This window comes from Leptosomus discolor, chromosome 21 (assembly GCF_034619465.1).
Source record: "Leptosomus discolor isolate bLepDis1 chromosome 21, bLepDis1.hap2, whole genome shotgun sequence".
NCBI classification, from domain to species: domain Eukaryota; kingdom Metazoa; phylum Chordata; class Aves; order Leptosomiformes; family Leptosomidae; genus Leptosomus; species Leptosomus discolor.
In genome coordinates, this window is record NC_141411.1 from 2,963,491 (window position 1) to 3,083,520 (window position 120,030).

At 52.9% G+C, this 120,030-nt stretch overlaps 5 protein-coding genes and 1 long non-coding RNA gene across 11 annotated transcripts; 3 read left to right on the forward strand and 3 right to left on the reverse strand.

Annotated features, from left to right (window-relative positions):
* Positions 1 to 9,095: 9,095 nt before the first annotated feature.
* TMCC2 (transmembrane and coiled-coil domain family 2) lies at positions 9,096 to 35,476 on the reverse strand. Of its 2 annotated transcripts, XM_086476502.1 has the most exons (7): positions 35,309 to 35,476; positions 26,640 to 27,146; positions 21,426 to 21,433; positions 19,510 to 19,666; positions 10,490 to 11,424; positions 10,007 to 10,142; positions 9,096 to 9,422 (listed from the first exon to the last, which is right to left on the reverse strand). In XM_086476502.1, exons 1-7 carry the CDS (start codon positions 35,474 to 35,476, stop codon positions 9,111 to 9,113), a joined length of 2,223 nt encoding a protein of 740 aa, XP_086332628.1. In that variant the 3' UTR covers positions 9,096 to 9,110. The 2 variants fall into 2 exon arrangements, with proteins under 2 accessions (XP_086332628.1, XP_086332629.1); XM_086476503.1 differs by lacking the exons at positions 19,510 to 19,666; positions 21,426 to 21,433.
* A 1,122-nt stretch (positions 35,477 to 36,598) lies between these two features.
* DSTYK (dual serine/threonine and tyrosine protein kinase) lies at positions 36,599 to 60,805 on the forward strand. 2 transcript variants are annotated; one of them, XM_086476497.1, is made up of 13 exons: positions 36,599 to 36,863; positions 43,649 to 44,034; positions 50,092 to 50,755; positions 53,220 to 53,494; positions 53,880 to 53,963; positions 55,136 to 55,312; positions 55,598 to 55,727; positions 55,982 to 56,138; positions 56,866 to 56,998; positions 57,196 to 57,309; positions 57,794 to 57,908; positions 59,053 to 59,187; positions 60,216 to 60,805. In XM_086476497.1, the coding sequence occupies exons 1-13, from the start codon at positions 36,614 to 36,616 to the stop codon at positions 60,401 to 60,403; spliced, it is 2,808 nt and encodes a 935-aa protein (XP_086332623.1). In that variant the 5' UTR covers positions 36,599 to 36,613; the 3' UTR covers positions 60,404 to 60,805. The 2 variants fall into 2 exon arrangements, with proteins under 2 accessions (XP_086332623.1, XP_086332622.1); XM_086476496.1 differs by having other exon boundaries at positions 36,614 to 36,848.
* On the reverse strand, positions 60,603 to 62,657 carry LOC147413980 (uncharacterized). The gene is made up of 2 exons (XR_015183998.1): positions 62,016 to 62,657; positions 60,603 to 61,888 (listed from the first exon to the last, which is right to left on the reverse strand). It is a non-coding gene; the product is annotated as an uncharacterized LOC147413980 (long non-coding RNA).
* A 1,688-nt stretch (positions 62,658 to 64,345) lies between these two features.
* On the forward strand, positions 64,346 to 75,116 carry RBBP5 (RB binding protein 5, histone lysine methyltransferase complex subunit). Of its 4 annotated transcripts, none has more exons than XM_086476391.1 (14): positions 64,346 to 64,369; positions 64,558 to 64,583; positions 64,712 to 64,884; positions 65,262 to 65,402; positions 65,882 to 66,044; positions 66,499 to 66,608; positions 66,785 to 66,904; positions 67,176 to 67,329; positions 67,438 to 67,509; positions 68,101 to 68,218; positions 69,004 to 69,073; positions 69,200 to 69,429; positions 69,730 to 69,924; positions 73,258 to 75,116. In XM_086476391.1, exons 1-14 carry the CDS (start codon positions 64,351 to 64,353, stop codon positions 73,284 to 73,286), a joined length of 1,620 nt encoding a protein of 539 aa, XP_086332517.1. In that variant the 5' UTR covers positions 64,346 to 64,350; the 3' UTR covers positions 73,287 to 75,116. The 4 variants fall into 4 exon arrangements, with proteins under 4 accessions (XP_086332517.1, XP_086332518.1, XP_086332519.1 ...); XM_086476392.1 differs by having other exon boundaries at positions 73,261 to 75,116; XM_086476393.1 differs by having other exon boundaries at positions 69,730 to 69,807.
* A 1,341-nt stretch (positions 75,117 to 76,457) lies between these two features.
* TMEM81 (transmembrane protein 81) lies at positions 76,458 to 77,577 on the forward strand. Its single transcript, XM_009948631.2, has one exon. It carries the CDS (start codon positions 76,769 to 76,771, stop codon positions 77,555 to 77,557), a length of 789 nt encoding a protein of 262 aa, XP_009946933.2. The 5' UTR covers positions 76,458 to 76,768; the 3' UTR covers positions 77,558 to 77,577.
* A 13,700-nt stretch (positions 77,578 to 91,277) lies between these two features.
* Positions 91,278 to 106,927, reverse strand: CNTN2 (contactin 2). The gene is made up of 22 exons (XM_009948620.2): positions 106,873 to 106,927; positions 102,177 to 102,321; positions 101,719 to 101,894; positions 101,293 to 101,388; positions 100,808 to 101,017; positions 100,115 to 100,214; positions 99,672 to 99,847; positions 98,844 to 98,980; positions 98,184 to 98,313; positions 97,143 to 97,293; positions 96,736 to 96,863; positions 96,192 to 96,367; positions 95,932 to 96,052; positions 95,492 to 95,650; positions 95,199 to 95,348; positions 94,402 to 94,472; positions 93,974 to 94,208; positions 93,416 to 93,531; positions 92,854 to 93,040; positions 92,371 to 92,483; positions 92,114 to 92,282; positions 91,278 to 91,387 (listed from the first exon to the last, which is right to left on the reverse strand). Exons 1-22 carry the CDS (start codon positions 106,925 to 106,927, stop codon positions 91,278 to 91,280), a joined length of 3,111 nt encoding a protein of 1,036 aa, XP_009946922.1.
* Between the last annotated feature and the right edge of the window lie 13,103 nt (positions 106,928 to 120,030).

A 120,030-nucleotide genomic window follows, 5' to 3' on the forward strand; every position in this document is an offset into this window, starting at 1 on the left:
GGGGGACGTGGTGTGGGAAGGGAAACATGTGCCTTCCCACGGGGGGGATGGCTGGGACCCCCAAGGGCAGCCTGCAGCAGAAGCCGCTTGCACGTAACTGTTGAGAACGTGGCTGCAAGCAGCCCAGGGGTGCAGCAGCCCAGGGGTGCAGCTGGCATCTCCGCTGGTGCCTGCAAGGACCGTTCTCATATCGGTGGAAAGGAGACAGTGGCAGGGCCTCAGCCTGCTCTCGTTAGCAGCCGGCTCCTAACGATGCCCAGGGCATGGAGTGGCTCAAGGAACCGAGGGTGGATGCCCCAAGTGCTCTGGGGTTTTCCTATCAGCTGCTGTTCTTTCCTGTAGAAATCTCCTGTTGTTGGTTTTCTTTTCCTCAGGTTTTCTGCTTCAGCATTTTTTTGTCTGTCTGATGCATCGTGGGCCCAGAGCCAACACTATTTCCAAGACATTTTGTCGTAACTTTGAGTGCCAGAACAATTAACACAACAAAGTTTAGACCTTTCTTTTGCATGTGATGCTTTCAAAGTGGGGCTTTTATTTTTTTTAAGGTGCCTCCACTACTACCTGTTTGATTGCTGGGTTTCTTTGAAGATCTGAAGAAATCCCCACATGAAAGTCCTCACATCTTCAATGGCACTTTGCTGCAGCCTGGAGCGGACGAAAAAGGGGAGCAAGCGGCACCCGGAAACTTTGATCCCGTTTCCCTGGAGCACAAGGCATGGCTGTGTCACATCTGAGCCTGAGACTTAAAAACGGGATCCCAGACCCCACTGGGGACCCAGATAGCCAAGCACTGGTAACCACCCTGTAGCCCCTGTGCCCTCCCAAGGCCATGGTGGTGCTGCTCGGGCTGCTGGGTCTCTGCCAGAGGAGGCAGCCCATGGGATTTCTCCGAGCAGGACAACTCTGCCCATCTATCCAGCCCAGCAGCTCCGCAGTGGTGGGCAGCACTGGGGCTGTGGTCCTCTCTGCAGCAGGATGGGGCGGAGGGGATGGGAGAGAGCGCGCTCTGCTCTGCTGGCACCGCTGGAGCGTGGTTTGCAGCCGGGGGACCCTCCAGCCACCTCCTGTCCTGCCCATCCTTTGCAGGGCCATGCAGCCCATCGTGCCTGCCGGGAGCTGATGGGATGTGCAAGCCCCGCTTGCATCGTGCGACCCACAAACGCTCTCACCGGGCAACCCTTTGCCTGAGCACCCTGCCCGGCTCAGCCCACCCCTTGCCGAGCCCTCGCAGGAGCCCGGCCCGGCTGCACGGGCAGCTGCCGTGTGGCAATAACCCCCCCGTACGCTTCTCAGGCCCTTCACGCCTGTGCCAAGCAGGCACGGGAGCCCCAAAGCTGGCGGGGCTCCCGCAGAGACACGGCGAACCGGCCCCGCTGGCTCGACCGCCCGCCCGGGCGCACCGTCACCGGGTGCCTGCGCCGGCGGCTGCTGGGTGCTATCGCCCGGCGAGAGCAGGGCTGCCACGGGGCTCTGCAGGGCCGTGGCACACCCAGATGCTGTCTCTCTGCCAGGCTGCCAGCTCGGCCCTCCCCGCCGGAGCCGGCTGAACCGCTTTCTCCAGGTACAGGCTCGGCTTCTTGCAAAAGCAGGTGAGGCAAGAAAGGAGCCCATTTTTTTTCCGGAGGCAGTGGTTAGGGAGGGGGGGGGGGGTTTGGGGCTCAGCACCGCTCACACACGGGGCAGTGCCGCTGCAGGAAGTTCCCAGCCGGGATGCAAAGTTGCTCCTGACGCGGCAATGGTGTCCCAACCTATGCAAACACCATGAGCAAGAAGCAGGCCTCCTGGCAACTCCGCGGTAGGTCTTGTGGGCAGATGGGTATTGGCGTTCCCATTTTACACCTGAAGAAACTGGAGTCACGCAGTTACTTGGGTGCCTAAAGATGCAAAGCGTTGCCTCGCTGGATCGTCAGGACTGCCTTGGTTGGCTGGGTACCAGCCTCCCGAATTCGGGAGCCACCGGGTCCGGCCCTTTCAAGAAACAAGTCTGGGTGCTTCTTTGCATTCACAGGCAACCAGATACACTGGGAAAATCACCCTCCCCTGCGGCTCCCAGCAGTTCTCCACTCCCTTCCCGTGTGAGACACAGGACAAGCTCCCTCACAGTGCTGGGCTGGGGGATGGAGGCTCCTGGATGATGCAGAAATGGCTTTTGGCGGAGGTGTTTCAGAGCCTCCCGCTCCCCCCGTGCTGGCTAATGGCAGCTCTGTGCCCACCACCGTGCAGACCCGGCTGGGAGGGTCGTGGTGTTGGGGTGCAGCCTTGCTCGAGGTCTGGCTTCCCCCTGGTGCACTGGCCTCAGTGGAGCCCTGCCTGGCTGCAGAGGTGCTGGCCCGGGCACTGCAGAGATGCCACCACGGTGCCACGGCGGTGAGAGAAGGTGCTGCAAACCTCCGTGTCCCACAGGGCCACCTGAGTCACTGCCCTGTCAGGGCTTTCCCCCACGTGGGCCACCCCAGGGACCCGCACTGCCCGAGGGATGACAGCCAGCAGCTTGCACAAACCTGCGGTGCTCCACGAGCAGCCGAAGGGCCGGGATGAAGGTGCCTGTAGCCGAGGAGCTGCCCACGGCGCAGCCCAGCACCTCTGCGCTCTGCCGGCGGCTGCCCGCAGCATCCTGCCCTTGGTGGCCGGGGAGGGCACCAGCCCACGGGCACGGGGGACAGGGACATCACGGATCCTTCAGGAGGTCTGAGAGGGCGGCAGGACCCCAAGCCTATTTGGAGCCTGATGTGGGGCACCGAACGTTTCATTGGATTGACGGGGGGACCAGCGCAGCCCTGCTCAGCCCTGGGAGGGTGACTGGGCATCGGCACAACCAAGCCACGGTCCCAGCTGAGGGGTGCCCAGCTGGTGCTCAGCTGGGTCGGTACCTTGAGACAGGGCAGTTTGAAGGGGAGGTGCTGCCCCTTCCCCAAGAGGCAACCAGGGGCGATGGGAGACGGGGAGACAGCGTGGACCCCCCCCAGCCTCTGCCGCGCTATGATCGACCTGCGAGTCCGGGCAGCCCTCAGGGAGCTACACGATCAATTATTTTTCTCATCTTATCTAGCTGTCTTTCTCCTGCTTTCTCTTGTGTGCCTTTCTCTCCCTGCCTTCCCCTCCCTCCCCTGCGCTTTGTAGCTTCCCGACAGCCCCACTTCCCCCTCCAGCCCTTCGCTTTGATCCTAGGAAGAAGCAATTGATCCTCCTTATCTTTATTGTGGTAGAGACATTCCCGGCACTGCCCTTAATTAAATTCCTCTTAATTTTCTTCCGTAAGCCTTTCTTTCCCCCAACCCCAGACAAGTATTTATTTTTTAAATGTGCAATTAAATTATGACATTGGCCATGAGTATAACAGGAGGCAGATCCACAGGGGCTCTGCTCCACGCGGTTCAGGGGGTAACCTCGGGGCTTTCTCCCTGCTCTCCCTCCCCACGCAGCTGAGCTGGAGGCTGCTGGGTCCCTACGAGCTCAAGGTGCTGCCGCTCACCCCGTGTGCCCGAGCGTGGGTGCTCAGGCTCGGGGGCTGGCACCCCCTGTGCTGCTGCAGGGCCTGGGACCAGCCGGTGGCAGAGGGACAGCACGTTTCTCGCAGCCAGCACCCAAAGGCATTGGCCTTTCCGAAGCCCAGTGTCACCAGGAGCTGCTCCGCAGCGTGGCCAACGTGCCTCTGATGGCTGCAGGTGATGTACACGGCAGCCCCTGTCCCCACCACCAGCAGCAACCCCGGGAGGGGGGAGAAAGGTGCAGCCCACAGCTCCCTTCCCATGGGAAAGCCAAGCAAAGCCGCACACGGGGGGGCAAGAAGACACCCCGCTGGCCCCGGTGGGGATGAGAGAGGCAGGACAGGTTCATGGGTGGCAGCAGAAGCCTCCTACGCCCCGCCAGGCGCTGGGGAGGGCCGTGGCGGCATTGGCACCAGTCTAGCACGGGCACTGCCCGCAGCAGCACAGGTACTGGCCGTGGTGGTGTTGCCACCAGCCGTGGTGGCACAGGCACCGGTCACCGCCGCTGGCTCTTGGCAGGTGAGACCCGGGTGCCCCACAGCCGGCTGCTGGCTGCGGCTCTGCACCGCTTTAAGCTTTTCCGCTCGGAAATTTTTCCTCCAGACACTTTGACCTCGGGGGCAGCGAGTATTTTTCATGTAGATCAGTCGAAATTCCCCCGGAGACAGCGCAGGAATGCGAAGCATGTTATCCTTGGTACCAGCTCTTTCTTTTTACCGTCTAAGCTTGGCCAAGCCGTCGAGGGGGAGGGGATGTCTGGGGTCCAGCCGTCTTTCCCATTGATGATTGCCAACACCTTCCTCCTGCTCCTCCTCCTCCTCCTTGGGAAAACTCCCCCTCTCCCTTGCACCCCCACGGTGTGCCTGGGTGAGGGTCTCCATGCCAGGGATTGCAGCAAGGTGAGGAGGGGCGAGGCAATGCCAGCAGCACCCCAAAAAGGAGGCGAGTGCCTCTGGGTACCTGCATGAAGGAGCAGCCTCCAGCTCTTGGTGCTCCTCTCCTTGGGCACGCGGGGAAGTCCCCGGAGCAATAGGGATGCTGCGGAGATATTTTGGGAGATCCATCAGCAGAGCAGAGGGCAGTAAATACGTTATTTCATCATCCGAGGCTCGTGCAGCTGGAAACCCGACAGCGTAATGCTGGTGAGATAAACCACTGCCTCGTTCATCTCAAGTGCAATTACCCCTCAGATACCAAAACGATTTATTATTATTATTATTACTTCTTCCAAGCCTGTTGTGGTGACAGGTGATCATGTACATGAGGCAGGGGAAGAGGGCCAGCGCTGCCTGGCCACCCCTTGCCCCACACCAAGGGGCCCAGGCACCCTGGGATGCCTTTGGGTGGCACCAGTGGTGCAGTTGCAACGCTGGGAACCAGCCCAAACGGAGAGCAAGGGCAAACGCTGCAGAGGGAGAGCTCCCACTCCCCCCCCCCGCCTGCAGCGTTGGTGCCCCTCGCCCCTGCAGAAACCCTCCAGCCCATCTCTGGCTTTCCCCACCAAGCTCCCAGTGTCTGTCCTCCTCCCTATGGGCACCAGTCCCTGCGTGCACCCACGCCAGCCCCACGCGATGCGGCTCGCAGCGGGTGCGAGCAGCTCCCCATGCCAGGGAAGGGGTGGCTGAGCCCCAGGGCCCCAGGGAGCGGGGCCATGAGGGTTCCCGTGCCCGGTGTCCCTGGCTCGGTGTGCCTCGCAGCCACTGGCACTGCCCGGGCCCCCACCACCCCTGTCACTCTGTCTTATCCCGCTCTCAATAGCGGACTGGGGGCCCAGCTGCAGCTATTACATAAAATGCAATTAGCAACGCGGGCAAGGGAGGCCTGAATGGCATTAAGGAATTCCTCCCGGGCTGACGTCAAAGCTTCACCTCTCCTCCCACCACCCGCACAAAGGGGGCCGTTATGAGCCCCCCACCCCCGGCCCCGCTGTGCCAGTGCCCGCCGGGAGAATGCGAGTCCTCAGGGAGCCCCAGGCTGCACACGCCATGGAGGGAATTGTCCCTGTGACCAGCACAAATGTCACCGGCAGCTCCCTGGCTCCCTGTGCAGGATTTTCTGGCTCCCGCTTCCCCCTTTGCCAAGCATGGGAAGATGCCAGCAGGCCCCGTCTGCCAGCTGCTCGCCCGTGGGAGAGGGGCTGGGCTGGGTGCCCAGGCCTGGGGAGCGGGAGGATGCTGAGTGCCCGAGGGGCAGCGGGGATGTCACTCCTGGCTGGCACAACCCAACCCGTGGGCTCTGCTGCTCCCCAGGGCGGGATGGTGTGGAAGTGGGGACCAAACCAGGCAGCGGAGCGGGAGGAACAGGCAGATCCGGGAACAGGAGGTGCCAGAGGTCCCAAAATTCCCGTTGGGATGGCAGTCACCCAGCAGGCCGGAGGAGCTCTGCTCGCTGCCCCAGCACCGGGGCCTCCTCCGGCCGCTGCCAAGGAGGTCGCAAGGGCTGGCCAGTGCCAGGACATGAGCATTTTGACATGAACACCCCAAAATGTCACAGCCTTGCCTCTGCTGCGGGGGGTTGCCCAGATTCGAAGCGTTCTCCCGAGCGAGGGGAGGTGGCAGCGCTCACGGCGGGGGGGGCTCTTACCCCAAGACCTCCTCCACTTTGCAGAGGACCCCAGCGATGGCTGGTGCTGAGCTGGGGCGCACACCTTCTCCGTGCTTCGGCGCCCCATTCCACCCACCTCCCACTACCAAGGCAGCCTGCAGCCTCCTGAGACAAGGTCCTCGCTGTCTCCAGCAGAAATCCCCCCACTTTCCCCCACCGGGGACACCAGCCCCCTCCCTCTCTCCCTCCCTCCTGGGCATCCTTCCCCCCAGCTCCTCTCGCTGCTCCAGCCCCCCAGGACAAGGGAGATGGGGCAGTGCAGCGCTGCAGGCAGGCAGGGGTTAAAGCGCTAATTGGGCTGCGGGACCCCACCCTGCCCCTCCCCGGCATTTACGGAGGATGCTCCGGTCCCTCTGCGGCGGAGGCCGGGGGCCCCCCTGCGGCAGCGGCTCCGCAGCACCCCGGTCCCTTCTCCCGGTCCCCTACCCCGTCCTTCCCCCGTCCCGGCAGGAACAGAGGTTTTTCTCCCCGTCCTTCCCCCCCGACCCCCGCCTGCGGGTGTGGGGCTCGCAGCGGTGGGGAGGCTGCCCCCCCCCCCCCCCCCCCCCAATCCCCGTGGGGCTCGGGCAGCAGAGGAAGCTGGATTTAGGGAGCTCAGACTTTGGAGTTTAATTGCTCCCTGGTTGTTCTTGCAGTTATTTAGTGGGGGGAAAAGCTGCCCCGGTGGGGATGCAGCAGGGCAGGCAGCTCTGCTGAGCCTTGGGGGTGCGGCAGGTTGCCCAGCGCTGTGCCCCCCCCCCAAAATCAGCTCAGCTCTGGGTGAGCCCATGTTGCTCAAAGGAAGAGACGTGACCGTTCAATCCAGAGGGGATGTGGGCTGGGTGTCACCTGGAGCAGAGGGCCAGGCTTCAGGGAGCCTCCGCAAAGGTCTGGACTGGTCCCTGTCTGCCCGTCCCACCTGGATACAGCCCCTGCACCTCCACCGTCCTGTGCGTGGGGCTCGGCCGCCTCATCTCTGCTGTTAAACCTCCTGGATGACCCTTTCCAGTAAGTACAGGGGGTGCCTGGGTGCGGGGTGTCATCCCTCACCAGCCAGAGGTACTACTAGGTCCCCTCAAAGCCCCACCACCCTCTGCCTTGCTTCTCCCCACCCTGCTCAGCAGCCAGGTCAGATCCATTTGCCATCTTTCCAGGTCAAAGCAGCTAAAGCCCAGCCTGCCGCTGCTGCTGTGCTTCAGGAATAACGCAGGCTTATCTCCCAGCTGCCCCCACCCACCCTCCCCATGCTCAGCTCGCTCGCAGCGCGCTTGGTGTAACTTTGATGCAAACCGACAGGCTGGGATGCATCTGGTACCTGCGGGCTCTGCTGCCAGGTCTCTGCAAGGACAGCGGGGCCACCTCTTGCCAGGGTCACCCTCCACAAGCCACGGCTCTTTTTCTGTCCTCTGTCTCCTCCACCACTTCTTCCCTTGCTGATGTGTCGGACACAGCACCCTGGGGTCAGGGCTCCTGCCCAGAGCTCTCAGCTGTGGCCCCATGGTACAAGCTGGGGTCTCCAGCCTGGTGTGTCCCACAGCCCTCCTCCTTGGAGTCCTCCCACCCTTGTGTTGCTGGTTCCTTTCGCTCCTGCGGGCACCCAGTGCCCCGTGCAGAGCTCCTGCACTGAGCCCCAGCTGCTGGGACGTTGTGCCAGCGCGAGAGGTGATTCCCAAGTGCCGAGGGGATGCAGGGAGCCCGATGTGTGGTCACAGGCAGGCTTGGCTTGGCCCCCAGTGCATGGAGGAGGTGGGAGAGGACACGCACCTTCCCCTCCCCACATGCTGGAACTGCCTCTGCCCCCCGCTGCTGGATGCCCCAAAGCTCCCGAGCACCCTGTGCCCCACACCAGCCCTGTGCATCGGGCTGGGATGTGCCACAGAAACGTTAAGGGCCAAATTGTCAGCTGAGGCAAACTGGTTCAGGGCCTCTGAAGTCAGTGGAGTGGCACCCATTTGCACCAGGGGAGGATCTGACTGTGCATATACTTTTATATATATTTATATATATATGTGTGTGTGTATAGATATATTACATAAATATATATGTATGAAATAATTTAAGAAACATCCGAGACAGCATGCTGTGCTCTTGTGTAGGGCCGGGGAGGCTGGGAAGGCAGCTGCTCGCCTCCCCCCGCTCTACCAGCTTTGATTCACAAATGGAAACAGAGTCTTGAATTAAATTAAAAACCGCACGCTCACACACACACGCACACACAACACGGTGCAGAGGCTGTAAAACTCAGAGGCGTGATGCTGGAAAGTCCAGGTGTCCCTGAAGAGATCGGATCAACTAAAGCCGAAGGAGGGGGATCTAAATAAATGAAGGGAAACCAGCGGAGGGGATCTCACTTGTGCCGGTGCTGTCTCTGGCATCGGGTCCCCTGTGTCAGCCCAAGCCCCTGTGGGGACACGGGGCCAATGTCACAGCCCCGCTCTGTCCTGGCTGGGCTGTGGTGGGGTTGGGAGAGGCTGGTGGGATGTGCATGTCCAGCTGCATTTGCCTTGGACCCGCTTTCTCCTTCACCACATGCTTTGCTTCTGCTCCATCCCGGGAATGAGCTTTTTGCCATCTTGGTCGTCAAGGATGAAAGGGAAAACCCAGCCCCAACTGTTCCCCCTCCTCTCTCTGCAGAAAGTTGTCCCGGCACCGGGTTTGGTCCAGCTCCATCCTTCCCACCAACAGAAGAGCTCTGCAGGAGACCTCCTTCCCACGGACTTTCAGAAGAGAATGACATTTAAAAAACAACCCAAGAAGCCTAGAAAAACCCAGCACCCCATAAATCACCAGTTTCTTCCAAAGCTCCTCTTCATTCCCCATCCCACCCTCCCCAAACATCCCAGAGGACTGACGGATCCCGGCTCCGACACACTGTGCTCCGAGCGGTCGCCGCTGGCTGCGGCAAGGATAGAGGGCCAGGAAAGCAACCGAACCAAGCGTGTGAAGAAACAACCCGAAGGCTCTGGACCACCGTCCCCCTGGCCCTCTCCTCTGCGGGAAATGGAAAGCCCCCGGGGGCTGCAGCGGCCGGGCTGCGGATCAGCTGGGGAGCAGGACGTGCTCCAGAAAGTAGCTGATGGAGTCCCAGTGCTTCCAGAGGAAGAAGAGGAAGAGGACGAGCAGGGCGGTGCTGAGGATGCGCATGCGGGTCTTCATGAGCGGGGTGATGAAGTTGGCGATGGTGGAGACGAAGACGAGCAGCACGGCCATGAGGGCCAGGATGACGTTGATGAACTTGCCCAGCAGCGCCCGAGCGTTGGCGTTCTCCACCCCTTCCAGCTGCACCACCTGCTGCTGCTGCTGCTGCAGCTCCAGCTTGGTCACCCGCGTCAGGCAGGACTCCACCGCCTCCTGCAAGGGACAGCACGTCAGGGCTGGCCGGTGGCCCCAAGGGATGGCCTGCGAGGGCTTTCAGTACTCGCCCTATGCTCCGAGACCTTGCTGCTGCCAAATTTTACTTGCACAGCTCCGATGGGTGACCACCTCAGCTGGAAAGGGGTTTCTCTCTGCAAACCCTTGGCCTGTGCGATGTCCAAGGCATGCTCTGGCCCACTCTGCCTGTGCTGCGGAAGGTGGAGACCCCATCTACTGCTGGGACTACCTACTGCCGCAGTAGATGACCCAGACTGGGACAGCGGGGACTACGTGTTGGCCCACGTGTGGCTCACAACAGCCCAGCGCTGCAGCCACCAACCCGGAGCCTTGTCCTGCCTTGAGCACCCGGGGACTTTAGCACAGCGGGGACTTGCTGGGGCACAGACAGGGATTTTGGGGACATGGCTTAGTTACCTGCTTCTTGCTGTGACAGCATCACAGTGAGGACCTCACCTCGAAAAAGGGATCCCCCTTGCCCACCCTCTTTCCCAGCCCAGGATCCCTCCCTTGCCCTGTGGATGGAGGGCGCAGTGGGGGGCTGAGCCCTCACGCCCCCCTACCTGGATGTCCCGTGCCCTCTCGTAGGACTGGTAGGCCACCTTCTCCTCCATGCTGGCCAGCTCCTGCTTCAGGTTGGTCATTTCGTTCTGGTGCAGCTCGGTGAGGTCGTTCAGCTGCTCCTCCAGGCGCTCGTACCTGCGCACGGGCGGTGGAGGGGCACTGGGGTGGGCAGATCTCCCCACAGACCCCCCCCCCCCCTTGCCCTCCTTCCCCCTGACACTGGGGAAACCGTCCGGCCCCTGCCACCCACCCCGCTCCCGGCTGTAGCTGGTTACGGCTGCCGAAGGGAAAGCATCGCGTGATCCTCCGTGGGAGCGGGGCTGCCAAGGGGTCTGGCAGCGAGGAGGGCAGTGGGGACGGCAGCTCCCCACATCCCTGGCATGCAGGGCTTAGCTGGACAAGCCCAGGGTGGTGGCCTCGTGGTCACCAAAGAGCCAGCCTGGTTGAGACGTGCTGCCCCCCCGGCACCCACCCATCCCTACCTGTACCGCTCCTCTTGCAAACACTGCGTCATGTAGGTGTAATCCCGCTGCAGCTGGGCCTTGAGGTCCTCCATGGAGTCCTCCAGGTGTGACTGGCTGTCTTTGATCTCCCGGAGCTCCTCCAGGATGGTGTCGAAGTTATTGTGGTGGCTATCCAGCGTGTTGGACTTGGGGCTCCCCAAGCCACCGGGTCCTGCCCCTGAGTTGCTGCCACCAGCCGAGCCGGAGGTGGCACTGGAGCACTCGTCGTCGCTGCCGTACTTGGGGCTGGAGACCAGGGTGGCACTGCCGCTGAGAGCCCGCGAAGCCTCCTCCGGGTGCCCGTCATCCAACGTGTCCTTCAGGTGGGCGATGTTGTCCGCGCTGCCGAACTTGTTCCGGATGAGGCTGGCGAACTCCCGGGGCTTGGAGACCACGGCGGTGTGGGTGGCCTGGGACAGACCCGAAAGCCCTCCCTTGACGCCCTCCACCACCCCTCCACCGAAGCCGCTGATGCTGGAGCGAACGTTGGCGCCCACGTCCTTGAGACCCTGGTGCATGTCCCGGAAGACATCCTTGGGCTGGCGCGAAGGGCCGTTCTGCTCGATCTCCTTCAGCTTCTTGTGGTAGTGCTCCAGCTTCTTGTGCAGCTGCGCGATGGTCTGCGCCGACTTCTGGTTCTTCTTCTCAAAAACCTGCTTGATGCGGGAGGCTTGCTGCTTGTCCGCGTTGTTGGCCAGCTTCAGGTACTCGGCCACGTTGTCGTCCCGAGCCTCTTGCTCGATCTTGATCTGCTCGGTGATCTTGAGGATCTTCTGGTGCAGGTGCTCGATGGCGGCTTTTGTCCTGTGAGGGTCAGGGGTGCCATCAGGGACGTCCAGGCAGACGGTGCCATCGGCGTCACCGTGCCCGGTGGTGGAGGGCAGGCTGAGCGCGGTCACGTCCCCCTTGTCCAGCTGCGAGCAAAGAGAGAGGAGGGCGAAGCTCAACGGAGGGAGCTGACACCCAGGCAGCCCCTGGGGAGGGGCAGGGGAAGAATGGGGTGGGGGGCAGAGGACAGAGGGGGAGGCAAGAGCTGGTCAGGAGAATAGTTAACCAGAGCAAGAGCAAGAAGTTGTTGGTTTTTTTCTGGCTGGTTAAGCATTTCCCAGCCATACCACTGCTGCTGGCACCCCAGGAAAAAGCCAGTTAGAGGGTGAAGCAATAATTAGGGGGTTGGGGCTGGTTTTGGCCAATGGCTTTCAGCAAGGAGCATCCACCACCGGGACCTCGCCTCTGACTCTCCACCCTCGCTCTGTGCAGACGGGCCCCCGTGTTTCTGGGCTGCTGGACACCCAGTGCCAACCAGGGAAAAAGGAGCGAGGAGCTGAAACTGGAAGCCCTCATCAAATCTCCCACCAAACCAGCAGGGATGGAGCAACCCGGAGGTATTTATCCTTGTTTCCAAACTTTGGCTTTTAGCCTAGATGCACACAGGAGTTTTTCAGCTGAATTGAAACTCTGCCATAAGCCCAGTTTGTGGGTGCCTCAGGAGCAGCTCCTGGTCCTCAGAGAGCAGCAGGCTGCAGGTGCAGGGACTCCTTCGCTTTCTTTTCCAAGGTTTCTCACCTGGCAATGCCAGACTCCTCTTGCAAACACAAGCTGCCACCTAGAAAGTTTGGACACACGCTGGTATCCATCTTACAGATGGAAAAACTGGAGCTTTGGGAGAGGAAATCGCTTGCCTGAGGCCACACTTAAGACCACGGGCAGAGCCTGGACTGCAACCCAGGGTCCTGCCTCGCGCTCTCTGAGCCGGGCATGCTGCGTTGCCACTTGAAAAAAAAAAAAAAATCACTAAATCTTTCCAGTTGCTGGGTTTTATATGCAGATTCTTATGCAAATCTCAGTGGTTGTATAAATGGCTCCTGGCTTCTAATTAAGAGCTGCTTGAAAGTTAAATACTGTTGGCAGACCTGAATAATTTCTAATTTCCATCACACTTTCCCCGAATGACCCTTTAATAGGGATAATGCTGGGAGATCATTACTTAGGAGTGTGTTATCACCAGGAAATGCCTTGCGCGGGAGGGAGGAATGTTCTCAAGATGCTGCTTATAAACGCTCCCGTTTGCAGCAGGTCCCACGCGGGGCTCGGAAAAGCAGGGGCAAATGCTGCCCTCCTGTTATTTACCCGCACCTCCTCCTTCCCTGGTGCTGCTGTCCTGTGGGGAGCCCCGGGGTGCTGGTGCTTCATGCGGGGCAGGGGGGGAGCTCAGCCGCCTTGGGAGGCGAAAGCAGACAACCGCAAGCTGGGTGGGAGCATCCCCCAGCCCCCTCCCCAAGGCTTTTCTTCTCCCTCCGTTGCTAAAGCAACCTGGGGCTGGAGGATGAGAGCAAAAGGGAGAAGCCAGGAGCTCCCAGGCAGATGTGGGGCAGAGCTGGGAGCTGGCTTCGGTCCGGCTGGAGCAGCACTTTTTTGAAAAAAAAAATGATGCCCAACAAACCTGCAGAGTTTTCAGAGCCCGCTGCCAAGCTACTCTTGGTTGCTGGGCCCTCCAGCCACCCCACAAAGGGTTTTGCTTTCGTTTCTTATCGAGGGGCAGAAATTAGCAGCAGGAAACAGACTTTTTTGCCCAAATGTGTGATTCTCTGTACAGTGTGGGACAAACCAGCCGTGGCAAAGGAAAAGGCAGCCCTGGAGATGCTGAAATGGGAAAGCCCAACTGGGCCAGCGAAGGGGAAAAGTTGCTCAAACTTGGTTTCCAACGAGGGAAAGGTTTGGGAATCACCCAAACCTTTGTCCCCGCTAAGCCAATCTTTTGGATTTACTCATGGGAGCGTATTTGGGAGCACAGGGGGAAGGGAGGGCATGGATCCGATGCTGCCCATCCACGCTGATGTGGCTGGGGTGAAATCCTTTCCCCAAGCCCCAGCGAAAGCTCTGCTCTCTCTCAGACACAGGGCACATCATAGGAAAGCCACATCAGGTTATTGCTTTGAAAACAACCACCAAAAAAAGACAATACCGATCTCTGCAGCATTAACAGACAGTGCCTGCTAAATCCCAGCAAGCCTAAATGACTGTGCAGTGGATTTAACCGGGGGATTAGTAAAAGCCACACTTTCCCTACATGCAGAAAAGCTTCTGGTAGGCACATCGAAATGAAAGTGCTGTTTTCCAGAGCTTGTTTTCCAGGCAGGCTCGGAGGGGAGAAAGCAGGGGCTGATGTGGGATGCGGGAGGAATGCAGGACGCAGGAAGAAAAATTATTCTTATCAACAGAGCTCAACCCAAGAGAGCTGAGATACGCAAAAGGCTCAAGCTAATAAGCTGAGCAAACAGTACTTAGAGGGCCATGGCTGGGCACAATTATGCAATGCTGGTTTATTTGCTGCTGCAGGTTGGATGGAAAAAAGCCCGGGTGGCAGGTGAGGAGCTCGGGGCCCAGCAGCTCACTCATGGCTGTGCCCCCGGCGCAGGGCTGTGGGTCTCCCGGCACACCCACGGCTGGGAGGGATTTAAACCCATTCTTAAGAAATTGCACAATCATTGCAAAGTTCAGAACAAAACTCTCAAGGCACTTACTCACGCCCTGAACTATTCTGGTTTCCATGCCCTACAGCCTACTAGGTAGCGCAGCGGACGAGCTAACGCCGCGGCTCCTGCTGCATCGACCCCGAGCGAGGGCTTTCACTACGAAGTGTGACCACGGTTCCCAGCTGAAGAAAAACACGGGGACGAAACGGCTGCAGGAAGGACCATATACGCCTTCAAGCACGGAAAAATATAAGTACCACCGAGCTGCCGAGGGATGCTGGCATGCGGGGCAGACCCGAGGAGCCGCTGCACTGATCCGGCAGCTCCACAGCACGGGTGTCACCGCGCCCAGGGCCCTTGGTGGCTGTGAAAAGCCACGAGAGGCCCCGGCCGGCAGAGAAATGCAGGTGGGCAGTGGTCTGGGGAGGTTGATTTTGGGGCGTCATCAAATGTGGGTGCTTGCTGCCATGGCCCCTCTTCCCCAGAGCACTTTAGCTGCGTAATTAGGGACAGCACCCAGCCTGCGAGTCGGCGATTGCAATTAGCTCAGCATTACAGGGGACGCTCAGGGTGTCCCCAGTCCTGTCCCCATCCCCGCGTGCGTTCGCAGCCCCGTGCCTCCCGGAGAGGAGCTGCTATTCCCACCAGACCGCGTTACGCACCCCAGGCGTTGAAAATAGAAGCAGGAGCCCTGACTCACACTTCCCACCCTCCTTTCAAGCCTGCAGCAGAGACCGAAGCAGGCAGCCCCGTGTCCCCCGCCGTGCCGTGCCGTGCCCTGCCTGCTGCCCGCTGCCCCGTCGCCCCTGGACGGGCGCAACGGGTCGGCAGCAGCTGCCTCCGCTAATTTACCAGCCTGAGAATAGTTTTTCTTACATAATGTAGGGAGGGACGTTAAGGGTTTCAGCTCGCAGCGGAGCTTCCCACCCCACCATGGCTGCGCCGGCACAGATCATGCCGGTGGGTTTCATTCACCAAGCGCCAGAAACGGAGGTACCGAAAACCCCCGCGGGTCTCTCTGCCCATCACCATCCTCCCCGCGGTCTTATTCTGACCCCAAAGGCTGCCAGGACCTACCTCCATCACAGGCAGGGCTTGGGTCCCCCAGGGCTAGTCGGCGTGGGCTGCTCGGCCGCGTCCCCACCACGGCACAGAGCCCAGCAGCGATGAGCGGGCGGCACTGGCTGCCATGGCAGGGTGCCTGGCTGGGGGGAAAGCGGCAGCTGATGGCAGCAAAGTTTCGGGGGAGCGGCAAGGAGGGACGGAGGGAGGAGGAGATCCCTCCTGCAGACCCCTGCCAGGGCTGGCCCCGCGTCCCTGGGCGCTTCCCCAAGGCGCGGGGACTGAGGCGATGGCTGCAGCGGGATTGCCGACTCAGGAAATCTGCCGGAGCTGTGTGCAGCTCTCAGTGGCTGGAGCTTTCAGGGCTGTAATGCAAAACCCCCCTCGTCCCTGTGGCGGGATATTCACACGCCTCCAGCCCCATCCGCTGCCTGTGCCCTGACGCAGAGGGTCGGGACGGGCTGCTGTCATCTGCTTGTGTCACACACCAGGACATAAAGCCCGGGAGAGGCAGGGGGAGGCACGCATAAAGCAAAACGCCGGGTGGAACCAAGGCACGGGAAAAATCAAGTCACCAAGCATGGAGCTGGGTAGCCCCAGGGAGCTAAAAGCCAGGAACCAGCCACTTGTGTCAGGACCAGATAGTGTCTTGGCTGTGCACTGGGATGGACCCGGGCCCAGCCTTCCCCAGCAGAGAGCTGCCAACCTGCTCGCGCCGCAGACAGCGATGGGGAAGGTTGCACTGACCCAATTCTGCCATGGGAGAACACGCAACGCACGGAAAACACATCCAGCCAACTGACCAGATAGAAGTGTTTGAGACTTCACGTGCAATTAAAAAGATGTTAAACGGAACGCCCAAAAAGCCAGCAGGGACGACAGCACAAGCCGGTGGCAGCCTGGAGTCACCCCCAGGCGCTGCATTTATGCCGGGGCCAGTGGAGCTGGTGAGAAGCCAAAGTCCTGGGTGAGAAAGGAGACCCGGAGCTTGTGCGCTTGACTCAGCCCAAACCCCCGGGGTTGCACAGAGCAGGGTTTCTGCGGCCAGCGCTGCAGGATCAGGCCCGGACAAGAGCGATTGCGGGAATCTGAATTCAAGCCCACAGCCTTACGCTGTGCCAGACCAAAGCCCTCAGCGTGCCCTGCTGATGCCAGGGCTGTTTGAAACCTCAAACCCACTGTGGCCACAGATCAGAGCACCTGTGCAGCTGCAGACAACGGGCTAAATGAGGAAGGTTCACTCGCAGCTCTCTGGTTTAGATATTTCTCAAAAAAAGCAACAAGACCACAACAGCTTAGGAAGTATTTTCAGCCACACGTTGAATTGTTCAGGCCGGACCGATGAGCTGATCGTGACCCAGATGCATGTTTAATGGGGAAGACCATGCTGCTCCCACAGCAGAGGCAAGCCAAGCACCGCTCAGCCTCACGCTTGCCATCGTCTCCCGCGCTGTCCCTACGCCCATCCGCGCCCTGGAAGCGTAACCTGCCGCATCGGAGAGGCTCTGGGTGCGACGCTGCATCTCTGAGCTACGGTGCCCACGCTGGAGCTGGCCCTGCCCGGGTTTAGCAGCGGGGGCGGGCAGCACAAACATCAGCCTGACCCGGCATGGGTGGATTTGAAAGGTTTGGTTCGACAGCTCCCCAAAAGCACCATCCCCAGGTCTCGGTCCCTCCGTACCCTGCAAACGTGAGCTCCCCTGCAAACGTGAGCTCCCCTGCAAACGTGAGCTCCCCTAAACCCAGACACGGCCCTTGCGGTGTCAGCGGAGCTGCCCTGCGGGAAGACTTGGTTTCCAGGAGACATCGGCTCTGACGGGTGTGGGCAGGGGCTGCCATGGGCTGCCTGCGCTGCCGGGCTGCGGGAACACCCGTGGCTGGAGCCAAGCTGACCGGCGTGACAGGAGGAAAGGGGCACAGAAGCAGCAGCCTCTGCTTGGGCTGCTCTGAGCCGGGAAGGCGTTTCCTGGAATCACCCGCAGCCTTTCGCCTGGCGCTGCCGGACCCTCCCAGACCAGCATCGGTGCCCACACTCGCAGCTCTCCGTGCGCCGCTGGGTGCCGGGAGCGGGCAGGAGGCAGAGCTGGAGCAGGCTGTGATGGACCCATTTGTGATGTGAAGATGCCAAAGCACAGCTCAACACCTCTAACTAAAACCCTTGGCCCCTTCCAGCCCAGGTTCCCACCGCTGTGGCACCAGCACCAGCAGGTGCCCATATGAGCTGGTGCTTGGGGAGCAAGGGACAGGCTGAATCAACCACGCAGCAGCACAGCTCACCAGCGCTCTCTTCCAAAACCAGTCTTGGCTGCTGGCAGCACAGTGGGGAAGCAGCGCTGGAGGGACCCAGCTGGCCCCCACACCCCAGCCCGGGGGACAGCACAGCTCTGCACTGCCCTGAGCCGGCCACGTAACCCCTACAGGAGTTGCTTCTACACATGGAGCTGTCAGCAGTCCCTGTGGTCCTCGGTCTGTCCTCTCGGGAGGACAGGACCTTGTAGGCCAACCCCCCCCCCCCCCATCTGGCTGCGAGTTTTCACGAGCGACCTTTGGGCATGCCAGCGCCGAGCCGCCCCGTTTGCAGGCACTGGCAGGGGGCTGTGGTACCATCCATACTGAAAGGCAAAGAGAAGAGGGGATTCCCCAGTAAGTTAAACCCACCAGGAGCAGAAACCAGCTGTGCCTACCGTACGGTGCTCAGCCATGCCGGGGAAGGGCGAGGAAGGAGCAGAGTTTCCTCCCGGTGCCGCACTGATGGTCCAGAGCCGTGGGGTACGGCCAAACCCTGTTGGCAACGCCGCAGTGCTGCCCACGGGGACCAGCGCTGGCAGCACACACGGCTCCTTGCTGGCGTGGGTAGGAGCAGCGTGTCTCCCGTGGGCTCCTCGCCTGTCCCTCTGATCCCACCGAGCTGCCCTGGGCTGTGGATGCCTCCGGGCATGACACAGGGCAGATTACCGAGGGATGTTCGTCTTTCGTTTAACAACTCTCACAGCATCACTTCTCGTTTTAGCGTAGGAGCCAGAGGTCACTTCCCATCACTCTTCCGTGGCCTCAGCAGGGCAGGAAAAATCCCCAGCTGCACGTGGCCTTCTGGAAAACACCCTCCCTGCTCTGAGCTCTGCTTTCCATTTCCCTCGTTCAAAGCGCCGGGGCCAGCCCCAAATCCCATCTGCTCCCCACCGGCCGCAGGCAGTGCTTTTTGGGGCTGCCAGGCACAGCCCCGCTTCTGCGCTGTGACTCGGTCCTCCCACCCTGTGGTTAACCATAATGACACTCCCCCCCCCCAAGTCCCTGCCACCTCCTGCCAGCTCACAGCCCCCCACAAACGCTGCCTGATCTGCCAAGCTCTCCCTGGCCTCGGGGAAGGACGGAAGAGCACAGATGTCCCCCGAGGAGGATGAAGAACTGAGGATTCGATACACCCCAGGATGCTCAGGATGAGACTCTGCAGGCAGCCTGCTGCAATGAGACCTGGAGAGCATTTTTGTTATTTATTGGGGACCTCAGGCAGCTTGATTCATAGGAAACTGCCTGTTCTCAGCTCCCCAGCACAAGGGGAAGGTTAGGGTTAGCAAATAATTGCAGAAGCAAGAACGTTGCCTATTAACGCCCCGGCAAAGCGAGGTGGAGCAGCGGTGCAGCATCTCCCCTCCCGAGGGCACAGCCTCCCTTCCAGATGATGCAAAACCACCGCTGGCATGGGAAAAGGGGGCGTTTTGCATGGAAATTACCCAAGAGGTTGGTGGCGGACTCCCCTTCACCCTTAGCACCAGCTCTGCTTTAGAGATTTAGTCTGCTGCTTAGAAAGCGGCAGCTATGTTTTTCAGGCCTGCCTGTGAGAGGCAAATTTAAAAATACATAAACCCCAGCTCCCATGCAAAGGAAATCCCTGGAGAGACACAAAAATCTCAGCACATTCAGTGTGTGATGGTGCTGAATGAATGCTTGCAACGTCCCGGTCCGAGCATCTCAACCAAGAGACAGGTCACCTAGCGATGCAACACAAACACACGGCAAATTTTGGACTCAGGCTCTGCCTTCGCTGGCCGGCACGGGCGGCAGCTGGGGCTGGGCTTAGCAGGAACACGCAGGCCCTGAGCTTAGTGCAGACAAGCAGGTCCTAAAAAAAGGAGGAAGATCAGCCAAGCTGCGCTGGAGCATCCTCAACCAGGCTGGGAGAGCTGCGTACAGATTGTCGGGAGCCAGGATGCTGATAGAGGTGAAGATCTGCGAAGCCCACCGCTCCTTAACCTCATGTTCCCGAGTGCTTTTGCTGTCCAAAGCAAGTGGCTTCTTGGCTAAGAGCTCAACCCTCGCAAGCAGCGGCCACGCAGAGACCAGCAGCAGCCTGACCTTCGCCTGCAGGTACCACCTTGCTCCTCACCCCCAACTCCTGGACACCCCGAGTCCTTGCCTTGCCGGTGCCTAGCAGTAGGAAGGAGAGCAGAGGGGGGTACTTACAAAGACACCCAGCAGAGAATTTAAGAGCAATATCCTTTTCCCGGGACAGGAGTCGGGAGGATGCTGTTCCGGCATGAGGATGCCCTGGTCACTCCTGCAAAGCGCCGGGCCGGTGCTCCGCAAAGCGGCCGGATCCTCTCCCTCGGTCATGGCCGCGGTTAAGGAGCCGAAGGGGCAGAGGCTCGTACGAGACGTGCGTTTGCAGAGGAGGCTCTCCGAGGCTCTGAGACAGCCAAGAACAAGCAGCACAGGCTGGCGAGCAGGGAGGGAGCCTGGGGGAGCGGGAACAGGCTGGGTGCTGCAGGGGCCGGTCCTGCTCCTCCAACTGTGCTGGGAAGAACAAACAGCACCGCCAAGTGCTGCCTGGCCGGGCTGACTTCCGAACGGTGCAGAGAATAAACAAACGAGCCACCGAGGTTCCCCCCCTGTCCCCAGTCTGAGCTGGGATGGTGCCACCATCCCACGGGGCTCAGTGGCAGCAGGCAGGGAGCTTGCTACGGCACAGCACCCGGCGAAGAGCCCCACACGGAAGGCGGCTGCGTGGGTACAGATGGGCAGATCCCAGGATCCGTCCCTGCTGCCTGCCCTGGGCTCCGGGATTCCCTGTGCCCATCCATACCATGTGGACCCCAGCGTTTCCTAATTCACCACCACATCCTCTGCGCTGGGGACTGTCCCTTGCGCCTTGGGCTTGCAGGTCACCAGGAGGGACGCCTCTGCAGAGATGATTCAATGACCATCCCTCACGGGTGAAGCTATTCAGGGCCCTGCCTACACTTGGAGAATCTTTGGAAAAATTCCCGCTGTTGTTTTTACTAGAGGGAGTAACCCCGGGAGCTCCAGCAATGCTGCTGCTATTTTGCTTGCTGGGTGACACACCCAGCAGCACCCTCAGCCCATGCTGCAGCTGGGTTTTGACACCTCTAACAGGGTGCCTGTGCAGCCAGCGGGGGGGATTTTCGGCAGCTTGCATGTGAAGGGTTTGAGGGGGAAGGGAGGGAGAGGCAGAGCCGCAGCGAGGCGAGGAGTCTCAAGGCAGGACCCTGCTTTGCTCATCCTGACTCAGGAGCCAAATCCTGCTCTCAGCTACAACCCAGCCCCCTGCATGCAGTGGCAGGGGATGGGCAGGAGACATCGCAGCACGGACGTGAACGCTTGCTCCCCCAATCCTGCTCTCTCCGCCCTGGGCATCCACCCCACACACCAGCCACCCGCTCGACCCAAATCCCCCGGGGCAGGTGGTGTTCGTGGTGCCTGTCTGTAGGGAACGGGAGCTGCTGGTGGGCTGGAAACAACAGCCATATGTCAACGAAGGCTGAGGAACACGATGTCTTTTGCTAAAGGGTGAATCAGTACGAGAGTCTGATATTCTTCTGAATTAATTAAGCAACAATCTCGGGTATCTTTGTCTTCGCAGCTATTATCTGCTTTCCCCAAAGAGCTGCTTGAAGCACCATCCCGATGGGAGTGAGGGAATGACTTCCCACCACCACCCTTTGCTCAGTCTCTCGTTCCCCTGCTACACGTGGGGAGATGGAGGTAGAGAGGTGGGAGCCGACCTAGACACGAATACTCTCACACCTCCAGTTTTGTGATGCCTGTCGGGGGCTCAGTTTGCAGCCGAGGTCAGCAGTTCCCCCCCCAAAACCCTTGGCACTTATAGAGTCTCCACACACCGGTGCTCCCTGGCTCACCCCCTTGGGACGCTGCCCAGATGCCGAGGGGATGCCCAGCCATGGGGCTGTGGGGCTGCAGGGAGGGCAGCTTTACATCACCATTCCCTCTATTCACTTCTGCAGTCACCACTGGCCTATTTTAGCTCCTTCCTTTGGGATTTTAACACCAGAACTCGCCCAGAGTTCGGGTGGGAGGGAAGGATGTGCTTTGCCTCTGTCAGCAAATCCTCCTAAAGAGATGCAAGAGGCTTCACCAGAAGCACGGAAGTGTTGGCTCTGGTTCCCAGCTGGGGAAACTGAGGCAGGGAGCGAAGGAAACCCCCTGCCTCTGAATCTCCTGCCTGGGTTAGGTGTGGGGACAGCAACCAAAAGCAGTGAGATGTGAAGGTCCCGTGTCCCCTGAGCTTGTGCCAGCTCCCTGGGGACTTTTAGATTCTCAGCACCTCCAGAAAGCAGGCTGCCTGCTCAGGAGCTCAGCCTCAGGCTTCTGGTTTTAGGATCACCGGCCCCAGCTCCACAAGCACTCAAACTCCCACTGAAAACAAGTTTTAGGGGCTGCAAAGCGCTCGCCAACATGCCACCGTCTGAGCCACCCCTGTGCGTCCAGTACACCTCCCCTGCCACCACCCACGTCCTCACCCACCACAGGGAGAAAGGATATTCAAGAAGTGCCATGGAGCAAACCCGGCTTCCCACCAGCGAGCCCCCAGCCCCGGGGCATCTCCCCTCCGAGCTGGAGCCAGGATCTGGCTGCTCAGCACCCCGACAGGTCGCACTGGCCCCAAGGAGGTCACGGCTGGGTTGCGCAGAGTCCCCCTCCCTGTCCCCATCCCAGTTGTCAACTGAGACCAGTTCTGGGTAATCGGAGCTGTAGGAGGCAAGAAATCACGTCCCCGCCCTGAAACCGAAGGCGGTTGGATGCCGGCGAGGCCGAAGGGAGCCAGGGCTGAGCTGGACGTGCCGCAGCCAGAAAGCCTGGCCAGGGGAGACGAACTTTGCCTGACAGCCCCGAGCTGCCGGGGTGAGGGCTGAGCCATCCCACGGCCTCCTGGCCACTGCTTGCCCAAACCCCTCCATGCCCATGGGCCACAGCTGTCCCCCCCCAGGGTGGATGCTCAGAAACTGCTGGTTTCTCCCCACGGACTATAATCCTTCTTGCCCTGATATAGCTGCTGACCCGGCGAGCATCTAAATTTAGCGGGATGAATCCTGCCCAGTGTTGGGAGGGCTGATGCCCTTGAGGCAGCAGGGTGGTGGGGATGGGACCATGAGGACAGGGCCCCCCTCTGAAGGGCAGAGCCCCAACTGGGGACGCTGCGGACCACCTCCCGCAGAGACTGGGCAGGCGGCGGGGGAGCAGAGGGAGGAGAAGGGAGCAGGGAAAGGGCACGCTCGGGCTACGAGCCCATAAATAAGCGTGGCCTGCGGCTGCTGAGCACCCAGCCTGGCCCGCAAGCCCCCCTGTCCCCACCCCCCATTCCTCCCCCATCTCTCACGGGAGAGGCATCCGTGCCGGGGGGCCAAGGCGGCTGCGGGAGGGGCACGGGGGGGGGGGACGACAGCGGCGGCAGCTGGTGCTGTCACTTGCCAAGGGACGCCGAGGGCAGACGGGCAGGAGCCCGGCCAGGGTCCGGCCCCTCGCCCCCCCGTCGGGGGATGCTCCGCGGGTCCCCTCGGGGCTGAGCACTTTGCACTCGTGACACTTGTGAGCGGGATGCCGGGGAGAAGCCGGCTGGGGGGGGGGGGGGGGGGCGGGCGCACGGACAGAGGGACGGACGGACAGGCGGACAGAGGGACGGGCGGACAGAGGGACGGACGGACGCGCCGCCGGCCGTGCACGCCGGTGCGGTAACGCTGCCCTCTAACGGCCACCGGCCCCGCATCCAGCCCGGGTGCACGGGCTCCCTCCCGCTCGCTCCCCCCCCCCCCCCCCCCGCCCGCCGCTGCTCAGCGTGGGTTGCGGGGGGGGGCTCGGAGGGACCCCCGAGCCCCAGGGGCTCACCTGGACGTGGACCATCCCGCAATCCCCGCAGGCGTCCGCGCAGCTCCCCGGTAGCACCAGGCACAAAACCCCGCGGCCGCCCCGGTCCAGCTCCGGTCGCCCCAATGGGGACGGGGACGAGGGTCCCCCCGGGATGCTCTGCCCCGCCAGCACCGGCGCTCGGCTGAGCCCTGCTCCGCCGCGGGGAATAGGGGTCCGCGGGGAGACCCCCACAGCCGCTGCTGCCGGTGCCGGGGCCTTGGCGGCCGCCGCAGCCGGTAATGCCCGTCTGCCCGCCTCCCCAGAAGGCGCTGGCGGGTCACCAGGAGGGGATTAGTGAGATAAGGAGAAAGCTCTCCAGCACGATCCCATCGCCATGCGCCGTCCCTGCCCGCAGCCTCCCCCTTGCCCCAACTGTGCCGCTGCCACCACCGCCGTCACACGTGCCACCGCGTCCCCAAGCTGGCATGTTCTCGTGGGAAACGCCGACACCGGCCACGTGCTCCCTCGGACACATCAATACCAACGTACGCCCCAAATATGCCACCTTGCTTGGGCTAAGCAAGCGAGCCGCGCACGGGGGGATGCTTGAAATCCAGCGGTGCTCCCGGCCGTTGGGACCCACAGCCCCAGAGAAGCGGCTCCCCCAGCTCGCCGGCGAGCGGAGATCCGTGTCACCGCAAACCAGAGGGCGTGTGCCCCATGGGCACAGCACACACCGACCGGCTGCGGCTCTCGGAGCAGAGTCAACGTACAAAACCTTGGCGCCGAGCTGCCAGCGAGAGGCAGGGGGACATCCGAGTCATCCCACCCTCGCTGGGAGCTGCTCTTTGCACGCACAAGGTGGGCAGAGCGGGGTTTGGAAAGCTGGGGAAGGGAAATCACGAACACGTGTGCCCCAGGTGGGCACCACCCTGCAAAACAAAGCCTTGTCCCCAGCGTGTGGCGCAGGTGATGGGCCTTTGCTGGCCCCCTCCCCAGCCCCATGTGAGGGTTACGGCTTGGCGACGCTCCCAGCGACAGGCAGCTGCGCCGGGGCACAGGGCAGCTGCAGGTGCAGGCAGCGCGGGGGCATGCAAGGCATCTCTGGGGTTACACCGCGAGCCCCAGCCAGAACCAGCACCCAGCACCCAAGGCCCAGACTGTGCCGAAGTCCCACTCGCCTCCTCCAGCCACCCCGTTTGCTCCCCGCCGCCGCAGCACCCCGGCAGCTGCCTCTTGGGGAGACTTAGGGTTGCAGTGGGGAGGAACCGCGTGTGCCTGGCCCCAGCAGGGCAGAGGGTGGCCCAGCACCGCCAGGGACCACAGGGTTAGGAACCAGCGCAGGTGAAGGCAGGGAAGGGAAAACTGCAGGGACCTAATTAAGAAAAAAGATAAAGGAAAAAAAAAAATCAATAGCTGTTCAAAAAGCGCTCGCTGAGGCTGAGCGATCCCACGAGGGATTAATCCAGCGTGTGCTCAGGCCCTTACGCAACAGATGGAAAATTCAGCATGAAATTTCGGGGGGGAAAAATGCCTCTTTCACAGGAGCCCTGTGCACCCCTGGGGCGGCGGCTTCCAAACTGAGGGTGAAACAGGGAGGAGGTGTCTGACCCGGGCAGGCCAAGGCAGGGCAGATGTGAAGCGGTTGCTGGCCCAAAGCCCCGTGCAAACCCGCCTGCCGGGGTCTGGCGGAGCCGTGTCGGGTGTGCTCGAGCCCAGGGCACGGCAGCACCAGGAGACCCTGCGGAAGAGGAGCCGGTTTGCTGCGGCAGGAGGCTGGGTTTCCTGAGGGCTATGGAAAAATAATACGGCATGAGAATATCACATAGCTCTTGTTTCTCTAAATAGGTTATTTTTCCACTGCCTTACAAAGGCCCCAGTATCGCCTCTCTTCTTATTACTCTTTGTGTCATATGCAGTTAATTATTCATCCCCTTTCTGCTCTCTTTGTGCTGCTCCAGGAGCAGACACGGCCCCGCTCTGCTCTCGCCTCCCTCCGGGTTCTTCTGTCCCGCTGTGAACTGCTTCGGCTCGAAGCTTTGGCCGTAACCCCACAGGGCTCAGCAGGACTGTGCTCCTTGCAAGGCCAATGCCACGGGCCAGAGGGAACAAATTTTGACTGCAGATGCTCCAATTAACAACCTGAGCGGCCCTTGGCCCTGCTGAGGTACTTGGTCAGGGTGCAGCAGGCCGGCAGGGAGGACTGGGGACTGCCATGGAAGGGTCAGGGTGCTCTGATTTGCACAGTGTAAATAAAGCAGGGGACACAAGGACCTGGGCAGCCGTTTCTGGCGAATACAATGATGTGTCTGTCCTCTGGGACCAGATTCCCATGTCCCGGCGTGGCCCCATCCCCGCACGGCTGTGGCAGGGGAGCAGCGCTGGCACCTGCTGCAAGCGTCAGCTGCGGCTCGGTGCTGGAACAGCCGAGCGAAAACAGAAAGAAAAAGTATCTGGTTGATCCTCTTTCCATTAGGTCAGAGGGCAACAGAAGTCTCCAGGTCAGATTTCCCTCTCGGAGACTCGGTGTCAAGGAGAGAGGAGCGGCTGGGGGGGGGGGGTGTGCATGGGAAGCATCACCCCCAGCTCCTGTGCCCACTAGGTCCCACTGCTTGGGAGGAATGCACGGACTTGACACCCCCGCTGCTATCCCAGCCTGGCAGCTCTGCCCAGCCACTGCCACCCTATCACCCAGCTATTCTTGTAAAAGACACCCAGTCACCCACTCAAGACCCCCCGCTGGGTGCCGGAGCCCGCCTGGTCACCTCTCCACCCCAAGCCCTGCTGCTTTGCCAATTTACTGCTGGCATTCTCAGATATATTTAAAAAAAAAAAAAAAAAAAAAAAAAAAAAGGGGGATGCCTCTAGTCCTTAGGGCTGCAGAAAGTGGTTTTAGAGCGTGACACCCCCCGAGCTCCAAAGGCCAAGGAAAGAAGCCGACACGGAGAATCCCACCAGCGCCCAGAGCGTCTCTCACCGCTCGCACTGTGCCCTCAGCGTGCCGTGCCGCTGCACTAATCTCAGCTGTTTCATAATTAACAGGGCTAAACGCTAGATGGAAATACCATCCTCTTCATTAGCTCCACACAGAGCAGTTAAAAATCACTTTGGACGGGACCGATTTGCAGCCGCCTGGTCGAACCCTTGTAGACGCCCCGCACTGGGCTGCCCGCGATCCCCTCCGACCCCGCACCGGGAGTCCCACCCCGCTGGCACAGAGCTCTTGACAGGTCTCTCTCCCTCAAATCCCGCTCTGGGAATCAGACCGGGGCCTGTCCCTGCCTTCACCTCCCTGCGAGAGCAGCATCAACCCAGCAGCCTCTGGACCCGAGCGGGGGCTGCCATCTGCCATCCGGCACACCCAGTGCCACCAGCGCTGCTCTGAGGGACGGTCTCCTCCTGACAGCGTTTTGGGGTGCTGCCTGGGACCCCCAGTATGGGCTCATGCCCCCCAGCCCCCCCAGCGACGTCCCCCCCCGGCGCAGCCCTACCTTATCGGCCAGGCACTCGGTGTCCTCGGTGAGCAGGTAGACGGCGCCGCTCTCGGCCAGGAGGATGGCAGTGTCGGTGGTGGAGGAGGACCTGGGGCGGCCCTGGTGCTGATGCAGGATGGCGGTGAGGCTGCTGTCCTGGGGGGCCTTGCGGACGAGGTGGGGGCTGCCTTTCTGGGGCTCCAGCGAGCCGCTCTTGGCCCGCCGGCTGCCGCTGTGCAGGCTGGTGCCGCGCTTGATGGAGGGGCGAGAGCGGATCTGCTGCAGCACCCGGTTGAAGGCGGTGGGACGCGCCGGGAGGTCGTGCAAGGACATGGCGTAGGAGACGCGGTGCATCTCCGGGGACCGCTCCTTCTCGTCGGGGGAGTCGTGGTCGGACATGCCGTAGTGCGGCGGCAGCGAGTCCTGCGAGTTCTGGTGCTCCCGCTCCCGCGAGCGCCGGCGGCTGTGGAAAAGGTGCTTCAGGCCATGGCCAAACATGGACCCTTCGGACAGCTGCTGGATTTTCTGCAGGAGAGGAGAGAAAACAACCCCTGTCACTGTCAGGAAGGGACGGCATCGCCCCACTTTGGCGCACACAGCTCTGACAGCCGGTGCCCACGCTAGCACCGAAGCAAAACACGAAGCTCAAGGGCTTAAAGAGCTTCTGGAGGGCTCTGGGGACCCCACACTAGCCCCCAAAGGGATCTGCGAAATGGAACAAGCCCTGCTGCCAGCACTGCACTTTATACCCGTGGAAAAGTATGAAGCTTTAGTGGCCATTTGATGGCACACAGGGCTGAGCACGCGCTGGCTCGGGATGGCTCAGGTTTGCAGCTCCAACAGCATTCCCCACGCCAGAGGGAGGTCTCTGACGAGCGCTGGCTACCCCTAAAAGTAGCAAGAGGAGGAGAAGGACCCTTCAGAGCAATGGAGGGAGGAGGGTGCCTGCTGCAGCCAACGCCACGTGCTGTGCAGAGACCCCGACCCTGCGGGCGGCGGGGATGAAGCAGCCTCTTCCTTAGCTAGAAAAGCCACGGTCACTCCCAGCCTTGGAGCCTCGGCCACCGACGTGCTGCCAGGAGCCACCTGCTCTCCGAAACGTGCTCCAGGAAGGATCGGGGAGGGCTTTTCCCCGGTGGATTTTCCATGGCCTCCGAGCTCAGCACACACCAGGCTGGCCTCACTTACGGGGGTGAAACCACAGCTCATGGCCTAGTGCCACCAAATCCAGTCACCGCTGGGCAGCAACCGGTTTCCAGCAGGAGACAGGGGCACGCCGCTGCCCCGGGTACCCCCGGGTCTTCCTCTCCCAGGGGGCTGAGACTCACTTTCCCACAGAGCACGCGGCTTTCCTCGTGACAGGTCCTGGGAATCCGGGTGGACACCAGCCGCGGCCACGGCGAAGTCATGCAATATGGATGGTGGAACAGATCGTGCTCTTGATTACGGTCGGGTCAGCCCAGAGCGGTTTCCCCGCAGTCACTGGAACGCCCAGATTTGCATCCATGGGAGATTTTGGCTGGGTGCCCTCTGCAGTCCCCTGTGTGTGGTCAGAGGGGGACAGCGGCATGGGCAGCAACTTCCAGCATCTGCAAAAACGGCTCAGCAGATCCCACATCCCAGGTCCATCGCGGCTCCCAGGTAGCAAGCAAATGATTTTGGGACATCGAAAGATCCTCTAGCCTCCCAAAGCAGCCTCAGCTACCAGGAACCCAGCAGATCACAAGGCAGGAGTCTGCCCTGTTGCTCTCTGTCTCAATTTTGGAGTTAAGCCAAGCATCCTACCTTTGAGGACGCCAGTCCTGACCCTGCTGACGTTCAGGGGCATTTCACCACCGATTTACTGCGGCTGGGACTCTCCCCAGGGACGTTGGTTCCCATAACTGCATCTCTGCCATTAACTCATGCTTGACAACCAGCGTGAAGCGGGTACAGAACTGGGAGCTACTTACAGCCCCAGCAGACACTTGGCAAAAGCCCCAGCTTTTAGAAAAGCAGCGATGTTTGAGACACAGCCTCCAGGAGCTGCAGACTGTGGAGGATCTCATGGCCATACAGAAAGGACTCCTTCTCCTAAAAACCTCAGGGATTAAAGCCACAAGGTCCAAGTCCATAAGAGCCCAATTCTCATCGCACCTGTAATATCGACAAGGAATCAGCAATTAGATCCTGTGTCACTAAACACTACAGGCAAACCCTTTAATCCTTCTGTTAGCCATTCATAATGAAAATTTCTATCCTTTTGGTTTTTCCTAGGAAATATATAATAAATCTACTGTGCTGAATTGCTACTTCAGGAAATAGTGATTTAAATTTAATTCTATTTATAGAGTCTCTATGGAAACAGAGACAGCATTAGATAAGTAATAACTATAAACCCACAGATTTCTACTGTCAAGGGCATGGCATACCCTCAGATGCACAGTTAGCCCTTTAGAAGGTCCAAGTGAAAAGAAACAGCCAACTCCCTTCCTCGAGGGTAACGAAAACTAAATAAAAGCGAAGCTGGCAATAAAGGAGAGGATGTTTTTCCAGGACCAGCGTGCCGGTGGAAGCCACACAGGGTTCTTGGCCCAACAGCTTGATCTGATAGAAATTCACCTTTTAAAAGAAACTCTCCTCAGGCCCTTTCCAAGTTTTCCTGAAAGAACCTTTCCTGGGCTCCACAGGTAGGGCTCCCAGCGGGACAGTGAGGGATCTGCATGGGAAAAAAGGGGGAGGAAAGCAGAAAGAGGCATCCCAGCCCTGCTGTTCTGCGCTTGAACTCCACCAGATCGATGGCTTGTCAAGCTGAAGGCTTGTCTACACTGAAGAGTTGTCGGGAGCGGTCACCACCAACAAGCTGTTCTGCAACGGTTGTTGCAGAGAATTTGCTGATGTAAAATCTCTGTTTTCTTATGTTACTCCGGGATATTACTGCACTTCCAAAGCAGAGGCATTTTTCTGGCACGAAACTACTCGTGGCTCAGAACAGAGCGCCTGCATGGGCTATTTTGGAGCAGCTGTTGCTTAATGACTGATGCAATGGATACGGAGATCAATTTCTCAGTGTAGGCAGCTGTAAAATGCTAAGATTAATACAAAAATGTCTTTATTTCTTTTGTCTTTTGCATTAATGCAGCCAGGGTCTCTTGCTCGGCGGTGGGGACTTGTTTCCGTGGACTTCAAAGGAGCAGCTCCTGCTTCACGTCCCCCGTAAGCGGATCAGCTCTCGCCAGCTGCGGCAGGGTCAAGCTCAAGGCACCCGCTTTGGCTGAGCACCGCTCCGGGCTGACCACGGTCACACCCTCTGCCTCCTTTTTCTATCTTTATCCACTGATGGAAAGTAATCGCTAAAACGTGAGAAGCCAGGAGGGGGCTGCACGATCCCACCCCCCCGCACAGCCATCCCACCACCCTGCCTGCACCGAGATTGGGGTCTCAGCCCTGCGAGGACAAGCCATGCCTGGCCAAAAGCCAAAACCCCCCCATTTTAACTCAAACCAACATATCTTGCTGGAAAATAGTGACTTGGATGACTGTTTTGCTTGGGACACTGCTCTTTGGCAATGTCCCGTGGGACAGCCCGGTGCTGCCCCTGCCCACTGAGGCAGGGGTGCGCATCCCCCTCCTGCTCGGGCCGTGCTGGGCTCTCCAGGGCCGGTGTTCCTGCTGCTGCCGAACGGCCACGCAGCCTGAAACCTCCCAGATGCTCACTAAATGGTTTTGCAGCTCTGGCCCAACATCCAAACCTCTTACTCGGCTTTCAGACATGCAAGGAGGGGATCTTATTGCCATGACCTCATAGCACGGCCACATGCTGCGAAGTCCTGCTCAATTACTATTATTATTATTATTAATTATTTATATCCCTGTCCCACCCAGAGGCTCCAGCCAAGACTCCGCAGCCCTTTGGAGGCATTGCACAGGCACAGCAGAAGTCTGTCCCATCCCATCCCATTCTGTTCCATCCCATCCCATCGCATCCCATCCCATGGAACTCTGTATTTTAAGGGGCAGCCCTTCCCCCAGCGGGCAGAGCTGGGGAAGGCCATGCCACCGAGCAGCTCGCAGCCCCTCAAACAGCAGCAGGACCCCGGGAGGTCCTGCTCGCCCCTGCACAGGGTTTCTAGTCCTCTTGCCGCTTTCTCTGGCTGATCCTCCTATGGGTTCCCAGCAAGGGGGTCCTACCACCACCCAGCACCCCACTGCCAGCTGCCAGGCTGAGGGACAGGGGCAGAGTTGTCCCCATGGGGTGGCAGCCAGCCCAGCTGCCCCTCGTAGCCCTATCTCACACCAGCACCCCGAGCCCTGGTTCTGCCGCTCTTCCCGCTGCCACAAACGCCGAGGAAAACGTATAGATGTTCTAAAATGGAAAAGAAAGTACTCCCCCACACACGCTTCTCCTCCCGGGGACAGGATGAGAGAACAAACATGTGACAAACGTTAGTCATGTTGTTTAATGCACTACCAAAACGCTATAGTGCCACGCAGCAACTTAAACTCTCTCCGGAATAACATCTGCGGGGCCGGCACTGCCTGCCCAGGTGTGGCTCCGGCCGGGTGGGCTGCGGACCCCCCATAAGCTCCCAACCTCGGGTGGCATTTGCAGGGGGAGACCTCTGCTGCCGGTGCCGAGCAGAGCCAGACGTGGTCCCGGGGGGAATAACACTGCGAGCGGCAGCCCTCGACCGCTTCTCCCACGGCTGTCACCTTCTGCGTCTCCTGAACTGGCTGTGGGGACGGTGAGCGCTGAAATTCGGTGGGAAGCCAGGATGGGGACCCTGGGGGATCAGATCTAGGGGGGCTGGGGCTGTAGGTAGCTGGGTGTGGAGTTCTTGGCCTCGGCCCAGCAGCCCACACCGATGTGACGGTGTCTCCTGGGACGCACCGTGCAGCTCCCGGGAGGGCAGCGTGCCCCAGCCTCGGCTCTCGCCCCTCCACCGTGCCTGGCACAAACCCTGGGGAAACGCCCTTTCCTTCTGGCTGCACCCTGCCTGGGAGGATGCTCTCCTCTCCCCGGGGGGCTGCAGCGTGCAGCTCTGCAGTTGTGAGAGTGAAGACCCACCGGGGTCCCTGCCAGCAGCCCGGGAGCTTTTGATGAGCGAAGCCCCAGGGAGATGATGGATGCGGCCGCTCCAGGGACCGCGCTGCTCCTGCTCGAGCTGCTTGACAACAGCTCCATCCCACTAACCGCAGGGGAGCCGGCTCACCTTGGCAGTGTCCTTTCAAGACCAAAATATGCCTGGAAAATTGTTCATGCAGGGGATTAAATATAAATGTACCTGAGGGTTTAGAATAGGGGCTGGTGACCTTTAGGGAGAGGAGTCCTCTGCATCCTCCCTGCAGCGAGCAGCCTGCACAGGTACTGCCACAGGGGGGGGGCCTCTGAACCACACCAGGGGGTCTCCACCCCCAGACCCATCCCCTCATAGTGAGGGATCTTCAAAGAAATTAAACTAGCTGAGTGGGTTTGACCTGCTATGAGGAAACGGGAGGTTAATGCTTCACCCTACCCCTTCCAGCCACCCCTGTCCCAACCCCAGGGCAGGACCTGTGCTGGGGACTGCATGTCCCATGGTGGGATGTCCCTTTGTCCTTCATCACCCTCCTGCCCAGGAGGTGTCCCCAGTTCTAGGAGAGGCTCCCCAGCTCCAGGAAGCCCAGGGGAAGCTTTTTGTCCACGGATGTGGGGTTTGGATCAGGCCCTGGGAAGAGGGAAGAGCTTAGGCCAGCGCCTCTGGACTGCTGTTGATCTTGGCTTTTGGGTTCAAAGGAGGGAAAGGTGGGAGCCATGAAGACCAAGGCCATGAAACTGGAGGTGGAAATGAGGTCAGGCTTCAACTTTCAGCCCTTGGCCAGATTGGCCTATTTGGGAAAACAGAGAGAGGGAGAGACCCAGGGAAAATCACTCAGCTCAGCGATGCTCGGGGAAAGTGGGAGTGGGACCAAGCGGCGAATGCCTTGGCGGTGGGATGCCCCAGACACCCTGGCAGCCACGAGAGGCTGGATGTCTCCTCCTGCAGTGTTTTGTATGGATCCAGTCACTCTGCTGCAGAGCGCAGAAATCCCTGCCACCCAACATATTTTTGAGCAGAACTATGTGTCATGCATCTGCTTTGCTCCTTGCCAGAAATTTTTTTTTTTTTTCCTCTTTTCCCCTAATGGAGCCCTTGCTCTCGGCAAAGGAGCTGGAGTCGGGGCTGGGGAACGGAGAGCTGCCGCAGATCTGCCGCGGTTAGGGGATGGAGATGACACAAGGCAGCCTGTTGTTTCCAGGTTGCCAGCTCAAATCCATCTTCGGCTGGCAGCAAACAAAAGTTTATATCTGAGGCTTGTTCCCTGTCCACGGGGAGACGGATCTGGGGACAGCAGAGGGGCCGAGGACCCGCTTGTTTGAACCCACCCCACTGTGGTGAACACAGTGCAGCTCCATAGCGGGTTTGGGACAGGAAAATTTTAAGATTATATTAGCGATGCCACTAATTGTAGCAACAGGAGGCGAAGTGGCTGAATCCGGCGGTGTCTGTGGCGGGGCCAGGCAGAGCGCCCAGCTCTGCTGCGGAAGCTGTGGGCAGCACCGAGACACAATTTTTCATGCGTTCTGCCTGGCGAAGCAAGTTTGAGGATTCGCTCCATGCGGGCAATTAATTGCCGAGCTACAAATGCGTTAAAGGTGAGCATGGCGAAGCAAACCTGCATTAGGGTATCCCACTCGCGTCAATAAAATCAATGGGTGCTTGGCCACGGCTCTGGCTGTGGGCTGGACCGGGCTGCAGACCAGGCTGAGCTCCAGCTCGGAGCTGGATGTGCCGACCAAGGAACGCTTGGCCCGGTGGCCATCCCCATCGTAAGCTGTGCCTCCTTTCGCCTCACGCTCCCACCCCTTTCTGACTCGCTGTGCAAGTGAAAAGGGCCCCGGGGGCCCCAGAGAGGCTGGGGGATGATGTGGGTGAGAAGCACCACCTTGGCCAAGCCAAGTTGAGCCTCCTCAAGGTAAGGGTGTCCTACCCCACCGAGCCTTGCGTGGCCCTGAACACCACATCCCCACGGATGTGCCTTCCCCTGGCATGGGGCTCTCCCCTCCAGCTGCTTTTAGGGCGGCAGCAGCAGCTGTACATCATGTCAGCAAAGCCAAAACGGCCTCAGGAGCAGGAGCTGCCGCTCGGACATCGAGGAAAAGGCACCACGTGTTGCAGCAAGCAGCGTCCTGCAACCACAGGGCTTCTTGTGCTTAAAGCAGCTGAGTTCTCCTGCAGGATTGGGTGTTTTTATATCCTGCCTGCCTTTCTAGAAGGGATGCATGCAGGCACGGCAGCAGCCTGGCAGTCCTGGCTGTGCTTCCCAGCTCCCGCATGACCTTGACTGTGCTGGTAAGACCTTTTAGGCCAAGTGGCAGGCTGGGGGTCTCCGTCCTGGATGCCAGGCTGCCCGTGGGTGACCAGGGACATTTTCCACCTTTGTCCAGGTCTTTTGTGAGTGGCACCTCCATACAACCACGGCACGACCACCACATCGCCTTTAACAACGCTGCCACGAGCACGCTCTGCCCGCGGCCACAACGCGCCGCAGCGCCTGAAAACATCGAAGTTACAAGCAGGGAATCCACCTCTGCCACACCAAACCCCACCGCAGCTGTGCCAGCGGGACCCTGTTGAACGGCTGGGGGGCCAGAGCCGCTCCGCTTCCAAACCCACAGGAAATTTCTGCCCGATTTCACCCGGGACCGCCCCGTCTTGCCTGCCCACATCCCTGCCCGTGCCCTGCCGCCGGGGTCCAGCTCCTTTCCCTCCCGCAGCGCTGCAGTGCCGCGTAACTTGTTTTTTCCTCATTAACCGGACACAGCCCGAAGGCACAGAAGGAGCAGCCTCGGGGCCATTTATACACCGTCACTTCCCGGCTGCCGCAGCACTAATCCTGTCAGCACGGCTGGCCGTCCCCCGAGCATCTCCCCACGCTCTAGCGCTGGGATGACTCCGGTGGTTATTTACCAGGGGTCTGCTCAGCTCCTCTGCAGGGGGACTGCTCTGTTACCCCAAAAAAGCCTGCTCGAGTGATGGCAGCCCGCTCCAGACCTGCTCCGGGGTGCGACCCTCATGGCTGCAACCCCCTTGCCAAGGGCGGGTGGTGTCACTGGGGTCCTCCCGCCTCTCCCACCGCCACCCTACTGTTATCGCTGCTCTTGGTGGCCAGGCTGCAGCAGGGCCATGGCCTCGGCGGTGCCCAGCCCCGTGCGTGCTCGTGCAAGCCTACCACAAGGCATCTCAACCCCAGAGGTGGCCCGCTGCGGGGGCACCCACACCCCAAGGGGCATACCCTCCCCTGGGAGCATCCCCAGTGCGGGAGCATCCCCAGCCTCACAGCATCCCAGCCTGGGACCTCTTCATCCCAGGAGCATCCCCATCCCATGAACATCCTCATCCAGGAGCATCCCCATCCCAGGAGCATCCCTGTCCCAGGAGCATCCCCGTCCCAGGAGCATCCCACATCCTCCAAGGTCACACCTGTAGCAGAACGGGGACCAGGGTGTGGGGATGGTGGTACCCCCACCAGGGCGCACATCCCACCGGTAACACCACAGGGTACTTGCCCCGTTGGTAACCCCACCGTTGACCCTAAGGGGCCCTCACCCCTCCGGTGACCCCGCCGGGATGCTCGCCCCATCGCCAACCCATCGGTACCCGCCGGCCGGTGCCACCGAGGCTCACCTTCAGGTCGGGGGGCTTGGTGCGCGGCGGCGGGACAGCGCCCGCCTCGGGGGCCGCCGCCGCCGCCTCCCCGGGCTTGGCCTCCATGGCGGCGGGGCCGGACGGCTCCCCCGCGGCGCCGGGGTCCTCTTCGGGCTGCCGCAGCTCGTCCGACCGGCACCGCTTCATACCGGTGCGCCGTGCCCCCGGGAGGCGGGGGAGCCTACGGCCGCGGCGGCGGCGGCGGGCGGCGCCCGGGCGGCCGCTGCGGGGCCCGCGGGCTGCGCGCCCCCGCCCCGCCCGCGCCTGCCCCGCCGTGCCCGGGCCGGGCGGCGGCTCCGCGCCGCGGCGGCTCCGCGCCCGCCGGCATCGGCATCCCCGCCGCCGCCGCCGCCGCCGCCGGGGCCTGAGTGGCGGCAGCGCCGGCCAATGGCGGCGGGCGGTGGGCGGGGCCGACGGCGGCGATTGGCGGCGGCGGCGCGGAGCTGTCGCGGCGCGCGGTGCTGCCGGCCCCGCCGCCCCCCGCCGAGCCGGGCCGCGCAGCGCAGCGCGGAGACGGAGCGACCCCCCGGCGCGCCGCTGCGCTGCCCCCGGGGCGCTGCTCTGCCTTTTGTTTCCCCTTTTTAAATATATATTTTTAACTCTAATTCTTTTTTTTTTTAATTATTTTTTCCTCGCCCACCCACGGCGCTGGAGCCCGCCGCAGCTCCGCGGGTCCGTCCCGCCGCGGCCGGGGCTCCGCCGCCGCTTTGCCTCAGGGCGGGCGTAGCTCCGGGCGAGGGCTCCGCCGGCCGCTGTCACCCGCCTATTGCTCCCCATCCCCCCGCGCCTCCCTGCCGGCCCCCTGACCCGGAGGCTGACCGGGGCTGGGGGATGTGCGCGGAGCCCCCGGAGAGGGGCTGGCAGCCGCGGGAGGGCGGTCCGGTGCGCTGACCGCCCCCCCGGCGGGAGGCCCATCGGCGCTACGGGACTACAGGTCCCGGCGTCCCCCGCGCGGCGCTCAGCCTCGGTGCGCGGGTGAACTACAGCTCCCGGCATGCCTCGCCCCCGGGGTCCTCCCGGCCTCCTCCCCCTTTGCCCCGCGGCGCCCCGATAAAGGTTCCGCGTCGCAGGCGGCGCGGCTTGCTGAGGCGCTGCCCCTGAGGAGGAAGGCGGCGGCGGGGGTAGGGGAGGCGGGAGGGGTGGGGGGGGGAAGAGACGAGGAAGGCCCGGCTGCCGCGGGCGCGCCGTTCCCTCCGGGAGGGCGGAGAGGCCGTGAGCGGCAGCCTGGCAGGGGCCGAGTGTCCCCCGCGGTGGGGAGGGGATAGCGGAACGGACCCGGAGGACATGGAGGGCGAAGGGGTCTCTTCGTGGCGGGGTCCCGGCGGGGGCGGCGGGGTGATCCGCGAACTGTGCCGCTCCTTCGGTCACTACAACCGGCACCTGGCGCGGCTGCAGCACAACCTGCGAGAGACCAAGAAGTTCTTCCGCGACGTCAAGTACTCCCAGGGGCACCCCTTTGCTTCGGCGGCGGCTGGCGAGGGCCTCCCCGCCGGGACTGGGGACGGGGCCCTCCGGGACGGCTCCGCGCTCGGCGGTGAGAGAGGGACGGGGGGGGGGAAGTCGGGCAGGGCCTGCGGCGGGCGGGGGAGGCCTGTGTTTAGGGTGTGGAGGGAAATGGAGGCGGGCTGTGGGGATAACCGGGGGGCTTAGGGGGCGAGGGGTGCTGTGGGGTGAGCTGTGGGCAGCGAGGCGTGGGGGCTTGGGAGGGGTGGGGTGCAGGTGGGAGGCGGGGGGTGGGCTGTGGGGAGTGAAGGGTGCAGCTGGAGTACTGGGTGCTGCTGGGGGGGTGTAATGGGGGGTTAGATGGTGTAGGGGTGCATATGGAGAGCTGGGGTGCCTTGGGGGTGTGAGAGGCTTTGTGGGGTGAAGTGAGCCGGCCCGGGGCTCAGTGGGTGAGGGGGACTGTTGGGGAGATAGGCCCCTCAGCTCGTCTTCCTAACTCCCCCCCCTGCCCCCAGGTTCCAGTCACCCTCCCAGCCGCAGGGTGGGGGTTTGGAGGATGCAGCACCTGGGAGTGGGCGGCTTGTGGGGTCGCGGTGCTTTGCAGTGTGTTGGTCGTGGAGCTTGGTGGGAATCGTGCCGGGCTTCATTCATCAGCTTTGTCCTCATCGGTCACTGTTGACAAACATTGCTGCTGGTGGGAGCCCTTGTGCCACGTGCAGAACTTTATCTTTCCATAAGACTGTCTTGTGAGAAGAGTTTAGCATGACGTTAAATATTTATAAAGATCTTCTTTATTCATTTCTAAATGGCTCATGAGTCATCTCTGCTGGCTACTTGTCCAAGATACTTGTCCATGCCTGTCTTATGCTTATAGTTCTGATTTGAAAGTGGAAGTGTTGAGCTCTTCTGACAGTCTGAGTTAAAAAAAATAAAAGTAATGTTCCATGTAAACTGTCTGAATAGAAGTTAATAGTTTTGTGAAAATGTGATGTCTCCGTTTATATCTTTCTGTGACTTCCAAGAAGTAGGAACTAGTTGGTTTCCCTCATTTCTGTGGATCTCAATGCTGTTTGAATGGTAGCGCTCCACTGGAGTTGCTCGTCTGTTTGGTTACTTCTTGTGAAACCTTGCTAGTCAAATAGCAATTGCATCTTTGAAAGTCTGCTTGTAGGGCTTTGTAGATGTGGGTGCATCATTAATAAAATATTCCTGACATAGGATACAAATTTCACCGAATATCCTGCCTGTTGTTTCTAATGCAGAGTGCTTATAATCCTTTTTTTTCCCCAAATACCTGCCTTGACCCAGTTTGACTTCACTGCTGAATGTGTTACCAACTGGCCCTTAAGTACCAGTGCTTCAAGGGAAGGCTGGCTGCTTTAGAGCTTGTTCGTGCAAACAGCAATAACAGTGTAGGCTCTTGGTTCAGGACCTCAGACTGCAGAGGCTATAGAACATTTACTGTTCTTAAAAATATAAAACTTAAATCAGTAGTTTTCAAATATAAAACTTAAATCAGTAGTTTTCAAACTGGTGAAGTGGTGATGTGGTCCAGGTGAGGCGCAGATCAAGTTAATAAACCTGCTCCAGGTTAGAAGGTGGGAGGCCATGGTGGCAGTCTTGAGAGGAGTGTGGGGAGAGGATGAAGAGCAGGACTTGGTAAAAAAAAATGAAGGCTGGCAGTTTTCTTAAAGGAGTCAACTGCAAAATAACTGTGAACCAGTGATTATTATTTTTTAAGATATGGGAAGAGACAAACCTTTGCCTGAAGCCCGGAGCCTTGGTATTGCTTATTATCTTTGTGCCTGAAAAAACACCTTTGGACAAATCTTCTTGTTTCTGACAGATTTTAGTTTCTAGTACTCTCTGAAACTTAGTGGCTGGTAACAAAGCTTTTTTCCCCTGTTTAACATGGGGAGATCATTGTAGGTGTCAGAGGGTTTAAGGAGCACAGTTCTCACTGACTTCAGAACGACTTTTTCTTAGAATCTGCCCTACAGGTGGTGTCAAAGTGAGGGAGACTTTGAATTGTTCTGCAGACTTTGCAGTGCTCTGCAGCGTGCTGTGGTGTGAATGTTAATGTTTCGTGAAATCCAAAGGAACTGGGAAGTGCAGTGGACAGGACACTTTACCACCTATGGTTGAAGTGGAAAAATAAACTGTGAAAGTAAATTTAGATGCCTTGGAAACAAAACAAATGTGAAGGGGTTTGCTTTTGAGACGCCTGTGAAGCCAGTGTAACAACGCAGAGAGGTAACTGCCCTCTGCATCGACACAGCTCAAGCAACCTAAAGCCAAGCCTGGGTTACTCTGTCCAAAACCAGACCAAAGTGTCTGCTAAGCTGAGCAGTAGCCACTGACCTCTCAGGTAAGCTGGGTCAGTCGGGGCTGGGTACCCGAAGGAGCAGATGGGTACTTGCTTTTACATCCCAACCTCCTCTGCTTAGGAGGATGACAGGCAATATTTGTCACTAAAGGATTGTCCTTGACCAGCTGTTCCCTCTGTGGCCTTAGTACTAGGACTTGCTCCTCATAGTAAGAGAAGTGAAATAAATTGAAGGGCAAAAATAATTGCCTTCTAGCTGTTGTTTATGAGGAGAGGGGGAAAGTCTTGTTTGCAATGTCTGCGTTTCTGCAGCATTCAACAAAATATAGGCTGTTTTCTAGGTTTGCTTTGTCATGAATAGGCTTTCAAGAACGATTTGTTGAAGTACTATGACAATCCTGGAGCTTTAGCCTGCACAGGTCTGACAGCTTTTTATTCTTGGTGCTGTTAGCTGGTGTGTTTTGTGCTCGCTTTCTGTAAAAAGAAAATCTTAATTAGGGACTTAGTAGCAGATTTTACTAGAAGATATAAAGATACCAAAGAACCCTGCTTTCTACTAATTGTTGTTGTTTTCTTCATTCTGTGCTTGAAGTAATTTGAACTCTTCAACCTAGGAACCTGGGGGTTTTTTGATATTTCTCTTGCCCCATTTCAGAAATTTCTGTAAACCTCTTGTACAGACATCCCCAGTGTCTCCAGAGTTTTGGTGAGCAGCCGCGGTGTTATCTTAATGAGTGTGTGCTGGGGGGAAAGCCCTAGGCTTGGCAGCCTAATGACTCCATACATAAATGGGTTTTGTAGGGGTATTAACCCAAGGGTTTGGAAGAGTTTTCATCCTGATGCTGTATTGACCAAGGGTATGTCTCCTGGTTAAAATGTGACTGCTCTGTCTGTATTGCTGTGATCCTCGAAAGGTTGGGACTCCTATTGTGCTGTTAGGTATGTCAACACAAGACGAAGGGTTTTAAGACTAGGTAATGTGTGGAGAAGTGGTGGGGAGAGCACTTGTGAAATAACTCCTCAGATAGATGGGAGGAGGCACTTGCTAACGAGCTTTAAGTTAAGCAGAAGGTGAAGCTTGGACCATGGGAGCCGCTAAGGTGGTAACAGCTGCTGCTGTAGGAACTGCTTGCCTTGGTGTACCGAGGAGTCGTGTGTGTTCTCCTGGGATTAACACCACTGTGCTCGTAGGTGTCTAGTGGGGTGGAACTAACGCTTGGTTTAGAGAAGTGTGTTAATCGTGAGTCTCGTAGTGGTCAAACCATGCTGCAAGTCATCGCCAGCACCACAGAAACGGGAGGACGTCTGTGAAAGGTGTCAGTATTGGCAATAAGGAGTGTGAGGGTCTGGCCTTATTCGGGCACACGTATTATTGAAAACAGAACAGAAAGACAAGTGAGACCAGCAGCGTGGTTGGCCTTCCCTGGAAAGGGGCTGAGCAAATGCTCAGGGCTTCTATAGATGCCGTAAATTCAACGTAAGATTCTTCTGCCAAGTGTTTGGCTGAATTTTGAGATGAGCCTTGGTGAGAGCTGTCCTTGTTCTTGGACAGGCCTCCTTTCATCAAAAGGAGCTTAACAGGATGCACGCGCTTAAGGACCCCCCCTGCAGCCATTTTGTTTTTGAAGTGTTTATCACATGTCTCCAAATGACACGGTATTTGGATACAGTATTTAGCACCAGCTAGAATCTTTGGCAAAAGTCCTGTCACAAACAGCAGTTGCTCACATAGGTCTGGAAATATTGCTACGTCTCTTCAGTAAGCAAGTTCTAAATCTGCTTTTTGTTAGGTACCACAGGAGGTCATATTCCTCCCAACCTGAGTTCAGATCAGTGGCATCACCTATTAAGTACTTTTAACCTTTTTTTTACACAGTATTTTTACCCTGTGTCTTACTCTGATGTGCAGAAATACTAACACACACCCTGCAGTGCAGAATATGACCCACAGCTCCATCACTGTGTAACTCGCTTCAGGTTTGAGATCTTGAGGTCAACGTGAGATGTCCAGCAAGAGAGAGGCACGGGGTTGAAACCACTGCTGTGACTTGGGTGCCTTGCTGGTGCGCTGGCTTAGTTGCGATGTGGCCGAATCTTGCTTTTTGGTGCTGGTTCCCGGTTTGTACTTCACGTACTTGGAACATCGCCGTGACGTAGCGTTAGATGTAGTGGCTTTGTGACTGATCCCGCTTGTAGTAAACTTGTTGGATAAATGCTGATCACAGGGAGGTTGTGTGCGTGAGAAGATGAAAGGTGTTACAAAGATGTAGTATTTACATAGCCGTTCCGTGCTTTGGTAATTTCAGCTAAGCTGCTGTATTTCAGTCGTTTGGTGCTGGCATTAAGTACGTGTAAATACGGAGGCTGCCCAGAGCGAGGAGAGGGTGCAGTCTGCCTCTTGCCTTTATGAAAGCCTGTGCAGAGAAGGCTTCACGGCCTCCACGATGCCTTCTGAATTGCTTTTTTAATGTTTGGTAGCTGAAGAGCAAGCCTGAATTCCCGGTGAAGTTTCAGTAGCTGTAACCACATCAAAGCAATTCTTTATCTTGTGGATGAAGGCTGAAATGTGCTATTTGTGGTGTTTTGTCTTTTGTGAGTTGCCAGCCAGGTTCTGCCCTTCAGTCACTCGCTGTGGCCACTCTGCTCTGGTGGTGGATCTGGAAAGGCTTTCTTTTTTTTTTAAGAAACAGTGATGAAGAGTCACACTTCAAGAAGTGATGTCTCCTTCAACCTTCTCCAAGCTGTTGGTTTGTGGTGGTCAGCGTCCGGGGCTGTGTGGGGCAAAGGTGCAGGAGAGGGGCTTGCTGAGGCACAGAGAGGGTTTCTTTCCCCCGTAGTGTTGTGTGAGATAAGAGGACTCCTCTGATGGAGAGAATTCCTCCAACAGTCGTGTTTCCAGGCTGCAGATTTGAAGGAAAGGTAAATTTTAGGCAAGATGTTAAAGAAGCCTTAGACTGGGACTAAGACACAACCAGCTACACATGATGTTGCTCCCAATTTGAATGATTTTGATGAAAACAGAGAAATGGAATGCTATCAGAATGAGGACTAGAATGGCTGTTGTATGTTATCTTTAATTTGGTTAGTAGTGTTAAAGAATGTCTTGGTATATGAAAGTATCTTGTGGTTTTGGGGCTTGAGATGCTGAAACGACTTTGGATGCCAAAAGGTGATTCATTAAAAGAATTTTAATAGCCCTGGTGAAATGGGACCTTCCCCTACAAAATCCCTGATGGTGCTTCTCTGCTGTGTTGTATTTGAGCCTGTCTTTAAACTGTCGGTCTTGTCAGTTTGCCTGATACCAGGGCAGTTGTACTGGTTCATAGCTTTCAGATTTGGCAGTTCTCTTGGGGACTGGTGTCTCCATTTGCCATTTCCTTCTCGGGTGCCATCTGCCTTCAGATCTGGGACCATGGGCTCGCTGTCTGGCTGTGGTGGAACACTAGCTGTGTTGTACTCCTGAGCATTGGGCTGAAGTGCAGCAGATGGGGAATTCGTGGATATCTATTTTTTTTGTACTACCAGAATTATTCTGTTGTTCTGCAGAAGGTAGCGCAAAGCTGCTTAGGCTTCAGCTTAGGTGACTGAGCGTGGGAGAAGCTGTATTTAGGACTTGTAAAAGAGTACAGAAGCTAAATTGAGTACTGAGACTGAATTCCTGTAGTAAGGCAAATGCAAGGAGTTGCAGCATCATGGGCTAAGAATTCAAAGGGCCTGGTTAGCGGGATGGTACAACTGGTGGGTAAGGAGAGTGATTCCAGGGAGTCCTGCTGTTCTGAAGAACATTTCTTGAGATGCTGTGATTGTATTTCTGTCGTCGAGAATTGCTGGCAGAGGCTATTAGTTCCGCTACCGTGTCTCAGCAAACTTGGTCTTGTCTTCTGCTTCATGTAGAGAAGCAATTTTTCAAGAATGCCTTTCCTTGAGGCTAGAAAGGAAGTTTTGCTGCTTTAATGTCAATGATCCTAGACTTTGGTCAACAAGCTCGTGCAGTAATACTCCTGGGATTTGGTAGATGCGAAGTATTTGACATTTAAGCATGTGGGTGGAACTGTCTCCCTTTCATAGTTGATTGAACTTTCTGTACAGCCAAGCCATCAAAACTTGGGAAGAGTTAGCCTTAGTGACCTACTGAGCCTCCCTGAACTCTTGAGCAAGGCGAAACACTGTTCCAGCCGAAGACAAAATTAACCTTTTGGTTGTTTCAACCTTGACAGCTATTTCCTCTTGACTTTTAGGGCGTACCGTTAGTCTTCCACTAGCCTGCTGAAGAGAGGTCTGTGTAAACACTTTCCAGTGAAATAGGTGGGGAGAGAACAGTAACGAATTGTCTTTGTGGCTTTAAGAATCAACCTACTGTGGCCCTCTGTGTTGGCGCAGGAGAAATGCTGAATTGCTGACACGAGTCCCAGGATACATAAGCAGATTCTTGGTGCTGTGTGGGTTTGGGCTGTGGGGCAGCAATGTGTGAGCTTTTGCATTCAGCTGGCTTGGAGATACGAGACGTTGTTCAGCCAACCTGTTCTAATGCAGTCTGTCCTCAATTTTAGGGCAGAATTTCATTTCCTTCCCTCGCCATGAGGAAGAGCATCTCCAGCGGACTGTGAGCTGGCACCCTTGCCTTCTCATTCTTGGCCAGAACTGTAATGCCAAATGCCAGTTACTCAACATCCTGCTGGGTGAGAAGCTGCTCCCCACCACCAAAATCAGCAATGAGGAGAATTGTAAGAGGCGCCGGATCCGTTTCACGCATGGGACCCAAACACGGATTAGCCTGGCGCTGCCTGAGCAGTATGAACTGGTCCATATGATGGCAGCCCACCGAGGGCACTGGGACACGATACCAGAGGAGGACTTAGAAATTCATGGGGACAGCGAAGATCCCGCTCACCGGATCGCGGAGCTGGAGGTCATGCTGCCGTACTCACTGCTAAAGGTAACTGGGTGTTTGTGTTGTAGTGAACTTAAGGTGTAGCATTTGTAGTCCCTAATAAAGCTAATGGTGAAAACTCTCAAGCATGGGAATTTTTTTAATTAAAGAGAAGTTGGAAGAAGTCTGGTATTAGGATTTTAGTCGTACATCAGTTTATTCTCGTGTGCTTTTGTTGCAATGTTGACTCTTAGCGTTATCATTCCTTTAATGTTTCATCCACCTCGGAAGCCAGGCTGACTCAGGTGTAACTCCAAGTGTCTTCTAGAATTTTACTCCAGTTTCAAGGTCATTCAGAGTTAGCTTTGCTGTCTGATAGTAGCTAGAAGGTGTTGTACAAGTCTACGGACTTGTTTGTCTCTGTCCTAGAGAGCTGGTTGTCAGAAAAAAAAGCTTCTTAACTCCACCATCTGATGAAATGACCTGCCTTCGTCTGCGCGGGTGGCTTTTTTACAGTTCTGTGCTGTCAATGGAAGTTGAAGGTGTTAAGAACAAGAAGGTGGGAGTCTGTTCTCAGTGCTGTTTCTGATGTTGTTAGTACCTTGCTTTGTGGCTTTCCTTTTACTTGTCCCTAAAATGTGTTTCTGTCCTGAGAGTGGTGCAGTTTGGTGTTGAGCAAATAACTTGAAAGGTGAGGGTTGTGTTTCATAGCTCTTTATAGCTTCCATGAGCTTTCACTGCATTTCATATCTTATGTTGAGCCTTTGTTACTGCAGTGTAATACTTCTGGGGCATTGTGTTTGGCAGTCGAATAGCTGGAATAGATAATTAATTCTTAAACATATATTGCTTAAGTGCAAAGAATGTGATCTGTTGTCATGTGAGTGAGAGTATGGACTTCATAGTTGAACAATAAAATAGCAAGGTAATTTTTTTCTGGACCTATGAATCGAGATATGATTGTCAACAGGCAGAAGAGGAAGACCCAGCCTATCTTCATCGGTTTGAAATAGGTTTTACAAACCCAGCCTGTAGCTAAATTTAAGCCTTTCCTAACAAGACCAGCCGAGTCAGTGCTGTGTTGTAGTGTGTTTCTGGCTTCCAGTATCCACTGAAGAAGTGCCACGTTTGTGGGTGCCTCACATACACTTCATGCAACTTCCCAAAGAGCACCAGATCAGCTGCTGGTGCTGCAAAGTAAATGCCTGTTGGGGATCTTCTGCTGTAAAATCCCGCTGTGCTAGGCATAAAAGAGTATTTAGCCTTACATTTATTTGACTTCGTTACATTTTTATATGGGCCAGTTTAGGCACACTGCAGTGTACAACCCTCTTTCAGATTTCTCATGTGAGTGACAAAGATCTCTCTGTCTGGCTTTGGTTATATTTAGGACACTCAGATGAAAACAGCTAGTCAGATTAATTTGAAAAGGGTTGATGAAATAAAAAGCTCTTCCAATAGAAGGAGAGGGAGGGTGAATCACAGCTAGCTTCAGATTGATTCAAAGGATTCCATACATGAGTTCAAGGGGCTAAAGGAAGAATAATTTTTTTTTTTAAGGCTGACAGGAGAACATAATGCAATTTAGCAGGTAATTTGGCTAGGGATGGCTTCCTGTTAAATTACAGGAGTCTGACCTCCTGTTGAGACCTGTGGATTTTTTTTCTACCCTTCTGGCTAATGTGTGTTCTCCAGCTCTGCTCAGCATACACCGAGACAACAAAGTTCTTTATGTCTCTGCTAGTCATGGATGCTGCTTCTGTAACCAGTGGAATATATATCTGGAGCAATAATGGATGAGGGGTTTTGGACACTGTCCAAAGCTGTGTGTCTAGAACTACTCTGAAGGAACTTCTGCTTTTTCTTAACTTGTGAAACAAAACTGGGGGTCTGATAACTTGATGATAACGTGATATTCAGTACAGATCTTAAGGATTTAGATCTGCCCAGGAACCAAGTAATTTGGAGGAGCTCAGCACCTCTTGGGCAGAGGGGGAGGGAAGTCAATCTGAATTTTACCCTGCCTGTTACCTAGAATCCCTGTATCTTCATATCTGTGTTTTTTCTCCCAGCAGCAGAGTGCTTACAAGTAGCACTGTGCTTCATGATAACCTTACATTCCAGATGTTCGAACACCTTACTAGTGTTTGAGGAAACATTTGCGGGTCCTTATTGTGGACTTGAACAATCACAGGAGATGAGAACTTCTTTTGTGGCTTTCTGTTTGAAATCACATTTGTTCCCCATAGTGAGGACACTTACCTGCCAGCAGGCTGCTGTCAAAGGAGCTGTCGGTGACTTCAGGACCTGGGGAATGCTGGGCAGCTTTTCAGGCCTAAGCATCTCTTACCAAGAGACCTAATTGCACAGGCTGGCTTGGGCACCTTGATTACATGCTGCTCTTTTGTGCTGGCACTTAATGCTGAATCATGCTTCTTGGTGCACATACTTGCTTGCTGAATCCAAGCTCATTGGCCATACTCCAGTAAAGAAAGTTAAGAATATCCAAATATTAACTTTTTTTACTTGGAGATAAATTCAATACCAGTGTAGAATACACAACAGCCAGTGAAGCACTCTGAGGTTTTTTCCTTTAGTCTAATATCCAGGGTGGGACCACACTTGCTTTTCTGTGTTACTGAAAGATCTCTTAATCAAGACTTGCTCCACGGAAAAGGGGGTGAGGAGGAGGGAGCCAAAAATTTCATTTGCATGGGTTGGCTGCTGTGAGAACACTACCTTGTGCTAATAGGTACGTGAACTTAGTTATTTTTAAATGTAAAATATCAGGGAAGGAAAAACTGTGGCAAAGCTGCTTTGCTCCTTGGGGATCACTGTGCACCGGAATGCATCTAGGTCATGGGGAGTAATCCATCTAGCCAGACAGATTATTAGATTTATAGTGGGAGTAAACTGTTAGCTCTTTCCCTAAATCTTATCAGTTGTGCCTGGAAGCCAAAACGGACTTCTCTGAACTACTGGTTTTCGTCTGGGTAGTACAGCTGAATGGGAGGAGTGTAACAGGGCCGACAGCTTCCTTTTTCATGCCTTTGTCTTGCTTTGTGCTTCTGACTTTTGAGTCTCTGGCTGAAAAGTTTTAGCCAGGGCTTGTAGGGAAAGAACTTTCAGCTGCTCTGGCAAAGCTGGAAAATGAATAAAGAACTACAAGATGGTTCGATGAGCTGTAACAGAAGAGTTGAATTAGTTTGGGTTTGTTGTATTTCTTCAGGTATTATAGCAGTGATTCAGGTCGTATGAATTAGTAGTTGTTACAAGTAGCAAAGAGCGTGGTTAAGTACCTATTGGGTGATTATTTTAATGTACATCCTGCTTAAAACTTGGATGACTGTGCCCTAATCTCCTCCTTGAGAGTATTTTTGATGGGTTTGGTTGTGGCTTTAATACAGAAAACTGAAAAGCTTTCACGTTGCCAGAGACATTTCCTTCCATGTAGCATCAGTTTACTTTGGTGTATGCTGGGGTGCTCCTACCATGACCCATGTACCTGACGTTGTCTTCATCTGCCCCTTTACGCTGGCATAACTGAGCGTAGAAGGCACTGAAAATGCCAGTGCCATGAAATTATTCTTCCACCCATGTGAAACCTGTTCTGTTTCTACTTTTGCTCGCTTAGTGATATATCTTTTGCAGGGGAAGAGTTCATGATCAGAAAAAGAGCATTGCTTCTCAGAGTGTTTCGTGAATGTGTACCCCTCACAGGCTTTCTTGGGCTGGCCCTTCCAGCAAAGGTAAAATGAAATTCCCTGATGAAGTGGGGTTCAGAGTCATTGCACAAAGGCAAAGCAATTGCAGTCTGTAAAGGGCAGCAGTGTTTGCTGGAGACCAGGGGTGTAGTTAAGTTTTCTTACTTGGGATTCCCTCTAGATTAGAAGTGCTGAACTTCTGACTCAGATCCCCATGGGAACGGAATAAACTGGCAAGGTTTCAGAGAAATTAGGGGAGAGTGTGTGGAAAAAAAAAATAAATCTCAGTGGAATCTAGGGGTATATATATACACCTCAGATTAATAGGGAGGCAATGAAATTAGCTCACATATGTAATAAATGCAGTAACTGTCAGACTTCAGTGATTCACTGTCTATTCTTAGAAGGCAGAGTATTCAAATTGGCTTAGAAAAAGGCTGAGCTGAGCCATCAATCATAATCTGCTTGGTCGGAGTTTGGGTAAAAATCTGACTAAATTGGGTTAACTTCTCAGCACCTCAGTTAACGAAGTAAACAGTGATTAAACTGCCCAAAGCCTAGCAAAATAGGACAAGGTCCTCTTGGGATGTAGCAAATAAATGCTTTTTTAACTGATTTGGAAATGAGGATTTATCTGTTGACTTAGTAAAATGGCACACTTCAGCGGTCCCTGAAAGCATTTTGTGAGACTCCACTTGTTGTCTTGTGGGTCAAGACCTCCTTGATCTTTGATTTTAATTTTTGTTGTGGGATACGGGGTGCAGTGATCATCCTGGCATTGCAAGTCTGAATCCATAGTTGAGCACATTGTGTGTCTGCATGGTATTCTCTTGAAACTGTCTGGTTTGTGTTGCTGTTGACAGCACCTCTGCATCATATTTTAAGTGGAAGAGCTGTACCTGATACTTGTGTACCTGATGTTCAGATTGCTGGGTGGGAGGCTTTGATATTTTAAGAGGTCTTTCAGTTAGGGAACATAGGAATGAAGTTACTTGACAGCAGTTTCATGCTTATGGCTCTGCCAGAAGTGTTCGAGTGTGTTTATAGCGCTGTGACCTTGTGAGAACCAGCTTAAAAATTTTAGGAATCCAGTGTGAGTCATAGGTATTCCCCATACAGGAAGACTTGATCCCTAATAGTATGAAGCTGCATGGACAGTGTTTAAACTTCTGTACCACCCTTTAACAAAACCCCAATGGGTGGGCAAGAAACGTTGCTAATGCTCTTTGGGAAAGCCCGGGAGGCCCTTATGGAAACCGAAGGAGCAGTGGCTCACGCTGTGTTCGGTTGTCCGTGTTGGTTTGCTCCCTGTCTCCTAGAGACAGCGCTGGCTTCCTCCTTTGTTTACAGGCACTGGCGTGAGTCATCTGTCCTGGTGAATCTTGCAGCGCAGCGCAGCCCGTTCCTCACCCTCCTGGGCACCGGCAGCTTTGAGTTCAGCGCTGCAGAGCGCCGTGGCTGTAGGGACTTCCTCTGAGCTCTGAGAGCAGTTGGGAGACGTGTTCAAGTCTGTCGCTTTTCTGGTGGAGACAAATGATTGAAGAATTCTTAATTAGCCCCCCCTGTTGTGAGCTGAGAGGATGGCATTTAAATTCTCTCTTCAGTTCAAAGCCTTTGACATTTTCTTTCCTTATTTTAGTTGAGCGATATATGCAATTCTAACGCCGTTCTTGCATATCCAAAGGTGAATCTCTTCTCCTTCCTTGGAAGGGAAGGAAGCAGGTTTCAGAACTGGCCCTTTTTAGTAGGGTTAGTAAGAAGTGATGTCAGCAGGAGCATATGACCAAAGCAGTGAAACTCTGGAGTAAGAAATCAAGTAAATAAAATACATCTCTTGGCTTTTGGTTGGATTTGAAGAAAGTCATAACTAAGCTTGTCACAACCATCTGTTCCTCCTTGTCTGTCCTTTGGCTGTGAACTCCTTGGAATCGGTTATTGTGCTGCCTTTGTCTTGGCAGTAGTGGCTAGGGTAGTGCTTTCTACCACTGGAAGAAAATGGACAGCATGGATATCTCCTCAAAGAGCTATGGATCTGGTAGACACTGATGAGAGAGGTTGTTGTACAATGGAGCAGCTATAAGCTAAAGAATGGCGGCTGTTCTGCAGTAGCGCTCAGCTGGGAAACTTGTTCTCAAGTTTTGTTTTGAACTAGGCTAAAACTCAAAGGCACTTGACACAAAATAAGAATTTTGGAGTCCATGGGCACTGATCCGTGTCTGGCTGCCCCCCCTGCGAGAGGGCTGTCATCAGCCTTGCAGACGGGCTGTGTGCTAAAGCATGATGCTGTATGTGGGACTCTGTAACTGTTAAAGGGTTTGAATGTTTCTGGATTTGCACCGTGAATTACAGTACATTTTTGCATGTATCAGTTTTTAAAAGGATCTGTACAAATGTATTTTTCTACTTCCTCACTTGCTAGGAAGTGGATGTTGTGGTAGCACCATGTCGTGGATTCCAGTCTGCTGAAGCCACCTTGGGAGAGTACGTGAACCAAGTCTTGCCTGTTGTCATCTTTGCCATCAGTGAGGCTGAACTTTCCTCATCGGATGAGAGTGAACTGCGTGAAATCAAAGAGAAATTCTCTTTGCCCATTTTCTTCTTCAAAGTGCCAGAGTCGGGGGTTGACCTGATCTCTCCCAAAAAAACTGATAATGAAAAGTCCTCCCTTTACTGCCAGCTGATGGACTTGGAGTACCTGAGCACCAACCACTGCAGCTGCGGGGCGCCGGGTCCTGGCGCCGGTGCCCAAAGCATGCTGGTGGAGCAGCTGGAGAAGCTCCGTCTCCTAAGCACTTTTTCCAGGCAGGTGCTTCAGAAGCATCTCGTGGAAGCAGCGACCAGTTTAAACGAGGTGCACTGCCGCTGCCTGAACATCTTCATCAACCAGGCTTTCGACATGCAGCGAGACCTGCAGATCACCCCCAAGAGGCTGGAGTATACCCGCAAGAAGGAGAACGAGCTCTATGAGTCTCTGATGAATATTGCCAACCGAAAACAAGAGGAGATGAAGGACATGATCATAGAGACTCTTAGCAATATGAAAGAGGAGCTCTTGGAGGATGCTGCTAACATGGAATTCAAAGGTAACTACTGGCAGGAGAGTAGTGGGAATGAAGAGGTTAGGGGCTTTAAAGGAGAGGGGTGGAGTAGTAGTTGCCATCTGCTAAGGGGTGGTTGAATGCCAGTCTAGGCTTTGCAAGAAAATTCATAACTAAAACACAAAGGATCCTTCTGTAGTATCTCCTGGGGAAAAAGCGCTGCCCTTAAATGAGAGGCCTGAACGTATTAAGTCTTGGTTTCTTGTAAATCAGACTTTTTTTCCCCCAGAGCTTGCTGCATAGTTGTGGCTTAGGGTGTTTTACTTCTCTGCTTTAATTCCTTGTTCTACTGAAGAAGAAAATAACTCTCTCAACTTTGCCTCAGTGGATGTCTTGAGACTTGGGAATAAACATGTCCTAAGAAAAAAAGGCGTTTGAGTTTCAGCGGTGAAGGCTTGATTTGTACTTTCTGCTTTCTGTATGTTTCTTTGAGAGAGGTTTGCATAAGACCTTTGGGTATAGAACCTCCTAAACTGAAATCTTGCTGGGTAGGTAGGGTTTTCGTTTTAAACAAATCAACATATTGTGCTCCTGATGCCTACGCTTGGCATTTAGTGTGTGTTTTTTGGGAAATGTGAGAATTCTCACTATATCTTCTAGTACCAGAACTTCCAGGAACTCACAAGCTGGAAGCATACAGAATGCTGTGTAAACTGTGAAGGGTAGAGGCTATCCAAATTTTGTCTGCAGGAATACATGGTCTGTCATAAACATCAAAGTGAAGACTTGTAGCTTGATTCTCCACAGATCTTTTCTCCTCGGCTTGCTAAGCAGAGGTTTCCCGTGGCAGCCATTGCTGTTCTAAGGAAATGCAGTTCCCTGGGCTGGTGGGGAAAAATTCTTCTATTTAAAGTAAATTCAGAAATAACTCTAGGCTATTGGTTTAGACAAAATTATTTTTGCGAATTGAGTGCTCTTCTGAGGCATGAGAGAAGCCAGAGCTCTAGATAATTTTGTTTCTTGACTGACTTCCAATTTCAAAGTGGAGTGTTATCTCCTGGGACGAAGAGGAGAAATGATGGTTTGTGTTTAATCCTGCAGGTTAGGATCTGGATCTTTCTGCTTCTGCAGGTGGGAAATGGATAAGATCTTTCCTGTTTCTTGAAATGTTTGCTTTGTAGTGCCCGTACGAAATGTAGTCCTCATAAAGAGCTTGCTTTAGTTGCAACACAACCCATTTGCGTGGTGCAACCCCCCCCAGCAAGCTAGCATACGCTGACAGTATAGCTAATTGTACCTGTTCAGGGCTGCTATTGCTCCGTTCTCAGGACAGGTAATAATTCCTGTATTCTGTCTGTCCTACTCTTGACAGAGTTGGAGCGCTGTAGTGCCCGAGTTAGGGATTCTGTATGTGCAGGAGTGTGTTTAGGGGCAGCACAAGATAAAACACCTGCACTAAATATGGTAGATGTTTATTTGCACAACAAATGTCACTTAGTGTAGCATCTTGTTGGTGCTCAGTATTTGCAGTAATATCCTAAAAGAAGGAAGGTGTTATTTTGAGGAGCTAATGCCATCTGTCGATCACTGGATTTGTTTTAAGTAGGCTAGACTGTTGTTGGCCAAAATCCAGAGACAAGGTCTGCAGCTCCTGATAGTAACGTAGTATTGCTCAGAGCGGTGGTTACAGCACGTGAGCGGTGATTGCTCAGTGTTTGTTTAAAAATACCAAGTGGTAATCAACCTCAAGGTACCAGGAAAAAAATGTCATGTAACCTGCGTGGCTGTTCTATCACTTTCTTTATAACATTCAACAGCCAGCAGTGCCTATGGGTTGCAGCATGGCCTGGAAGAATTTCCCAATCCGTGTTTCTTTAGATAAAGACAGCTTTGTGCTTCTGCTCTTTGATTTTTGAGATGGTAGTCGACTTACCATCACTGTACCACCGTAAACCTGTAGTAGCTACGGAATGCTTGTTTAGAGTCTATCGGGGTTAGAGCGGAGTATCCTGTGAATGTGAACACCAGTGGATGGAAGCAAACATCAGAGTATTTTCCACCTTGGTCAGATGTGATTTTTTTAGCTTCCCTGAAACTGGAGTAGCCAGGTGTGCATTCCTGGAGCTGCCCTAATGCTGTAGTACTTTCTGTCCCAGAGTATACCAAATTACTCAAGATCCGTAGGATGGGGTTTGGGACCTCCTGTGAAACCAGCGTTGCCGCATTAGACATGCAGACGGGCACGAATTTAATCCTTTGCAACAGTCAGGGTATGTGTTCTGCTGTGGCTCGTGAATTTTTTGTATGACTTGGAAGCACCGTTGGCTTCAGTTTGTCATCTGGGTCTAAAGTAATGAACCTCTGAAGGAGCAAAATAGCGTTTGGAGCAGAAGCTGGCTGGACCAGGGCTGTGCTGTAGCTCCTTTGCAAAACACTCAAAGCAGCTCCCAGTAACCATTGCTGCAACAGTTATACGTTGGACACAAATGATGCCTCTTCTTTTGTGCAGATATCATCATTCCTGAGAATGGGGAACCTGTTAGTTCCAAGGACATAAAGTGCTGTATTAAGCAAATTCAGGAACTGATTATTTCTCGATTAAACCAAGCAGTTGCCAACAAGTTAATTAGTTCAGTGGACTATCTGCGAGAGAGCTTTGTAGGGACTCTGGAGAGATGTCTGAAGAGCCTGGAGGAGTCTTGGGAGGTTTCAGTACATCCTACGAGGAGTTTGGAGAAGCAGAAGGATGTTTCTGTACACATCACAAGCAATTATCTCAAACAGGTATGGTGGCTTAAATGGCTGTCTACGCTATTCTTAATAATTGTCTTTATCTTGAGCCAGCAAGGGTGGTAGGGGCCTGAGATGCTCAGTGAAATTAGAGGAGCACAGCTCTGGAGTTTGTGTGGGTCTGGTGTCACTGAGAGGTGCTAAAACTGGGGAACAGTCACTTTAAGGCCTAGTACTTACCTTCCCTAATTCTGTATACAGTGATCAGATCACAGCCTTGAAACACCGATGAGCTTAATGCAACAGACGAATTGGATGAAGTGAATCATGGAGTATCCCATGTAGTGTCCATTTTTCCATTTTTCAGGGAGTCTAGCGAATTCTGTAGTGACTATAGCTCACAAAGTTCCCATGCTTTCATCTTTCCCCTGCTTTCCAGATACTAAATGCAGCCTATCACGTTGAAGTCACTTTCCACTCTGGCTCAACAGTAACCAGGATGCTGTGGGAACAGATCAAACAGGTATGGGCATCTTCATCATGTATTTCTAGCACCTGTCACTGTAGAGTGAGAAGGTTTTGAAGCAAAAAATGATGTGAATCCTCACAGCTGCTCTCTAAATTTTGGCTCTGGGGACATGCATTGGGAAGCTGTTGCTTCCCCACTCAGCTCTAAGGTTATATGTATCGTTTATTCCTGGGGATGCTAGTATTTAATTTAAAGCAAATATCTCTTTAGGGTTTTCTTTCTGTTCTGAAACAGTGAAGTGATGATCAGCATTTTGAAACTCTCGCTATTTGTATTTTGAGTAACTGGTTGTTGATTTGGGTTTGGAGTTTCTTGTGGGTTGGGGGGTGTGTGTGTGTTTTGCAATGTATCTTGACTCAGGTCAATTCACTCTTCTCCCTCCAGAGCAGATGAGATTTCCTTAGGTCTTTGTTTTAAATTTGTCTGTTAAAGCATTCATCTTTCTGAAGTCCCTGCTCTGAGCTGCTGAGGTTACTGACCTTTACTGCCTTCTCCCTCTTGAGATTCTTTGGATGGATGGGTGAGAGGAATACGATTTTTTTCCCAAATAGGTGCAGTGCAGACAGAGTGGTAACAAACATTCAGATTCCTCCTCCAGCCCTAGGAGAAGGATCCAGCCTGGGTGTGCAGCAGCTGGATTTCTGTGGCTTCTAACAAAGGGTGGGGCAGGGCATCTTAGGCACCCAGCAATTTAAGGGAAGTGGTGCATACCCACACCTAGGATTTCTGCACCTTGACAGCATGTCCATCCAGCAAAAAGCTGCTTCGCTGTAGCTTCCACCTGTTTAGGAATATGTCTCTTGACTCAGAAGCTGCTGCTTCTGCTGCCTGTTCTTTCAGCCTACGAGCTGCACCACAACTGTGTGGTTTTCCGAGTGGTGGCTGTCTAGCTGTGCAGGTTCTTGGTCGGACATGAAAGGATGGTTGTCTTGCAGGAATGAACTGAGCAGATATTCGGAAAAATCAGATCTCTTATTTAGTGTGTGTGTACAACAAAACTGTGATCAATACCTCTAAATTGTTAGCAGTTACTGTGAGGCAAGAGCTCGATTCCGCATGCAGATGGCTGTGCGCTGTTACAAGGCATCGAAGCAGTCTGAGTGAATCGACTGGCCCTGGGCTTTTTTTTTGTGCTAGCGCCTTAATTCTGTTTCCTGTTTTGCTAGATAATCCAGCGGATTACGTGGGTCAGCCCTCCCGCCATCACCAGTGACTGGAAGAGGAAAGTTGCTCAGGATGCTATCGAGAGCCTCAGTGCATCCAAGTTAGCCAAGAGCATTTGCAGCCAGTTCCGGACCAGGCTAAACAGTTCCCATGAGGCTTTTGCAGCTTCTCTGCGCCAGGTGAGTGTGTGGAGCTGTTGAGAAGGTCTCACCTTGTACCTTGCCACTTGTGGAAAGAGGATTTTTAATTGTGGAGACAGCTAGAAGAGCAGCTCGTGCAGTTAACGCTGCCGCTCTGTAGTAGAGGTGGCAGAGCTGAAGTGAGTGCCGTAATGCAAGGTCCTGTTTTTAAACTGGGCGTGCTTTAAGTGGGATCTCTACTCAGTTGTGTGAGGACCCTCAGCCTCGTTACGCTAGGGCTTCAGTCCAGGCAGGACTGCAGTGTGTATGTGGTATCTTTTGCAGTTAGAAGATGGCCATTCTGGCAGGCTGGAGAAAACAGAAGACCTGTGGCTGAAGGTGAGGAAGGATCACGCTCCTCGGCTAGCACGACTCTCGCTGGAGAGCCGGTCCCTCCAGGATGTGCTGTTACATGGTGAGCATTATGCTTGATGTTCCTGGTATTATCTTCTGCTCCCTCCTTCTGAAGCAGTCAGTGGGTGTAAAGGAGTAGGAGGGGTGTTTTGCTTTTCGCTCAACTACCTCAGTGAGCCTCCATCTGACACGTACCGAGTACCTCGAGTTGTGCAGCTGCTGGCCTGCGAAAAGCTCGGGGCTGCCAGCCTGATCGTGTGCGGGAGGAGATAAACATATTTTAATGTCTGATGAAATGGATGTTGTGCCTTACAGGCAAGCCAAAGCTGGGCCGTGAGCTGGGCCGAGGACAGTATGGCGTGGTGTACCTGTGCGACAGCTGGGGAGGGCATTTCCCATGTGCGCTGAAATCTGTTGTTCCTCCAGATGAGAAGCACTGGAATGACCTTGCACTTGAGTTTCACTATATGAGGTGTGTGTATCGTAAGTGCTTTTCTCATTCCACATGGATCTCCTTAACTTCGCTGTGGTGAACAAATGCTGTTTGCACAGGCAGAACCGTGCTTGCTGTAGTTCTGCTCTGCAATCAGGGACTTGACCTCATGACATGCTAGGCTGCTGTTTCTATCAAAGGCCAGACAGTTTGCCATTGCCACTGCAAAACTGTAAGAGGCACAGGATGGTAGGCAGACATGCTCCTTCCTGTCGTCATCTCTGGTGTCTACACTGTTCAAAGGCTTGTGATGTTGCAGAGCAAATTAGAATTAATAGAGCATGATAGCAAACAGTTCTTCTCCACTGATTTTTGGTGTTGAATCATCCTTCCTTTCCCAATCTGTCCTCTCTGAATTCACAAAAGAAAATGATGGGTCTACACTGCAGAAAACCAAGCTCGTTTTCAGTAAACTGCTGCAGGCAGGTGCTGCAGTAGAGAGAGCTGAAATAATACGGTATTTCTCTGGAACTATAACCTTTAATAGGCTGTCTTGAGTTTAATTGGATCAGACGGCTGTATGTAGTTATGGCCCTCACAACTGTGGGGTGCTGTGAGTTTTCACTGTATGGCACATGGTAAAGCTGTATCTTGCTGTTGCACTAAAGCTGCAGCTAGTGGGCAGCTCTCCTTCACAAGGTGAGGCTTGGCCTGAGGTGGAGGGAAGGGTGTGAAAACCACCCCCTTTGTGCTGACCTTTCTGCAGGTCTCTGCAGACACACGAGCGGCTCGTCCATCTGCATGGCTCTGTGATAGACTATGGCTATGGAGGGGGCTCCAGCATCGCCGTCCTGCTGATAATGGAGCGGTTGCACAGAGACCTCTATACAGGACTAAAGGTAACAGCAGTCTGTGTGTCTGTGTGAATATACTTTGGTTTTATGTAGACATTTAAAAAAAAAAACCCACACCTAAATATCTATTAATCTGCAAAAACTTATCTGGAATTGCTTAGGTTTCAGTGCTTTTGGCAAGTAAGAGTAAGCAACAGTAACTCCCGTTTGAGGAATGAAATCTGTGTGTGTTTATTCTCCAGGCTGGGCTAGAGTTAGAAACACGATTGCAGATTGCCTTGGATGTCGTTGAAGGAATCCGTTATCTTCACAGTCAGGGACTGGTGCACCGGGATATCAAACTTAAAAATGTCTTGGTAAGGAAAACTTCTGTATCTGGCTAATCTGAAGTCTTATGAGGTCCTTCTAGTGGGAGGGAGAAGCATAATTTAAGTGAAGCAATAGCTTTCTTCATACAGGATCTTTTAACTTGTGGTCTTCACCGCAACTAGCCTTGCAGTGAGGTTTCCCGAACTCATTTTCAGACAGAAAGCTTAGGGGAAAGGGAGCAGCAGAGTGACTTCTCTTGAAGGTAGAGAGCTTGAGCTACAAGTGGGACTTCCAGTTCTCTGTTCTATTAAATCCCAGCCACACCCTCTATGTAGAAGACAAGTGAAGGCATGTCTTGTTCCTGAGCTTAACGAGGTAAATGTCCAAGAGCAGCCAAGTAATTGGAGAAGCTTACTTAAGAACGAATGCCCAACCCTTCAAATGTAAACAGAGTTTAAAACCTTAAGATTAAGAAGCAGAACTAAACCAGAAGTATGGTTATTAGCTGCCTGTGTATGAATTCTTCTACAGCTTGACAAAAAGAATCGAGCCAAAATCACTGACTTGGGGTTCTGCAAACCAGAAGCCATGATGTCTGGCAGTATTGTAGGCACACCCATTCATATGGCTCCTGAGCTCTTTACAGGTATGCTCGTTGATTGAATCCACTACTGTCCTGCTCTGGTTTGAATTTCGGAGGCCATTCCTTTGAATTAATATCTCAACCTGCTTATGAGGGAAAGATAATATTAAGAAAAAAACCCAAACAAACCAACAAACACAAAATAAAAACAAAAACCAGATGATTCCCTGCTTACAATGCATGCTATGTATTTTTTCCTGTATTTTAAGTGTCAGTCTTAAGTCTTTGCTTACTTGAAAGAGAACTTAGGAGAATTCATAAGCTCTGCTGAAGTGATTAGTACTTTTGCAATTGGAAAGTTAAATTATTAGTTATTAGGAAGCTGGAAATATTTGGCTTTCATAGGCAAATACTTCAGAAAGGATCCCCTGTCAGGAATCTCCAAGCTGTTACGAACCTGTGGAGTGTGTTCAAATTCACTATGCCTTGTGCTTCTGGCAGATGCTCCCTCTAAGGTTTTTTCCTGAGCAGGCATCTTGCAGTAGCTCTTAGCGGTCTGTACCGTACTTACCAGAATCCTTTTGGTCTGAGATGCTGTCCCTGCTTTGACAAGATTGCAGTCAAACTGAAGCGAGCTTATTTGTGTTTAATTTAGACAAATAGTAGTGAGAACCATCTGAATAATAGCAGTGAAATCCTCATGACTAGCAGGCTAGACCTTGACCTTACAGAGGCGAGCATTGGCTTAGCCCTTACGCACTTAGTGTGCTCAGTCTTCTCTTATTCAGTGGGTGAACGTGCTAGAAATGAGTAATTGCCAGACTGGGAGGCTGGTGTTGGCTCTGACAGACTCCTGGGCTAGCAGCAGAGCCAGGCAGAACTGATAGTCTTACAAATGTTGGTGGTTTAAATCTGAAGTACACCTGAGCACCCGTAGCTGCAGTGGTCCATGAACCTCAGCTTGGGAACTGCTGGTACAGGTTAAGCGTATAAATCCTCTGAGAATTGGAAAGTCTTAACTTTTATCCCTCCATCTTCAGCGGTGACTGCTGATGCGTTACTACGCTTCACACAAGTCTTGCCTTCTGGCAATGAAGTTTTGGGTTTCATTTGAGGAAGTAGAACACTGAAATTAGTTCCCAGACCGCTCAGTTTCTGACGATGATGATGATGTTTGCCCTGCTGATCAAATGTATTGTTGTCACAGGAAAGTACGATAACTCAGTGGATGTTTACGCATTTGGCATTCTGTTTTGGTACATTTGTTCGGGACATGTGAAGTTACCAGAGGCTTTTGAGAGATGTGCAAGCAAAGATCACCTTTGGAACAATGTTAGAAAAGGTATAAATGGCTTATTTGAACTCTGTGGGTTGATACTTTCAGGCTTGAGTAAAATTTGAGAGGAGATGAGGAAATCTGGTTTTGTCCCCTTGTAACTGAAAGGTAAAAATACAAGTTGTATTGCTTCTGCTTCATTGACTAAAGAGTAGCACATATCTAAGTTAAACTTGGACCTATTCTACTGAAAGTCTAACTAAAATTAGCAGGGATAAAAGGCTTTCAGTTAACCCCCTCTATGCCATAGTGTCACAGGAACTGTGCCAGCACACGGCTTAAACCATGCAAAGTAGTACAACACTTCTGATGTAAACCAGACCTCAGAACCAGCCAGGCATGATCCCCTAAAGAATGTTTAATCCCTTGCAATTTCTGGAGGCTGTAGTGATCTGAACATTCGAATGCTCAGCGTGCAGCATGCTGAGGAAGCGGGATGCTCAGTAAAACACACAGTGAGAGTTGTTCCCCAAAAAGAGACCCCTACCCTGTGTAGGTTTAGCGTAGTACTGTGTTTTGTGGTAGCTTGGTCCTCCATGCTGTGTCATGGCACCAGAATGCTTTACTAGTTTGTGTCCTTAGTTCCTGTCCTTATAATCTCTCCCCTTCTCATGTGAAAAAGATTAACTCAGATGAGGGAGTCTTGTATGTGGTCAGACGGCTGCACTTGCTGCTTGTTCTCCTGGTGACCTTGCTCCCAAAGGCACCATTATGAGCAGCTGGGGGGGACACACTTGTTTTCTTACGGGGGATGGTATTAATTTTGCTCCCAAATAGTTGCAAAGAGGAGGCTCCAGTGAAACTAAACGTGTTGGCCATCCTCTGGAAGGGTGCGTGATCTCCTGAGCGGCTCCAGCAATGCTCCCACGGAGGTCTCGGCAGCATTGCTGGAATGTCAGCCCTTATCGAGAGCAGGAGACCCCAGACAGTCCACTTCGGCCTCTGGAGCCTGCACCACAGCAACGACCATCAGACAGAGCTGCTCTCAGCCCTGAGGGGTACTGGTGGTAACCACGTCCCTCTCCATTTCCCAGGAGTTCGCCCGGAGCGCCTTCCGGTGTTTGATGAGGAATGCTGGCAGCTGATGGAAGCCTGCTGGGATGGAGACTCGTCCCAGCGCCCTCTCTTGGGGATCGTTCAACCTATGCTGCAGGGGATCATGGACAGGCTCTGCAAGTCGAGCTCGGAGCACCCAAACAAAGGGTTGGATGACTCTACTTGAAAAGGCAGCACAGAAGAATTTTTAATGGTGGGAGCATTCTGAACCCCTAACTCTGCAGCTGGCTTCTTCAGACGTAGCTCTTTGTGGCTAACATGAGTGGGACAGGTCATAGCAACCAGATTGCTCAGAGAGGTGAGGCCTCGGGGGTTGTTCCATCTCGAATAGCGGCCAGAGAAGTCTCCCCCAGTACACCCATTGATGCTAGCTACCCTGCTGCAGCTTTTATTAGGGAGTTGTGCAAACAAGATAGAAAATCCACACCCTTGAACTCCAAGGGATTTTTGCCAAGCCCACACAAACACCCATCAACGAAAAGCATCTTGTGTGTTTCGGGTAGCGTCTGTGTTGCCAGGAGTCGATCATGATCGTGTTTACTCAGTGAAGTAAAAACTCTTCCCATTACCTGATGGTCCACACGTAACTATCCCAATCACTTACTGGTTGGCACAAGAGTACAGCGTGGTTGGAGCGGAAGGAGAAGGCAGAGGCTCTAGGCTGGAAAGCGTTCAGGAGCCCAGAGCATCTCTCTGCATTCGCTTCTCGCAACACTCAAAATGTTTACATTGACAGGAGCAAAGCTTCCATGTTTTACCTAAGGGGGTTTATCTACTGTTCCACTGCAGTGCAAATACCCCAAGTTATAAGCTATTTATCTCTTATGTACCCTTCACCTCTTCCTTCTGTAAACAAGCTCCTTTTCTGGTAATTTTGCTTCATAATAGTTATTTGAATGTCTGAAGAAACCTGACCTTTCTTTTACAGTCTTCTGGCAAAATGGAAGACTGCTCAGAGGTTATGTATTGTAAGTCATTACAACTAATGACTCTCCATGGGGAAAATGCCAATTCATTTTAATTAAATTCGGGTTTTGAATTAGTTGTAACTCAAAGACAGTTTTAAATTGTGCCACGTGTGACAGGTATTTTTTAAAAATAAGGTTTCTTCAGCTTTTTTTAAAGTCACATGCTTGGGGACAGCATATTTGAGGGAAAACTGGTCCTTCTTCTTCAGTAGCTGTGTGCTGTGGCTGTGTCCGTTCATCCGATGGTTTCACTCTGGGATCTCTAATGTGGCTGTATTAAGAGTAAAAAAAAGGGGGGGGGGGAAGGGGAATCCTTCGCAAGGAAGGTGTGGGCTGGGGTGGTCCTGCTGCCCTTCTCGAGAGGGCTGCTTCTGAACAGAACGTGCTTGCCCCTTGCCTTCTGCAATTCTGGTTGATCTCAGCGAGGCATACTTACCGGCTGGAGGCTGAAGTAGGAAACGCACCTTGGTTACTCCATGAGGAAATGCTGAGCTGGCAAGTTCTCCCTGGGTTTACTGTTCCTCCCAGCCGCAGAGGACAGGCAGGCCACGGCTTTGGTTCCCAGGAAGGCTGGCATGCCGCCTCCCGAGTAGTGTAGGCATGTGGAATTACTGCACCTTGTCGCTGGGATTTATTGGCTAGTAGACAGCAAAATTACAACCAGTCGTCTGCCTGTTAAACAGCTTGAACAAAGGAAAGGGATACATAACCCTGCAGTATTAGTGTAGTTTAAATCTTCCTTTCTTTGTGCAATAAACAGAGTTAATGCGCTTTTTTATATATATATAAAAAGGACTTTTTTTTACTTACCTGCACGTGTGGGCATTTTTCTGGTCTGTGAGGGCGTCAGCGGCCGGCTCCATGCAGGTACAGCCTCGCCAGCCCCTCGGGCTGGAAGTGCAGCCACCCAGACCCACGTGCGCGGCAGAACGATACTTTTCCGAAGTAGAATCGTTGGGCGTTTGGCTGCCTTGGTGCACACTCATGCCACCAGTGACACTAACAGTATTAACTCTGTTCGACTGTGCGTGGTGGTTAGGAACCTTATTTAAAACTAGGAGAGTCCAGGTCAGTCTCTGGCAATTAGAGGTATCTCGTGTAAATAATAAATGTATGAATAAAACTTAAATCTCTGTATATGCAATTCCAGAAATGTCTTGTATAGCTTTTCCTGTGTAGCCATCTCCAGACACTTACCTGATGCCTTTTTATTGTTGGTTGTAGCTGCCTTGATGTCTTGGTTCCATTGGGTTTGTCTGTTTGCATGTGTGGCGTTGTAGATCTGTGGGGTTTCCCAAACTCGGTACAACTACTTCTCTGCAGTTTTTTTCCCTGTTGGGTATAAAGTCTGCCTGACTGAACTTGTTTTGAGAGATTTTCACATACCCTGTTTATCTTAAAAACTAGTGTTCTCCCCACCACCATCCCCCCACCCCATTAGAGCAAGGAAAATGAGGTGAATAATTACTTCACTAAAAGATTCCACAGACTGTAAATTAAAAGTGGCACCGAACTCAAACACCTCCGAGGCTGGCACAGTGAGCCTGAGCTGAGCAGGTCCTCTTCCCCCCACATAAGGCCACCTTTATTGCCTCAATCTCCTGAAGGTGTTCGTTACAGTATGTTTTAATGTTCTGTTGTGAAAGGGTATGTGGAACTTGTGCGTTGTACAATGTACTATAAGGAACCAGACAGCGGGCTGGCTTCAGACAGACACAAACCACCGTGTGCTGTTCCAGCTGGGTGATCATTGCCACTGAAAAAAAGCTAAATCCTGGAGGCTGAGGCTGACTTTTGTGGACAGGGAGGAATAAACCTCCCCTCTGCCTTCCTGGGAGCCTAAAGGGGCGATCAGGCCTAAAATGATTTGGAAACAAAAGCTTTGTTTATGAAGGTCACTGGTGTGAGGTTCACGTGTTGCAGAAGGAGAGTTGTGAGCTCCTTACAAGGTTCAAGTACAGCCTCAGAGGGGCCAGAAACTCGCTCTGCACTTCACCCTTCTCAGCCCAGTTTGAAGCCTTTCCTTCACACTGCACTTAGTGGGATGAGCTGGGGGAAAATGCACTCACACCATCCAGGATGAGGGATTCTGGAGGGCTTCAGCACACCAGCAGTGTCTTGCTGCTGGAGCAGAAGTCTGCAGGGCACTTACCGGGTGTCTTGAAGCACCAGATCCTTGCTGTAACTCAGAGGATTATTACTTAGATTAAATGCCTTGCCTAGGAATGGAAAAGCAGCCACCCCTGGGAGATGGCACTGCACCGGCGCAGTATTTGGGGACGGGGAGCGCAGCCCCCCCGCCCTCCCTGGCCCTGCTCGCTTTAGCTTCAGTTACACAAGTAACTCTTCTTTTTGTTGTTGTTCTTCCTAAAGCAGAGCTGTCCTGTTGAGGAGAAAGCGGCCCTTGGTCTCCCTCGGGGCTCACAAATAAAATCGCACTAAATGTTCTGGCAGCGGCTCCGTGTGCTTGGCTGGGGGGAGCGGGGCCGGGCCCGGGGGGTGACGGCGCTATAGGAAACTGTAACGAGCGTACCGGGCGCGTACGAGACTGTGCAACAACCGGAACGACCGAGCTCAACCGTTGTATTTTATTATTATTGTTGTTTTTTGTATCCGACCCGCGCGGTACTAAATCCCGCCCCCCCCCCCCCCCCCCCCCCCCCCGTTGTAAGAGACGCGACCGCGAGCTCAGCCTTCGCCTACCGGGCGCCGCACGATAAAGCTGCTGGGAACGGCCGCTCCCGCCGCCCCCGGGGCTTCTCCCGCCGCTCCCGGAGCGCCGCCCGCCGCCCCCCGGAACCTCGGGAGTGCGGCCGCTGGGTCCGCCCGGAACCCTCCGTCCCCCGGAACCTTGGGCGTGCGGCCGCGGGGCCCGCCCGGTACCTTCCGCGCGCAGGCGCCGGGCTGCCCGCCGCGCTGCCTGAGCCCCGCCGCGCTCCCGAGCGCCGCCGCTGCACGGGGAGAGGGCGGCGCTGGGCCTGGCGGCCGCCAGTAAACTCAAGCCGGGCTGTGAGGTGCCGGCGGGCCGCGGGGCTGCGGGAGAAGAGGAGCGGGGATTCGTCAGGCGAACGGCGGGGAGGCGCAGCGTAGGCCCCCAGCGGGGTCCTTCGGCGACGGGGACGGAGGGAGCGGGACGGCGGCCGCGATGAACCTGGAGCTGCTCGGTGGGTCCGGGGCGCGGGGGCCGGGGGGCGCCGGGCCGGGCCGGGAGCCGTCCGTAGGCGGGTGTGGAGCCGCCGCCGCCCCGCCGGTGGGGAGCGGCGCAGCGCGGGCAGGCGGAGCGGGCCGCGGGGGCGGCGGCGGCGGCGGCGGGCGCGTCTGACTCAAGCGCTGTCTTTGCGTTTCGTTGCAGAGTCCTTCGGCCAGAACTACCCCGAGGTAAAACGCCCTCCCCGCCCCGCGGGGCTGCCCCCGTCCCGCCGGCTGCTGCGAGCGGCTCGGCGGCCGGGCGGGGCGGCGGGGGCGGCGGCGGCCTGACCGCCCCCTCCGGTGCCCTCTCCCCGCAGGAGGCCGATGGCACGCTGGACTGCATCAGCATGGCCCTGACCTGCACCTTCAACCGCTGGGGCACGCTGCTCGCCGTGGGCTGCAACGACGGGCGCATCGTCATCTGGGACTTCCTGACCAGGGGCATCGCCAAAATCATCAGCGCTCACATCCACCCTGTCTGCTCGTTATGGTGAGAAGGGGCTCGGTTTTCCTCAAAACGGCTGCATTCAGTGGTTAGGCGTAGTTGAACTCGTAGTTTATCCACCAGGGGTGAAAGGCTGATCTCGTTTTTGTGAGAGTTTGGCCGTGCCTGTGTTTGCTGAGCGTCAGGCGTGCCGGTAGCCTGACAGCTCCTGACGCCTGGTTGCTGAAATGCCAGCCCGTTGCGGGGTGCTCGGGGTTCCTTTAAGAGAGTTTGGACGTGCATTATGCCTGTGAAGTTTTTAGGTGTTAGGTTAACTTTCACACAAACAGATTTATAGCTGAGCTTGATAGTTTTAAGCTGTGGGTGGGTGTTTTATGCGTTTAAGGAGTAGCTCTTCCTTGACCTGCCTCTCGTTACTGCAGCTGGAGTCGAGACGGTCACAAGCTGGTGAGTGCTTCGACCGATAACATCGTGTCGCAGTGGGATGTGCTCTCCGGAGACTGCGACCAGAGGTTTCGGTTTCCTTCGCCTATCTTGAAAGTTCAGTACCACCCTCGAGACCAGTAAGTCCTGTGGAAAAAAAAAAAGGGTTGAATGCTCTCGTTTTGGTAGAACTAATGATTGTTCAGATGTTTTTACTGCAGTGTGCAAAGTGATTTTTCCAACTCTAATGGGTGATTTTGGTGTATCACGTTGTGATCAGGGCCCTAACTGGATTTGTTGTGGCTCTTTTTGTTATGAAAATATCTGGATGGGAGGAAAGTAAACAAGGGGATGACTCTTGGGAATGTGTATGGAAATGTCTCGTTGCGTTTACAAGTTGCTGAATAAACTTGGAGGAGCTTTCAGGGAAAGCAAGGAAATGAAAGTAGGCACCAGGTTGATGTCATTTTACGATTAAAATAACGAAGATGAAATAAGATAATAAAAATACAGCGATATTCTATATTTCTTGATATAGATTGAGATTTTTTTCTGGTTTTAAATCTGGGAATTCTTGTCCAGAGCAGAAACTACCAACTCTTCTTTCTCTGCTTCGCAGAAACAGAGTTTTGGTTTGTCCCATGAAGTCGGCGCCAGTGATGCTGACGCTGTCGGACTCCAAACACGTTGTCCTGCCTGTGGATGACGATTCCGATCTCAACGTTGTGGCCTCCTTTGACAGGCGAGGGGAATACATTTACACGGGCAACGCCAAGGGGAAGGTGAGGCTTTCGCAGGCGGCGCTGGGTGCAGTAGCTTAGTTTGCTTCCTGTCTTTGTCAGGAGGCTGAACGCTTCTGGGCTGTGTTCTTAGCTTTGATCCACGGATAAGGCTTCTCTTGAATAACTGCTGTTGCGTTGGCGTGATCTCCTGGATAGAGCATCACGCTTGGTCTTCGAAGATCTCTGGACGATAATCTTTGTCTGAGTTAGGTCTTTGTGTGGCTGTTGTCTTTGGCCATATTTGTTGGATCTTTTTCCAGTGTAAATAAACCGACGTTTATGTCTCGGAACTGTCACAGAAACTGTAGTCGAGCTACAGTTGCAGAATCCCAGCTACTCCCGTGTGGGTTGCTGAGGCTTCTGTTGTCAGGGCTAGTAGCTGTTGTGAAAGGTACCCAAAGGGGAATGAGGTGCAGTGAAGACGCTGACTGCCTTCTGTCTCCTTCGTCTTCAGATCTTGGTCTTAAAAACAGACACTCAGGATCTCGTTGCTTCCTTCCGAGTGACAACTGGAACCAGCAACACCACAGCTATCAAGTCCATTGAGTTTGCTCGGAAAGGAAGGTGAGTCCCTTCGTCTGTCAAGTGGTATCTTTAAAGACGGGTTGAAAACGATAGGGTACATTCACAGAGCGTACAAGGTCTTGAACCCCCCCAATTCCTTCATGGAGCCCGTCCTGATTTGTTTTGTTTTCTTAGTCTTTTAATGCGCTGCCTGTTCTGTGCCCTCCTTCCTGCAGCTGCTTCTTGATAAACACAGCTGACCGGATCATCCGGGTGTACGACGGCCGTGAAATCCTGACGTGTGGGCGAGATGGGGAGCCCGAACCGATGCAGAAGCTGCAGGATTTAGTGAACAGGTGAGAGGCAGCAGGACGGCCGGTCGGCCTCGCGGGAAAGGGCGTGTGCTCCGCGCTCACGGGAGCCTCTGGGTGAAGGGCAGCTCAGCATCGTAGTTAAAGGACAGATGTTGTCCTTTGAAACCTGCCTCCACGATTTGGGTTGAAGTTTAAATATTATTTGTGGATGCGAGTACGTAAGATCTCAGTCTGAAGAACGAGGCCGCTCCTCCATCCTCCGTGCTGTGCTGCTGTTTAACTGTTGGACTGGTGACGCTCTCTGTGCTCGCAGGACGCCGTGGAAGAAGTGCTGTTTCTCCGGCGACGGCGAATATATAGTGGCGGGTTCAGCACGCCAGCACGCCCTGTACATCTGGGAGAAGAGTATTGGGAACCTAGTGAAGATCCTCCACGGGACCAGAGGAGAGCTGCTCTTGGATGTAGCAGTAAGAAAACTGTCCGCTATTAGTGCGTTTCCTCTTATTTTGAAAACTAAGCTTTTGCAATTCCATTTACCAATTAAGCTCCTTCTCTTTTCTCTTTCAAATAACTAGTGGCATCCTGTCCGACCGATCATAGCTTCTATTTCGAGTGGGGTCGTGTCAATATGGGCTCAGAATCAAGTGGTAAGTGTTTTGGATCGTTCCCTTAAGAGGATTCCCCAGTGGTCTCCATCCTAGTAACGCCGCGTGCTTGCGTGTTGAAATCCTTCATTAAATCCCCACTCAACCAGCGTTTTGGGTTCACCTGCCGAACTTGACGTGTGTTTGCCATCTTGTTGAATGTGAGGAGGGTACCCATGCTGCAGTTGCTGAGCTAGTTAAGCTTTGCATTAAGTCTTAAATGTCGTCACAGGGACATTTCACGTGGCATTGGTGTCCTTCTGAATGTGGGGTTTAAATACAGGAGATCTGAGTGAGGGAGCCAAAACTGAAGTGGTTACACGTGAACATACAGCTTTGCTTTACGATCTATACTGCAATATTTAAGGAATATTGCGATGTTTTATCTTCAGTAGGAGCTGACTTGTGCAGTTCCTGATTTGCTGTGTGACGCTGGGCCTACATGAGGCTTGATTTTGGTGTTTGGGGTTTTTTTCTGATCTTGTGTGTGGCTTGGGAGATTTTAGTGCTGAATGAGACTGTAATTGCCCCAGTCCTCACTACAGCTGCTGTTCCTTTGCGTAAGGTAAAAAGGGTTTTGAATTTGTGCTTTAGGAAAACTGGAGTGCCTTTGCACCTGACTTCAAAGAGCTGGATGAAAATGTAGAATATGAAGAGAGAGAGTCAGAGTTTGACATTGAAGATGAAGATAAGAGTGAACCGGAACAGACAGGTACTGCGTCAGCTGCGCTTCTGTGTGGCAAATGGTTTGTAGTCTGACTAAACGACCCTAGTAAAATTAAAAAACTCCGGATCGCGGTACTGTACGTGGGTGTTAAATGACAAAACAGGGGTGGGTAGATGAAGACGTACGAACTAACACCATCAGTATGGTTCCTGCCAGTTGATGGGGAAAGTTTTTTTCGGAAACGCCTCCCCCTCCCCAAAATCTGCGTAGGCAGGAGCAGTAGCAAATAGACGCCAGCCGTTGTACGGGCTTCTCTCGCCAGCAGCGGGGCTGTTTGACTCAACAGCAGCGCAGCGCGGCCACTTGGGGGTGCCAGAAAACTGCGTTCGGTTAAACCGTGGCCGGGAGCGAGGCTTGTTCCCAGCGTACCGCAGAGCTCATTACCACGCTTTGCAGCACTTCTCGTATTTAGATTAACTGCTGGTTAGTAGTTTCTGATATTCAAGTGTAATGTTGGCTTGTGGGAATTAAAGTATTAAAATAAACTTCATCAAATTTAGAATGAGTTCAGTGAAGACACATTTAGAAGATTTAAAATCTTTTATCTAGCTTTATTGCTGGTGGTTTATAACAATAGGTCTGGTTTAGAACATAGAAAAATAAAATAAAAACCTGGTGGATTTAAGAGGAAATACTTTAGGTTTGTTCTCTGCTTTAATTCTCATTTCTGCATGCTTAGATATTTAAGCACAGTCAGTCCCATTCTTTTGAAGTAATTTGGTCTTTTCCTCACTATATTTAATTTCCTTTTTTTTCCCCCTGGTTCTCAGGTGCTGATGCTGCAGAGGATGAAGAAGTGGATGTAACTAGTGTGGATCCCATTGCTGCCTTCTGTAGCAGGTGAAACAATATTTTCTTTAAAGTATGAATACAAAACGAACCACTAAGATCCCCTGTATAACACTGCCTGTATAAACCTCTAGTTTTAAATGAATGCAAATTTTTTTTTTTTTTTTTCCTTCACAGCGATGAAGAACTGGAGGACTCCAAAGCTCTGCTCTACTTACCTATTGCTCCTGAAGTCGAAGATCCAGAAGAAAACCCCTATGGACCTCCACCAGATGCGGTTCAGAGTTCTTTAACTGATGAGGGAATAGGTTCCGAGAAGAAGAGGCAGTCCTCCTCTGATGGTCCTCAGGCACCAAAGAAGAAGCCCAAAACCACCAACATCGAGCTCCAAGGAGTACCTAACGATGGTGTGTAGGAGCTCTCATTGGTTCAGTGTCTGTTCTGCATCTGAGGTGGCTTTTAGCTCTGTCTGAAGGCCAGAAGTTCAGAAGGTCACTTAATTTTCTCCTTCCTTTGAAGTCACTTTTTACAAGTTATTAGCAGCCACCAACCCTGCAAGGTTGCTGGCATTTTGCACGCTAGGAATGAGTAAAGGTTCCTGAAACTGTAATTCTTGGTGCTGTTCGTATCTGACACCAGGGGCTGCGTGTGCTGATAGAAGCATCTTCAGGGATAATCCCCTTCGGTAACACGTTGTCTCTCCGCAGAAGTCCATCCGCTGCTGGGTGTGAAGGGAGATGGTAAATCCAAGAAGAAGCAAGCAGGCAGGCCTAAAGGATCAAAAGGTAAAGACAAAGATTCTCCATTTAAACCGAAACTCTACAAAGGGGACAGAGGTGCTTTACCTCTGGAAGGAGCAGCGAAGGGTAAAGTGCAGGCGGAGCTGGGACAGCCTTTGACAGGTAAGGAACCCAGCGTGAGCGTCGTTGGCTTGCTTGGTGGCCTTGCTTTGTACAGACCCTGACTTAATGTAGTCATAGCATTTTATCTTCACAGATGGCCCTTGCGCACTAAATGTTTAGCTGCTGTCAAGGATAGGCAAAATTTTGTATTTTTTTAAGTGGAAGTGCTTTCGTTATTTGCCATAAAACTGATCTCCGTGCCTGTGTTGTTGCCGATAAAGGGCACGTAGGGCTTTTAATAGAGATTGAGCCCTATTTCAAAAGCAAAAAGAAAAAAATCTTTTGTAGCTCCTACCAATTTGTACACAAACTAATAGTTTGGGTTTGGGGGGGGGTGATTTTGAGGGGGGAAAATTTAAATAGTGAAGGATTCTGAAGTTGTTTTGTGCCATCCATACTAGGCAGAGTGAAAAAGAACAGAGAAGTTCTGTGAGCAGAACTAGGAAATGGAGCACGGATAATGGTCTGTTTGGTAAACAAATGCTGAGATAAAATTCAGGAGCTGAATTTTCTATTCCTCGCTATACAGCAGCCTCAGTTAAATTCCAGGAAGTACAGTTGCTGGAAATGCAGATAGGTTTTGGTGGACTTTTCTCCTTTTTCTTTTTTTTTTTTTTGTTGGTTTCTTGTTGGTTTTGTACTAAACCAGGATTGTTGCAGTCACCCTTGTTGGGGCCCAGACTTAGCCCAGAGAGAATAAACGTTTCCCATCCGTCTCATTTGCTACTTCAGCTTCTTAGTTGGCAAGTGGGAAAAGTTCATTCACCTGCCATAAAGAAAGCACCAGTTTGGATTAGGTGATGTGGACTCCATATTTTTTTTTTTTTTAGATTGTAATGGAGAGCTCGGGGTTGATACAGAAATGATTTCAGAGACAAATGTAACTGATACAGCAAATTTTGCGTTTCCTTGAACTCAGCAGCTGCTGCTGTGGTTTTTAGACCGTACAGAAGTGATGTTCTTTTCCCCCCACCTTCCTTCCCTCGCTGCTGGTCCTGCGCTGCCCACCTTGCTCACTATCCTTCCTGCTCAGCTCCTGTTACGTGGCTTGTACTAGTACTGGTGATTGCTGTTTGCAGAAGAAGGTAACGGGATAAAAGAAACTTAGTCTGTACGTGGAAAAACATCGTGGATGTTTTCTGGGCTTCCATTTAATCCTTTCACACCGCACCTTGCGAAATCCAGAAATTAAACAGATAGTTGAGAATATACTGAGACCTTCTTTGTAGCCTGGGAGGTACTGGTTAGCTTCTGGTGTCAGATTTACCAGACAGGGTGTTTCTCTCTTGACTTCTCAAGTCATCGAGGGGCATCCAGGGTGTTTTAAAGTATGATGGTAAGGAATCACCTGGATTGTGTGGATCCTCGGGTGTCTTTGCTGGCATCTGTTACACATCCTGGCAGCTCTGTTGTACCACGCTGGGTGGACCAGACTGGTTTGAAGACCAAATCAGCCGGCCTGTTGATTGCTTTCTTTTCTCACGCTGCTAATTAACATGACCGTACGCAAATGGATATAAATGAGAAAGGATCGTGCACTGGGAACTTAATGTGGCTTCCAAAACACATTCCTGTCATCGTTTGCTTCAAAAAACCAGTGCTGGATGTTTGGACTTTCCCACTCTATAAGCAGTCCGGTTTCAGAGAAGTAGTTTCAATAGCAAGTATTTCTGTTCAACTTTTTCAGGGTTTGCTTATGTAACTGTTATCAACTTGTTCTACTAATTTGCTTGATCTACATTTGTGGACAGATCCCAATGTACTTTCTTCTTGCAGCTTGTGATCTCTGTTGCGTTGGTCTGTTCTGAGAGCTGGGAAGACTCTGCTCCCGTTGCCTTTAACATGTTGCAAATGAAGCAACGTTCCAGACACACTCTTTTCTTGTTGGTTTTTTTTTTTTTTACACATCCTTGCAAAGCTGTATTTGGGTAGAGTTTTGCTCGTGGTGCTCCCATGCAGTTGTTATGATACAGTCTGCCTTGCTGTAAAGGGCAACAGTGGAATTTTACTGCTGCTGGGCTTGGGGTGTTCATACCCATGCCAGTACAGTCAGCTTTGGGTTTTGGACACTGTAAATGGTCAAAAATGTCCACTGTAAAATGGGAATTTCCTTTTCTTGTGAACAAATGGGTTTAGACTCCAATTCCCTGCTTACTCTGCCCATCTACTGGAACAGTAGAGTTTTCTGAAGTGTACTTTTAGTCTTTGTCGCTCGCAAGCACTTTAAGGTGTTCTTTAGCTTGACTGAGACATAGGCAGATGATATTGCTACGATGGACTTTTGTCTCCTTAGGAGCTGCTTCCTTCTACACTAGTGTTGCCTTAAGAGGATCTAGTAGATCCATGCAGTAGATCTGAGTAGTCAGTGTTGGAAGTGTCTGCGTGAGTCCTGGTAGGAGCAGAACAGACTGTCCACTGAAAGAAACTGTCGCTTGGATCTTTCCAAACTCACAGCAGTTTTTTAGGCCGTGACATTCCTGCCTGTCTTCCCTTGTTCTCTTTGCGGCTTGTGCTTACGATTCCTGTTTTGGGCAGCCAGCTTTTCCTTGGGGTTGCCGGTGTTGCACCACCTGCAAATACACGCTTCCAAATTCAAGCAGCCGCCTGCCTGCGATCCTGGAGCCAGGCGGCCTGTCCTGTCTCTCGTGCACGAAGCTGTTAGTTCTGCTGGTTCCTCGTGCCGTTGCTTTCTGAAGTAACTAACCGGTCGCTGCAACAGTCACATCACAAGCATTTCTCCTGTGGAAACTGTTTGCTGATCTGCTGCAATACCAGGTCTTTCTGGGAGCTGCATGGCCGGGACTTGGAGCCTGGTGCAGGTGTGTCTGTGTCACTGTGCTGTGCAGTCTGGCAGTAAATCTCTTATTCTTAAAGCTCCTATGTCAACACCAGGTTTCGGTATAAACAAACTGAGAAGCTCAATCCGTTTTATAGTTTTAGAATAAAATCTGTTGGCGATCTGGGTTAACCCAAACTTAGGTGGAACTTGTTTTCAGTTGTGCTTTTGTTCTGAGAGTTTGGGATTGAAAACTTTTACGCCAGGTAAGTTTGCTTGCAGCTTTGTGGAGAAAAAGCTCAGAGTTCCTTGGTCACCTTGTCCATGCCTGTGCATGTGGTCTCAAATACAAATGCAGAAATACTGGCGGTCTTAATTTGTCATAGATGGTATCTTGTGGAATGTTACCTCATTCTGAAAAGAATAGCTTTACCTAGAAAACCTTGTTCTCTTTCATTTTTTTTCTGGAAGCGCTACCATAGTTGGTGGTCTCTGGTTTCTGGTAACATCTGTTGGAGTCTGGTTACTTATTTTTCACTTGTCTTTGATCTCTTTAGCAGGTGGTGCAATCTCAGAATTGTTATGAAGACACTCTTCTTTATCTTCCTGTATTCTTTCCTATGTTGGCACCGTAATGTGGAAAACAGATGAAATGCTCAGTCAGAGCGGACTGACTAATACAGCAAACTGATTGTTCGTGGATTCAGGGAGTGACTTTTGTAAGAAAGGAATATGGAAGAGGAAACGGCCTTCCTTCCTCCTTAACTGCCTCTTCATCGGACAGTGTAAGATGCTGACTCTCAGGTCATGCGATTTGCAGAGCGACTGACGGGACTGCCTTTGTGTTGACACACAGAACTGTTTCTGAAGCGAGCTGGTACCCCACGCGCTGCCACTCCAGAGCTTATCAGCCGTTGTCGTTTAAATTTATTTTTGTTGTTGTTGTTGTTCTTCCTGGAATGAAGAAGACCCAAAATGTGTATTTTTATTCCTGATGCCACACGACTGCGTATCCCGCAAACTTCAAACTTCCCTTTCTTTGCTGTTAATTTTCACTTCGGTGAGTTGTAAGTCCTTCTGTGCCAGCTGCGTTGCCTTGCCAGCTTCTCTGTTAGCTCAGCGTGGTGGCTTCTGTGCTGACATGCTTGGTGAAACGCTGCTGCTGATTGTGTGCCAGGTTTGATTTCATCTCATGTGGATGGAGACCTAACGTGAAGAATCGAGACGCCCTCTGATGTCTGCGAAGAACGAACCTTCATATTGTGAATATTTTAGACGTGAAGGATGACTCTGCTTATGGGAGAAGGAACGAGGGAAAGTAGCTCTAGATAAATTACTCAGTTTATGTGCTTTCTTCTAGCCTGTGATATGAGAAGCTGCGTTGGCAGTTTCTTTCTGCCCTTGCAAGTGTTTATATTTTGTCTCTTTCCTGTGAGGTGCCCTCCCAGAAATAATTGGTTTCCTCCTTAACTGGTCAGTACTGGCAGTTAGAGGAAAAAACAAAAGCAATATTTCTCCAAACTGAAGCAGTAGTTTTTCAGGTCGTGTCCCCCTGCCCCGCCCCACTTCTAGTTCAAGAACGGAACAGCTCGTTCCCAGACAGGCTTTAACCTTTTATTCCTTAAAGACAGTTGTGATATTTCCCTCGTGGGAACGGGAAGAGACCCTTCCTCTGTCCGGTACCTGCAGCCTGATACCTCTCTGTACTAGACCAACCGCCTGTTGGAAGAAAGTTTTCATTCCTAATGCCCCTTGGTTTATAGACTTTTATAGTTCCTGTGCAATTACTTTCAGTTCCTCCCCAGATGTAATTATTGAGCTTATCACTATGGATGTAAATTTTCAAAGCATCTTGCAGACACTGAAAACCAAGAGGAGGAGTCATAAAGGGATCGATTAATTTGCAGTCGGAAGGATGCAGTAGTTGCACGAGACACAGGCACGGGAAGAGAGGAGGCGTTTTAAATCAGAAGGTTTTTTAAAATGGTATTTTCATTTCCGCCTTTAGCACAGCGGCCTGCTTCGTTTAATGAAATTCATTCCCCTGCGTGCAGAGTTAGTTTTCTTTGTTCTTTCTGCTTGTGGGATGACTCACGTCTTTCCTGGAACACTGGTACGTCAAATCCACCCGTGAGTGGTGTGGCTGACCCCACCAGCTTTACCAGATGCGCAGGCAGTGGTTCTTTAGATTGTTTTAAAGCAGGTGATTTGCCACAGGCTCCAGCCTTCGTTTCTGTTAAAACTTCTCTGTACAGTGTATATGCCCTTGGTTTGTTTTCTTCCATCTTCTATTTTATTTTTGGTATCTGAAGTTTTGTACAATATTTGTCGGATACTGGCTTGATGGTAGTATATAGCAGTGGTGTTAGTTTTTGTGTCTGTAAATAAAGAGGTATGTTTTATTTCCTAAAGTCAATGGGTAAGTCTTGGCTTTTCCATGCAACTGTGATTGTTTATATTGTGACAATGTTTAGGACTCCTACCTACAGCTCCGGTGCAAACGCAAACATATTGTGCCTTTACCGCAGCTGTTGGGGTTTTTTTCGGTGTGGCATTTGGCTGATGATCTCTTTTTCAAGAGAGAGGAGTAAATCTGTAGTCTGATAAAAGCCCTGTGAACCTGCGTGCAGCCGGGGCGCTCTGAGACAGGCACGCGAAAGGGGAGCTGAGCACAGAGCGTGCTGGGTGTCCAGTGCACCCCCGGGGAAGCTGAATGTGGGAAATACGCTGGATCTTCAGAAGTTCACGTTTTAAAATTTAAGGAGCGTTAGAAAGAGAAATACAGATCCGTGAGCAGAGCTGTTGCACACCATGGCAATCCAAACCCTTTCTGCAATCCAGATTTCAGCTGCTGGTAAGGAGACGCTGATGATTGAACTACTGTGACCGTAGTTCAATTACTCCATCAAAAATAAGTCACTTCGATATTTTTTTTTTTTTTTTTTTTTTAACCTGGAGAACTTTTTTTAGTCGTGCATTATTCTTTTGGGATGCTTGAGCACGACGTGGATTTCACTGGGATGCCTTCACTTTTGCTGCGATGGCAGCGTACGAGTGCTTTCTGTTTGACAGATGCATCAGTCGTAGGTGGAGACTTTGGCTCAGATCTCTGGAGTTGGTGGCTGTACGTGACGCCGAGCAGGGGGCTCAGCCTCGCAGCTCCCCTGAGCGATGCTGCGAGGCCAGTGCTGTTGAATCCCCTCCGAGTCTGCTAGTGGGTGTCAGGAGCCGAAAACGGTGCTTTTACGCCGAGTCCTCATCTCGGAGGCCTTGCTTTGGCTCCAGACTTAGGGGAGTTCTTTGTTCTCCCCCGGGAGGTTTGGGGCCGCGTTCTGACCCGGGCAGCCGCCCTGTGACATCAGCACCGCTCCCCCGGGAACACGGGCTCCTGGAGACGTGAGTGACTTCGCTGAGCCCTGCGTAGCGCTGGGTGTCATCGGTGAGGGAATACTGTCCAGGCTGCCTCTGATTTCAGTGCCATCAGACTATCTAGAGGTTGAAAATTTGTTTTCATGGTCTTGGTAATTTGGGGAAAGTTTTGGGGATACGTGTATGTAAGACGGAACTGTACAGGTGCTGCATAAGGAATTAGGATTTCCTTATGCTCCACAGCGTGATTTTAAAGGTTCCAGTTGTGATTATTTACGTTATTTGATAGTTTGGTGGGACAATTATACTGGAACAGTACTTCTTTACAGTGCAAATTCATCTAAAATAGCATGCAAAATCTTACAGAGAAGGGAGGAGTTAATTGTTTTTAAATTGTCAGATAGATGCCATTTGCTGGAATATAGTGGACTAAAACATTCTATCCTGTTACAAGAACTGGAATTCACCACTCACGTTCTGACCGACATAGTAACGTGTTGCATCTTCTTCAGCAGTGTTGTACTTCGAGCCTGTCTTGCTGGAGGACTTTTCCTAATGGAAGGACCAGGTCTTGAAGATGATGCTTGGTGGGACTTCAGAAATACTAAGCTTGAAGATTTACAAAGAATGGTTTTGTAGTTTTTTGACTACCGGATTTGCTTGGCTTAGAAAGGAGCATGTCTGCTTGATAACCCCGCTATGGAGACCCTGAGGAACAGCCTCATCCTTGGGATGTTACTTTGTGCTTTCTCTCTACCGTTGGTGGTTTCCTTTGGAAAGGTTACCATCCCAGCAGAGCTGAAGTCAGCTGTAGCACAAGTTGTCGTCAACACCACATCCTGCAGTGTCACCTGTGGGCTGGGCTTCAAACTGGAGGAGATCTGCGAGATCACTCCTGCCGGAGAGAGGAGGAATTGTACCTTGCGCAGGTCCGACTGCCTGACCAGCTGGATTTGTGGCTTAGTCCACTTCACGGTCCCCGTGGGCCAACCCTTCCAGTTCAGCTGCCTGACCTCGGACGCAATCGGCTCTGGCAGCCAAGCCTACGGCTATACGTGGAGGCTTGCCCGAGGCCTTATCACCACAAAAGATGTGCTGTTCAAACCTTTCAAAAACCCCGATTCTGTCATCAGATTTTCCCCTACCAGGGAGTCTGATGCAGGGACTTACCGATGTGATGTGCAGATGTTGAAGACGTTCAAGGTCATCAAGAGGGTCTACTTTGGGGTCAGAGTGATCCACGGTGACTTAGTGGATCTGAACTTTCAAAAATCCTTGACTTGGGAACAGAAGTTGGCAGCAAAGGAGGTGGAAGGGAACCCAGAAAATGGCACCCACGAAGCAGTGCAAGAACAGCAGCGCTTTTGGCAAGGAGAATTGTTTTATGAATGCTTGGTGGGAGTTGGAAGCGGAGTGATAGGGGGCGTCTTGGTGAGCGTGGTGCTCTGCTTCTTGCGGAGGACTTTGAGAAGGAGACCTGCGGAGTAATGAACTGAGATTTGATGCAATTTCTCGTCTCTGTCTCTTTATTGATGCAGTATTTTGTGGTGATGTTTGTAACTATTTTTTCCGGCTGACACAGTTTATTACCACGTCCTTTCGTAAGGTTTGGCGTCTGGTAAGTTAGTACAGGACGTAGAACCAGAGCTTGAGTCTTGATGGAGTAGTGCAGACACTGGGGCAAGGCAGTTTGCCTCCACATCGTGTGACAGGATGGTCTGGAATGGTCTGGACAGGAGTTAGAGGACAGTGAGCCACAGAAAAATGGCCACTATTCACTGCTGTGCTCCTCTGATGGGCCTTTATTGTCCCTGTAGGTGTTTGGGGTTTTTTTTATTTAGCGAATAACTTGCGAGCCTTATTCCTGTCTTATTTCCTTGAATTTCTTCTGCCTGGCTGGGAACTCTGTGGTGATGTGAGCTGACACAGGTCGCTGTTTGGAAGATGACGTTTCTCCAGCAAGAGGTAGAAAGAAGCAAGGATGCTCTCGAGTGGGCTTACAGATCAGGTGTTCTGGTGTCCTTTTCATCAGATCCAAGTGGTCCGATCTCTCAGTAGTTGTGGGGACGAGGGGTGCACCACCGCTGCCTGCTTCCTCTAGAGAGATTTCTCTCCTTCCACTCGAGCCTGGAAAACTGTAAGGTGTCTTCAAGCGATAGCTTGGAGCTTGCCCCATTTCCTTTGTAGTGTAGAACAGCGAAGCAGGGAGCGGTGGGTAGCACGAGCAAATCTTCAGTCTGAGCGCTGCTGCTTAGGAACATAACGGGGTGGTTTTAATCATGAGTCAGAGCTGAGCTCATTCCTAAAATCTTTGAAGGGGGAGGAAGGGGGAAGAGTTCAGTGGGCTTGTGGATCTTTCATTTTTCCTGGTGATTAGTACATATAAAACACACAGCAACTCCCTAGGGAGTATTGTTTCCCCCTTGGTAGCGGAATCCACAGAGGGACCTATTAAGTGCCTTCTCTTTCTGCCTCTTTTTTTATACAGCAAACAACTGTATTTACTAAGTCCGTTTCCTTTCTTTTTTCCTGTGAACTAAAGTACAGGAATTCACAGCACACCCAGTGCTGGGCAAAATAATGATACGGCTCTAATATTAAAGATTGAAGCATACTATTATTTTTTCTTTTTACCAGAAAAATGAAAAAAGTGTTTTAATAGAGTTGGATATGGAGGTAAATACCTTAGTTGTGAGAATCCTATTAAAAAAACAACAAACAAACAAATAACAGACTGAAATGTAGCCAGATCTTTGGGTATGGTGAAGCAGGTGATAAGTGTATTGGGACAATGATCTGTGCACCCTGGGGTTGTCTAGTGGTGGTTGAGTGGAGAAGCAAGCCTGTCATCGGGCTTTGAATTCCCAGTGTGTAGCTCTACTGAGTTCCTTATTTCTGCAGAGAGACTTTAATGGGCGTAACAAGCATCAGAAGTTTGGAAACGTTTGCGGGGTGGGTGGGGGGGAACCGTTCTGCAGTGACAGAAGATGCATTCGGGAAGATGCGCCGTCCCTTCCTGGTGCCTGGGGTGGGGCAGGAGGGTTGCTCCACAGCTCTGACGGACAGCAAGGGACCGTGTGTCCTTCTTCCGTCTGGTGATCGGGTCCTGTGGGTCAGAAGCTCCTGAAGGGCGATCCGAGATTTTTCTTGCTTCTGTTCTTCCTCGGTTTCCTCTGACTCAGCTCCACAACATTCAAGTTTCTCCTGCGCTCAGTGCTGGCTTTGTCTTCGCTTGGCTGTTCCCTCTGCGGTGCTTTCCTCTTGTTTCTGTTCCTTGGCTAGGAGCGTGTGCTGCTTTCTCTGAGCCTCACTCCAGTGTTTAGCTCGCTGAGGGTCCCCTCATCTGGCCGGCCTGCTTCGTTGTGTGATCCTCAAGGCCCTGTCCTTTAACAGCCAGGTCTCGTGTTGCTTCTTCAAGGACCGCTTGCTCCTTTCTCATGCCAGCCTCCGTCTGTTCCCCTTATCCCCTGCTCTGCCCTCTGGGCTTTCGCTGCATCGCCTGTTTTTGCTGACGCTCCAGCCGGGGCGCTGGGACGCTCCGCAGCCGCCTCTTCCCGCAGCGAGCTCGTGGTGCGTGGAGAGGCACCGTGAGCTGTTTGGAGCGGGCAGCGGCGTCTGGCGGTGGGCACACGTCTGTGGCCTCTGCTGATGGTTCGCTCTCGCTGGCTTCGCTTCTGTCCCTGCTCGTGGCTTCGCTTCTGTCCCTGCTCGCGGCTTCGCTTCTGTCCCTGCTCGCGGCTTCGCTTCTGTCCCTGCTCGCGGCTTCGCTTCTGTCCCTGCTCGCGGCTTCGCTTCTGTCCCTGCTCGCGGCTTCACTTCTGTCCCTGCTCGCGGCTTCGCTTCTGTCCCTGCTCGCGGCTTCGCTTCTGTCCCTGCTCGCTGCGCTCTGCAGGCAGAGTTCACCCCTGCACTGCAGCCCTTTCTCTCTTGGGGTGCTATTTGGAGATGAAAAACAAGAAAACTCTATGTTTTGCGCTGGTTTACAGTTCATCTGCCCTGTTGATACGTGCATTAGGTTATCTGGCTTCTTTTATCTTAAAATCTATTTCTAGTTAACTTGACTAAAACCACAGTGAGACTCTTCTAAGCAGGGTGAAGCCCGTTGGCTCAGCCTTTTGCCCAGATTTAACACCACAGTGAGAGAACTCTGTGTACAATGAGCCCTACATTTCTGTCCTGTGAAACTCGTCTCGCCCCACAGGTAATTCTCCCCTTTCCGTCGCTGGTGAAAGGCAGGACCAGCAGCACCATGCGGTGTGCACCCGTGTTTCAGCCTCCTCGGGAGCCTCCCGCCTGCCTTCAGCTGCCCCAGATCTCTCCTATCCGTGGGCGTCTTTGTGGCAGGTGCCTGTAGCAGACATGCATGTGCAAAGAGCAGCCCCCCTTTTTAATACAGACAAGCGAAAATACAAATAGCCAATGATAACTGAAATAGGCACTTTCCACACACCTGTTCTACAGAGCTCTTTTTGCCGACTGAACGTGAAGAAATGGGCAATTGAGCTTTGTAAATGCGAGGGACCCATCGCAGGAGAGGGGAAGCTGCGTGCCGCTGCCTGCTCTCCTGTCCATTTTGCTGTGCGGGATGAGATCTCCTCCGGTCGCGTTTGGGGCAGGCTGGGGGATCCCCTCTGTGCTGGAGAACTCTCAGAATAGCCGGAGCAGACACATGCTTGGTTTGGGAGCTGATGGTTAAAATCAACAAAGAGGAGCTGTCCCATCTGGGAGAACCTCGCTGCTCTTTGTAATGCAAATGCAGGGGCTCCATCCCGTGGGCAGCTGCCGTTTAGAAATGCAGGATTACATGAAAGGTCCAGGACAATCTATTTTCTCACTGCTTAGCTGAGGAGGTCAGAGTGGGAGCCAAAAGGGCCCTTCATCTTTTTATTGTGTCCTCCCTTTTGTTTTGGCTTTTTTTTTTTTTTTTTTTGGTTTTTAATGAGAGGGGGCAGATGCCTGGAGCAGGAAAGATTAATATTTTATTTTTTTTCTTATTTTAAGATGGAGAGCTGTGATGGACAGTGTGGCTCCAGGAATCAGAAGGGATGGGACTGGGCCTTTTATTGGCATAGCTGCTGTCTGAAATGGCACTTTCCTTGTACGCCTTTTGAGTTTTGCAGCGATGTTGGCTGATGTTTGTTAGCAGGTCTGCTGGGGGATAGAGGGAAGGAAGGGAGAGCAGTCTGAGGTGGGGGAAAGAAAGGTCACAAAAAAGGAATAGGGGAGGTCGGAGGTACAGGGAGGTCAGTGAAAGCAGCTGAAGCAAGGACCCCTTGAAACAGCATACTCTTCCCCATCCCTACGTTTCTTTCTGTCCCTTCCTGTAACATGCATGTTTTCTTAGTTGCTATCCCTCTCTTTCCCAACATAACTGGCTGAATTGCAGAAGAAAAAGTATCTCTTTCTGCTCTGAATTGGTAATATGGTGCCTAAACTTCTTTTTCCCCACCCTTGGCCAGTTTGTCTGCCTCACCTGGAGGATAGCAGGGACTGCATGCAAACCCTGCGTCCTACCGGTTCCCAGCTGGAGGTTTTTTGGTGGTACAAACTTCTGCTGCCTGCTGATGGTCCTAGGTATTAGGAAGCAATTAGTGTTGTGCATGCTAAAGCCAGACAGATTGTGTGAGGGAGGAAGTCAATTTGCTAATGGCATTAGCACTTGGAAGAAAGGAGGTAATAGCAGAATGGTGAGGCATAGGCAGCTGTTTACATTGCTGTTAGCTACTGAAGCTTATCCAAATTGAATAACTAGATTGCCTTAACTGCTGGAACTTGAATGGCAGCAAAGAGGAAAACAAGCCCCATATGCTTCTTTTGCACGAGAAGGGGCTTCTGGCTCCTCTGTCCTCTCCACGTTGATCTGTGTTAACTCTTTCGCTTGTTCCTGCAGTTGCCTGCAGCAGGTCAGCGAGATACTGAGCAGTGCAGCTCTTGGGCTCTTGTGTTCTTGTTCCCCGCCTCTCCCACTCGCTGCTGCTGCTTCTCAGGAGCTGTTTTTCCTCTCCCTTGGGCTCATTTATTATCCCATTTACCGCAGACGTTCCCTAAGCCTCACACAGGATAAAGGAAATAACTAGAAATGCGGTAATTTTCTTTAATGACCGTTGTTTTTGTAAAGCATCTTTCCTAGTTGGCTATTCCGGAGCCTTTTACGAAACAGGAGTGACTCTGGTTCTGTGGGAGCAGCAGCTGGGCTGGCGAATCGCCGGCAGCGCGGCCCCGGTCGGTAGCGCTCGGGCTGCTGCGGAGGCTGGTGGCAGGAGGGACACTTGTGCACCTCCCGTAGGGGTTTTTGGGAGGTAAAGAGTGAAATACTTCACTTATGGCTAAGAAATGCGTGTGAATGCATAACTACTGCCTGCGTAGTGCACCTCCTTTCCCAAGGATCTCTTCCTCACTGTGCTGGGAACTACTTTGCCAATGAACATTTTCCAAGTCCACGGAATGGCCCTTTAGAAAACTAGGGAAACTCAAGAGTTCACTCCCCCCTTTCATTTCGCTGGCTTTCTCCCGGCACAGATACATTGAGTAGCGATTGGTGCGTTGCCTGTGTTTTTCCCTGCATTTTTTCCAGGAAACTGCAGGTTTTTGGCAGTCATTTCTGCCACGGAATACATTTGTTGCCTCTCTCTGGTGCTGCTGGCTTAGTCCTGTGGAACTCGTGTACAAAGCAGCATATTTTGCTAGAGCAGGCTGAGTGCTGTGGGTGTAGTTCATGCATCATCTTAGGCTGAGTATAGAGAAGCAAATTCACTATTGCAGCACTAATCCTCAGTAGGAGTGTTTTAGTTAACTCTAAATTAGTCTATGCTGAGTCAGATGTAGACGATAATAAGGTTTTCTTTGTGCTTAGTTCTGACAATGGTTAATTTGATGCCATGATTTAATTTAATCAGAACCTTTAGACTAGAATTACTTAGCAGCATATAAAATAACTCTGCTCTTTGCTTTGACTCTTTTGAGGTTTCTTCTTTAGCAAAAATTTTGTCTTTGGCTTTGGTGGGGGGCAATAAATCAATATTTTTGAGTATCTACTGAGTGCCAATAAAGGACAAATTATTTGTAGACAGTAAAATAAAGGTTTAGGAGTTTTCAAGCATTAAATGCTGTTTTCTTTTGAAAATCTGGCTTTCACAGTAGGTAGTAACCCCCAAAATAATAAGACAGAAACAAATAATAGGAGGATATTATTTAACTAAACCAACTGTAGCAATAGATTTGCACAAAGCTTTTAAGGTGCTGTCCGTGACAGTATGAGCATTGATTTGTTTTGCATCCTGTTGTCCACAGAGATAAAAAGATCAACCGCTTATTTTTTGAGTAGGAATTCTATGAAAATGCTGAGCGTGAAGCCTCTTCAGTGTGGTGAGATCTCTTACATATGTCGGCTTTAAAGATTTACTCGCAGAGGTAATTTACTTGTACCTTGATTTGGTCCCAAAAGGACAGAAGAAAGATCGTTTTCAAGCAGTTCCTCTTTCTTGGGGCTTTCTTTATCAGTTTCTCAGGAACGAAGCAGGCTCTGCTGATGCTACAAGCCCACTCTGACATCTCTCCTCTGCCCCAGGTTTCTGAGTTCATTCCAACCAACATCCGTCTATCCCTTGCTTTTTCTGTGTCCCTTACATACAAAAAGCTGCTCTTGTTTATCTTTCTGAGGCAGAGGGGTCTTTCATTAACCCCTGTCACCAATCCCAGACTAGTTTGTCTAAACTTGAGTGCTCTTCGTGGAAACAAAAGCCTGTTTCTTCCTGATGCTTTTTCATTTCCAAGGAAGGTCTGTTTTTGTTTGTCTCTTTACAGCTGCTCTGTGAGAGGAGGGCTGGATTGGTGTAAATCCTTTGCTTGCCCTTGTGGTATTTGCAAGTAAAGTGACAGTCGTATAGAAAGTGATTAACGAAACCTCTGTGTCCAGGCTGGGGACCCAGCGAGCAGCGCTCTGTAGGCAGCGATCGTGAGACCCAACAGTGTAAGACCCAGAAACAAGAAATCCTTTAAAATGCCTGTGGGGAGGTAACGAGGAGGATGTTTTCTCAGGTGGAACACAAACCATTAGCACTGGGGTAGATTCCTTTTAATTCTTGACGTGTTTTGATACCAGTTTTAAGGGATTTGCTGGAACTGTCTTTTTGCTGAGACTTTAGACAAAAGAGCAGTAAACCACCCTCTACCTCCAGGAAAAACCCCAAATAACTTATGAATTTGAACCTTATGGAGAAATGCTTTAGGTTTCATGAAAAGTTATCTATTTCCCCTTGGTATTTATGTGTAGAAAAATACCTCTTTTAGGACCAGACCTGCCAAAACATCGCAGCAAGGGCTGTACTCGTAGTGGCTACAGCCTCAATGCCTGAATTCTGCGTAGGAACCTTTGCTGGAAACACACAGACACTCCTAGATAAGCTGGGGTTTGTTCTTAAATACAGCTGAGCTCTCCTGAGGTTCTAGTGGTCCGCTGGTGCAGGCTCTCTGGGACTGATGGGCACGAGTGATACCTCACAGCATCCTTCATCCCGTGCCCGTGCAGCACGGCTTGCCGGCCTGCTCTCTCCGCAGGGCTGTGCTTGCATTCCCAGTAGGACCCGTCTGTTTATCGGCGACGATACATTTGTCTCCTTGATTTATATCCTGTGCAGCGGCATTTAATGATGGCTCTTGAGAAAGCAGGAGTGCCCTCGCGGGGGATGGACTGGGGAGGGATTCCTCTCCGTCTTGGCCGCTCCCTGCTGGTTTCTCTAATGATGCTGCCCTCGCCTTTACCGAGCCCTTTTGCAGCAGGAGCTAATTACGGCCCTGGTGATGAGCAGCCTTGCCTGCAGCTCGGCAGAGCACGGGGCAGGGGGGCAGGAGCCTGCCCGGGGTGTGAGCACAGCTGAGCCCGGCCTCTTCGGGCCCTTTGTGGGGTCCGCTTTGCCATCGGCGCCCGGAGGCCAGGGGCTGGGCAGTGTTCTATGGCAACCAACTGGGCTCCTCAGGCTGTGGGTGGCTGTAGCTTCTGGGAAGAGGAAGAGTGGCTGCTCCCCTCCCTCCGTCCTTCTGTCCTTAGGGGCTCAGAGAGGGGTTTGGGAGCACATCCTGCTGCAACCAGTGCCTGAGCGCCCCCCTCTTCGTGCACCCCCTGGTCAAACATGGTGTTTCTTTTAGGGACTGCGTGAAAGTGAACGCATCCAGGATGGGCCGAGGGAGAGGGATTGGGTGAAGCTCCCCACGACCCGGTGCTGCTGAGCCCAGTTTCTCGTCTGTCCACTCTCCAGCACGGCCGCTCCTGGCTTCAGCTTCACTCTGGTGGAGACCCTCAGGCCCGTCCCACTTCAAGTTGCTCTAGCTGGTCTCTTGACATCCTTCCCAAAGGTAGAAGGAAGCTGGTAGATTATGTAGTTATTTATTTTTTAAGACCAGAAGGAATGACTGTGATGAATTAGTCTGACATAACGTAGATGAGGTGATTTCATACAGTCCTTCCTGCAATGAAGGAAATTATTTTCTATAATGTAAGTGAACCTTTGCAAGCCTGCTAGCTTGTGGCTGATCTAGTGGATATGTTTCCTGGAAGAGTTCCAGTCTTGGTTTAAAGGCTTGTGATTGATGATGAAGCTTTTTGGCAAGCTATTCCAGCGATCAGTTACCCTTTTTGCTAATAACGTGCATGAAACTTTTGATGTTGAATTTTCTAGCATTATTTCTTAGCCATTGGAATAGCAGCCAGAGGGAGCACATTACATCAACATCTCTAACGAGACCCTCAATTCCTTGCTCCACGGACAGTCTCTCCTCTCTTGGTTACTTACGCTGTCATGGGATAGAATTTGAGTTCACTATATCTTAATTGACTTAACTTTTGCTGAGGGGTCCAGCTGCGTGCGGGTGGGGTCTCGTTGGGCTCCTTGTTTGTATTCGTACGCTCCGTTCGCGGTCAGGAAAAACAGTCCTGGGCCAGGGGGACTCCTGAGCAAGCAAGGTACTGATTGCATTTAAAGCTGGACAGAAGTACTCCAGACTCCAGTAGTTGACTAAAGTCTTTGAAGATCTTTATTTATGAACTGCGTGCTACTGTAGCCAATAAATAACCATAATTACAGTAAGTACAGTATGCTTACAATGTTTGTCATTTGGTTTTCTTAAAAAAATAGCGTACAACAAAGTTACTGAGAAGAAAACTGCCCTGTTTGTGTGTAGTGAAGCTGGATTAAAATATTCACAGCAGAGGGTTTCTGTGGACAGGGGATAGCTTTGCAGGTTTGGAGCAGATGGGATTTAGACCCCCCCCAGGCATCAGCTGAGTGTGGTGCCTGTGTTATCCAACCGATTCCTTGGGCAAAGATAGGAGTGTCTGCCATTCAGGGCGCACTGCTTCATCTGTCCTGCTGCAAGTATGAGCTGTTCCTGATTCAAAGTCATGCAGCTGAGTGCTGAATTTAGCCCAGGCAACCTAAAACCAGAAGCACAATCTTCCGCCTGCAAGTTCAATAGGTAGAAGGTGGTTGTATGTTAAATATGAATAAATCAGAACCGTAAAGCTCCTGTCGTTTGGGAGTCTCAAGACATTTCGCCCTTGTTGTATACCCCTTACAGCACCCTTGTCAGGTTGGTTTTTACTACTGATGAGTAAGACGGACCCTGTGGAATTAGATAACTTTCCTTAGCGAGCCATTACAGTGCTGAGAACAAAAACCACGGCACTGACTCATCCTTGTAGGTTAATCTCTAAAGCAAATGCTCGGAGCAATTAAATATAGGGGATTCTTAATGAGACAGGAAATTGATTTGCAACTTATTGCGATAGTGTAAAGCCAGAAAACTCCGGTAAGATGTTGAACTCTAAGTTCTCTCCCCCGGCTCTGAACACCTTTCCTTTTAACCCCTGCGCTGCAATTTAGGAAGCTCTAACTGGCTTTACAGTAGGCTTCTTCCACATCTTTTTCTCCTGTTGGTGGCTCTGGCTGGGCTTTATGTGTAGGTTTTTTTATAGCCTGGATAAAGTTTAACTGGGTACAGATGCTGCATTTGCACATGCAAATCCTTTTCTGTGGGTCACCTAACCCTCCAATAAATCAAGTGGCAGGACAGACTGCCTAGGACAAGGCAGTCTTTGTCTTAACGTGGCTTGTGTCTATGTACAAAACCTGAGCTGTCTTACCTGGAGCGGGGTCTGGGACCACCTGGGCCTACGCTTGGCCTTTCTCATCTACCAGTGCTGCAAGTCAAAAATCTTTTCTGTCCTCCTCCCTTCCCAACATGCCCTGTCCTTCACCCGAGCTGTTTCCCTGTGCTTACTGTGGTGTTTCATAACATGCCACTATCTTTTCTGCTCTGCAGCTTTGGAGTATCAACAAATTCCCCCAGAATTTCAAAAAAAATCTGTAAGGGAGAGACTGCCTCTTTACCAGGTGCATTTTTCAGAGTTTCTGTATGCCAGTGCTCAGGGACCGTGGACATCAGCTGAGCTGAGTGAGGTAAGCACTAGGTAGCAGAGACAGCCCAGGTACAAGGACAGACTTGCCACCAAGGACTCGGGCAGTGACTGATCAGCCTGTGCTGCCGCGGGTTCGCTGCCTCAGGGCGGTAGATTGAGTCAGCTCTGACCTCCCAGGTGAGCTGCAGGCACACCTTGGGCAGCAGTGTGACGGCACAGAGACCTTCAAACTGAAAAGGATTTGCAAAGACACAGTGACCTGCTTGTGCCTCGCTTTCAGGAAGGGGAACTGAGGCGGCGAGTGGTGAAATAATTGCTTGGAGCTGTAGAGGGAGTCAGTGCCAGGGCTGGGATTAGAGCAAGTGATTGTAAGGCTGTTGTGGTTATCACTGGGTCATACCTCTTTGCTTCTGTGTGTAATCCTTAAAATGCTGCAAAAGCTCAGCAGTGGTTTGGTTTAAAATGCATACTGATGAAAGTGTATGTACTGATGATTTACCTTCTCGAAAAAGAGGCGTAGCTTGGATTCGGATTGAAGACACTTTCAAGGGGATCTGCTTGTCATTTGAAGGGTTTCGAAAATACTATCCCATCAGTTTTACACATTATATTCATCTCATTTGCAATGCAGAGCAGTGCAAACTGGAACATTTGATATCCAACTCATGTAGTTTTTCACTTCTTATATAAAACGTGCATGTGATCTAGTTTGACAAAGAAATGTATGGAAAAAAAATGTATTAACCTTCCCAGGGAAATGTTGCGGGTGGCTGCTATTTAAAAACCAGTGTCATTGCAGCATTTAATACTGTTTTCACCACGCTATAAAGCATCTTGCTTTCCAACACTGTAAAGTTCGATAAAACACACAGAGCCACAGGGGTTGCCAGACACCTTTGGAAGCATCTGTTGAGACCAAGTTTCTGCACGAGACATTGCATAGCCCGCGTGGTCAGACCTAGGCTGATGCTGAACCTCAGCCCTTGAATTTCGCAGGAGTGCCTTGCTTTGCTTGCCTGGGAGAGTTCACCCAACGTGTGGTCCATCAAAGCACGTTCTTTGGCCCTGGAGGTGTCTGGTGTGCACCTCTTGAAGGGAATTAGCCGTGTCCGTGGGCGTGGAGGCGTAGCAGCCCCTCGGGGGAGCAGGCGTTTCGGCTGCCCTGGATGGGACTGGCGGTGCCCGACGGGGCAAACACACCGGCCTCACGCAGAGTCTGAAACCAGTGAACCTCCTGAACTGCGCCTGGGCTGGGCGCTGGAGCAGCTCCCCCCGCTCAGCGATTCCTCCGGAGGACTGCAGCGGAATTCTTCCGTAGGAGGGAGTTCTGTTCTGGTCCCCCCTGCAGAGCGCCGGCTACTCGACAGGATCGGACCCGGGGTGCCTCCAGCGTCTGCATCTCTGCTCGGTGATGGCGCTTAGGGCGCGTCATTTAACCTCGCTGCTTTTGTTTGCTGCTCTCCTGAATCGGGCCCGTGCTTCTGCAGGGCTGCAGTGGGCATCATCCAGCAGGGCTCTGAAGCCCCGCAGGTCCGGGTAGTTTATTCCTGCTAATTATTGTCGTTGTGGCTACCGCTAGTTCTGCGTATCGATCGGGTAACTGTTGCCCAAGCCCTAATTTCCTTTGCTTTTGAGCTAACACTGAATTCCTAATTTTCCTTTCATCCAGTCTTCTGTGAGCCCAGCAAGATGGAGGCGATAACAAAAATGCTGAATTAACAACATAAAATATTTTGCCAAACAAAGCTTCCAAACATCAATAAAAATATTTAAAAATCTTCCAAGAACATAAATCATACAAAAATATAATTTATATTTAGCTGTTGTCCTTCTTTCAGAAGTGTTTCAGCCTGCTTGAGGGACCAAGGGGGTTATTCGCGGAGAGCTGCAGAGGGACCTGGGGGAAGCTCAGGCCAGGCTCTGGGGGTGATGGTTCCCTGCCTTTGCTGCCTGCCTCAGTCTGCTGTGTATCAGTGGGAGCTGTTGTCGTCTTTTTTCCCCTCTATCCCAGGTGTTATTTCTAGTGGAAACAGTGAGGTACCCTTTCTTTTTGCTCCAGCTGTGCTCTAAATGTTTAGATTCTTTCATTAAGTTGATTTTTCTTAAAACATCTCTCATTTGCTAGACAGATAGGAGCCCTTCTTCCTCAGCCTGGAACCTTGCTGTTTGATCCACGCGGTATGAACTCACCAGCACGTTTACCTTCTTGCAGCCAGGGTGGGCCAGATGCTAAAAAAAATTGGGATGGGTATGGATATATGCAGTAGGGGTAATAGGGATTTAGGCACGTTATGTCTCAAGTGCTCACTAAGGCCTAGGCCGTGGTAGTTTTGGAATGATGAGCAAGGGCGAGCAATTGTCATCTAGTGTAGAAACTGCACGGCGGTCCCTTGCCATCACACAGTCCTGCAGACGTGGCCCTTTGTCAGGTCGTTCTGGCACTGAGATCGCTCAGGCCAGCAGCCTGGGCCGCTGGGAAGGAGGACGGTACAGGCAGGTAAAGGGCCCTAAAAGCACACCTGGGATCGAACCAGCGAGCAAGATCCATCAGCTTCTTGTCAACTTGGGTCAGTTGCTTTATCAGGAGACAGAGGTTTTAATACACAACATCGGTTCCCAACGGTTTTAGTTAAAATGTTGGTGCACCTCGCCATCCCTGTCCATCTTTGCGGTGTCAGCCCTCCCGTTTACAGTAGCTGCATGAGCCTTGGGCCTGAGAACCAGACGGACTTACTAGCTGATCTCAGTCTTGCAGTCCCAAGTTGAGACTGGCATTTTGGCTGGACGGAACTGTTTGTGTAGGGAGATGAATCTGACCAAGTCCAGATTTTCCTTGCTGCCCCAATGATGACTTCCTTGAGTCTCCAGTTCTTGGTTAAACTATGTCATACTCCTTTTTCTTCCTCATTTAAGGCCCTCTCTCTATTGAAACTGGATATGTTGACACCTCCATTATCAGGCAGAACTGCCTCTCTGAATTATCAGATGCTAGAAAAGTATCTCCTTTTCGCTTACCCCTTTATCCTCCCCAAACAAACAGGAAAGAAGCAAACAGTATAACAAAAACACCCCAAAAGCACGTGGGATATGGATAACATTGAACGTTGCACCTCACAGCGTAGCAGTTGACACAAACAGTAGGCTGGGGTTGCAAGTTAAAACACCAGTGTCATTAAAAAAAGCTTTTCACAATCTAAACTCTGTGTTCACCCATCTTCAGGATGGGGCAGAGATCAATCTCTCTTGTGGCTTTATCTCCTTGGGCTGGTTGCTGCGGAATTTGGCTCATATTATTGGGGGGTGGGCGGGGAATAATGCTGTCCCATAATTCGTTAGGAGATGGCTATGACTGGGATTGGGATGGAACATGCTGATCACTGTGAAATCCTCAGTCCCCGTCCTCCCCTTTACCCCCTCAAAATTCACTGTACCTATTTAAAAAAAAAAAAAAAAAAAAAAAAAAAAGTCAAGTTTAGCAGTCTGGTTATTTTAGTACATGGCTTCATAAGGCAGAAAACCTACTGGATACAGTGTGCGGGGCAGTTGGCTGTCGGAATTCATGTAGAATTCTTCTTCGTTTTATTTGTTTCTTTAAAAAAATTGTAATCAGTTAAAGACCCATGTCTTGTATGAAAGCTTATATTCTTCCAAAACAACAACAAAAAAGGCTGTTTCTTTCTTCCTCCCTTGAAATGTTGTCAAATCCTTTCTCCGTCGTGCCCCTGCTGTGGTACAAAGTTCCCCACTGGCTTGGGAGGAAGCGTGTCCGGGAGTCCTCTGCTGCGCCGGCCATCGTCAGAGCTCCAGGTAGCTGATCAGGGCCACCATTACTAGAGAGTTAGTTGTGATAATGACAGCATGTGGCACTGGCCTCGTCACAGAGTCTTCCACCATCATACTTGTCCCTGAAAGAAAGGGAACAGGGAAGGAGCAACTGTCTTGTTGCGCAGACACGAGTGGATGTCTTCAGGAAAGAGTTGGGAGGGTTGGTAAAATGTTAGTTCTGGGGTTCTGTGTGCTCGTATGGTGATTGTCACTGATGAACCTCTCAGGAAAACCTGTATTTGAAACCAGAATTTGGAGGTGGGCCCTGAGTACTTACCCCCTGAGTCAAGGGAGCCCGCTGGAGTTGGGGTCGGGGCCTCACAGAGTCAGGATTTCACTCCTAGTGAATGTAAGTTGGGCTTGTGTGGGGCCTCGAGGGCTTTAGCTGCAAATAATAGAGCTGGGCTCAGACTAGACTGAAAGGTTGCTCAGGGTCTGGGGAGAGGTTATCTGATGGAGGGCTGGAGAGGAACATGTCAGGAGTTCCTTTGAATGAACAGCACAAGGGAGCCAAAGACCAATTCCAGAGTCTCAACCTAAAACTCTGGGGTAGGAGGGTCCCCCATGTTCCTGGAAGGGAAAGTGAGCTTTTAAAACATAATAGCATTTATTGTTATGGTGCTGTGCTGTGGGCAGGTAGGAGAGGAGGTACAACATTACTTATTGAAGAGCAGTGGTAGGAAATGACAGGCAAGTAGTCCTGCAGATTAACTCCTCTCTCTGAGCTCGTTTTCTAGAGGTCTGTGAAGCACCCTGTAAATGAGTGTTTGTGCATGGAGAGCGTAGAGTCAGAGGAGCATACGTACCACTGTTTCGGAGGATGTGAACTTCTGCTGGGATTCCATCTCCCCCGGGGCCTGTCACCCTGATCTGTACAAAGGCGTGAGTGAAGTCTTCAGGGACGGGGATGTCAATCCGGCTCTTGCTGGCCAGGTATAGTGTGGGAGCAGAGTGGGAATCCTGCCTGTAAAGCATCTGTTAGAAGAGGCAAGGTTGAGTTTTTGTTCACTGTGGTTTCCCTAGGGCCACCTGTAAGAGAAGGCCAGCTACACGCTGCCTGTACCTTGTATCCCGTGACTGCGGACTCATCTGCCTTCGCCACCACTGGGTCCCACTTGATGCTGACTGTAGACCCAGAAAAAGTCCAGGAGATGTTGCCAGGTGGCCTCTTTGGTGCTGTGAGATACAAAACAAGACAGAGATTCAGTAAGTCAGAGACCGATGAGACGGTTTTGATGGTTACAACCGTCTCCTTCCTGCGACTCTATGACTAGTCAACATAGCTGATAGCACCACTATGGTTGGTTTCATGGGAATTATCCCAGCAAACATTACTCTGAGCATAGATCTTCTCAGATAAGTGATACACAGACCACAAGACCGACCCGAGGAAATTCAGGGAACTGTTTGATGGACTACTTAAAATGGTGGTAGAGCACCAAGATAAAAAAGCTGATCAGTTAGCTGATCCTTGGGGATCCTCGGGAGGAAACAGCCACCCCAGGGAGCACAATGTGCAAAATGGAGGTGGCCAGGGCTCACTCACGTGGTTTTGTTGTCGTGACGTTGGTAGAGGGACTGGGGGGGCCAGTTCCAGCCCGGTTGTAAGCTCTGACTGACACGTGGTATTTCGTGTTGGGGTTTAGGCCTGTTACGTGAGCCGATGTGACCAGCCCCGCTGTTCTCACTCTGTCAGCTGCCTCCTCTTTATCACCATCCTTCCAGTACCGGATCTGAATAGGAAAGGTTATGATGGGTTTAGTAAGGATAGAGGCATCTGCAAACACCAGATGTATTTGGTCCATCCACGGCCAGCGCTGGAGACCCTTTGGTATTTGTTTCTGTGCATTTTGCTTAGTATGTGGCCGGGAAGAAGGTTACAGCCTGTGTGGAAAGGCAAGCAGAAAAAAAAAAAAGGATGTTTCTCTCTTACTAATCTCTTGTGAGCAGTAGAACTGGCCCCATTAGAGCCTTGTGTTGTCCCTTAATGATTCTCTGTCTTTGGAGACAAAATGCTGTTTCCTTTCACCTCGCTTAACCTGGGGGAGTTTTGCTGGGCTTCTCTGCTCTCAATGTCAGTGTCTCACATTCCCATGGCAGGCTCGTACCTCATAGCCCAAAAGCACTCCAGTCATGTCTCCCTGCTCAACGGGCTCCCAGGACACATCCATTTCTGAGGACAGAACAGCCTTGGCCATAACTCTGAAAGGAGCCACTTTCGGTTCTGAAAAAGACAACAAAAGGGAATAAAATCCTTTTCCTAGCTCTGGGCAGCGTAATCACCGTACTGAAATGCAGCGCTCTCCTGCGGCACCACCACCGTGCAGCCAGACGGCTGGTATTATGTGTGCAGAGCAAAGCAAGAGGAAGGGATTTAGGGACTTAGTAGGACAAGCAGGGCCACGGCTGTGTGCTGGGAGGATCTGTGTCTGCTCTGAAGCTCTGGGTGTACAGTCACGGCTGGGCTTAGGGAAACCTCGGTCTGTGTATTTGAAGTAGAAGATAACTGTTATGCTGAAATCACTGTCAGCTGTTCTTTGAGGAAAAGAAACCTCTGCTATTGTTGAGCTCGCAGGCAGACACGGCTCTGCAGGGAGCCGGTTGAGGACACGTCGGTGGGTTGGACAAAGCACAGTGAATTCAGAGCCTCTGCAGTCCCTCTTTACCTTCTTCTGCAGAGTACACGATGGCAGTGAGGCTCTCCGGTCCCTCGCCTTTCCTGTTGTACGCTTTGATCTTCACTTCGAAGGGGGTGTAGGGACCGATGCTCTCGTTGCGGTAGACGTAGTGCAGCGATTCTGCGTGCGGCACCCTCGCCGTCAGCCACCCCTGGGTGCCCTTCTTGCGAAACGACACGAGGTAGCCAAAGCCGTCTCCGTTCTGATAGTCCCGCAGCGTTGGCTGTGAGAGGAGGGGGAAAGAGAGAGGAGCCTTGGTCTCTTCAAACGATCAAGGCTTTGGACTAAGCACAGTGTTTGGCTCAACCCCGTATCCAAATTGTAATTGCAGCACTGATTTCCCAAAAGAAACGGCACGTGCTCCTCCCCTTGGCCCTCTCCCAACGTCCACGGCTGGTGCCGTGCTGCTGACTTACCGTCCAGTTGATGATCAGCTCATTGGGAGCCCCTCCGCCTCCGCTGAGCCCAGATGGTGCCACAGTCGGTGCTGTCGGGTCCCCAAACAAAAGCAGACAGCGCAGGTTGGGTTAAGGAAACGATCGTGATGAAGATGAGCGCAGACACCGCGCAGTCTGGGAGCAGCCAGGCTTTGCCAGCTCGTGCGAGCTGGTCTCTTACGTTTTCAGCCGTATTTCAGATGTTTGTGAAAATCGGGTCTGGAATACTGGCTAGTGCCTGACGAGCTTATTTGGAGGCAGCGTGTCTCAGAGGGGACAAGAATCAAGCTCAAGAGCAGGGATTTGGAGGGGAGTTTTTATTAGACAGGAGTTAATATGCATTTGGTACATTGCGAGCAGTTCTCCTGCTGTTCTTACATCCCTTCTGCTTGCGTGTTCAAGCAGCAGAAGATAGAATGAACATTCACAGCCATTTGCTTGGCAATTTGCCTTGTCTTTGCAGGGTTGTGCTCTCTGATATAACAGGGCTCTTTCCCCTTCTTAAGGTACAGGGTTTGAAGCTAGGATTTATAATGGTTTAATGTATTGTGTCTAATGCTGGTGAAGTTAGCTGCCAGCTCTGGTTCTGCTTTGTCTTTGCCGTGTAAATGGGCACAAAGGCAGAAAATTTTGTGATGGCTTCACCTCTAGGAGCACTCAAGGAGATGACTAATTGTTTGGGCCCAAGGCATGCTACAAACCAGCCTTCCCCCTGCAGCACGTAGGGACAGGTACCTCCGATTCCCCTTTCTGCCTCTGAGCGTCTCTGCACGTACCTGCTTCTTTCGTACGGATTTTGCTGGAGGGTAAACTTGGCTCCCCAGTTCCAAGAATGTTGCTCGCTAAGACCCGAAACTCATAATCCATCCAAGGAATGAGGTTCACCACCTGGGCTGTCTCTGCGTTGCCTTCAATATTTACAGGATCTATATAATCCAATAACATGAGAGGAGAACAAATAGAGCGAGTGGCAGCCGGTGTACGAGCACGGAGCAAGAACTTGTCAGCGAGCTTGGTGTCCCACAGCCAGCACAGGCCGTGCCACCTCTGCTGCCATCAAGACACTTACTGGTACGCGTTTGCTTCCATTTGCTGGAGAGGAGGGTCCGTGCCTCGATGATGTACCTGGCGATAGGGCTGTGGTTGTCAAAGCCGCGACTCCAGCTTAGCTGGACGGTGGTGTCGCTGATGTCTCTCACCACCACACCCCCGGGGGGACCTGGAGGTCCTGGGATGGTGGGAGACAGACGAGCATGTTACTAGGATGAAAGATCTGGAGGCTTATTGCTCTTTGTTTTGTGCCAGTTAAAATCAGGCCTTTCTTTTCTGGAAGCTAGGAAGCCTCAACTCCCAATTTTGGCCTTCAGAAAAGCGCATGGGCCTGTCCCATCCAGTTCAAATATGAGATGGTGAGGTGGTCACAAGGGAAGAGCGAGCTGATCCCTTGCAAGGATCATGCCATTACATCGGGCTTGTAAGGAGCAGGGGACCTTAGGACAGAGACATTACCTCTGACAGTCAGCGTGGCTGACTCCGAAGCACTGTCCACGACTGTCTGGGCTGTACATGTGTACCGCCCCGAGTGCTTTAGCTGGGTGTTGGAGATGCTGAGGTCCCCAATAGTTTCCTTCTGCGTGGGGAAAGAGAAGAGACAGCGGGGAGAGCATTTGAACGTGCCCAGTCACGATCCAGCGTTCAACATGCGAACAAAGAGGCTGTCACTAGCTTTCTGTCCTTTTCCGTGGTACGTAGCTGCCCTTTCTACTCACCACGCTGGCTCGCCGGTAGTGCCCCTCAGACTTGTCAAAGTCAATGGGGAAATCATCTAGTGACCAGGTGAAGGTTAAGTCCATGGTTGGATCGTGGGATGCGTGGCATTGTAGAGTGAGGTTTTCCCCCACGTTGATATCAGCACTAGATGGTGCCAGTGTGATTTTGGTGGCATCTGCAGAGAAAGGGTAGGGAGGGCTGTTAGCTGCAAATGTCCGTCTACCAGATGTATATCAAGGCTGCAAATCCAAAGCAACCAACGCTTTCCAACTTGTCATCCCTCTCGAACAGCTGTATTTTTACAGGGGGAAGATGAGGGAACTACCATGGTTAAAAAATGGAAGTGCTTTTCTGAAGGACCAGTTGTTGCTAGATGTGATTTGGTGGGTCAGGCAGAAGGTTTGCTGCTATATAGGCTGAAATGTCTGATTCCCTGAGTACTGTATTGCTTTTGGGGAGCATAAGGAGAGAAGAAATACCACATCACGGCATTCTTAGATGTTTTTTGCTCGATTAACCCCAAAACAAGGCAAACAGCTCTACCTCGAACAGAGAGGATTCCAGTGCTGTTGGCTTTGCCCATGAAATTCTCAGCAAAGCAGGTATACTTTCCCTCATCAGATTTGCTGATATTCTGGAGGATCAGGGTGCCGTCTGTGGTAATAGTCACCCTGGAAAGGAAGAAGAATCATACAAGAGCAAAGTTAAAATGTCTGATCGCTCTGTACACCTGACAATTTCCAGCACTTGCTGATTTTAGAGAAGTTGGTGATAAAGACAGGACGGCAAGATGTTATGTAGGGGTTTTCTAAAGAAGAAAATAGAGGAAAACAAAGTGCTTATGTTCGTGGAAGTAGCAGCACACTTGGGTCGTCAAGTCCAGTCTTCTGGCAAGAAAAAAAACGTCATTTTAGCTATGGTTTCTAGGCAGAAGCTGACTGTGCTGCTACCTGCTACTGTTGATCAGAAGTTCAGTCCCTTTGGTCCAGAGCACAGTGGCTTTTGGTGCTGCTCTTGGTTGGCACGGGATGATGACCTTCCCACTTCGGGCTGCAGGTATCAGTCGCTTCACTGGGTTTAGTCTAAAATCTGGTGCTAAGGCTACAGGGGAAAAAAAGAGGATTAAGCAATGATTAGAAACCCTGCTATGTGAGCATTTTAACTGCCACGTAACTAGGTATTGATTTGTTGTTAGATGACTTGGTAACAGAAGCATGGCAATATCTGGTGAGCGAGATGAAGGAGTGATTCCTCTGCTGCCGGGCGGTTTCTAACGCCTGCCGAGGCAAGTGTTATGTGACACGTGTTGTACTTAGCGATGGTGATGTGGCCCTAACAAGTGCAAGGTCTTTGAGAGACACAAGAACAGCTGCTTTTGAAAATGTAGAGGATATTCTCTTTGATATCCTGACCAAAGTCACCAATGCAGACATCCAGCTTGCCTAAAACTCCTCCTGGAATTCCAGGGATAGAATTGGCTTTTATCTGTTGCCCTCGTGCATTGCAGCGTGTTAACGTTGACCAGTTGATGCTTAGACCCTTTACATTATCTCTGGCATCTACTGACCACGAGGAGATAAGCTTTCAGATTAAGGTGGAACAAGTTTGGCACCAGTCCAGTTCCAGTCACCATCCGTCAAAGCCGGCTGAATGGATACTGAACTCTTTTCTTTGACCTCTTTCCTCCAAAAAAGAGGAAAGCTGGGTAGTGGAAGGGAGCTTGTAGCGCTGCTGCTGGCTGTCCTGTACACTTTCTGTAGCTAAACAGATGTCCTTGTTCTCTTTCAGCATTACTGAATTTACACAAGATTTAAATTTTAAAGAGTTGTAGAGTGTCTTGTTGAACCAGCAACTATATTTCAATGGTGAGTGAAGCAGTATTTTGTCTGCTCTTATCTTACTCTGAGATCGCAAGCATAGGATATTAGGAAGAGATCTAAAATTCTTCAGTGTCCCATTGAAACCCAGAGCACTGGGAAGTGAGAAATTACCTTGCACTGTTAATTCAGCACTTGCATATACTGTGCCATGCTTGTTCTCAGCCACACACTGATACATGCCAGAGTCCTCCAGGACTAGCTTGGAAAATCTCAGCTCTCCACCGCTCACTTCGATGCGGTTCTGTGCAAACAAGAGGATGAACCCATTAGGTGAGAAAAACAAAAATGGAACTCAAGCCTCGTGTGTTCAGGGTTGAGTTTCATTACAGACTCGTGTGCCAGTTGGAAGCCAGCCTGGTTTTCCATGAGAGAAAACGCAGGACGTTTGTTTTTTTTTTTTCCATCTGTCCAGTCACTACCCCACATCACTGTTTGCTGAGACTTCTGAGTGCCTGAGCAGCAACGTGCAGGTCACAGAGACAGATACAAGGTGCTATTTATCCGCCTTGATAACTGGCTATGAGTTCCTGGAGCTGCATGAAGCAATGGCTGGGATGGCAGTGACGGGAGAAGGAACTTGCTGTCGGTCAGGGCTGTGGCATTGCTTTGCAGCCTCATGGGGGCACATGGAAGAGGGATGCGGGGTGATAAAACGGGGTGGAGATGCATTTGCAGCGAGGCAGTAGAGGGTCTTAAGTCTGGAGGAGCAGGTTCAGTGCTGCAAGTTCTGGTGTGCACTGGCTGAGCTGCTCTCGCCGGCGCCGGTGGTACCTGGGAGGTCAGCGGCTGCCCGTCCCGAAGCCAGCGGACCGTGGGCCTGGGTTTGCCGGCAGCCGCGCAGCTCCAGCGCAGGTCGGACCCGATGTCGGCCTCCGTGTCTGTGATCACCTTCAGCCACTCCGGCTGAGCTGCAAAGGAGCAAGAGAGGTGGCAGAGCCAAGAAGATCAGATGAGAGGTTTGCGGTGCCAGGCAGGCAGAAGGATGCTCATTGTGTCATCTCTGCTGGCAGATTTATTTATCACAGCGTGTTTCGCCGTAGTAACAGCCTTTGCCTTTTGTGCAGCGATGCGAGGCTGAGCCCTCGGTGGGTCTGGCTGCAGCTGTGCATGTGCGCTGCACAAAATTATGGCAGAGTCCAGATCTGAGGAAGAACATTGTGGTTTCTCTTCTCTAAGAGTAAATGCAGTCATTCCTGAACTTCAGGAAAGGCTGGATTCAGACTAGGAGAACCAGGTTAAGTTTTGTAACCTGACTAGATCCGATTAATAGCTCCAAGCATTAACCCAGGCTTGGAGAGGATCTTGGTTGAGAGCTGAGTTTGGGTTTTAGCACTGTGCTCCCTTCTCTGGTTACCTCATTTTTGCTAGAATTATTTTACAGCAAGTTAGGAAGTCTCTTTCTACTTGCCATAGCCTAAACTTATCCACCGAGGAAAGACATCGGTGATCTCTGCAGGGCTTTGTTAGGGCTTTGCAATAGGTTTAATTAGAGCTGATACGGGGCAGGATCAGAAGGGGGTGGTTTCGTTCCCAAAGGCTCAGTCCATTGCCTGGGGCATCTCGCTGTGCTCTGGGAAGGCGTGTGTTTAATTGCGTTACCTTGAATGATGATGCGGCCCTGGTAGGTGTCTCTCCCTTTGATGTTTTCAGCCTCGCACTCGTAAGTGCCTTCATCCTCAAAGCCGACATCCTGGATCTGCAGGAGGGGCTCGCTGCCGATCCACTTGGAGGACTGTGAGCCGTCCAGCTTCCTCCACTTTATCCGAGGAACAGGGCTATGTAAAAGTAAATCTGGTGAAGGCCAGCTCTCAGGTGCCCCGTGCTGCGTTACAACTGGTGTAACTCCATCCCCATTTAGCCACCCAGGTCCCATCCCAGCGGGGCCTTGGCCAGCAGGACAGATGGCTTCAGCCAGGTCCTCCCTATTCCCCCTTCATCTCTGGTCTGCAGCAGACCCATTGAAGAGAGGGGTTGTGGAAGCTGCAGGTTCTGCAATACCCCCACCCCGTCCTGAGCCGGAGCGATACAGACGCTGCACTCACTTTCCAAAGGCAAAACACTCCAAAGTCACCATCTGCCCAGCCAGAGCGTAGGTGTCTGCAGGAAACCTGGCTTTTATGCTGGGTGCGTACTGCCTGGCATCTGTTAAAAGGAAAACACCATTGAGGAGTTCTGGATGACTTTTAAACGGCACGCGTGAGATCTTAAAGGGCAGAGGTACCTGCAGGGTTACGCTGCTTTCCAAAACCTTTGTGTGTTTGGGTAAGGCAGCAGAGGCTAAGTTTCATTTTCATTTTAAAACAGCTCTTACTACAGTCTTTAAAAATCTCTTTACAACATCTCAGGGCTATTTTTCCGTAATTTCCTACCTGCTTAACTCCCTTTGCCCTGCCCAAGAAGTATCTTTAGCTGCACCTCTGCAAGGTCACCAAAGGCAGAGGAGTTTCAGGGGTATGTGGGCCTGCACAGGCTGCACCTTGTGCTGTGTCTCTTTTACAAACAAACAGAGAAACCCCGCTGAGGGGGTTTGTAGCTGCACAGCCAGTGAAGCGAGGAGAGAGGGCTGCTTCCCCCAGGTTCCAGGCAATTAATGTTTTTATAAGCTTTTAAGTTCCCCTGAGAGGCTGGTGGCTGATTTGCGCACCACTGGTGTCCTGCGGAGCTCGAGTGCTTTGCGGTTGCTTGTTAATTCTGCATTTTGCCCAGGCCCCTGATGATAATCCAAGAGCACTGACCCTCTGCGGCGAGGCTGAGCCGGGAGAACTTGCTGAAAACACTCTTGGTGATGAAGTCGATGTGGCTGGTGGCAAAGCATGAGTAGTTCCCCAGGTCAGAAGCCTCTGTCTTGGCAATGTAAAGGTTTCCTGTGGTCTGAGAGACAAAACGCCTTCCATCGGCTGGGATGAAGTTGGGAAACTCATTCAGGAGCCATCGATAGGATAAGCCTGTTGGGAAAAGAAAAAGGAACAAACTGTACAAGTTGCCTGTGTCCTCTCGGGTGGGACTAAACCCAGCAGGCTGTCTTAGACCAGTCTAAGCTGAAATTGGTCCTTGGATGATACTTGTTTTCTCCACGTGCTAAGTCCTACCTCTGTTTTGTTGCTTTACAGAGTCTGAATTAAACAATTTGCTTCCCTAAAATTCCCAAGAGTGATTCACACGTCTTGCTTTGTTGCACCTCTCCACCCGGCACCAGCGGTGCTGAAAGGCAAACCCTTACCTGGGTAGTGGGGAGGAGGGCTGCAGGCAAACATCACTCCCCAGCCTTCGGTAATCTTCACGGGGTCTCGCTCTTCTGCGGAGAATTCCTGCAAAACTAAACATGCAAAGTGAAACCTGTCCGTGGACAGAAAAAAAAAAAAAGCAGCTGGAGGAATTGCTGTATTTTATCTTCCCCCTCCACAGGCTGGTCTTTTCAGTGGTTGTGCAGAGATGCAGAAATGTGACTGACTTTCTCTGTGGTGCATTAACTTTCTGCCGCGCCTCTGTGTTAATGGAAAGCGCCAGGGGGTTTCGCCAGGTGATGATGTGGGTGCCACGCGCAGGAGAGCTTCTCCCCAACCTTTATTAATACGAGCAGGGGGGCTCAGTTTACCCCCAGCATAACCGTGGCTGCGTTTCATTTACCTTTTGGAGACAAACTTACAGCCAAAGCGGAGGGAGGCTTCCCTGCTGACCACCGTGCCCCTGGAGTTAGATGCCACGCACTGGTAGGAGCCGGCATCCTTGGCTTTCACTGGGTTGCTTATCACTAGGTCGCCTGCAACCAGCCTGTAACGGGAATCTGGCTCCATCTTTATCTCTGTGCCGTTCATCTTCCACCTGCCAAGAGCACGTGTAAAGAGCGAGAGGGGTAAATACTCATTGTGACATTCGTGGTGCCTCGTGGGAGGCTGTGCTTGCTTGGTTTTCCTGCTGTGGGGTGTTGGGATTTGAGTCAGATGGAGATCTGGTCTGTGACCTGGGAGGGATGGCACAGCACGTGTGGGTGAGGAGGCTGATTCCCACGTTAGTGATTTTCTTTATGTAAAGCTAAGAACAGAAAGGAAAATTCTTGATGGTTGTGTCCCAGTCCTGGTAAGGAGACCCAGCAGATGAGCTCACCTGTAGGTCGCGGGAGGGCTGGCTCTTGCTCGGCAAGCCAGCGTGACTTTCTCTTCTGCTGAGCCTTCAGGGAAGAGGGTGTGGACAGGCTGCTCCTCAAACACTGGCCCGTAGTTCCTTGTGCTGCTCTGTGCTTGGCACCAAACTGCAAGAGAGGGAAAACCTGCTCAGCTCAATTTAGCTTTTTCTAAAAATTCTCCTTTTTAGTTTTGTAGGGTGTCCCTGGCAGCGTCAGAACTGCATCTAGAACAAAAGGAGGAGCAAGATGAAAATCACAACCCGTCTGTCACCGCAGCCCAGCCCCAACCGTGGCTTTGGGCAAATAAATGTGCGTTTCCCACTGAGCACCATCTCTGCCGTGCCAGAGGGACCAGGCGTACTTAGACATGCGGATGAAGGAGTACTGACGCACGCCTCTTGGAAAACCATGCACAGATGAGACTGGAGCTGGGAGCCCCTGGATGCCCTCCTTATCCCTGGCAGCGAGGACGTGCTGGTTCTTCCTCTGTCTGTACAAACTTCGGCTGGCTGGTTCCTCCGGAGTCGCCTCCTAGACACGAGAGAGGAGAACCTGGGTCTTCGCAGCTGTGCCACTGTCTCCTCGCACCCGCCTGGCAGATCTGCAGCATCATCAGCTCTTGAGGACTCCAACATCATCAGCTCTTGAGGACTCCAACATCATCAGCTCTTGAGGACTTGCTGGTGTGCAAGCCAATGCTGCAGGTATCAGAGCTGCTCTTCAACTGCTGGGATGAGCTCGAAGCCTCCTTCGTAGTGTTTAGGCACCAGTTTGCTTCTGATCTTGCTGCGACAAGCGTGGCTCAGGCTTGGGCACAAGAGGAACGTGAGAACCTGCCTGCTGTGTCTGGGCCACCCTTTGGTGTGGCGATGATGTTTCACTGGAAGGTGCCAGCTGTCCGCAGCGAGTGACCCTCTGTCTCCGATCAATGGCAAATGCCAGCAGACCCCCTTCCCCACAGGCTTCAGGGAAGTGGCACAGCACATAAGTAAGAAAAAAGCAGGAGCTGCCTGGAAATCTCTCTCACCACGGAAGCAGCTAGTGGGATAACCATCGCCAGCGAGTCTGTTCTCTCCCTGGCACCCTGAGAAGTGACTGTCCCTTAGCAGGGATGGAGCCACCTCAAGGCAGTGTGCTCCCAGCACAGTCCCCCTCTGCCTCTGCAGTGATAAGCTCAGAGATGCTTAGCTAGCCCCAGGATCCTTCCATGCTTTGTAATTGAATTAATAACTGCCTTAAAACTGCCATGCCAACCAGCAATCTGGTTCCTTCCCTACAGTACACAGCATGGTCACTGCCTAAATTGACTCCAGTAAGTGTGATGTTTTATGCAAGAGTAACTTCCAGCAGGGAATGGCCAGCTCAGCTCTCCCGGGCTCGGGGGAAGCAGCCCTTTACCTGTAGCTCCTGGGGTTCGTCTCATGTTCCGGCTGCTCTTGCCTGTGGAGATGAGGGTGAGATGGGAGAGGGGCTCCGCTAATTGGCTCAGTGGGTTCGGAGCAGCTGTCGGCTGCTCCTCGAGTCCGAGCCTCAGCCAATTACCCAGGCCCTCGGCTCCGGGGATGCGCTGCTGCAGGGGAGCCGCGCGAGGCAGGAGCCTGACGGCCCCTGCTGTCGCCCAGGGAGAGGGGCTGCAGCCTGCGCCTGGTACTTTGGAAGGAGGGAAAAGCAGCGTTTTGAGGGCTGTATTCCCTCCGAATCAGCGAAGGTGCCATTTTCCCTCTAGAACAGTTATAGTCACCAAGGAGGAGCTTGTGTCAGCTGGAAATCTTCTCTCAGTGGGGTCAGCAATGGCTGTGCTGAGCAAGTCTCGGCTGGAAATAACTCTGCTGACCAGCAGGTAAAATAATAATGAGTTAATGGAGAATTAATAAGCAAGTAGTGTATTAATTGTGTTCCGATAGATGTAGTGAATGGATTAAGGTTTAACAGCTTTGTGTTTTGAGATTAATAGGTAGCATATGGTAAATAACTTCTATTTATTTAACAAATGAAATATATATTATTAACACTCACATGCATGCCTTTTCTTATGGGATGCTCTTTCCCAATCAAGCCAAATTACGCTAATCAGCCCTCCTGATTCCACCCAGACTCTGCACCCCGCTGCTATCCGCTGCTGTCCCTTTTTCTCTGCCAAGGTTATGGGCTACAACTGTCAGGCATCGATTTTCTCAGATGTCATCAATGCCAGCAGTTTGGGTGAGGTTTATCTACGGTTCCAAGGTGTCTGGTTGGTGTTGGGGGTGAAATGCCTGGATCTCACTCACTAAGCAAAACAACAGTTAGATTGAAGAAATAATTAATCGGTTACAAGGTGGGGATATGGTTAGAACTAAGAACTGAGAGCAAAGCAGAGTGGTAAATCTCAGCACCTCTGAGACTGATCATCTCTGCTACTTCTGTTGCCCCAGAACTCTCATTTTTAATGTTACCGAAACAGGGACCTTCCTTGGGCTCTGTCATTTGGGTAGCGGGGAGAAGACAAACGCAAAATAAAGGTCTTCAAGCCTGCAAGCCAAATTTGCAAGGAGCAGTGACCTGCTCAGAGCTGGTCATGCCTTATTCAGCCCCACTCTCTGTGTTAGAATCCAGCTGGGAGAGAAGAAATGGTGGTAATACGCTGCTCTGCCTCCCTAGAACAATATTCGTTATTAGGAAGAATAAATACTGACACCAAAATAAATAGGAATAGGTGAAAGTGGAACATCTGAAAAATTAAGGTTTGGAAAAACGGTTGCAGAAGGTTTCACATAGTGCTCCAAGAGTGTCTTGTGCTACTATTTGGGAGAGAAAAATACCATCTCATGAAGTACACCACCAAGGACACAGCAGTCGCTGTGCATATAAAAAAATCCCAAACTTTATACCAGATATTGCTGGACTAGAGACAAAACTGAAACCTTCTCTCCTTTGCCACTGCAGTGAGCAGGGAGGTGACTGCCAGCGCCTCCCTTGTGCCACGGCGCTGGCCCATTTCAGGGTGGTTTTGCATTATTTGTAATATTTGAAATATGCTGGAAGTCAGACCTGGAAAGCCCAAGCGTCCAGGAGGCTGAACGCTTTCCCTTTGTGCTGGGCCTCGCGCTGGCTTTGGAGACCAGGAAATGATAAATGTCTCAGCTGAACGTTTTCCAAGATGTATTCCAGTTTAGGAGGACATCAGCAGCAATCCTTTAATGGAGCACAGGCAGCATAGCCGTAGCTCCGGAGCACTGACCACAGCCTGAAGCCTTGGCACATGAGGGAGCTGGGCGATTAATTGGTTTTATAGGAAATCTGAACACACACATGTGCACAAAGTCAAAGTGGTTCTTTTTAAAGAGCAGCTCTCTGAGGAACGGAGTTATTTTTACCGAGAAGCTTGCTGAGGAACAAAGGGACAGTGCTTTGGCCAGCCTTAGATTTCAAGATTTTCCGTGGCCTTTACTGGATGAAGAAAGGCCAGAGAGATTTTTAGACTTTCCTGACAGCCTTGTTCATTAGAGAGTCGTCTCTGTGCGCTTCATAACCTTTAAACCTGGAGGTATTGCTGGGAAGTCGTCCTTTCGGTGATACAGAGGGGTGACGTTGCCAACCCAGCTTCCCAGGGCTGGAGCTGACAGCCCAGACCTGGAGGCTTTGGGTCTTCACCCACACTGGAGTGTTTCCCTGAGCCTCATCTAGAGCGGGCATTGTTTTGTCCTTGGTCCCTCGCTCATGTTCCCACTGAGGATGTTCCTCTGTCCCAGCTGGCTCCTGAGATCCATTGCATCATCAGCCAAAGGTCAAGAGAAAATAACCCTCCCAGGCTTTGCAGTGAGTCATTTTTTTGTGGGCTCAGCTTGAATGGGGAGCAAGTTGCGTGAACTCAGCTGGTTAATGGCAGAGCCCAACTCCATCTTGCTGCCTCTGCCAGATTTGGGTCAGACCAATTTCCAAACAGGCTAATTGCCTCCCAATCTAGGGCAGCCACCCCCTTCCCTCTGCCTCCTCGGGGATCCAGAGAACATTAAAAGGTAATTACATATTTATAAGGATAGGCAAGCAGTCTCTGCCTGGGATGATGAATTAGCTTGAAGACATTATCTAATTCTCAGTTGTCTGAAATGAAATGTCTCCCTGCTGAAAAGGGACCTTCAGAGCGTAGCCCGAGACTCCCTGAGATCCAGAAATGGTCCCCGATGAATGGGGGGTTCTGTGCAGTCAGGGTATGGCCAGAAAGGCATCCCTAGAAAAACTGGGAGGCAAAGTGGCTTCACCGTGAGCGAATCCTGCTGGCAGGAGGAAATTCCTCCTCGTGCCGAGGCCAGGACAAGCCTGGGCAGCACGGGCTGCAGAAGGGCACTGGTCCTGCCAAGGCTTTGCCTGCGGATCTGCATCTCCTGCCTTTCACCTAAATTTGAGTTTAGAAAGGGGGAGACTTGCGTGTCAGCCCTTCCTGTGCTCTTCCCTGAGCGGTACGGTGCAAAGGGAAGGTTGGCGTCGCACAGACGTGTCCCCTGGCGACAGAAACCACCCGAGAGAGCTGGGCTTCAGCATCGCTGCAGCCGCAGAGCACGGGGAGGTGCGTCCCGGGCGAACAACGCCGCACGTAGGTGGCACGTCCCTGGCCACGTCCCGCTTGGCACCTCCAACAGCCCCCCTTGGCTCTCCCATGGAAACCTCCCGCCCAGAGAGGCGAGGGGCTGCTCTTACCCAGAAAGGTGGCGACGGCGAGGGTTGTGCCCCCAAATCCGGCGGTGCCTCCCATCCTGCGCCTCCGGCCGGGTTATGGCCTCCGCAGCTGAGCCTCTCCGGGTGAGCGGGGACAGCAGCCCTGCGAGAGACAGAGAGAGGAGTTATCTGCAGCGTTTCTGTGGCTCCGCTCGAGGGTCTGGCACCCAGCTGCGCGTCCCCGCTGGCCACGGGCCCGGGGTGGGAGTCATTCGGGAGCAAACACCCAGCTGCCCAGCGAGGAATACACAGGGGCTTGAAGGAGCCCTTTTTCTCTCTGACATGGCAGATCTGGTTGGGAAATTGTTCCTCCTCACTTACTCTCTGCTATTCTTCCTCCCTCCTCCAAAAATAATGCTTCCTTCCTCGCATTTTTTATTAGAAAACGCAAAGCCAGAAGCACACAGGATATTGGGGAGGGGGGGGAGGAGGAAGAAATGATTTGTTCTTGTTCTCTTGTGAAAAAGGCATCTGTAATTGAAACTCTTCAGGCAGGAAGCGACTGCTCTCGGGTGCTGTGCCAGCCCCAAGTCGCTTGTTCTGGAGAGGCTGAGGGGACCCAGCTCGTCACGGTGTGCTTGCACCCCGGCTTGCAGAGCCTCCGTGCAGCGAGCTCACGCTCGCAGGGCTGCGTGGAAAGCGAGCGGCACAAAGCGGCCACCCGGGGCTGGGCCTTTTCCTGCTTTTCTTCCGAGTTGAACGCATTGGAATGGTTCATCGAGGGAGACCGGAGCACCCAGGCATTTCCTGATGCTGTGAGACACGTTAGTAGGTGGAGCAGTGATTTCCAGTCCCCTCTGCAGACTCCTGTCTTCCAAGATCTCTCAAAAAGAGAAAAAAACCCAAACGCTGAGCTGTTTGTGCAGACCCTGCTCCCTGCGCTCTCCTGGCTAAACCCACCGTGGGACCAGCTTCAGCACTTGCACCTTTTCCCTTCTAGCTCTGGCGGGGTGGTTTTTTCCCTCTTGGAGGGATGGAATAATGCATCGAGGAGCCCCACAGCCCGGCAGAGCCTCACGTTCCCCCTGTGCCCTCCCAAACGCGCACCCCAGCGAGCTGCTGCTGAAGGCGCTGCCAAGAGCCGGGCTGCATCGTGGGCTGCGAGTGCTGCTTATCCCCCTGCTCCAGCTGGTGCCACTTCCACTCCTCTCCCTGCCCATCTGTCTGCCTGAGCAGGCAGTGCTGCTCCTAAGCTCCTCCGAGCAGGGATTAGCTTGCTGGCCCCTGGGGTGCAGCCCCCCCCCGTGCGTTGCTGCTTTAAAAAACGCCAGCGCCCCGCTCATTAAGAGCGGCTCATTAAGAGCAGCAGCCCCTGAGATGCACCTGAGCAAACAGCGATAGTCCCGCGTTCGCTTCACGTCCTGCCTGCGGGGACCCCGGCTGGGTGGAGAAGCCACCTGGCCTTTTGGTGTCCTCGACCGAAAGAGAAGGTTTTTTGCTATCAACACTGGAAAGGGAGGACGCCCCATCCCAAATCCTCCTTGATTTTTATCTTGCTTGGGTCAGAGGGCTGCATCTCAGCCCGGGCAGAGCCCAGCCTGCCTGCCCTTGGCTAGCTCGTGCCCTGGCTCAGTGTTTTTTCAATGACAAGCCCCTCGATACGGCTGGTGCTTCACCGTACTGCGTGGCCGGGGAAGGAGGGACCCCTGCCCTAAAGAGATGGCAGCGCCCGGCGGGAGAGGCCTGAGCAGACAGGCGGTTTGGGGACAAAGTGGAGAAGGGCGTGAGACGCATTTACATGAAAGCCGCTCCACGCCGTTTGTTCCAGCAGCCCTGAAGTGAGCCAGTCACATGAAATCACTTGATGTCAACGAGAATCATGCCCCAAACGGTGTCCTGAACCCACGGCCTTTCAGCTTAACACTGCCTCATTGTTCCCCTGCCTTCACCCTCTGCCTGCTTCTCTCTCATGTGTCTTGCGCTCACGTCGTAAGCACTTTGGGACAAGGACCAGCTTTTTGCTCGCCCTGCTTCGCGGGCAGCGCTGCGATGTGGGCTTGCAGGCGACGCCAGCGCCGCGCTAATTAATACGTTGACTTTTCCAAGTCTCTGCCGTTTGGTTTCTTCACCAGCGTGTTCCAATGCCCAGGGTTTGTGAAAGGCAGCGAGCATCAAGCTGTTCCTACACCCGGCAGCAGCAAATTAAAGTGAGAGAGTCTGGCTCCATCGCTGCCAGCCCCGTTTTCTGAGGCTGAGTCCTCTCCCTGCACCCCAGGAGCTGCCCGTGAAGGCACTGCCTGGCTGCAGCTTTGCTCTCTTCTGTCCATTTTTCTTCTCGCTTTTAAAACAAATAGGAAAGAGTGTGGGAAAGTTGGATTTTGTTATTTTTAACAAGGAGCAGGCAGCGTGAGGAGGTTGGGGGGCGCAGTGTTGGCCATCTGCCCTCCTGGTGGGGGGCTGGAGGCTCCTCCAGGCTGTTCCTGCCCCTCTGCCACCTTTCTGGTTGTGTCAGCACTTTACGCTTTCTGCTGTATGAAATAGAGGGGCTGCGTTTGAGCGAGAGCAAATCGCATCCCGCCTCTCCTGGGTGCTTTTGCCTAAACAAGCAGTGGTCCCCAGGGCTGAGCCGAGATCTGGTCAGGAGGGAGAGGAGGGTGAGCTGCGATGCCCTTCTGTGGGAATACTTCTACCAGCGTCCCCCTTTGGCTTCCTTCCCTGCGGCCAAGCTAAGCTGGTCTCTTGTAAAAATTAAGTTGATTTGAATTACTTAATTAGTTGTCGATTCATTATTTATGATGCAAACTACAGCTTTGATCCCCAGTTCTCCTGCTGGCTTCAGCTCTGCAGCTTCCCTCTTTCCACCCCAACCTCCCCATCTGCTCTGATCCCTCATGTTCACGTCATTTTCTTGTCTCACTTCCTCGTGTCCATCCCTCCGTTTCTCCAGAATAACCCTCACGCACACACACATGTATTTGCCCCCGAAACACTCGGGGCCCTTTCCAGAGGCGAGATGTGCGGTGCTGCTGCTCTGTGGGCTGTGGTGGGCTATGGGGAGGCTCTTGCCGAGGGGGCACAGGCAGATGATGATGGTTTTCCCTTTTAAATCCATCCTCGGCCCGGCCCATGCTCTAACTCCTTTGTGAGAACTTAGGAACGCGACAGCCAGCAAGAGCTCCAGGTACAGTCCACATCAAAGGGAGACCTAAGAGAGTACCAGAGCAATTTCTACAGGTGCTGACGCTGTCTTTGTTTGCAATTAGAGACTGGATGAAATCATCCTCTCAGATACTGTTTTCTGTGCTCCTGATTGTCTTATCGCTTAAGTGCCGTGATCAAATTGTGCCCCAAGGGTCTGACGCTGCGAGATTGCACCTGGGGCTGCGCTGGGACCCTGGGGGCGTCTTAAAGCCACGACCCCGAGCTGTGGATCCTGCATCTGACTCTGAACTTCTCCAAAGCATGGGCGTGCGCTTTGCATCTGATATTTAGACCTGTTCTCCATCCTTAATTAGAAGAGGGACCGCGGGGACTTGTTCTTTCCCCTCTTCATAGGGTATTTTGACAGTTACTCAAGAGCCTTCTGTTGTACTGAAAGGGGATCTGTCATCCCTGCTAATGGATGCTGTCATTAATACTTCCAGTAGCAAAGGAGGCATGGGCACACTCGAAAACACGTGCATTAGCCCTTTCCTCTGCAGCCCCTGGGACCTGGGAGCGATCCATTATCGTGGAGGCAGAGTTAAAGAGCTACAGAGAGATTTTTGAGTCCTCCCGAGCCTTTGGGAGAGGAGATGCTGCCTGGTTCAGCACCCGCAGCTCCAGTTCTGACCGTGGAGCAGCATCCTTTGGAGGAAGCGACTGTGGGCCTGGCAGGGCCAGAAAGGGCTTTTGGTGGGAGATGGGCTTTAACAAGAGATGACACGGCCAGCACAGGCAAAGTGCTATCTGTTCCCAGGATAAATGAATGTAATTCAATCTCCTCTGGTTAGGTGATGAGATGAGCATTTGTGTCTAAGTGGGACAGCTCCTTCTGCTGCAGCATTCCCCAGGGAAGGATTGCTCCTGAGGGTGGGGGATGTAGGAATTTGTCCTGTGCTGTGAGTGTCTCTTTTCTTAAGATCATGGCTAAGGCTGGAAAGGGCACGCTTCTGATCTTTGCTGGATTTTGTCTTGCAAAAGCTTCTCAAGGTTAGGTACATTTTGTCCGTCTCCAGAACAGCGTGTTTCAATGAGTTGCAAATGGTTTTATTGTAATGTATCTGTCCTCTTGTAAAACTGCCTGTGCTCAGGAGAGGTTGATTTAGGTGCAAAGTCTGGGTTCAGCCTTTCCTGAGCTTTTTTTGAGTTCAGATCTGTTGGTGGCTCCAGGACCTGCAGCAGCCCCTGCTGCAGAAATCCTGGGCCACCCAAAAACCATCCTAAGCACTGAAGTCTCCAAGGCCCAAACGAGGACCAAAAGCACCCTCAGAGGGGTTTGGAGCCTTGAGGTGGAGTTCAGCCCTCCCTAGGCTCATCGGTTACCCCATAACAGACACCAAACCCTGTTTGCAGTTACTGGGGTAACCCTGCTCCCCAGTGCGGGGCAGGACCTGATGCACAGGAGTGCTGTGGGCACTGCTTGCTTGTTTCCATGCCTGTCCCCAGCTGCACCGGAGTTGTGTCCCAGAAACACTTCTAGCAACAGCTGGGGGGTCCTGTGTGCCCTCTCTCCTGCCCAGGTGGGTTTGGGTTGCTCTCGGCGTGTTAGAAGAGTCCCAAAGGCTCTGCCTCTGCACAGGTCTTCTCCTCTGCTGGGCGAGCTGAGGGAGAGGAGCAGCACGAGCTGCTCTTCCCGGGGAGGCTCACGGCCATCAGCTACACCCTGCTGTCCCCGTCCCCCCCCGTCACCCTCGCCCAGGACAGAGCCCACAGGGTGGCTGCCGTCACCGCTGCAGGGACTGTGCAATGGGCCCCTTCACCCGCCCTGGGCTCGGCGCACCCCAATGTCACCCTGAGGAGCCGGACAGTGGGACAGACGGACGGGACAGAAGAGGGACTTGGAGGAGAGCTCTCCCCCTGGCTGTGCATGCACAGGAGGAGCCGAGGCTGGTGCAGGAGGCTCAGAGCCTCCAGGCTGGGGCTGCGGGAGCAGATGGTGCTCCCAGCCCGGCCTCCTTCCCTGCCGGGCCACAGCGATGCCACCCGCAGCCAGGGCTGGAGCCGGGGCTCTGCTGTCCGGACGCGTTTGTTAGCGCCCGCTGGGCCGGGGCGTTAGCCCGAAGCAGGACACGGGCTCTGCAGGCAAAGGGGGAACCTGTGGACAGGGAGGTCGTGCCCAGGTGGGGTGGACTGAAGCGGGCGTTCGTCTGTCTGCCACCCGGGCCGCTGCTTTCCCCCTGGGCCACGCAGGCAGGGGTGGTGCGGTGCTCAACAGCCCAGCTTGGGGACAAGGGAGATTGTCCGTGGCAGGGGGTCTGAGCCCTGGGAGGGGAGCAGGGCCACCAAGCAGGCAGCAAGGGGCTTTCACAGGCCAGGCTGACCCGGAGACCCCCAGAGTGGGTGCAGCTGCGTTGGCCCCGTGCCCCAGGTGTGAGCAATGCAACCGGCCCTCGTTAGTGTAATTGCAGCCAGGGCTGGGCTTCGCCCTCCCAGCTCAGCGCAGAGACCAGAGAACGTGATGGAGAGAGGTAAGAAGGGGGAGAAGAGAGGCAAAAGTTTGATCTGGGGGCATTCAAGCACCCCGGGGAGGAGGGTGGGGGGGGTGCGGTGTGTCAGGACCCTGTCAGGAGGGGGTGAGTGCAGGGGTTTGCCCCTTAGTGCGGCTGGGAAGGGCGACCCGAGCTCTCTCGGCACTGGTATCGCTGGGTGCTGGCGCTGTGCGTTCGCTCTGGTTCTCTGTGTGGCGTGTAGCCCTGTCTGCTTTGTGCTGCTGTGTCACAAGCTTGGTGATTGCTGCCGGTTTGGAGTGCCCTGACCCAGCTGTGCTGCGGTCTTAACCCCCAGGATGGCCTTTTGTGTCCCTGTCCCTTCCCTAGCAAGAGCCTCTAGCATCCCACCTGCCTCTGGGAGCTGTTGGCTGAAATGCAGCGTGCTTCCAGAAATGAAGTCAAGCAGCAAAATCCCAATCCAGGGATAGTGCACCACGCAAACCTGCTTTGCTTGCTGCTAGAAGAAAAGTTAGCTGCGTTTGCTGGGGCGCTTTTGAAACTCAGGGGTGGGATTTTATTTGGGGTGGGGTTTTGTTTGGTTTGGGTCTGGCCCTGGGGGCTCCGTGCTGTGGCCCTGCCTTGCAGGGCTGAGCAGGAGCGCTGCGGGTCTCCTCGCGGTGCACTGCAAACCCATTTACATCTGGAGCAATCCGGAATCACCATATCCATGGAAACTAATGTGCTTTTCGCTTTGACACAGAGCATCCCAAGCGACGCCGTTCCCGCTCCCAGCTCAGAGCAGACCTTGCAGGGCCAGGGCTTGAGCTGTGTGCGTGGGCTGGTTTTTTTTTGGGGGGGGAGTGCAGCGGGCTGTAGGATTGGGTGTGCGAAATGAGTGGAGGAGCAGAGCCTCGTGTGTGTATGGTGGTGCCTAAACCCCCGGTGGCCGTGCAGGGGTGGATCAGCTGGCTGGCACGTGTTCATCTCAACACGCGGGGTACCCACGCGTGGGCTTGTCCGTGCGTGGATACGTGTGCGTGGGGTAACACAGCACTGCTGAACGGTCAGGAGTGACTCCAGCCCCAGTGCCTTGGTGTGCAGGAGGCTGCGCTGCCTGCCCGGGGGAGGAAAAGCTCTGAGCATCCTTTTCCCAGGGCTCTGAGACCAACTGGGGAGGGGACATGCTGGGATGGGTGCTGTAAGCCTGCAGCAGCCCCTTGGCTGTGCTGCTGCGCCTTATCAGTCACTGGTTGATTTAATTGTAACGGAACTGGCTTGATAAGGATCAATATTTCATCAGTGGCTCCTGCTTTTTCCTACCGAGGCAGGTGAAAGAGAGGGAGCAGCTCAGAGCAGCATGGGGGGGCGGTGAGAGATTAACTGTCATCCTGGAAAAGAGAAATAAATCTCCTCGAGGGGAGGGAAAGCCCTGTCTGTGGGACATGGGGAATTCTGCTTCAGTAAATGCATCACTGGTGTGACTGGGGAGAGCCCCGCGCTGCCAGGAGGAGACTGAGGCTGCCACGCTCGTGCCTTTTGCATCCTTTCCTTTGTCAGATGGACCTGTGGTTGAGTCAAGAGCTGGGAGCTGGAGCCTCTTGCTGGGAGAAGAGCCGCTGCTCTGGGGCTGTGCCTCAGAGTGGCTTATACGGGGTGTCACGGGGACAAGCGTGCGGTGTGCCCCAGGCTGGGCAGTCCTCATGCCGAAGAGCAGCTCCTGCTAACGGCAGGGAGAGGTTTAGCTTCGCCTGGGAACAAGACGGGCCTGTCTCGTCCTTCTGGTCGTGGCACGAGGAGCAGGCAGGGCGCTCTGCAGTCCCAGCAGGACAGCTGCCTTAAGGCTTGGTCTTCAAGCACTCTCTGTTTTCTCTGTGTCTTTTAAGTGCTTTTTCCTAATAACTGGTTGGTGCATTGATGTACATCACGGGTCACGGCACCTCATTGTGAGGGGGGCTCGGTGGGAGTTTTCTTTTGGTTCTGCCCCACCCCAGACAGGCAAACCCCCGTGCTCGTGCCCAGCTCAGCGCCTCTTTGTGCGGGAGACAAAGCCGGGGTCTGCGTTCGGTCCAGAGACACGGGCTGGGGGGGGGGGGGGGAGGGGGCACAGCACTGGGACGTGGTGGGTTTGGGGCTGCAGTCGCTATAGTGGTAAAATCAAATTGTCATGGAGCAGGTGATGCCTTTACTGCTCTCCTGTTGCGTTGGGCAGTTTGAATTTTAGATCTGAGCTTTGCAACTAATGGTCTTGCTTCCTTTTTTTTAAATCCTGGCCCCCCCCACCCTGACCTGGCCAGATCCCACCTCTGGCTGCGATCGCCTTAGTGCCTTGGGGTGGTGGGAATCCAGCCTGAGCTGTGGGATCCTCCGCTCAGCTGCGATAAACCCTTGGTAAATCCCCAGGATTTCAGAGCTGGAGCGTTTGGTGGGACCTGGAGGGTTCCCTCCAGCAGGACCTGGCTCCTGCCACCTCCAGGCAAGACCTTGGGGTCTGTGGGCAGCGCTGCTGGGGGGTGGCTGCAGCAGCAGCTCAGACCTGAGGAAAAGCCACGGGGACCAGCGCAGTGAGTTAGGAAGCAAAGACCAACAGAAACAGCCAGGGCGCTTTCCCACGCTGGGTCTGGACCCCGGGAGCAGAGGGGGTGGAGGAAGCTTTGCTGGGGAGGGGGTTTCCTCACGAGCCGCCCGCTGCCTTGCAGGCTGGGCACGAGCGTGGTGTTTGACCGAGGCTGCCAGCGTGCAGCTCCTAAGCTCTCCCTGAAGACTTGTATTTCAATCGATAGCCGGAGTCGATAGCAGCTGGAAGGATGCTTAAAGTCTTTGAAAACAAGGCCACAAGTGACTCCAGTTTAGCACATGGGTGTTTCAGAGATGATGTCTGCCTGAAAGCCTTGTTAATACCATGATTGCTGTTGCTAAAGTTCCAAGTATTTGGCCCTTCTTACAGACACTCCCCTGCAAGCTCACTGTATTGCAAACCGCTCTCGAAGCATAGCTGAGCACAACCCTGCACCCTCTTGGCTTAGGAAATGCAGGTTATTAATCTGGGGTTGCATGGAGGGTGGTGGGGGGGGAATGCTGAAACAGGCTGAGAGTCAGGCAGAATGCTGGCAGAAGGGCTGGGAAGGGAGTTGAGGTCTGGCTGCACACGTTGCTATCCTCTCCCCAGAATAAAACTCCGAAACAAAGCTCCAAAATAAAGCTCCACGCTGCAGATTTTCCTTTCCTCTCGCACCACGCGTTGAGCGCGCACAGCTCGGCCGCGGGGAGCTCTGCCTAAACCCTGGGACATCCACAGCGCTGCCAGCCTCGCCAACCCACCCACTTTCTGCTGTTAGCGCTGCCGTGGCGTCAGCGGCACAAACTCTTTCATGTGGCACCGGTATAAATAGCTCCCTACCTGTGACAGAGCCTGGCTCCGTCCCCTCCCCTCGGCTGCCTGGTGAATCCCTTGGCAGGAGCTGGTCCCAGGGAGGGGCTGTAGCGAGGAAAAACAAAGTGTAAAGCTCAGGGAAACCTTCTGGCTAACGCGGCCCCAGGAAGGTGATGTGTTACATGGGAAGCCCCAACAGCACCAGCTTGTCACACCAGCACTGGCGCTGGCTGCCTGGTTGGTGTCCCTGGGTAAGGTCACGCCAGCAGCAAGAGCCTTCCCGGTGTGGTTGGGGTCTGTGAATGGCACAGGGCATCTGCCCCAGCCCCGCAGAGCTCCTCAGCCCTCGTCCTGGCCCTGCTGGGGGGGTGGTGGGCACTGGGATGCTGGGGAGGGGGTGCAGTATCCCCAGGCAGAGGGGACCTCGGTGAAGCAGTGCTGAAATCCTCTGTCTCCTAGGGGAAGGTTAGGGTATCCCCTGCAACGGTGTCGTATTTATTTTGCTCCTTGGAGGGTGTCATCCCTGTGTCCAACCTTCTCGCCTGTCTTTGCTAAAGTGTTTTTTAGTGTTCAGTCTTCAAATAGTGCCAAGCTGCTCTCTTCTCTATAAAAACAAGCGAGAACCAGCGTGAAACATATATCTCTCTTCCTTCCTCTGGTGTAGACTCCCTGTTTTATCGCTCTCTGGTGCAGGACTGGCAGTTCTACGGGCTGTACAATAAATAATACCTGGAATAATTCAGGACCTAGGCTGCTGTGGGGGGCTGGGTTCAGTATTTCACAACCTGTGAGTGGGAATATCTCTTGTGCTCCCTGAGGTCTGGGGGCATCTCCCTCGTGGTCAGGCTGAACATCCCTCTGGGAAGATCCTGGACCCTACAACTGTGTTGTGGCCAGGGGACCAAGAGCGTTTGCCGTGGAGAAGAAAACATTTTGGGTTCGAGGAAAGGGCTTTTGTGTGGCTTGAGAGCGGACTTTGTCTCCTTGCCTGCCAAGACCTATTCCTTCTCTACAGCTCCACCACCACCCAAACACATCTAGTGTCAGGAAAAGACAGAAGAAGGTGTCTAGAAAGAGCTTGATACAGCCTGTCACAGCAGATCTTAATGCTTCTTCCCTCTCATCTATGTTTTTTTTGACCCTTAAAGGACTCTGTAAAGAAGCCTCTCTTCTTTCTGTGCTTTAACAGCATCTCTGCAAGCCCCTGGTCCATGCTGGGGTTTCCTGTGTGGCAGATTTGTTTATATGGCAACACTGCAAGCGAACCTGCTGCGAAGGGGATGTGTGCAGCGATGTGGCCCCATTGCTGCAGAGTCCTGGGCTTACGGGGTTGCCACCAGCCCATTCCAAAGTCTTCCTGGGCCTCTGTGGTTCCTCATCCCTGGAAAGCGGGGCTGATAGCGCACAGCGCTGATTCGGGAAGGAGAGAGATGTGCCTCCAACTGTGTGGGAGAACTGCAGGCAGTGCTGCGTTAAGCCAATCCCCACAAAATTTTGAGCAGAAGGGCAGAGCTCTGGGCTGGCCAGCATGGGCGAGCCCGGTGCTGGGAGCCAGCCCTGTGGCCACTGAGCCCAGGGCTTGCTGGCTGCTGCGGCCCCGCTCTGCTGAGCGGGAGCCCTGTGGCTTGGCAGCTGGGGAGCCGCCGGGAGGCTCCCTGGGGAGGTGATATGCTCCAGGTGACTGCGGGGGTTTGCTTCAGGGAAAGATCTCAAAGATTGGGGTGGCAGCGTGGTCATTGCAAGTAGGCAAAGCGCTATGGGGGACCTCGGGGCTTGCAGGGGTGACTGAAGGGAGGATGCGCGGAGGAACACGGGGAGGTGCCTGCCTCTCATCGGGGCTGATGATTTTTCATGGATAATTTGGGCTTTGGACCTACGCAGAGCACGTAGGGTGGCTGATCAGCTGGGCCGTGCTTTAATGCACGTGAGCTCAGCGGGACAGACCCTCCGTGCGCTGTGTTTGGGCGCCTTCGGTGCGCGCGTGGGAAATACCTCCCTAATGACATGGTTGGATTTTCTGCCTTTTGTGATGTGCTTGTGGTAAATCCGCAGAGAAAACAACACAGGCCATTAAATTCTCCGCAGATATTTTGAGCGACAAAAGTCGTGGTTACTCGGTTTGATAGTAATTGATTAGGTGATGGAGAAGAGCATTATTGTCCCTTTGTCTCAATCTACTCGTGCTCCAGGGAGAGTGTGTGGCTGGGCTTAATGTGACTCCCTCCTGTTTTCTTTAGCCTTGGGTGATTCTAATCTACCCCTGGAAAGTACAGTTATTTCTAGAAAGTTTGGGACCTGCCGCCTTCTTGCATTAGCAAAGCAAGTGGCTTTTGGGGTTGATGGTGTTGCTGTTGGGTGTGCTCAGTACTGAATATACAGCCTTCAGAGGTTCATCTGTGGATGCAAACTTGCTCCTAAATTTCGTGCAAGAGCCTGTGCTTCAGCCTTGTACCCTCAGAGCTTGTTGCAAACGTGCCTGGAGATGGCCTGGGAGAGGGGCAAGAGCTGTTCTCGGGGTCTGGCTAAACCCTTGGGCTGGGGTTGCTCCCAGCTCTCGGATGTAGAGGCTGCTGCCTCCCATCCTCAAAGCAACTAGTGTTTCCTTAGAGAGACGACAATCTCTCATGAATACTCCCCAGTCCAGCCAGAAAAATAATGCTGAGGCTCGTGGGAATGGTGCAAGCCTGGGGGAGTCAGTGGGTCAGCGTGGGCGAGATGCAAAGGGAGGGGGGGGGGGGGGGGAAGCTTGGGGAGTTTTCAGACGTGGGACTGGAGCCCTGCGAAGCCCACCCCAGCCTGCCCTGCCACCGGCTGCTCCCCTGGCCGAGCATCCGTCCCGCCGCGCGTGGGAAGGAGCGAAGCGCTGCCCTGCCTGCTGGCGCCTCCCTGAGCCCCGCGGCACAGGCCTGGCGGGGGCAAGTTCTTGTCCGCGACTGCCCTGAGCCCCTCTGGCTCCCTGACACGCTGCAAACCCCCTGACCAGCCTCAGAGACAGAAATACCCCTGTGTGCCCGGAGCAACCCCGTCTCCCACTCCTCACCTGGGTTCTGCTCTCGCAGGGGTTGCGTGGGGAGGGGACTTGGGATACCCGCGGTCTTCCTCGTCCTCCCTCCCTGGAGAGGAAACTCGGGTCTCTTTGGGCTGCTCTGGGCTCTGCCAGCCGGTGCTGAAGGAGTTTTGTGCAGCAAAAGCTGGGTGAGCCCCCCCCGCCCCCCTCCCAGGTGCTGTGTTCGAGATGCCTGGCCCCATGAGCGGGCTCTCAAAGTGCCCCTAGCCAGAACGCACCGGGAAAAGCGTAACAGTAATAAATAACGAAAATATTCCCCGACTTATTCCGTGAGAGACATTTCTGCTGACAGCCGCGTCCACCTCGGCCGCTCAGCCCCTGCCACAAGTGACACAGCCGTCGCCCCCCCCCTTCTCCCAACTCCACCCCCGGCTCTCCTCCGGCACAGGCAGAGCCTGCATCGCCTGCGAAGCCATCGCCCGCCGAGAAATGCCCGAACCAACCCTCTGCTCTTGCCTCCCCATCCCTGCCGGAGGCGAGCGGGATCTGGCAGGTTCCTTCTCGCCGGAGCGAAGCCCGAGCGCTCCGGCAAGTTGGCTCTGATGGGGGAATGGTGCCCTGAAACCCAGAGGCTCTTTCCTCCCTCTCGGGTGGAGGAAAGCGAGAGAAGGCGCTTACCTTGTGCGGGATGGATGCGTGTGCGTGAGCCGGGAGCCGGCGGGGCCCCGCTGCTGCCGGAGGCTGGGCTGCGAGGCAGCGCTTGGCTGGTGCCTGCCCGAGTGTGGATGTGTGTGCCCAAAGCCACTGCAGCATCTCTGCATTAGGATGTGCTCCTCCCTCTCCTCCCTCCTTGCGTGCGCGCTCCCTCGCTCGCTGCCAACCACCACCCCGGTCCCTGGAGAGGGTGGTTTTTTATTTATTTATTTTTTTTTTCCCCCCTTCTGCCTTTACCTCACTTGCCACAGTCCAAGGACCAGTCAGGGAGGCAGAGCGACTTGCAGCATCATGCATAATTCATCCTCTTTCTCAGCCTCCCTGGCTGCTGCTCCCACCAGTCGTTCCCCCCCCCCAGCAGAAACCCCTCGTCTGCCCCGATCGCCGCCGGCTCATCCAGTCCCTGGGGCTGGAGCAGGTGTAGACCCGCCGGGGGGGAAACTGGGGGGGTCCGAGCCCATGTCTGTGGGGTGGAGGCA

Excerpts from the sequence above, each read along its gene's own strand:
- DSTYK (XM_086476497.1), top strand. The coding sequence starts at position 36,614 with ATGGAGGGCGAAGGGGTCTCTTCGTGGCGGGGTCCCGGCGGGGGCGGC. Across the intron at positions 55,313-55,597 it reads TTGCAGCTTCTCTGCGCCAG|TTAGAAGATGGCCATTCTGG; the intron begins GTGAGTGTGTGG and ends TATCTTTTGCAG. Across the intron at positions 57,310-57,793 it reads TCAAACTTAAAAATGTCTTG|CTTGACAAAAAGAATCGAGC; the intron begins GTAAGGAAAACT and ends ATTCTTCTACAG.
- TMEM81 (XM_009948631.2), top strand. The coding sequence starts at position 76,769 with ATGGAGACCCTGAGGAACAGCCTCATCCTTGGGATGTTACTTTGTGCT.
- CNTN2 (XM_009948620.2), bottom strand. The coding sequence starts at position 106,927 with ATGGGAGGCACCGCCGGATTTGGGGGCACAACCCTCGCCGTCGCCACC. Across the intron at positions 99,848-100,114 it reads GAGTGTTTTGCCTTTGGAAA|CCCTGTTCCTCGGATAAAGT; the intron begins GTGAGTGCAGCG and ends ACTTTTACATAG. Across the intron at positions 95,651-95,931 it reads AGCCACGCTGACTGTCAGAG|GACCTCCAGGTCCCCCCGGG; the intron begins GTAATGTCTCTG and ends CCACCATCCCAG.
- RBBP5 (XM_086476390.1), top strand. Across the intron at positions 64,584-64,711 it reads TCGGCCAGAACTACCCCGAG|GAGGCCGATGGCACGCTGGA; the intron begins GTAAAACGCCCT and ends CTCTCCCCGCAG. Across the intron at positions 65,403-65,881 it reads CAGTACCACCCTCGAGACCA|AAACAGAGTTTTGGTTTGTC; the intron begins GTAAGTCCTGTG and ends TCTGCTTCGCAG.
- TMCC2 (XM_086476502.1), bottom strand. The coding sequence starts at position 35,476 with ATGAAGCGGTGCCGGTCGGACGAGCTGCGGCAGCCCGAAGAGGACCCC. Across the intron at positions 27,147-35,308 it reads CCAAGCCCCCCGACCTGAAG|AAAATCCAGCAGCTGTCCGA; the intron begins GTGAGCCTCGGT and ends CCTCTCCTGCAG. Across the intron at positions 11,425-19,509 it reads ATTCTCTGCTGGGTGTCTTT|CTGGACAAGGGGGACGTGAC; the intron begins GTAAGTACCCCC and ends CTTTGCTCGCAG.